Source organism: Echeneis naucrates, chromosome 7 (assembly GCF_900963305.1).
Source record: "Echeneis naucrates chromosome 7, fEcheNa1.1, whole genome shotgun sequence".
In the NCBI taxonomy this organism is placed as follows: Eukaryota; Metazoa; Chordata; class Actinopteri; order Carangiformes; family Echeneidae; genus Echeneis; species Echeneis naucrates.
The window spans coordinates 20,613,129-20,753,182 of record NC_042517.1 but is presented as its reverse complement, the minus strand read 5'-3'; the positions used below and the strand labels follow the sequence as shown (position 1 = coordinate 20,753,182).

Genomic DNA, 140,054 nt, shown 5'->3' with positions numbered 1-140,054 from the left:
TATTTTGTTGTTCCATTGATTTCTTTATATAAACTAGTTAATTTTTTGTGTTTTCATTCACAGCGTCCACAGTCACTATTAACCATGTAAAAGTGAGTTGTTCACATTTCAACAAAATACAACTCAATTGCTGAAATCTTTTTAAAAACTACTACATAAATATTTTCTGATGATTTCTTTGCTGGAAACTGCTTAATTGACTGCTTTTTCACAGCAGTCACACAACAATTCACCATGTAGAGTCGAGTTGTTTAACATTCAACAAAATGAAACTCAATTGCTGACATCTCTTTACAAACTACTAAATAAATGCTTTTCTGATGATTTCTTGCTGGAAACTGCTTAATTTACTGTTTTTCACAGCAGTCCACACACAATTCACCATGTAGAGTCAGTTGTTCACATTTCAACAAAATGCAACTCAATTGCTGACATCTCTTTTAAACTACTAAACAAATGCTTTTCTGATGATTCTTGCTGGAAAGTGTTTAATTTACTGTTTTTCACAGCAGTCCACACACAATTCACCATGTAGAGTCAGTTGTTCACATTTCAACAAAATGCAACTCAATTGCTGACATCTCTTTCCAAACTACTAAATACATGTTTTTCTGATGATTTCTTGCTGGAAACTGCTTAATTTACTGTTTTTCACAGCAGTCCACACACAATTCACCATGTAGAGTGAGTTGTTCACATTTCAACAAAATGCAACTCAATTGCTGACATCTCTTTACAAACTACTAAATACATGCTTTTCTGATGATTCTTGCTGGAAACTGCTTAATTTACTGTGTTTCACAGCAGTCCACACACAATTCACCATGTAGAGTCGAGTTTTCACATTTCAACAAAATGCAACTCAATTGCTGACATCTCTTTCCAAACTACTAAATACATGCTTTTCTGATGAATTCTAACTGGAAAGTGCTTAATTTACTGTTTTTCACAGCAGTCCACACACAATTCACCATGTAGAGTCAGTTGTTCACATTTCAACAAAATGAAACTCAATTGCTGACATTTCCTTACAAACTAATAAATACATGTTTTCTGATGATTTCTTGCTTGGAAAGTGCTTAATTTACTGTTTTTCACAGCAGTCCACACACAATTCACCATGTAGAGTCAGTTTTTCACATTTCAACAAAATGCAACTCAATTGCTGACATCTCTTTCCAAACTACTAAATAAATGCTTTGTATGATTAATTCTAACTGGAAAGTGCTTAATTTACTGTTTTTCACAGCAGTCCACACACAATTCACCATGTAGAGTCAGTTGTTGACATTTCAACAAAATGAAACTCAATTGCTGACATTTCTTACAAACTAATAAATACATGTTTTTCTGATGATTTCTTGCTGGAAAGTACTTAATTTATTGTGATTCAGAGCAAACCACACACAATTCACCATGTAGAGTCAGTTGTTCACATTTCAACAAAATGAAACTCAATTGCTGACATTTCCTGACAAACTAATAAATACATGTTTTTCTGATGATTTCTTGCTGGAAACTGCTTAATTTACTGTGTTTCAGAGCAAATCCACACACAATTCACCATGTAGAGTGAGTTTTTCATATTTCAACAAAATGCAACTCAATTGCTGACATCTCTTTCCAAACTACTAAATAAATGCTTTTCTGATGATTTCTTGCTGGAAACTGCTTAATTTACTGTTTTTCACAGCAGTCCACACACAATTCACCATGTAGAGTGAGTTTTTCACATTTCAACAAAATGCAACTCAATTGCTGACATCTCTTTCCAACTACTAAATACATGTTTGTATGATGGATTCTAACTGGAATCTTCTTAATTTACTGTTTTCACAGCAGTCCACACACAATTCACCATGTAGAGTCAGTTGTTCACATTTCAACAAAATGAAACTCAATTGCTGACATTTCCTTACAAACTAATAAATACATGTTTTTCTGATGATTTCTTGCTGGAAACTGCTTAATTTACTGTTTTTCACAGCAGTCCACACACAATTCACCATGTAGAGTGAGTTGTTCACATTTCAACAAAATGCAACTCAATTGCTGACATCTCTTTCCAAACTACTAAACAAATGCTTTTCTGATGATTTCTTGCTGGAAAGTGCTTAATTTACTGTTTTTCACAGCAGTCCACACACAATTCACCATGTAGAGTGAGTTGTTCACATTTCAACAAAATGCAACTCAATTGCTGACATCTCTTTCCAACTACTAAATAAATGCTTTTCTGATGATTTCTTGCTGGAAACTGCTTAATTTACTGTTTTTCACAGCAGTCCACACACAATTCACCATGTAGAGTGAGTTGTTCACATTTCAACAAAATGCAACTCAATTACTGACATATCTTTCCAAACTACTAAATAAATGCTTTTCTGATGATTTCTTGCTGGAAACTGCTTAATTTACTGTTTTTCACAGCAGTCCACACACAATTCACCATGTAGAGTGAGTTTTTCACATTTCAACAAAATGCAACTCAATTGCTGACATCTCTTTCCAAACTACTAAATACATGTTTGTATGATGGATTCTAACTGGAATGTGCTTAATTTACTGTTTTCACAGCAGTCCACACACAATTCACCATGTAGAGTCAGTTGTTGACATTTCAACAAAATGAAACTCAATTGCTGACATTTCCTTACAAACTAATAAATACATGTTTTTCTGATGATTTCTTGCTGGAAACTGCTTAATTTACTGTGTTTCAGAGCAAACCACACACAATTCACCATGTAGAGTGAGTTTTTCACATTTCAACAAAATGCAACTCAATTGCTGACATCTCTTTCCAAACTACTAAATATTTGGTTTTCTGTTGATTTATTGCTGGAAAGTGCTTAATTTACTGTTTTTCACAGCAGTCCACACACAATTCACCACGTAGAGTGAGTTTTTAACATTTCAACAAAATGCAACTCAATTGCTGACATCTCTTTCCAAACTACTAAATAAATGCTTTTCTGATGAATTCTAACTGGAAAGTGCTTAATTTACTGTTTTTCACAGCAGTCCACACACAATTCACCATGTAGAGTGAGTTTTTCATATTTCAACAAAATGCAACTCAATTGCTGACATCTCTTTCCAAACTACTAAATAAATGCTTTTCTGATGAATTCTAACTGGAAAGTGCTTAATTTACTGTTTTTCACAGCAGTCCACACACAATTCACCATGTAGAGTGAGTTTTTCATATTTCAACAAAATGCAACTCAATTGCTGACATCTCTTTTAAACTACTAAACAAATGCTTTTCTGATGATTTCTTGCTGGAAAGTGCTTAATTTACTGTTTTTCACAGCAGTCCACAAACAATTCACCATGTAGAGTCAGTTTTTCACATTTCAACAAAATGCAACTCAATTGCTGACATCTCTTTCCAAACTACTAATAAATGCTTTTCTGATGATTTCTTGCTGGAAACTGCTTAATTTACTGTTTTTCACAGCAGTCCACACACAATTCACCATGTAGAGTGAGTTTTTCACATTTCAACAAAATGCAACTCAATTGCTGACATCTCTTTCCAAACTACTAAACAAATGCTTTTCTGATGATTTCTTGCTGGAAAGTGCTTAATTTACTGTTTTTCACAGCAGTCCACACACAATTCACCATGTAGAGTCAGTTTTTCACATTTCAACAAAATGCAACTCAATTGCTGACATCTCTTTCCAAACTACTAAATAAATGCTTTTCTGATGATTTCTTGCTGGAAACTGCTTAATTTACTGTTTTTCACAGCAGTCCACACACAATTCACCATGTAGAGTGAGTTTTTCACATTTCAACAAAATGCAACTCAATTGCTGACATCTCTTTCCAAACTACTAAATACATGTTTGTATGATGGATTCTAACTGGAATGTGCTTAATTTACTGTTTTTCACAGCAGTCCACACACAATTCACCATGTAGAGTCAGTTGTTCACATTTCAACAAAATGCAACTCAATTGCTGACATCTCTTTCCAAACTAATAAATACATGCTTTTCTGATGATTTCTTGCTGGAAAGTGCTTAATTTACTGTTTTTCACAGCAGTCCACACACAATTCACCATGTAGAGTGAGTTTTTCACATTTCAACAAAATGCAACTCAATTGCTGACATCTCTTTCCAAACTACTAAATAAATGCTTTTCTGATGATTTCTTGCTGGAAATTGCTTAATTTACTGTTTTTCACAGCAGTCCACACACAATTCACCATGTAGAGTGCAGTTTTCACATTTCAACAAAATGCAACTCAATTGCTGACATCTCTTTCCAAACTACTAAATACATGCTTTTCTGATGATTCTAACTGGAAAGTGCTTAATTTACTGTTTTTCACAGCAGTCCACACACAATTCACCATGTAGAGTGAGTTGTTCACATTTCAACAAAATGCAACTCAATTGCTGACATCTCTTTCCAAACTACTAAATAAATGCTTTTCTGATGATTTCTTGCTGGAAAGTGCTTAATTTACTGTTTTTCACAGCAGTCCACACACAATTCACCATGTAGAGTCAGTTTTTCACATTTCAACAAAATGCAACTCAATTGCTGACATCTCTTTCAAACTACTAAATACATGCTTTTCTGATGATTTCCTTGCTGGAAAGTGCTTAATTTACTGTTTTCACAGCAGTCCACACACAATTCACCATGTAGAGTCAGTTGTTCACATTTCAACAAAAATGCAACTCAATTAGCTGACATCTCTTTCCAACTACTAAATAAATGCTTTTCTGATGATTTCTTGCTGGAAACTGCTTAATTTACTGTTTTTCACAGCAGTCCACACACAATTCACCATGTAGAGTGAGTTTTTCACATTTCAACAAAATGCAACTCAATTGCTGACATTTCCTTACAAACTAATAAATACATGTTTTCTGATGATTTCTTGCTGGAAAGTGTTTAATTTACTGCTTTTCATAGCAAACCACACACAATTCACCATGTAGAGTCAGGTTTTTCGACATTTCAACAAAATGCAACTCAATTGCTGACATCTCCTTTCCAAACTACTAAATACATGTTTTTCTGATGATTCTTGCTGAAACTGCTTAATTTACTGTTTTCACAACAATCCACAAACAATTCACCACGTAGAGTGAGTTTTCATATTTCAACAAAATGCAACTCAATTGCTGACATCTCTTTCCAAACTACTAAATACATGTTTGTATGATGGATTCTAACTGGAATTTGCTTCATTTACTGTTTTTCACAGCAGTCCACACACAATTCACCATGTAGAGTCAGTTGTTCACATTTCAACAAAATGCAACTCAATTGCTGACATCTCTTTCCAAACTACTAAATCCAAGGCTTTTCAGATGTATTTCTTAGCTGGAAAGTGTCCTTAATTTCTCTGTTGTTCACAGCAGGTCCCACAACACAGGTCAACCATTGTAGAGTCAGGTTTGTTCACCATTTCAACAAAATGAAAATCAATGTGCGTGACATTCTCTTTACAAACTAATAAACCTGAACAAGGCTTTTCCGTGGATGATGTCTTGCTGGAAAGTGCTTAATTTACTGTTTTTCACAGCAGTCCACACACAATTCACCATGTAGAGTCAGTTGTTCACATTTCAACAAAATGCAACTCAATTGCTGACATCTCTTTCCAAACTGATAAATACATGTTTTTCTGATGATTTCTTGCTGGAAAGTGCTTAATTTACTGTTTTTCACAGCAGTCCACACACAATTCACCATGTAGAGTCAGTTTTTCACATTTCAACAAAATGCAACTCAATTACTGACATCTCTTTCCAAACTACTAAATAAATGCTTTTCTGATGATTTCTTGCTGGAAACTGCTTAATTTACTGTTTTTCACAGCAGTCCACACACAATTCACCATGTAGAGTGAGTTTTTCACATTTCAACAAAATGCAACTCAATTGCTGACATCTCTTTCCAAACTACTAAATACATGTTTGTCTGATGGATTCTAACTGGAATGTGCTTAATTTACTGTTTTTCACAGCAGTCCACACACATTTCACCATGTAGAGTCAGTGTTGACATTTCAACAAAATGAAAATCAATTGCTGACATTTCCTTACAAACTAATAAATACATGTTTTTCTGATGATTTCTTGCTGGAAACTGCTTAATTTACTGTGTTACATGAGCAAACCACACACAATTCACCATGTAGAGTGAGTTTTTCACATTTCAACAAAAAATGCAACTCAATTGCTGACATCTCTTTCCAAACTACTAAATATTTGGTTTTCTATTGATTTATTGCTGGAAAGTGCTTAATTTACTGTTTTTCACAGCAGTCCACACAAAATTCACCACGTAGAGTGAGTTTTTAACATTTCAACAAAATGGAACTCAATTGCTGACATCTTTTTCCAAAGTACTAAATAAATGCTTTTCTGATGAATTCTAACTGGAAAGTGCTTAATTTACTGTTTTTCACAGCAGTCCACACACAATTCACCATGTAGAGTGAGTTTTTCATATTTCAACAAAATGCAACTCAATTGCTGACATCTCTTTAAACTACTAAACAAATGCTTTTCTGATGATTTCTTGCTGGAAAGTGCTTAATTTACTGTTTTTCACAGCAGTCCACACACAATTCACCATGTAGAGTCAGTTTTTCACATTTCAACAAAATGCAACTCAATTGCTGACATCTCTTTCCAAACTACTAAATAAATGCTTTTCTGATGATTTCTTGCTGGAAACTGCTTAATTTACTGTTTTTCACAGCAGTCCACACACAATTCACCATGTAGAGTGAGTTTTTCACATTTCAACAAAATGCAACTCAATTGCTGACATCTCTTTCCAAACTACTAAATACATGCTTTTCTGATGATTTCTTGCTGGAAAGTGCTTAATTTACTGTTTTTCACAGCAGTCCACACACAATTCACCATGTAGAGTCAGTTTTTCACATTTCAACAAAATGCAACTCAATTGCTGACATCTCTTTCCAAACTACTAAATAAATGCTTTTCTGATGATTTCTTGCTGGAAAGTGCTTAATTTACTGTTATTCAGAGCAAACCACACACAATTCACCATGTAGAGTCAGTTGTTGACATTTCAACAAAATGAAACTCAATTGCTGACATTTCCTTACAAACGAATAAATACATGTTTTTCTGATGATTTCTTGCTGGAAACTGCTTAATTTACTGTTTTTCACAGCAGTCCACACACAATTCACCATGTAGAGTCAGTTGTTCACATTTCAACAAAATGCAACTCAATTGCTGACATCTCTTTACAAACTACGAAATAAATGCTTTTCTGATGGTTTCTTGATGGAAAGTACTTAATTTATTGTGTTTCAGAGCAAACCACACACAATTCACCATGTAGAGTCAGTTTTTCACATTTCAACAAAATGAAACTCAATTGCTGACATTTCCTTACAAACTAACAAATACATGTTTTTCTGATGATTTCTTGCTGGAAACTGCTTAATTTACTTTGTTTCAGAGCAAACCACACACAATTCACCATGTAGAGTGAGTATTTCACATTTCAACAAAATGCAACTCAATTGCTGACATCTCTTTCCAAACTACTAAATAAATGCTTTTCTAATGAATTCTAACTGGAAAGTGCTTAATTTACTGTTTTTTACAGCAGTCCACACACAATTCACCATGTAGAGTGAGTTTTTCATATTTCAACAAAATGCAACTCAATTGCTGACATCTCTTTTAAACTACTAAACAAATGCTTTTCTGATGATTTCTTGCTGGAAAGTGCTTAATTTACTGTTTTTCACAACAGTCCACAAACAATTCACCATGTAGAGTCCGTTTTTCACATTTCAACAAAATGCAACTCAATTGCTGACATCTCTTTCCAAACTACTAAATAAATGCTTTTCTGATGATTTCTTGCTGGAAAATGCTTAATTTACTGTTTTTCACAGCAGTCCACACACAATTCACCATGTAGAGTGAGTTTTTCACATTTCAACAAAATGCAACTCAATTGCTGACATCTCTTTCCAAACTACTAAATACATGTTTGTATGATGGATTCTAACTGGAAACTGCTTAATTTACTGTTTTTCACAGCAGTCCACACACAATTCACCATGTAGAGTGAGTTTTTCATATTTCAACAAAATGCAACTCAATTGCTGACATCTCTTTTAAACTACTAAACAAATGCTTTTCTGATGATTTCTTGCTGGAAAGTGCTTAATTTACTGTTTTTCACAGCAGTCCACACACAATTCACCATGTAGAGTCAGTTGTTGACATTTCAACAAAATGAAAATCAATTGCTGACATTTCCTTACAAACTAATAAATACATGTTTTTCTGATGATTTCTTGCTGGAAAGTACTTAATTTATTGTGATTCAGAGCAAACCACACACAATTCACCATGTAGAGTCAGTTGTTCACATTTCAACAAAATGAAACTCAATTGCTGACATTTCCTGACAAACTAATAAATACATGTTTTTCTGATGATTTCTTGCTGGAAACTGCTTAATTTACTGTGTTTCAGAGCAAAACACACACAATTCACCATGTAGAGTCAGTTTTTCAGATTTCAACAAAATGCAACTCAATTGCTGACATCTCTTTCCAAACTACTAAATACATGTTTGTATGATGGATTCTAACTGGAATCTGCTTAATTTACTGTTTTTCACAGCAGTCCACACACAATTCACCATGTAGAATCAGTTGTTCACATTTCAACAAAATGAAACTCAATTGCTGACATTTCCTTACAAACTAATAAATACATGTTTTCTGATGATTTCTTGCTGGAAACTGCTTAATTTACTGTTTTTCACAGCAGTCCACACACAATTCACCATGTAGAGTCAGTTGTTCACATTTCAACAAAATGCAACTCAATTGCTGACATCTCTTTCCAAACTACTAAATAAATGCTTTTCTGATGATTTCTTGCTGGAAACTGCTTAATTTACTGTTTTTCACAGCAGTCCACACACAATTCACCATGTAGAGTCAGTTGTTTCACATTTCAACAAAATGCAACTCAATTGCTGACATCTCTTTTAAACTACTAAACAAATGCTTTTCCGATGATTTCTTGCTGGAAAGTGTTTAATTTACTGTTTTTCACAGCAGTCCACACACAATTCACCATGTAGAGTCAGTTGTTGACATTTCAACAAAATGAAAATCAATTGCTGACATTTCCTTACAAACTAATAAATACATGTTTTTCTGATGATTTCTTGCTGGAAAGTACTTAATTTATTGTGATTCAGAGCAAACCACACACAATTCACCATGTAGAGTCAGTTTTTCAGATTTCAACAAAATGCAACTCAATTGCTGACATCTCTTTCCAAACTACTAAATACATGTTTGTATGATGGATTCTAACTGGAATTTGCTTCATTTACTGTTTTTCACAGCAGTCCACACACAATTCACCATGTAGAATCAGTTGTTCACATTTCAACAAAATGAAACTCAATTGCTGACATTTCCTTACAAACTAATAAATACATGTTTTTCTGATGATTTCTTGTTGGAAACTGCTTAATTTACTGTTTTTCACAGCAGTCCACACACAATTCACCATGTAGAGTCAGTTGTTCACATTTCAACAAAATGCAACTCAATTGCTGACATCTCTTTTAAACTACTAAACAAATGCTTTTCTGATGATTTCTTGCTGGAAAGTGTTTAATTTACTGTTTTTCACAACAGTCCACAAACAATTCACCATGTAGAGTCAGTTTTTCACATTTCAACAAAATGCAACTCAATTGCTGACATCTCTTTCCAAACTACTAAATACATGTTTGTATGATGGATTCTAACTGGAATGTGCTTAATTTACTGTTTTTCACAGCAGTCCACACACAATTCACCATGTAGAGTCAGTTGTTGACATTTCAACAAAATGAAAATCAATTGCTGACATTTCCTTACAAACTAATAAATACATGTTTTTCTGATGATTTCTTGCTGGAAAGTACTTAATTTATTGTGATTCAGAGCAAACCACACACAATTCACCATGTAGAGTCAGTTGTTCACATTTCAACAAAATGAAACTCAATTGCTGACATTTCCTGACAAACTAATAAATACATGTTTTCTGATGATTTCTTGCTGGAAACTGCTTAATTTACTGTGTTTCAGAGCAAACCACACACAATTCACCATGTAGAGTCAGTTTTTCACATTTCAACAAAATGCAACTCAATTGCTGACATCTCTTTCCAAACTATTAAATAAATGCTTTTCTGATGATTTCTTGCTGGAAACTGCTTAATTTACTGTTTTTCACAGCAGTCCACAAACAATTCACCACGTAGAGTGAGTTTTTCATATTTCAACAAAATGCAACTCAATTGCTGACATCTCTTTCCAAACTACTAAATACATGTTTGTATGATGGATTCTAACTGGAATCTTCTTAATTTACTGTTTTTCACAGCAGTCCACACACAATTCACCATGTAGAGTCAGTTTTTCACATTTCAACAAAATGAAACTCAATTGCTGACATTCCTTACAAACTAATAAATACATGCTTTTCTGATGATTTCTTGCTGGAAACTGCTTAATTTACTGTTTTTCACAGCAGTCCACACACAATTCACCATGTAGAGTCAGTTGTTCACATTTCAACAAAATGCAACTCAATTGCTGACATCTCTTTTCAAACTACTAAATAAATGCTTTTCTGATGATTTCTTGCTGGAAAGTGCTTAATTTACTGTTTTTCACAGCAGTCCACACACAATTCACCATGTAGAGTCAAGTTGTTCACATTTCAACAAAATGCAACTCAATTGCTGACATCTCTTTCCCAACTACTAAATACATGTTTTTCTGATGATTTCTTGCTGGAAACTGCTTAATTTACTGTTTTTCACAGCAGTCCACACACAATTCACCATGTAGAGTCAGTTGTTCACATTTCAACAAAATGCAACTCAATTACTGACATATCTTTCCAAACTACTAAATAAATGCTTTTCTGATGATTTCTTGCTGGAAACTGCTTAATTTACTGTTTTTCACAGCAGTCCACACACAATTCACCATGTAGAGTGAGTTTTTCACATTTCAACAAAATGCAACTCAATTGCTGACATCTCTTTCCAAACTACTAAATACATGTTTGTATGATGGATTCTAACTGGAATGTTCTTAATTTACTGTTTTTCACAGCAGTCCACACACATTTCACCATGTAGAGTCAGTTGTTGACATTTCAACAAAATGAAAATCAATTGCTGACATTTCCTTACAAACTAATAAATACATGTTTTTCTGATGATTTCTTGCTGGAAACTGCTTAATTTACTGTGTTACATGAGCAAACCACACACAATTCACCATGTAGAGTGAGTTTTTCACATTTCAACAAAATGCAACTCAATTGCTGACATCTCTTTCCAAACTACTAAATATTTGGTTTTCTGTTGATTTATTGCTGGAAAGTGCTTAATTTACTGTTTTTCACAGCAGTCCACACAAAATTCACCACGTAGAGTGAGTTTTTAACATTTCAACAAAATGCAACTCAATTGCTGACATCTTTTTCCAAACTACTAAATAAATGCTTTTCTGATGAATTCTAACTGGAAAGTGCTTAATTTACTGTTTTTCACAGCAGTCCACACACAATTCACCATGTAGAGTGACTTTTTCATATTTCAACAAAATGCAACTCAATTGCTGACATCTCTTTTAAACTACTAAACAAATGCTTTTCTGATGATTTCTTGCTGGAAAGTGCTTAATTTACTGTTTTTCACAGCAGTCCACAAACAATTCACCATGCAGAGTCAGTTTTTCACATTTCAACAAAATGCAACTCAATTGCTGACATCTCTTTCCAAACTACTAAATAAATGCTTTTCTGATGATTTCTTGCTGGAAACTGCTTAATTTACTGTTTTTCACAGCAGTCCACACACAATTCACCATGTAGAGTGAGTTTTTCACATTTCAACAAAATGCAACTCAATTGCTGACATCTCTTTCCAAACTACTAAATACATGTTTGTATGATGGATTCTAACTGGAATGTGCTTAATTTACTGTTTTTCACAGCAGTCCACACACAATTCACCATGTAGAGTCAGTTGTTGACATTTCAACAAAATGAAACTCAATTGCTGACATTTCCTTACAAACTAATAAATACATGTTTTTCTGATGATTTCTTGCTGGAAAGTACTTAATTTATTGTGATTCAGAGCAAACCACACACAATTCACCATGTAGAGTCAGTTGTTCACATTTCAACAAAATGAAACTCAATTGCTGACATTTCCTTACAAACTAATAAATACATGTTTTTCTGATGATTTCTTGCTGGAAACTGCTTAATTTACTGTGTTTCAGAGCAAACCACACACAATTCACCATGTAGAGTCAGTTTTTCACATTTCAACAAAATGCAACTCAATTGCTGACATCTCTTTCCAAACTACTAAATAAATGCTTTTCTGATGATTTCTTGCTGGAAACTGCTTAATTTACTGTTTTTCACAGCAGTCCACACACAATTCACCATGTAGAGTGAGTTTTTCACATTTCAACAAAATGCAACTCAATTGCTGACATCTCTTTCCAAACTACTAAATAAATGCTTTTCTGATGAATTCTAACTGGAAAGTGCTTAATTTACTGTTTTTCACAGCAGTCCACACACAATTCACCATGTAGAGTGAGTTTTTCATATTTCAACAAAATGAAACTCAATTGCTGACATCTCTTTTAAACTACTAAACAAATGCTTTTCTGATGATTTCTTGCTGGAAAGTGTTTAATTTACTGTTTTTCACAGCAGTCCACACACAATTCACCATGTAGAGTGAGTTTTTCATATTTCAACAAAATGCAACTCAATTGCTGACATCTCTTTTAAACTACTAAACAAATGCTTTTCTGATGATTTCTTGCTGGAAAGTGCTTAATTTACTGTTTTTCACAGCAGTCCACAAACAATTCACCATGTAGAGTCAGTTTTTCACATTTCAACAAAATGCAACTCAATTGCTGACATCTCTTTCCAAACTACTAAATAAATGCTTTTCTGATGATTTCTTGCTGGAAACTGCTTAATTTACTGTTTTTCACAGCAGTCCACACACAATTCACCATGTAGAGTGAGTTTTTCACATTTCAACAAAATGCAACTCAATTGCTGACATCTCTTTCCAAACTACTAAATACATGTTTGTATGATGGATTCTAACTGGAATCTGCTTAATTTACTGTTTTTCACAGCAGTCCACACACAATTCACCATGTAGAGTCAGTTGTTGACATTTCAACAAAATGAAAATCAATTGCTGACATTTCCTTACAAACTAATAAATACATGTTTTTCTGATGATTTCTTGCTGGAAAGTACTTAATTTATTGTGATTCAGAGCAAACCACACACAATTCACCATGTAGAGTCAGTTGTTCACATTTCAACAAAATGAAACTCAATTGCTGACATTTCCTTACAAACTAATAAATACATGTTTTTCTGATGATTTCTTGCTGGAAACTGCTTAATTTACTGTGTTTCAGAGCAAACCACACACAATTCACCATGTAGAGTCAGTTTTTCACATTTCAACAAAATGCAACTCAATTGCTGACATCTCTTTCCAAACTATTAAATAAATGCTTTTCTGATGATTTCTTGCTGGAAACTGCTTAATTTACTCTTTTTCACAGCAGTCCACACACAATTCACCATGTAGAGTGAGTTTTTCACATTTCAACAAAATGCAACTCAATTGCTGACATCTCTTTCCAAACTACTAAATAAATGCTTTTCTGATGAATTCTAACTGGAAAGTGCTTAATTTACTGTTTTTCACAGCAGTCCACACACAATTCACCATGTAGAGTGAGTTTTTCACATTTCAACAAAATGCAACTCAATTGCTGACATCTCTTTCCAAACTACTAAATAAATGCTTTTCTGATGAATTCTAACTGGAAAGTGCTTAATTTACTGTTTTTCACAGCAGTCCACACACAATTCACCATGTAGAGTGAGTTTTTCATATTTCAACAAAATGAAACTCAATTGCTGACATCTCTTTTAAACTACTAAACAAATGCTTTTCTGATGATTTCTTGCTGGAAAGTGTTTAATTTACTGTTTTTCACAGCAGTCCACACACAATTCACCATGTAGAGTGAGTTTTTCATATTTCAACAAAATGCAACTCAATTGCTGACATCTCTTTTAAACTACTAAACAAATGCTTTTCTGATGATTTCTTGCTGGAAAGTGCTTAATTTACTGTTTTTCACAGCAGTCCACAAACAATTCACCATGTAGAGTCAGTTTTTCACATTTCAACAAAATGCAACTCAATTGCTGACATCTCTTTCCAAACTACTAAATAAATGCTTTTCTGATGATTTCTTGCTGGAAACTGCTTAATTTACTGTTTTTCACAGCAGTCCACACACAATTCACCATGTAGAGTGAGTTTTTCACATTTCAACAAAATGCAACTCAATTGCTGACATCTCTTTCCAAACTACTAAATACATGTTTGTATGATGGATTCTAACTGGAATGTGCTTAATTTACTGTTTTTCACAGCAGTCCACACACAATTCACCATGTAGAGTCAGTTGTTGACATTTCAACAAAATGAAACTCAATTGCTGACATTTCCTTACAAACTAATAAATACATGTTTTTCTGATGATTTCTTGCTGGAAAGTACTTAATTTATTGTGATTCAGAGCAAACCACACACAATTCACCATGTAGAGTCAGTTGTTCACATTTCAACAAAATGAAACTCAATTGCTGACATTTCCTTACAAACTAATAAATACATGTTTTTCTGATGATTTCTTGCTGGAAACTGCTTAATTTACTGTGTTTCAGAGCAAACCACACACAATTCACCATGTAGAGTCAGTTTTTCACATTTCAACAAAATGCAACTCAATTGCTGACATCTCTTTCCAAACTATTAAATAAATGCTTTTCTGATGATTTCTTGCTGGAAACTGCTTAATTTACTGTTTTTCACAGCAGTCCACACACAATTCACCATGTAGAGTGAGTTTTTCACATTTCAACAAAATGCAACTCAATTGCTGACATCTCTTTCCAAACTACTAAATAAATGCTTTTCTGATGAATTCTAACTGGAAAGTGCTTAATTTACTGTTTTTCACAGCAGTCCACACACAATTCACCATGTAGAGTGAGTTTTTCATATTTCAACAAAATGAAACTCAATTGCTGACATCTCTTTTAAACTACTAAACAAATGCTTTTCTGATGATTTCTTGCTGGAAACTGCTTAATTTACTGTTTTTCACAGCAGTCCACACACAATTCACCATGTAGAGTGAGTTTTTCACATTTCAACAAAATGCAACTCAATTGCTGACATCTCTTTCCAAACTACTAAATACATGTTTGTATGATGGATTCTAACTGGAATGTGCTTAATTTACTGTTTTTCACAGCAGTCCACACACATTTCACCATGTAGAGTCAGTTGTTGACATTTCAACAAAATGAAAATCAATTGCTGACATTTCCTTACAAACTAATAAATACATGTTTTTCTGATGATTTCTTGCTGGAAACTGCTTAATTTACTGTGTTACATGAGCAAACCACACACAATTCACCATGTAGAGTGAGTTTTTCACATTTCAACAAAATGCAACTCAATTGCTGACATCTCTTTCCAAACTACTAAATATTTGGTTTTCTGTTGATTTATTGCTGGAAAGTGCTTAATTTACTGTTTTTCACAGCAGTCCACACACAATTCACCACGTAGAGTGAGTTTTTAACATTTCAACAAAATGCAACTCAATTGCTGACATCTCTTTTAAACTACTAAACAAATGCTTTTCTGATGATTTCTTGCTGGAAAGTGCTTAATTTATTGTGATTCAGAGCAAACCACACACAATTCACCATGTAGAGTCAGTTGTTCACATTTCAACAAAATGAAACTCAATTGCTGACATTTCCTTACAAACTAATAAATACATGTTTTTCTGATGATTTCTTGCTGGAAACTGCTTAATTTACTGTGTTTCAGAGCAAACCACACACAATTCACCATGTAGAGTGAGTTTTTCACATGTCAACAAAATGGAACTCAATTGCTGACATCTCTTTCCAAACTACTAAATAAATGCTTTTCTGATGAATTCTAACTGGAAAGTGCTTAATTTACTGTTTGTCACAGCAGTCCACACACAATTCACCATGTAGAGTAAGTTTTTCATATTTCAACAAAATGCAACTCAATTGCTGACATCTCTTTTAAACTACTAAACAAATGCTTTTCTGATGATTTCTTGCTGGAAAGTGTTTAATTTAATGTTTTTCACAGCAGTCCACACACAATTCACCACGTAGAGTGAGTTTTTCATATTTCAACAAAATGCAACTCAATTGCTGACATCTCTTTTAAACTACTAAACAAATGCTTTTCTGATGATTTCTTGCTGGAAAGTGTTTAATTTAATGTTTTTCACAGCAGTCCACACACAATTCACCACGTAGAGTGAGTTTTTCATATTTCAACAAAATGCAACTCAATTGCTGACATCTCTTTCCAAACTACTAAATACATGTTTGTGTGATGGATTCTAACTGGAATTTGCTTCATTTACTGTTTTTCACAGCAGTCCACACACAATTCACCATGTAGAGTCAGTTGTGCACATTTCAACAAAATGAAACTCAATTGCTGACATTTCCTTACAAACTAATAAATACATGTTTTTCTGATGATTTCTTGCTGGAAAGTGTTTAATTTACTGTTTTTCACAGCAGTCTGCACACAATTCACCATGTAGAGTCAGTTGTTCACATTTCAACAAAATGCAAGATTATTACAGAAGTGCCGAGCAATTTGCAGACGAGTTCAACACTTTTTTTAGACGTATCGATTCAGACATTAAACTAGTCTTTAACGACATTCACAAGAAATTTGAATATCATGCCGGGGATCAGGTTCATCTTTGTTGTTATCCACCTGTGAATTACAATCTGGGTGTAAAGCCCGGAGAATGGATCAAGTTTGAATCGAAGATAGCTCCTTATCCCGCGGATATACCACCTCTACTGTTACGCAGACGTGGTACAACACCAGGCAGTGGGTGATGCTTATGCTCCTCTCTTGAGAATTGTCGATGTACAGGGAACGTACGGGGACGTGATCACACAATATTTCAACCCCACTTACTATCTGCCCGTGGCCAAGAACCACATTGAAAACATTCGCATAGAGATTAAATCAGATCAAAACCTACCTGTCGATTTCACCTTTGGCAAGACTGTGTTGAAAATAAATTTCAGACCGATCAAAACTCTTTCTGGTGTATATTAAAAAAAAAAAAGATTCAGAGTTATTATGAAAATCAAGTAGGAGGAGCACTTCTCAGCTTTTACGGGTCCCCTGTGTTGTACGGGAAAGGTAGAGGCTCTGTATTTAGAAAGTTATTTTGTTTTGTTTGCGGTCACTAAACCTCACATCAAAATTGCGGCCAAAAACATAGCTTCCGAAGTGTTTACCCACACCGTGGGTAAATTATCTGGTGGTGGTGGGCGAGAGAGAGGTATCATGGTTTTGGCTAGAAGACCTAGGAAGAGACCTCCTGGGGAGCGTGTTGTTTCGGAAGGGCCGAGGGTAAAAAAACACAAAGGAGGCTTCAAGAAGAAGAAGAAGAAACCGTCCTAAAGGGAGGAACTCGCGCTTCGGAGATATATTTCTTTAGGAAAATAAATTAATAAATAAATAAATATAAAGGATGGCCTTATTACACCACAAATCGAGCAAATGCAGTATGGTGGAGCTGGATTTATTTTCAGCGCCCATGCCCTAGCTGTCTATCAATGAAAAACTCAGAGGTCTTGCCTTTGCCGGCGATTACAGACGGCGGCCCCATTGAGTTTTTTATACCTGGAGACGGTGACAAATATCTGGATCTGAATGACACCTTGCTGCACCTGAGGGTGAAAATCACAAACTATTCGTCTTCCGAATAGTTTAGTAACGTTTCTATCATCGCCCTGTATGGGTGAGTGGCGCTGGATTGCAATATTATTCTGTCTCCCAGAATAACGTCTGTCACAAATTCACTGTTTGGAGTCCATCCACCCTTGCTCTTATTTAATTTCTTCATGATATATGAGGCATTTTTACGATCGCGAGGAGCGAGGTTTTTTCAGTACTTCAGAGACCGTGTTGTCCTGATGTTGTTGTTGTTGTTGCTGTCGCAACGGCTCTGCCTCTTCTTCTTCTGCAGCGGCATCAGCTGTAGTTTCATCAATTTTTCATCAGCGGTTGTCTCTTCACCGCCCTCTCTCTGTCATCTTGTTTGATGAGGGTGAGATATCTTTGCAACAGGGCGTTGTATTTTTTAATTTTCTCATCAGGGGTTAGTCCCACCTTGTTTAATACAGCCCTAATTTTTTCATCCAAATCACTTTCGGCCGCACGTCTTATGGTTTGAGCCGGAGTTTCCGTACCCAGGATGACCGTCGGGCCTGACATCTGCGTCAGTCGGCTCAGCTGTTGAGGGTTCAGCAGAAACATCTTTTGGCTCGCTCTCCGACTCATGACTTAGGTTTTGTGAATCAGACCGCTGAGAAGCTGACCAAACATGGGCACCACGGCAGAGAGCAGAGGTAAAAGAAAACCTCCGGTCTGTTTCATCAAAACCCCTCGTTTTCTCTTCAGACTAGTTTTTTTGTCTGCCAGCAGTCTGATAATTTTCTTCCGGCTTTTGAAATTTTTATATCGACAAGCGTTCAACAGCACGTTTCCTTTCAACACCTTTAAACAGAGCTCACTGAGACACTGAAGAAAGTCTGAGGAATAGTGCTGGAAAATGTCTTTACGTTTCAACGGCGTGGCTCGACTCAAGGCCCTGAGTAAAGGAACGTTCCTTTTTATACGCGCCGACATGCTGTTTTTTTTGTTTTTTTTTTTTCCAAATATGTAAATTATTTAATTTTGTTTTAGGCAAATAAACCACCGGCCACTGGTGAGGTAGGAGTCTAAATCTTTCTGGACAGGCAAGTGTGAGGTCCACCAATAAATAACCGAAAGGATCTCGAGTAGCATCTTCAAAACTTTGAATAAAAACATCTTTTTGACCGGGACATATTTGTTGAGCCAATATGTTGATTTGCAATTTATCTTGTGGGTTTTTAAACAGCATCAGGTAATTACTGTTTAAGCTGATGGTGCAACTATATTTACCTTTGTAAAATACATTTTGGGTCAACAGCTTCACGCTCATATTTTTATGGTGTCTGTATTGCGTGAAAATTCTTACCACTTCCGGATGATCCGCCGCTTGTAATAACACATCGTGTAATATAATGAGATGGTTTTGTTGAGTTGGAAATAATTGAGCATCTCCAAAAGAATCCGGCAGTCCTTCGACAAATTTAATATTTTTATTTTTCTTTTGCAGTTCTTCATACATGCTTTGATAAGAAGTATAAATCCATACAGTATTCTCAGGTACACGGTTCATCACATGTTGACAATTTTCCAATACATTTTTTACAAGAAAAGTTTTTGACCGGTAGGCAGCAACTGTCTCTTCTCAAACACAACGCGAAACTTTTTCTGAAATGAAGAATTTTTTAAGAGAAATCCTCTTTTATCCCTTACCCCTTACTTGTTCTGCGGAGGGGTTTCAATGAACCCCTCCCTCTCCTCCTCCTCCTCCTCCCCTTGTCTTTTTCCCGGATTTGGTTTAATTTGGGAGGCGTCCAGCAAAATACCCTGATGCATCTGATAGTCCCTGACGTATCTTTCCCTGCTCTCCTCATGTATGACCTCAGGCGGGTAACCCAAAGCCTCCTGTTTACCTTTCAAAAATGTCTGCATGTACTTTAGAAAGACGGCGTCGTCCCTGCGATCAAAATGCCATACTTCTGTGATCTTGGCCAAACAATAGCCCATCTCCAAAGCCTTGTTAAATTCTGGCGTGACCCAGACCCCCTTTAAAGCTCTAGCCTCGTCACTGTGAGTGCACGCCCCCTGCTGAAAATTCATCTCTGCGCAAGCGCGGCACAGAGTAAAAACCAGTTTTCCGGAGAGAGTTCTGTACAGTAGAACAGGGAAAAACAAACCTCTGGGCAGATACACTACGGCTTTGATTAGCCAAAGTAGCTTCTGGGGTGTTCAAAAGCTTTAAGGATTATTTCAGGGTGACCCAGAGGATAAGGGAAACTGCAACTTACATAGGGATACAGGGAGATCTCGTCAGGCTCTGCCATGTGCCTCAGCTTCATGGCACACGTCCTGCCTCTGTTCAAAGCCTCGTGGGGTGACAGAGGCTGAGGAACATCGTAACGTCTGAGAAAATCTTTCACCCCCTTGTGTTTTTTTCATCTCCGCCCACCTGTACTCCCTCATGACAACCAGTGTTACGCCATGCACCGAACGTAACCTTTTGTAATGATTGGTAGGAGGAATCGCTAAGGCTCTGGGCCTGAGAAAATTGGTGAGAAATACTTTCATGCAGGCCAAGGCTATGGTCGACCTGCTGAAAGGATCCACACCAGTTTCCTGGATGTAACCGTTTCTGAAAACGGTACAAAGCCTCAGAGAGAATGTCCACGTCGTTTTGACAATAAAACAGCGCAGTTAAAGACTCCGCCCCTGACCGTTTCATACCACACCTCAAACTGCACTATGTGCAGTAGTCCTCAGCCCGAGGGTAAGGACCTACGTATTTCAAACGCTGCTCAGAGCTAAAACCGTGAGGAAAATAGCCTTTGGTTTTATCAGCAAAACCTAAAGCTTTGGGCATGGCGGAGAGAGGCATGGTCAGAAAACTCAGAGAATCTATGTATTTATGACGTAATCGCTTTCTGAAAAACAAATCACATTGCTACCCTGCATGACCAAGGACAGTTTTATGCTCAGCTCTATCATTGCGTTGAGGACCAAGTAGCTGTCAAAACCTTTAGAATTATGTGCTACAAAGACGGTTTTCTTATAAGAGGCCATTCTGAAATGTCTGACAAATTCTAACGCTCATGTCACGCCGTGGGCGTTCCACCTAACGCCGTCTAAGGTTTTTGTGCACACCAGATATGGTACGTGCACGCCCTGCTCATTCGGGAAGGTTTCAAAATCATAAAATACTATTTTCTGGTTATGATCTGTGTCTGCCTGTAAAGGCTGCATATAACACAGAGCCTTCTTGCTCCCTGACTCCTCCTCCTCCTCCTTGTCACCGGTGACCTCTCCACATATTCCGCATTTCAATTTTTGACACACGTGAGGTTTGCTCTTGCTGTTCCACAGTACTTTTTGTACAACTCACATTGACTAGCGTACGACCCAAACCCTACTCTCTCAACGGGCTCCTCGTGTTTACTCAGACAGTAAGCAGACCAACACATTCTGTTACAATCTACACAAAAGGACAGGCTCAAACCTGACTTTACAACACAAGCTGTCCCGACACACACAGCACCGCCCTGGACAGCGGTGGCTGCAAACGCTGTCGAACCCTGTGTAACAGTACTCACACACGTGACGGGCTCCTAGAAAGGATTGCACATTTTTTATGCCATAATAGTGATTCTGGTGTAAAAACACAAACACAGTTTTGTCTTTTCTAGGGTTAAGGGTAAGGAATTTGGAGAGGGTTTGTGTGCCTTTGTCTCTATAAAACACTACAAGTTTACAATCCAAGGCCCTCTCAAATTTCGAAACATCATCAAACGTCACCTCTGTCTGATCATCAAAACCTACAACCGTCTGAATCTCTCTGGCCTTTCTCTCAGCCTCTCTATCGCAGAGATGGGGATGCAGCAGGTGTGCTAAATTAATAGCAAAACACATTTTGTTGTGGAGATTTTCCACCACATACAAAAATCTTCTCTTTTTCAAAACCTCCTCGTCCAACATTTTATCTACACTTCTTTTCACTCCGCTGTGAGGATTGCTAATAAACTGCACCACTAATTCAAGACCGGCGTCCGTCATGAGAGACGTGTTGGACTGAATAACTTATAAATTCTTGATCCATTCAGTCTGAGTCACCTTAATTATGAGTCGGGTATGCCTACAGCCTGGAGCCTCTCGTCTCATGACCTCTCATCTGGTGATAAAGAAGCCATGTCCCCCGAGCTTCTAAATTTTAGAATCAAAGCTCACGCCTGACACTATATACCAGGATTCTAGGAATCTGGGTAGAAAAGTTGTTTTAAACATATGACTGCAGGTTGGAACCTCTTGCTTCACAACCTCCCCTGTTTTAAACACACTGCGGTGTTATGTTATAAGTTAGACCAAGGGTGTCAAGCTCAAAATTAATAACTGGGACGAAGTCGTGGGCCAAACACAATATTTATTGAAAAATGGACTGCAATTGTGCATATTTTCCCTTCTCTCCAGATATCAAATCAAATCAAATCAAATCAGATTTATTTGTATAGCGCCAAATCATAACAAAGTTACATCAAGGCACTTTACATATAGAGCAGGTCTAGACCAAACTCTTTATAAATTTATTTAAAGAGACCCAACAGATCACCCGATGAGCAAGCACTTGGCAACAGTGGCAAGGAAAAACTTCCTTTAAGAGGCAGAAACCTCGAGCAGAACCAGGCTAAGGGGGGCCGCCATCTGCCTCGACCGGTTGGGTTGAGAGTGGGACAGAGAGAGAGAGAGAGAGAGAGAGAGAGAGAGAGACAGGCATTGGGGGGGGGGGGGGGGGGGTGTAGGCAGGAACATGTTGTTGCATGAAGTTCATGGAGTTGAGCTGTAATAAAGAATTCATGCTATATGGGACCAGCAGGTGTTGCAGGAACATGGGATGGAGATGAGTCACCACCTGCAGGATGAGGACAGGGAGAGAGGAGAGGAACTGGGAGAGACAGAGACTTTGGCAGAACATGGTTAGTAAATGCAGTATAAATGCTTAGAACTGGGTGAAACTGTTTGTTTTTTTTTTGTTTTTTTTTTTTAAGAAGGATGGTTTTTATCAGCGCATGCAAGGAGGGAGTTAGAGAGAAAGAGGGAGAGGGGGAGAGAGGGTGACAGGGAGAGACAGAGAGAGAGAGAGAGACAGAGAGAGAAAGAGAGAAGCTCAGTCCTTCCCCCAGCAGCCTAGGCCTATAGCATCATACCTAAAGAGTAGAGGACTTTTTAACTGTACGCTCTGTCATACAGGAAAGTTTTAAGCCTGGTCTTGAAAGTTACTAAAGAGTCCGCCCCCCGGACCGATGCTGGGAGTTGGTTCCATAGAAGAGGAGCCTGATAACTGAACAATCTGCCTCCAGATTTACTCTTGGAGACTCTAGGAACCACAAGTAAACCTCCATCTAGAGAGCGGAGTGGCCTGCTCGGACAGTAAGGAACTATGAGCTCTCTGAGATACGATGGAGCTTGGCCATTAAGAGCTTTATACATTAAAAGAAGGATTCTGAATTCTACTCTATATTTTACTGGCAGCCAATGAAGAGCAGCTAACACGGGAGAGATATGATCTCTTTTCCTAGTTCCTGTTAATATTCGTGCAGCAGCGTTCTGAATTAACTGAAGGCCTTTTAGAGATTTGTTTGGACATCCAGATAGTAATGAGTTACAGTAGTCCAGCCTAGAAGTTACAAATGCATGGACTAGTTTTTCTGCATCATCCTGAGAAAGGATGTTTCTGATTTTCCTAATGTTTCTCAGGTGGAAGAAAGCTGCCCGACTAACTTGTTTTATGTGAGGGACAAAGGATATGTCCTGGTCAAAAATTACTCCAAGGTTTCTTACAGTGGAGCTGGAGGCCAAAGTAATGCCGTCCAAACTGATGAGATGATTAGATAGTATTTTTCTGAGGTGCTTAGGACCGAGTACAAAGATATGTAATGTATGTAATGTAACACATGAGAATTAAATACAAAAAACCCCACATATCAGTTGTGTTCAATTCTTATCATGTCTCTCTCCCATCTGTAGCCTTTCAAGTTGCTATTTAATGTAAATCTTTTTGAACAGGCCAATAACAAAACAACCAAAAATAATAATAATTTCCTTCAATGAAAATGTAGTCTCAATTACTCTGATGCACGTTGGTTCGAGACCAATAACTGACATCTCTTCTTCGATGCAAGTGCCTCAATGTTCGGGTTTAGGCTCTGAGCTGAGGAAATCCTCAGGACTGAATGGAGATGTTCATCAGTAAGACGACTCCTTAGTAGTGTTTTGTTCATCTTCATCAAAGAGAACAGTTGCTCACATAGACATGCTGCCGAACACTGAGAGCATTTGAGCAGCTTCGGCATGGAGTTTGGGGCAGTGTGTTAGGGACCAGTTTGGTGGACTCTAAGGGTATAAAGAGTTTTATTACAGGAGATGGTGCGGGTCAGATGAAGGGGCAGATAATGGTTGGAGGAGTGTGGCAGGCAGGAGGGCAGAGCCGATCTGGAGTGCAGGTAGTTGGAGTCTGGATGAAGGGTGCAGGTAATCTGTTGCAGAGTCAATAATCCAGTGCTGACAGGCTGAGGCTGATCAGCAATCAGTGACACCTGGGCACTCCAGCACAGCAGACCGGTTTAGCTGCAACCCGCAGAGATAGGGCGAAGAATAGGAGGCAGAGGCAGAGGGCATGACATAGTTTGTCGGGGAGGAGACATGCAGGAAACTGCAGCACCCACAGACTCATACTTTGACTTGAGCGTATCACTACACTGGAGTTCAGCCAACTTCATTTGGAGGTTGGCTGGAGCACTTTCCACATCAAATGCAAACTGATTCCTGAGCAGTCCAAATCTGCATTTCTGGGCTTCAAAGTCAGCAGATCACTGGGTAAAATCAGCCCTGAGTACCCTGAGTTTTTCAGCAAGCTGTGCACTAGGCAACACGGCGGGTAAGATAAGGTGCCTGGTAGAATGGATGCTAATGATTGGCAACAGAAAAGGAGGGGGTACTTAGCTGTGTCGGCTGACGCGCCAACGGATTTGTAGTACTAGTGGTGTATGCGCTATATACTGGCGGGCCAGCTCTAATACATATTTTGTATGAGCTTTGCTTGGTCCAAATATAATTACACTGAGGGCCAGATTTGGCCCACGGGCCTTAGTTTGACACTCGTGAGTCAGACGTTTGACCTGACGATGTCACAGTGACATGCACTTGATCTCTCTCTCTCCTGTCTTTGCAGTTCCTGACACACCTACCTGCCTGGAAATCACCTTCATTCCCTGCACCTGGTTTGCTCCACCCATCTTCCCATCTGAGGGTCTTCCCCCCATCAGTCTACTATACTTATACCAGTCCACTTTCACCTGCTCCCTGCCAGATTTTCGAGTGTGTTTTTCATGACTAGCTTTCCAGCATCCTACCTACCTGCCTGTCTGATCCGTGAACCCTTCCTGTCTACACAGTTTAGAGATTCTGCCTGTCCCCCTTGGATTATTCTGCCTGGTCTGCCTGCCTGCCTGGTTTCCTGACTCCTGCCTGTCTCTCTGCTTGAAGCCCCTGCTTAGCCCTCAGAATTCTGTCTGCCTGGTTTCTGACTGCTGCCTGTTTGATTCTGATTGAAGCCTGTTAGACTTACTACTGTCTCTGTGTTCGTGCTTTTGGTTCCTCTGTTCTGAGTCCTGATAGACGATGACGTCGTGGGGGCAGGAACTGTTGTTCAAGAGCCACAGGCTAGGTTACATGGTTCGAGTACAACTGCCGGTGATGTATGTAAATGTACTGACTAATATGCTCCAGTAAAGTCGGCAGAGTAAACTCAAAGTGGTCATTATTGTCTGAAAGAACCCAACATAACACAAATGACCGCAGTGTGGAACCTCTCTGTTGTATTTTAGGAATCCTGGTTGAAAAGTTGTTTTATTCAATTGTATTGAATAATCTTTGATGTACTGTTGCTTTGTGTTGCTTTCACGTGTTGTCCTTTCTTAAAAAGGGTTAGGGTTAGGGTTAGGGTTAGGGCAATAGTGTGGGCAATATGACTTCAGTGTAAGCTATGCGGCAAGGCCCAAGAGGCTTGCGCTTCCCTCTCAGCCGCTGATAATTTATGTTATGACGCACTGAAAGGGGCAATTTTAGAGCCTACAAGCTGGTGCCAGAGGCGTATTGCTTCCACAGGCTCAGCAAGAGCCAGGGGAAAACGTAAACTGACTTCTCTAGGGAAAAGGCACTTCTGCTTGACCGTTGGTGTTCTGCGTTCAGAGTGAAAGACATGGCATCCTTGCGGGAGCTGGTGATTTTAGGGGAGTTTAAAAATTGCGTCCCTGACAAAATCGTGACATACTTGAGCAGAAGGTTACTACCCTATGAGAATGAATAGTAACACGACCAGTAAGTCTAACGAGTTAGCAGAAATCAAACAGATCCTCGCCGACATTACAACAAAAAATAAACTCAAAGAAAAGGAAACTGCTTATCTTTTGCAGCAATTAATGACGGGCCAACAGTAACCACTGCACAGGCAGACACAACCAAAACTATGGTAAATAGTTGGTAATCTATATTATGGTAATCTTTCCACTACACTTTAAAACCTGCTCACATAGTTCATGACATGCTTCTCCAAGCAAAACGCGAAACTGCAGAAGTGTTCGCTCGGTGTCATGCCGTATGCTCCTACCAAAGTAACCTTGACGTCCACAGCAATGATCCTATTCACTCTTGGACCAATGACTCTGGTCCACCCGGTCTATGTGTCTCCTATAGAATCCATTCCCCTCTTAATCAGCAATTTGACCGATTGACTGATTTGAGCCGCTTATCGACTTCAAGCATATGAAGTTCTATGCACAAGTTGGTCGAAATTTGCCTATCGCCACTCCTCAAATATACGGTGCCCAATGCTGCGTCCTCAACAAAGGTGCACAGGGTAAGGACAGCAAGTCCAACTGCCCACCACCAGGGACAGCCGAAACAGACGCTCTGGCTCAAAAAAACATGTCCTTGTGTCGGTTCCCCAACCTCTCTGTACATGACAAGACAAGACTTCCCTGCAACAAGAGAATTCCATAGCTTTTTGAACTGTTTTTCTATGAGCTATTTTGGCAGAGATAGAACTTACATCAGACAATGAACTATTACAATCATGCAGCCACAGCACCACCTGATGGCGAACCACCGGAACCAATGGCATGTGGCTGCAACACACTAACCTACGTACTTGGATTCCATTCATAAATATCTGAGAAAGTGAAAGGAAAGACACTTCCATACACTGTCCATAGTCATACATTTCTTATTCTCCACAGCAGTTCAAGATATGAATGGAAATGGTCTTTCTTAGTTTATATGCTTGTGTGCTCTGTGATGTTGTGATTACAACCATTCAATTGTGTTTTAGAGGATAAGATAAAACCATGTCCACCGAAGTAACCACAACAAGCAGAGTAAAGTCTACTTATCAAAACGAAAAACATTTATCTTTGTTGTATATATAACTTCAAACATGGGTGAATAAAAGGCGTAGCTTCAAATCCAAACACCACCCTTGCTATGCCTTGAACCTAAAGGGAGAAATTCGATTGGAACAAATTTGCTCCGACAATCAGAACACCCATGGGTCGGCCTCCAAATAAAAGAAGTCAAAATGTAATTTTATGGAGTATTGGTGGAGTTCTGGTGAAGTTCTGAAGAGGAGAGCTTCCGCAGGAAACCTGAAGAAGCAATAACAACCACAACCGAAAAAGGAACTCAGTAGTCAGAATTTAGCCGCTAAGCTACATGGGCTTGAACTCCAACTTGAAGCCCAGCTGCTGGAGACCGAAGAGTTTGGCCGCACGGCACTCAGCCTCCAGCATCTTGAGCTGCCGCTGCCGTGGTCTGTCTGTTTTCATCAGGAAAAAGAATAATTTGGGTAATATCTTGATAACCAAGCCAATCACATGAAAGACGACACTGCCACTGAAGAGGGACAAGCCAGACCAACAGCCACTTCAGCCGAGGACCAGTATAGCTTGGGTGGCCTTGTCGGACATCTCCTGCTCTTTGCTTGGCCAGTTGAGTCATCCACCAAAGTAAGGTGACGTTTATCAACAGTGAATCAAATTTTTGTTTTGGATTCCTCAAACAGACTCCCCTTTGTATCTAGATAAATGATCTGCCATTAATTCACTGAAATCCTCAAGAATCACTAGCCGCTTCATTATCATTGTTATATCATATCCAAGCTCACCTGTTTCACCTAGTTTATGTTTTGATTTGCACCTGTATATCCTGAGCACGTTTTTATTTACCCCTTTTTAATTAATAAAAACCCCCATAAAAAAAAACATTGTTATATTCCTTCCTTCAGTAATTGTTCTTAAGTCAATCCACAGTAAAGAACATCCCTTCCAGATTGAGACTTGATAAGAGGCCATACTATACACAATCCTAGGCACAACACAAGCCATTAGTATCAAGTTGGAATGCACTTGCTGTTAAGAATAAAAATCAATCATGTCAATTAGCTTACTGGTGTCATCGTTCTCTGTCAGTTTCTCAGCAGCTTTTAGAAGTCGGCACAGCTCAACCAACTGAGTCAGGTGTTTGGCTTCATTGACAACCTTGGGCCTGAAAGTTGGTTCCCACTTCTCAAGCGTCTGGGAGGCTATTTCGGCTCCAAATAGCAGAAGGAAGTCTTGATTCAGCTGTTGATCATAAAAGAAAAAAAATACACAAAATTCGAGATCTTAGTATTGTAATAACATTCAAGCAACAAAACAATTAAGTATAAATAAAGAAATGGAGAACTCACCAGCCCTTTGACATCTGAAAACCATGGAAATGTGGTTCTCTGTGGGTGATGCACCAGGCCTTGGCAATATTGAAAGGTCATCTTCATCTTCTGAAACACACTTGCTTCATCATGAGAGTGAGTGAGAAATTATATGGCTTCTCTGCAGGCATCTCCATCAAGCTGCTCAGGCAAGGTGGCTGCCAATCTTCGGCACTTTGGTCCTTGTTCTTGAGCCACTGTAGCTGTCTTGGCTGGTCTTTTTACTGTATTCCTGGACATGGTCTTGAGGCCCCATACTAAATATCCAGTGCCTTTCTCCACATCATAGAAGTGTTCCTTTTAAGATATTTACAGATTATAACAAAAGTCTTATCATTCATTGATTTTATAAAAAGTGTGTTAACAGAATTAAAAAAGGATAATCACTTTAAAGTAGGTTATGTGTAGTATGCTATTGACCAAATCTATTCTGATTCCAAGATGAAGCATTTCACTTATTTGATGTGATTTTGAATCCTAATGACAATCTTTATTGCAGAGTTGAACTTTGTAGCACACTCATGTTTCATCATGTTAGACTTAGGTGACGTCAATTATGATTTACAAGAATGTAGAAATGTCAACGCTATTTTGATCGAATTTGTGATGCTTCGATCAGCAACTAAAATTCACTAAAATCCCAAAACTATTGTCAGTAAAACCAGTGTGTTTTGGAAGTAATAATTTTTTAAACTTAAATAGCCCTTTGGAGAAAAAGGATCCTTAAGTGAAGGAACGAGTGTTATAATTCTCAGGGCATACTTCTCCTTAAGTTTACAGGAGGCCATCCTCCTTTAGAAACAACATTTCTAAAGTTTATATTGCATCGAACCAAAATTGATATTATCTGATAAAGAATATAAACAGGTATAGACAATATTCTTGAAAAACAACAACACAATTGAAAAATGCCACACTTGCTTTGTTAAATCAATACAATGTAGGTACTTTAATTCATTATATATTTTGCTGACCATAAGGCGCAATGAATGGGCCTATTTTCATACATAAGGTGCACCGGGTTAAAAGGCGCATGATAAAACATATATAAAGCCAAGCACAATATATGTACCGGTATTACAAAACGCGGTGGAGGTAAACGTACTGCGTAATGTTCTCTGATTGTTTTACCGTTGCCAGCGATAACAAACACCTGAAGTTAGTGTGACATTGGAACAACCTTGTATCCCAACATTTGATTATAATTGGATTATGATATGGATTTGAAAACAGGATTTATGTTAAAAACCTAACATTGGCTTGACATCTAATTATAGTACGGTCACATTGACTAAATGTTGGATGATGGTTGCTTGCCAGCACTACATAATAACGTTGTCTGACGTTGCAACCCGTATCACACCAAGGACCAACGTTAATACAACGTCCCTGTGTCAGCTGGGAATGCTCCGACAGTCCATCAAGCGGAGTGGCTTCGTCACTTACCAAAGTCATTTTTTGACCAAAGTCAAAGACATTTTGACAGATTTTTGAGTGCAGTGTACCACATAAAATTGGTTTGAGGTCAGTAAGCACAACAAGATTTCTTTCATAAGGCGCACTGCAGATTTTTGAGAAAATGTAAGGATTTTAAGTGCGCCTTATAGTGCGAAAAATACAATATTTTTCTTATTATGTTTACAATCTAACAATTCTCTGTTTTTAAAAACGATAGATATCGCAGCCACCACACTTTGCAGAAGCTACCTCATGCTCTTTATGTGTGGTTGTTGGCATTGAAGTCGCTCCCTTCAGATGTTCAACTGAGGGCCGAGCTGTATGTTTCAGACCTTGGGACTTCAAAGGGTTTTCACGTGGGCACCCCACTTCACCAGTGTTTCGTCAACTAGCCCACAGCACCTCAGTGGGGCTCGACAGCAAAACCAGCATCCTGGAACTGCTCCCTCTGCCTTTCCGGTCTTCACAATTCCGCTCTGACCCCCCTCTTCTCTGCCAGCCTGTTTTAGCTAGTGCTTGCTTCTCTTTCGCCACAGCCATATGGATGCCGTCTCTGCCTGCTTTGAAGTGTCATTCACTAGGTTCTTGTGGGTTGCACCTGTGACCCTGAGCATCCCCAGCAGTGTTTCCTCTGGGATTTTTTTCAGCAGCGGCGGCAGGCTCTCTGGGGGGGGGGCGTGGCGGAGTAAAGCAATGGCACTTGACTGCAGATTTAACTTTTACAACCTATTTATCGACTGGCCAGTTGAAAATGGCTTTTTCCCTTACAACCACTACAACTTATACATCTCAGGCATATACAATGTCAGATAAAGGCTGATGATACATGGCGACTGTCATCTTTTCCAGTTGTCTTTCTCTTCTTAGAGAAATAGTTGAACAAGCTCATGTGAAAATGCAGTTAGCAGTTACTACATAATGACGTGTAGATATTAGCTTAATGCTATCAATTAGTTTACCCAAGGTAGCGTCACTGAGTTGGCAAATAAGTCTACCTTTTCTCCAGTAATTCGCTGCCTTATTCCTCACGACTACACTTCTCTGACTCTGACCTGGTCCCTGACATGATGTCACTTTCAAGGCTGCGCTCTCGCGAGTAATGAACTCCACTAGGATCCCCCAACCACCCCACTTCTTCCTTCTCCTTTCCTCCCCTCCCCCCGCTGTTGCGCTCATCATCACACAAGCTGTGCTGTGAAGGTTTGTTGACAAAAAATAAATAAATAAAAGAAATTTGAAGGCATGGCGGCTATAAGTTAGTAATGGCAGGCTGCCACTGCTAAATTAATGTAGAGAAAACGCTGCCCAGTGCTCTCCAAAGTGACTGTCCTGGGAAGCCCCTGCAACCAACCTCCACTGCTAAGTACCAGGCTCTCCACCCTCTCTGCTGGCCCTCCAATATGAGGGACTGCTATTTACTGAGCTTGCATTCAGGTGCTTCCTCAATCCTTTCCTCCCAGGGTACCGTCAGCCTTGGTTCCTTGTCACTTCCTCTCCTTATCCAGTCCATTAGCAAGTCGTACCCTAACCCATCACTACCTAAACCTCCCCTCAGTCAGGATTGCTTGACAGCAGGACAGAATGTGTTCCAGGTTTGCTGGTCTCTTGCACTGTGTACAGGAGGGATCCTCTGTTAAACTCCAACTTTGGAGGTTTGTTGGGGTTGGCAGTACATCGTAAATGGAGCTGAGAAACTCCATTTATCCGGTGTCCCTCCATATTCCAGATGTCTTTCCAACTCAGAGATCTCCCACGGACACTGTCCCACCAGGTCCATCTGCCCTGCTGTTTCATGGCTGATTGATCTGCCCTCTTTCTAAAACGCCCGAATCTCCTTCTGCACCATCTCTCTCTGGTCCTTTGTCTTTTCCTCCTTCCAGCTTGCTCAGGTGATGACTCCCAGGCCTAGGTTCCCTTGAGTCACAGTGCACATGATATCAGCATGTTGCAGGCGCTCCACCTCTTCTATCAGGGCTCTGCTGGCTTTCCACTTCCGTCCAGTCTTGACCGTGATGTTTGCAAGCTGCACAGCCTGATCATCACTGTCCCGCGATATCATGGCTAAATGGACTTTAGCTGTCTCAAGCTCATCCATGACTGATGTGATTGGCTTCTGCAACTTGCTCCTGGAGCTGTAGAGGCCAATAGAGCAAAAGCTTTTGGGGCTAGAGAGCCACCTCCTGGGGAAGTTGTTGATTTTCCTTTCCAGAGCTTCCACTTTTGTCAAGGGAACCTCATACACAGGCAGTGGCCACAGCAGCCTTGGAAGGGTGCTGTGTTGGTAGCCCCAGGCCTTATACTTGCCGGCAGGCCACTATTCTTCAGGGCTTTCAGACACTCTTCTGTTTGGTTAAGCTTTTCCGTAATGCTTGCTTTGTTGTTCAGGTCGGCTCTGTACCACCTCCCTAAGCTCTTTACCGGCTTCTCTGTGACTGTTGGGATGGTGTCTTCTCCAATCTTGAACCAGAAACGGTCTTGAACGCATGCTTCAGGACCAGGCTTCTGGATTTCGATGGTTTGAACTCAATTCTAGCTGCCTTAGTGAGCTCTACCAGATCTTCCAAAATCCATCTGCCCTCTGGGACTGACCTCGATGTTATTGTTAAGTCATTCACAAAGGCCCTAACTGGGACCTGTTGGATGCCACTTGAGAGTACCGTTCCCCGTCTTGGCTGCTCCACTGACTTGACCAGAAGGTTCTTTGCAGCTGCAAACAGAATCACTGAGATTGTACATCTGGTCATGATTCAAACTTCAAGCCTCTGCCAGTTTGTTGTGAAGTTGCCACAGGTGAAGCACATCTTGAAGTGCCCAAAGTAACTCCGGAGAAGCAGCTGTACCTTCTGGCGTGACTTGGTAGGCTTTGAGTGCTCGTTAGGTCAGTCACAGGACTGCTAAATCACCCTGGTTCCTCTTTGTGTCCTTTTTGATCTTCAACATGATGCTTTTATGCTCAATGAAACCGGGGAATCCTCTGAATTTTGTCTCCCTTGATCATCTGTTCTCTCCAGCATGCTGCGAGCCTTTGGTCTGTCTCTGCTCCATCCCAAAGCACTCTGCTCCCATGCTGCAGATGATAGTGGACATTGCCCTCATCTTTCTGCCAATTTCGCCGGTGAGGACAGACTCCAGGACTTCATCTTTTTCTGTCAAACTGCTCCCATTCTTTCCTGGCTGCTGTTTTTGGCCACATCGCTGACTTTTTTCTTGTCTCCCATCCCTGAATATCCTGCCCTTGCTGGCTTATCTCATAAGGTTACCCTGTGCATTGCCCACTACTGTGTCGTAAGCAGCCCATCATACTCTGGTGTATCTCAGTCATATGGCTAGCCAATATGTTGACAAGCTGTCTCTGGGTGTAGTGAATGAGTGACTTCTCTGCCTTGTACGCTTCAATGACATCCTCACCACCAGGTTCGCAAAGCAAAGCATTTTTTATCGTCTATTCGTGTAAGAGAAAATAAAGTTTTCAGTGTACAAGTCAGTCTTTCAGGATAAAATTATTTTAACAATATACCACAAAATTGAAAAATAGTTTGACACTTTATGATGATCAACAATGTAAATTACACCTGCTGTCCATGAGTACTTCTTTTGCAGCTTCCGACTCAGAAACCTCTGTGGTAGGGTAGGGTTAACCCTAACCCACTAACCCTGGGTATGACTTCAAAGCTGGATGTATGTCTGCCTATTGTAAACCGATGTTCGATTTGACTGGACTGGTCAATGTCACTTGAAGAAAGTGATGTGTTGGTATCCGTGAGAGAGGATGTTGAATGATCTAAAGGAGCTAAGTCTAAAAGAAATAAATCATAACTGTGACACACCTTAAATGTAGCATTTTGCATTTGCCCAGACACTGGTTAAAAATCACACCTGATTCCATATTTTGAAACTGTTTTTGCAATTAGATACAAGATAAAAGATATTAGATATTTTAAATATAAGTTTTGAAAATCTACTTTTTTAGTCACTCAAGGCAGAGATAGGAGATCTCAACTGATATTTGTGAAGCAGGAAAATCCTGAACACTGATTACAAGTGATTTTACAATGAGACATACCATCCTCTGAAATGCCACTTGGTGTTTTTGGACTTGGACTAGGATCAATCTGTACCTCAAGAATGATGTCCTCCTCCAGTGTCTGAGCTGGGGAATTAATAGATTCAAAAAGTTGAACCCTGGCAGTAATCGGATGTACTTATCGGTATTTTGGCACTTCACCTTGAGCAATATTGCCACATGTTTTGACTGCACTTTGCAGAATAAGTGGAGAAATATGCAAGGAATCAATTTTTGAAACTGAGATGGACCCAATGTGGTCCCTGTAGGAAATGTATTCTATAAAACAGCAAGCAAAACAAAGTCTCTTTAATGAATTGTAATGTATTGTGCAGAAGGGAGCAGGTGGCAAGATGGCAGCTGCATAATTTTTGGAAAGTGCTCACTGGAAAGGGATGGATAAGATCCAACTCCTACTCTTCAAAGAGCTGCAAGTAATACCATAACGTCTAGCTGTTGCATGTGCCTAAGCCGTGCAGAGCCAGGCGGCTAACAGCAAACCCAGTGATTGTGTATGTGCTACCACCATTGTAGTAGCACATAATTATATGGGATTGCCGTTAGCCTTCGCTTTGTGTGTTGCCTGATTCAAACAAAATGTTTTCAGTGAGTGTGAACACGAAGCCAAGGCTATATCACAAACAATGTGTTGTGTAGTTGTGTGTTTGTGTGGGTATAAACAGGTGGTGTCTGTGTCTGATTAAACAGAAACTGTCTGAAAAAGGCTACGTCGACATCGACAACAACCTGTCACCTGACAGGTGTCGTGACGGCCTGTCACCCCTCCCCCACATTGTTGCATTGCGCAGTTTGAAATTTGACAAAGCACTCTGCATTACTTGACTAAAAAGGTTGCTTAATCCACCTCTGGTCACTTTAGTATATTTAAACACATTTATTTCAGATAACGCTTGATATTTGACCAGATAAGTCGTCACTCCTTGCCAGCAAACATCAATGTAATTCACAGCGTGTCACAACCAGCATCAAATTCCGGTTTGTTTTTCTGTTCTCGTAAAAAAAGCAATATCTCTAACCTGAGCAACTGCGGCTCAGCTTTTTCCTCAATATTTCATAAACTTTTTGTGCTAGCAGGCTGAATCTTGTGTATGTTCATCCTGGAACAGACTCTGACGTGTCTTCCGATTTTCAGACCCGTACGACCTTCCCAAGTGTCAAAAGGTCATCCATCAGATGTATAGCTGGAAAGTGAGGCCTAAGAATTAAGTGCTTTTCCTCAATATTTCATAAATGCTTTGACCTAAGAAGCTGAAATTTGAGTATGTTCACCGTGAGACAAAGTCTGACTAGTGTTCCAATTTTCAAGGCCCTTGCAGCCTTCCAAAATGTCAAAGGTCATCCATCAGTGGTGTATGTGAGGCCTCAGTGTTAAATGTGCTTTTTCACAATATATCCTAAGTGCTTTGAGCTAGCAGGCTGAAACCTGAGTATGTTCATCATGAGACAGAGTCTGACTTGTGTACCAAATTTCAGAGCTGCACAACTTTCTTAAGGGTCAAAGGTCAGCCATCAAGTGTATATCTGGCTTTTTCTCAATATTTCACAAACGCTTTGACCTAAGAGGCTGAAACTTGAGTATGTGTATTGTTACACAGTGTGGGAGAGGTGTATCACTCCCCTGTGGGCATTTTGGAAGATTTTGGCAAACTTTGCTTTTTTTGGCTTTCTTGGTCTTCTTTGGGGACCATATGTACCCATGCTGTAGTGCAGTTGATCAAATATGGATTTTTACGAAAAGCAGCCCCAATGAACAGGAAGCGCCCCAGTTTAATAGGAGTCATGTTTCACACAAAGTATAGGTGAATGTGCTCATTTAGAATACCGAAATGCACTGCTTCGCTGTGGGTAATGCACAAATAGCCCGGGGAGGCTTGGGGCTTGGCCCAGGGAAACCGGCGTGAAGTAGAGAAGGTCCCAAAGAGAAGAGGAAGCTAGTTGTGGAGAAGGTTTGTAGACAGGAGGAAATATTAAGGAGTGCAAGGGCAGTGGCTCAGGCTAAGCTAGGGACAGTGGTTGAAGTGGGAAAGTGTAGAGAAGAAAAAGTTTAGTTGGAAAGAGTTTTGGAGTATGGAGGGAAGTAGTATTAGATTTTTGAAAGGGGCAACATATGATGTATTGCCAACTACCCAGAACCTTAAGCTCTGGGTAAATGGAGACCTTCAGGTACTGCAACTCCAAAGGACATCTACAGTATGGTATAAACGGTATACGTGGCGACAAAACCAAGTTTTAAAAAGCTTAGCTGGAGGTATTGAAGATAAACAGAGGCAGGCAAATTTAAGAGGGTCTAAGACAAAGAGAGTTGCAATTCAATTTGTTCAAGAAGGAGTGAAAGTTAGTAAGGTAACAAGGAGGCAAGGCAGTTTAGAGGATGCAAGTGACTGGGAGATGCAGGTGGATTTAGGAGGAAAGCTTGTTGTTCCCCAGGATACAGCCTACACAAAGCTAAGGCCTGAAATAATTGTGTGGTCTAGGAGTAGAATAAGAGTGTATTTCATAGAGCTGAATGTGCCGTGGGAGAATTCAGTTGTAGAAGCATACAAAAGGAAAAATCTCAGGTATGCAGATCCAGGTAAGGATGCTGAGCATCAAGGATGGAAGGTTAGGATTTGTCCAGTGGAAGTAGGATGTAGAGGGTTTGTAGCAAGATCTGTTGTTGCTTTGTTGAGGGAGTTAGGAGGAAGGGGACAGAGGGTGAGAAAAATAGTGAAGTAAATGTCGGATGAGGCAGTAAGAGCCAGTCCGTGGATTTGGATTAGAAGAAGTAATAGTAGCTGGGGGCCCAGCAGAGGGAGACTCTATGATAGACAAACTCTTGGAAAAGCAGCAGTGTATCTAAGTGGAGGTTGTGGCCTGTTTGAGCCTCTTTGAGACCATGCGGTTAGTCCAGGTGAGTTGGGCCTTATTGGTTTGATTTCACTTGTGTTCTTTCTCTCATTATAGGACTGTTCAGGTGAGTTTGTTTGCTGAATCTGCTAGTGTAGCTTGTCCTCCACCTCCTGCACCCTCTGTACTTTCATGCCCCCTACCTGAACCAGGGTCTATATCCCCACCCCGCTTTCACTGGTGCAGTTGGTGAGAGGTCAGAGTAGTTGACAGTTTTTTTTATTTATTTATATATTTATTTTTTGTAGCACAAGTTTCTTGGGTTTACTCTGAATATTGTTTTCACACAAATACAATTTAATGGTAAGGGGTAACTAAGGGGTCTGTGAAGCGGCTTTTGTTAATTTAATACACCTTCACCCTTTTCTGGGTGTTTTGGCAGCACTCTTAACTGGATAAATGTCAGCGATCATAAGAGGTCAAAGGTAGAAGGTGTATTAAAAATAAAAAAGCCACTTCTCACACCACATCCTAACTGATCCAGACCACAGGGATCAAAGGACAGACCACTGAAGAGTTGGTCGGGATCACTGGTCCGTGCCAGAGACCATGGTCCAAGGACAGATCATGGAACGCCTGCTTAACCCTCATATTATCCTCAAATATTACTAACACATTTTACCCTTGGGGTCAATTTGACCCCAGGTATATTTGCCTCCAGAAAATGATTTACAGAAAATTGTTGACCAAGTTTTTGTGTCAGGCACTTTGTTTATTTGTTGAATACATAAATAACCCCTTGATAATGAAACCTATCAGTGAGTTTACCTGCCCTCTAGCGACACCATCAGGCAAAACTTTTAAATTAGAATTAATTTATCTTGAAAACTTTTCATACAAATCTTCTCAAATTTACTGACAACATTAATGACCACAAGAGTATGAATCCTATTGGTTTTGGTGATGATATGACCTTCCCTGTAGCGCCACCATCAGGTCAAACTTTCAGTTTTAGAGTTAGTGTATCTTGAAAATCTTTCATCCAAATCTTTTCTAATTTGGGGTGCACATTCATGACTCTCTCAGAATGAACCATATTGACTGATGTTGATAAGCCCCCCTTTCCTCTCATAAACATATTTATTTACTTATTTTTATCTCCTTTTCTTGTAACATATTTGTGGTTAGTCACTATGAAGTCATACTCACCCCTCCTCTTTTGTTATCCAGGCTTGGGACCGGCAGTGGCAGAGTTAAAGAGTTTTTTTTTTCCTTTTTTGTTTTTTTTTTGTTTATGTTTTTTGGTGTTTTTTTTTGTTTTTTTTTGTGTTTTTTTTGTGTTTTTTTTTGGTGTGTGTGTGTGTGTGTGTAGTGGGGGGGGGGGTTACATGTTTGAAAATTCACCCATTTGTGAAACAGAAACCATAATTAGAACAACAGTCAGATAGTCAGAACATGGAACAGTTCTTTATGCCCACAGTCAAGCTTTTAGTCTGCACTACTGTACACAGGATGTGCAGAGAGTGTGTGCATGCTCCTTGCAGACATATTTCTTGCATTGCGAACAGGTCATGCTGGTCTTGGAATCATTTCGGGTGCGACAAACCTGACACCTGTCGCGTTTCTTGCCCGCGGTTTGTACCATTGGAGGAGTTGGGGTGTTTGTCTCTGTCTGTATGTCCCTCACAATAGCTGCAGCAGCTGTTGATGCTCTTGGAAGGCATCGTCTTCTCTCAATCTGTGGTTTCACCAGTGCATTACCAAGCTGCTCCAGGAAAATCCTGCGGCTCAGTTTTCCCCTGTTCCAGTCCTTGTTTATTTCACACCATATCACAAACGCATTGTATGCACTCACATCAATGATGTGGAAGAAGATGACAAGGGGCCAACGGGCAGTCATGCGTCGACAGCTGTATGTGGCTGTGACCTTGTCCAGGTTGTCCACCCCTCCCTTTGTCTCATTGTAGTCCAGCACCATTTGTGGTTTTTTGTCTTCTCTGCTGCTCAGGGCATCATCTTTGTGCATGGTGCTAAGCAGCAGGACATTTTTCCCTTTCTTGGGGCAATAGGAGACCACAGTTGCTTTATCAGTGAAGGCAAACACTGAAGATGTTACCTTCCTGTTCTTGACAGCAAGAAGTTCAGAGGGAAGCTCTGGTTTATTTTTTCTCACTGTCCCCAACATCGTTACCTTCCTTTTCAGCAGTTCCTCACCCAGGGCATAAGATGTGAAAAAATTATCACATGTAATATTATGCCCATGCAGTCCTTCAGCCATATCAAGCACAACCCTTGTGCCCTGATTTTTTTCCGGTGCTTCGCCAGGAGATTTGCCTGTGTAAACCTGCATATTCCATGCAAAGCTGGACTGTGCATCACATGCTGCCCATATTTTGATGCCATATTTGGCAGGTTTGCTTGGCATATATTGTCGGAATGGACAGCGCCCACAAAACGCAACCAAGCACTCATCGACAGTCACGTGGGGGCCTGGATTGTAAAGCAGGGGTAAACGCTGCACCCACTTGTCCCACACATCCCTTATTGCCGCAAGTTTGTCACGTTCGCGTCGGCCGTGCCTTGTTTGTTTGTGATCAAAGCGTATGACACGGGACAAAACTTGGAATGTCTTCAGAGACATGGTGGCTGGAAATATTGCCCTTCCAGTCTCAGCATTCCAAAGGCTTGCTGTTGCCTCACCTTTTGATTTATAAACTCCCGCCAAAATGAGCAAGCCAATGTAGGCTTCCAAGTCGACTACATCCAAGTCTTTCCAACTGTCCCCATACACACGCTTCCCCTCTAAATTTGTCATCCCAAGTACAATATTCTCAATCGATGGTGTTATGAAGAGCTCTAATGATGACTTGATGTCTTCAACATGGCTGATTGCATATCTGGTGGGGCCTGGAACCATTTTGATAATATTAGTAGCGCTAAGTCTACCTTGCTGTCTAAGTGGGGAAAGGGACCATATTATCTTTCCATTTTTGGAAAGGATCGTGTCTGCTGGTGGTTGAGAAGCAACAGGAGGGTCAACACTCTCATTCTCATCAGATGAGAATGCCTCAAAATCAGGGTCCTCCTCAACACAATCCTCTGTCTCAGAAACATTCTCCTCTATGTCACTTTCACTGTCAAAGAGCTGTTCCAAAATGTCATTGACAGTAAACCTTTTCCCAGAAGACATTTTCAAATGAGAGAGCGTGCAGATTGCAGTGTACACAGAGCACAAAGAAGAATGATGTGGATAGAGGACTGCAATGCAAGCTTTTATATGTTTGCTCCTCCCTTATTTTGCATGAACTACCAATGTCCTTGCAGGAATACCCCGCCCTCCACAGAGCGGGAAAGTCTCCCCCCCCCAGAGCGGGAAAGTTTCCCCCCATTATGTATCAACTCAAAAGTATCAACTCTGCACCTGCAGGTGTGGGGATGTTAGGTCACACACACAGACAGACAAGTTTTACACAGCTAAAACAGCTTGGGGTCAAATTGACCCCAGAGGAACACCGATGCGTGGAATATGCGTTCAGCACATTGAAAAAATATTATCATGATAATTTTACGCTTAATCAGTTGTCCCCATCAAATTAGGAAAAGTCATGAAATATGGAGCAAAAAAAAAAAGCCAACTATTGTTTTTTGAATGATAAACCCTCCTATTATCTTGGGTTTACAAACCTATTATCCTTGGGGTCAAATTGACCCCAAGGATAATAGGAGGGTTAACAAAGGTCTGTTACACAAAAATAATAGGCCTAGAATGCAGTGACTGACCAATTAGAAGACAGCATTAAAAGAGCTGTGTAATAATATGAATTATGAACTATGTCCTGTGTTTGTGTTTTCCTTACCTTCGGACTGAATCTCTGGTGGAATCACTACAGGTACTTGTAACATGCTAAACACTTGACAAATTTATACATACCTAAAGTGAGCACAGGGTATAAATTTCATTATAACAGTCAAGGTAAAACCTTGACATTTCTCCAGTCCCCTTTTAAAATACGTGAAATGTGTAATACTGAGACGGCAATGAGAAAGTATAGGCATAATATAATTTTAACTGAACTGACCCTATTTGGATATAGCCAGCAAACTGGCAAATACCAATGTCCGTTTCTCGCAAGGTTGGACACAGCTTGCATTCTTTGACCATGTTCATCAAGTCTAAAGGCCTGAAAAAGAAAGACAAACAAGCCATTCAAGATGCTGAGGAGTTTGCGCAGCTTTATCAAGACAGTTGGAGATTTGATATTGCAAGCCAAGCATTAACTCAACTTGACCAGATAAAATGGAATGCTCCTCAACCCCAGACCAAAATCTGGCTGCAGGTCTATTGAAAGCCCCACTAAAGGTGGAAAACCAGTTCTGTTAGTTACAGTATACCGTCCACCTGGTCCGTACTCAGAATTCCTGTCAGAGTTTTCTGAGTTTATATCAGAATTAGTACTCAGTACAGATAAAATCATTATTCTGGGAGATTTCAATATACATGTTGATGTAGAAAGCGACAGCTTTAGTTCTGGATTTATTTCCCTACTAGACTCAATTGGCTTTTCCCAGCATGTGAATGAACCCACTCACTTCTACAATCATATCCTTGATCTTGTTCTAACATATGGCATTGAGATTGACAAGCTAACAATTCTTCCCCAAAATTCTCTCCTGTCTGACCATTACCTTATTACATTTGAGTTTACTTTAATGGGCTCCACAGCATTGAAGAATAACTTCAGCTATAGAAGATGTTTATCTGAAGCAGCTGTCGCTAAATTTAAAGAGAACATTTGGTCATCATTCCCAACAATGCCATATCTAGATTCAAATGAGGATTTCTCCCATACGCAGCTTGATGACCTTGTGACTAGCACTATGGCCACACTGCATTCGAATCTTGACAATGCCGCCCCTCTCAAAAAGAAAGTATTCAATCTGAGGAGGATGGCTCCCTGGTATAGTTACCAAATCTGTACCTTGAAGCAGACATCAAGGAAATTGGAAAGAAACTGGCGTTCCAGTAAGTCAGAAGAGTCTCACAGAGCCTGGAAAGACAGCCTAAAAACATATAAAAAAGCTCTCCGCAGTGCTAGAAGTTCATATTACTCAGCACTCATAGAAGAAAACAAGAACAACCCCAGGTTTCTCTTCAGCAATGTAGCCAGGCTGACAGAGAGCCATAGCTCAGTTGAACCAGTGATCCCCTTAGCTCTAAGCAGTGATGATTTTATTAACTTTTTTACAGATAAAATTCTCACGATCAGAGGAAGAATTTACGTAAAATAAAAATCTCCTACTGAATACAGCAACTCCTGAATCAGCTGCAACGCCTCTTTTACATCTGGAATCATTCTCACCTCTGAATCTCTCAGAGCATAGTTTCATCATCCAGACCGTCACCCTGTCTATTAGACCCAGTACCAACTACCCTCTTTAAAGAGATCTTCTATTTAATTGAGCCGTTCATTCTAGATTTGATTAATCTAACTTTATTTCTGGGTTATGTACCTCAGGCACTGAAGAATGTGGCCATCAAACCCCAGCTTAAAAAGCCTAATCTTTATCCAGGTGTTTTGGCAAACTATAGACCCACATCGAACCTTCCATTTATTTCTAAAATCATTGAGAAAGCTGTAGCAAAACAACTACATGACCATCTGGATGGGAAAAGTTTGTTTGGAGACTTTAACCAGTGCTGTTTCTATGCTATGGTGGGCTCTAAATCCTGATTGAAACTGTTCAATGACATTCTAATGGCCTCAGACAGTGGATCAGCCTCCATACTTCTCCTTGTAGATCTTAGTGCTGCATTCGACAAAATAGATCATAATATTTTACTACAGAGACTGGAACATGAAATTGGAATTAAAGGAACTGCACTAAGGTGGTTCAAATCCTACTTATCAGATAGACATCAGTTTGTTCATGTTAACAACAGCTCCTCCTTATGTCAGTCATGGAGTCCCGCAGCATTTGGTACTTGGACCAATCCTCTTTACGCTTTATCTGCTTCCTCTAGGCAACATTATCAGGAAACACAGCATCAACTTCCACTGCTATGCAGACGACACTCAGCTGTACTTATCAATGAAGCCAAATGAAGTCAGTCAGATAGTGAGACTGCAGGCATGTCTTGAAGACATAAAAGTCTGGATGACTGGAAATGTTTTACTTCTCAACTCTGACAAAACAGAAGTTATTGTACTCTGCCCTAAGCACCTCAGAAAAATACTATCTAATCATCTCATCAGTCTGGATGACATCACTTTGGCTTCCAGCTCCACTGTAAGAAACCTTGGAGTAATTTTTGACCAGGACATGTCCTTTGTTCCTCACATAAAACAAGTTAGTGGGGCAGCTTTCCTCCAAATGAGAAACATTAGGAAAACATCCTTTCTCAGGATGATGCAGAAAAACTAGTCCATGCATTTGTAACTTCTAGGCTGGACTACTGTAACTCATTACTATCTGGTTGTCCAAACAAATCTCAAAAAGGCCTTCAGTTGATTCAGAACGCTGCTGCATGAATATTAACAGGAACTAGGAAAAGAGATCATATCTCTCCTGTGTTAGCTGCTCTTCATTGGCTGCCAGTGAAATATAGAGTAGAATTCAAAATCCTTCTTTTAACATAGCTCTTAATGGCCAAGCTCCATCATATCTCAGAGAGCTCATAGTTCCTTACTGTCCTAGTAGGCCACTCCGCTCTCTAGATGGAGGGTTACTTGTGGTTCCTAGAGTCTCCAAGAGTAAATCTGGAGGCAGATCGTTCAGTTATCAGGCTCCTCTTCTATGGAACCAACTTCCAGTATTGGTCAGGGGGGCGGACTCTTTAGTAACTTTCAAAACCAGGCTTAAAACTTTCCTGTATGACAGAGCTTATAGTTAAAAAGTCCTCTACTCTTTAGCTATGCTGCTATAGGCCTAGGCTACTGGGGGAAGGACTGAGCTTCTCTCTCTCTAAGCATTCTAAGCATTCTAAGTTCTGAGCATTTATACTGCATTTACTAACTATGTTATGCCAAAGTATCTCCTAGTTCCTCTCCTCTCTCTCCCTGTCCTCATCCTGCAGGTGGTGACTCATCGCCATCCCATGTTCCTGCAACACCCATATTCTCATATTTCATGAATTCTGTACTACAGCTCAACTCCATGAACTTCATGCAGCAACATGTTCCTGCCTATACCCTCCCCCAATGCCTATCTCACTCTCTCTCTCTCTCTCTCTCTCTCTCTCTCTCTTTCTCTCTGGTCTAGACCTGCCTTGATGTAACTTTGTTGTGATTTGGCACTATACAAATAAATATGATTTGATTTGAACTTGGGTCCAGAAGAGAGAGGAAGATCCTGACGTCCTCTTTTCTGATTTGAATACCGTGTTGTATACATTTGCATACATCCACCGATAACCGTGATCCTTGCAGTTGCTCAACAATGAAATCTATGCCAACGTCCAAGTCGTGCCTCTGCTGGTTAAGCGACCTGGTTCTCAATACTCTATTTTAATGCCTCTTTCTAATAATGGATCCTTGCAATGCCAGGGTACTCAGAATTTCTTTGTAGCTCATCCTCAGCCTAAAATTAAACTCAATCATACTATCCCTGCCAATCTGATTGTCCTCTTCCTCTGTGCCTCCTCCAACTGTTAGAGAAGGTGCGCTCTATTAATTAATAGTTAGTATTTTGTGTGCACATTTTAATATTTCATGGCCATATAAACATTAGTATTTTGTGGGAATGTTGTATATTTTGTATATTTTTTTTCCCCATGTGCTCCAAATAAATCAAACCGAGAGAAGAATTAGAAGATCGCAGCAGCATTACAAGTAAATTCCCAAAGAGACTGGCTTTTTTATCATCCATTTAAAAATATAAAACATTTAAACTCTTAACTTTACAATTTTAAGTTAGTAACATTGTATTTGAAACGTACTACATGTCCCTTGGGTTAAAACATACATTTTTATTTGAAGAAACAGTGTTTACTGGGTTTTTTACATAGAGCAGTGGTTTTTCAAACTTTTTCAGTGATGGGCCCCCTGAGAAATACTGTTTCAGCCAAGTGATGCTTAGTCAGCATAAAGCAGTTTTGGCTGAAAGTAAGAACCGTGAGATTACAAAACGAGCCTAGCAGACAGAGACTTTACAGAAATAAACTTGAATTGAATTGAATTGAATTGAAGACTACCAGTGTCGTATTTGTTAAACTTTGTAATTGAAAAACATTAGAAAATTACGACGGAGTATGAGGGCCACATTAAGAAAATCTTTTTTTTTCTTTAATAATGAAAAAAGTCATAACATTACGAGAATAAAGTCATAATATTACAAGAAAAAAGTTGTAATGTTATGAGAAGTCAATATTACCAGAATAAAATATTACAAGGAAGAGAGCACTCTGCCGCCTGTATGAAAATGAGGGATGTTGAGCATCTGGTGAAGTTATAATAGTAATTCATCATACTTTATCTTTTGGCACATCAGCATAAAATTATTATCAGTATTAGTATTATTATCAGTGCTGACTGTATGGTGTTGCAGAGATACAAAATGTCTAGTGTATCTCAGCATGTGGTGTTGAACTGGAATAAATTGGATGAAAACTATAGAAATTGTTGATTGCTGTTTCTTTTTCCTATATTGTTTCTTCAGGTCCACATAAGCATAAAAAAAAAAATAAATAACCCACCGTAGGTGAATAGATGCACATTGTGCTGTGCACTTTTTCACTGCACCCTTTGCCCCACTGGCATGTACAAGCCTCGGTCAAAGGCCATGATTTTGGAGCACTTGGAGGTGCATAAAATAAATACGCTCATACATGTAGGTGACTTCCCCTCTATCAGCTTTGTGCTACGCCATTATCCCTTGTTTGCTTTTAACCACTTTTAACCATTATGGGTAAGTTTTCCCATAATGTCACATACAGAGGTGGAAGTACAAAAAAAATCTACTAAGTAAATGATTAGTTACTGGGATGGAATTCTACCTCAGTAGCAGTAAAATTACTAGTTAAAAAATCTAAAAAAAATCTACTCCAAGTAAAAGTAAAAAGTAACCCACTTTAAAGTCTCCTCAAAGTAAAAATTACTTCATTACTGTTTTTCCAGGGGTGAGGGGTATGATACAAAAATATCAATTCCAAACAAAGTTCTTTAATTAAAGAACAAAGCTAAGAAAACAAAAGTCAACATTCAATCAACAGATTTGGCATAATTAGTGCTTAAGTGCATTGTTAGTGTTGTGCCTTGGATTGTGTATAGTGTTGCCTCTTATCAAATCTCAATCTAGAAGGAAAGTTCTTTACTGTGGATTGACTTAAGAACAATTACTGAAGGAAGGAGTGTAACAGTGGCTTCATTTATGGGCGTTTTTATTAATTAAAAAAAGGGGGAAATAAAACATGCTCATTATATACAGGTGCAAGTGAAAGCATAAACTAGGTGAAACAGGTGAGCTTGGATATGTACATGGAATGGCATGATATAACAATGATAATTAAGCGGCTGGTTATTCTTGAGGATTTGAGCAAATGAATGGCAGCTCATTTATTGAAATACAAGGGGGAGTCTATCTGAGGAAGGAGAGCTCTAAAGCTAAAATTTGATTCACTGTTGTCTGTTAGCCATGTCTCGCACCACTCAGAACAACCTACTGGGGAAGCAGATAAATGCCACCTTACTTTGGTAGACGACTCAACTGGCCATGCAAAAAGGCAGATGTTCGATGAGAGCGGCCGTGTCAAGGTCCTTCGTCATGGCCTCCCAGGTTAGACTGGTCCTCGGCTGAAGTGGCTGTCGGTCTGGCTCGTCCCTCTTCAGCAGCAGTGTTGTCTTTTGTGCAATTGGCTTGGTCATTAAGTTAATATCCAAATTATTCTCTTTCCTGATGAAAACAGACAGGAGGGTTAGGCACAAAAGGCCCTAGTTACCACGGCAACTCAAGACGCTGGAGGCTGAATGCCGTGCAGCCAAACTTGTTCCGTTGTCCAGCTTCAGCTTCAACTTGGAACTTAGCCCTTGCAGCTTAGAGGCTAAATTCTGACTTCTGAGTTTCTTTTTCTGTTGTGATTGTTATTGCCTTGTCAGGTCTCCTGGGGAAGCTCTCTTCTCCTCTCCAGAACTCTACCAAGACTCCCCCCAAAAAATTTAATTTTGACCACTTTTATTTGGAGGCCGACCCATGGGTGTGGTCGGGTTGTTGGCGCAAATTTGGTCCAATTGAATTTCTCACTTAAGCTTCAGGGCATAGCAAGGGCATTGTTTGGATTTTAACTACGCCTTTCTCAACCAAGTTTGAAGTTATATGTAAAACAAGGATAAATAAATTGTTTGATAAGTATAGTTTTCTCTGCTTGTTGTAGTTACTTTGGTGGACATGGTTTCATCTGATTCACTGTAAAACACAATTAAATGGTTATTAGGCAACCACAACATCACAGAAAAATCACAGAAAATCAGAGGCGTGGCTATGGACAGCGTAAGTGCTTTTTCTCTTTCTCAGGCATTTATGAGTGGAATTCAAGTTAATAGGTTATGGTGTGGTGGCAACACGCCATTGTTCCGATGGTTCGCCATAAGGTTTGCTGTGGCTGCGTGATTGGAGTAGTTCATTATTCGGTGTAAGTCCTGTCTTTGCCAACTTAGCTTGTAGAAAAATGGTTCGAACAACTACGAAGTCCTCTTTTTGCAGAGAAGTCGGTTCGGCGTCTTTGCTTGATCAGAGTATCCTATTTCTTATTATATCAACTCTTGTGGCCTTATGAGTATGGATATATTCCAGAGCGGAATTTGCGTTCACTGCCTGATAAGGTTATCAGGTAAGCCTGAGTGGAGGGTCAGAGAAGGGGTAGCTCTCTGCGGGATGAGTCAGGTTCATGCTGATTTGTGACGCTGATTGCAATCTATTGTCTTGGGAAAGCGGGGTCTCTAGATGCCAGGTTCAGATAAGGGTCCAGGACGGCACTTAACAGAGACCTGGGAAATCTCTGTTGGAGGCAACAGTCTCTTAGAAGTTTGAGGGGTGTGGGGGATTGGAATCTCTACCCCCCTTTCTTCAGACCTCACAACATTAGAAAAAAAAAAAAAAATGAGCTAACATTCAACAAACCTTAGGACATGGAAAAGTTAGAAAAACCAAAGCACACATGCAAAAATGTGCACTAACAATCAAACATGCCAGTTCAATGCTGAGGTAATAGTGCATCAGTGCATCACAGACCATCCCATACAACATTTTCCAGTAAAAACCAACCATACTTTCATTGATTGTATCTGGGAATAAAGATGTGGTAGTTAGTAAGGTGGTTCCAAACCCAACCAAGAGGAGAAAATGGAATCCAGGAATGGTACTTCAGGAAGCGAAAGCAATTCTTAGGCATACAGAGATTGTGGGTAATGTACAAGTAGGCCGGGTAGGCTTGGGGCTTGGCCCAGGCAAACTCATGTGGAGTCGAGAAGGTCCCAAAGAGAAGAGGAAGTTAGTTGTAGAGCAGGTTAACAGACAGGAGGAAATATTAAGGAGTGCGAGGGCTAAGACTAAGCAGGGGCAGTGGTTGAAGTGGGAAGCTTCAGAGAAGAAAAAGCTTAGTTGGAAAGAGCTGTGGAGTATGCAAGTATTACTAGATTTTTGATAGGGGCAACATATGATGTATTGCCAACTCCCCAAAACCTAAAACTCTGGGTAAATGGAGACCTGCTATGTTCATGTACTGTAACTCTCAAGCACATCTGGTTGTAAGGTTAGTCTGTCACAAGGACGGTATATGTGGCAACATATCCAAGTTTTAAAAAGCTTAGCTGCAGGCATTGAAGATATACGGAGGCAGACAAATTTAGGAGTGTCTAAGACAAAGAGAGTTGCAAAACAGTTTGAAGGAGGAGAAGGAGGGAGTGACTGAGAAATGCAGGTGGATTTAGGAGGAAAGCTTGTTGTTCCACAGGAAATAGCCTATACAAAGCTAAGGCCTGATATAATTTTGTGATCTATGAGTAGAAAGAGAGTATATTTCATAGAGCTGACTGTGCCATGGGAAGATTCAGTTGAAGAAGCATATGAAAGGAAAAAGCTCAGGTATGCAGCTCTAGCTAAGGATGCTGAACAGCGAGGATGGAAGGTTAGGATTTGTCCAGTGGAAGTAGGATGTAGAGGGTTTGTAGCAAGATCTGCTATTGCTTTGTTGAAGGAGTTAGGAGGAAGGGGACAGAGGGTGAGGAAAACAGTGAAGGAAATGTTGGATGAGGCAATATGATCCAGTCAGGATTTGGATTTGTTTGGTTTGGATTAGAAGAAGTAATAGTAGCTTGGGGCCCAGCAGGGGGAGCTCTTAAGACAGACAGACTCTTAGGAGAACCAGAGGAAGAAATCCAGGAAGTGTATTTAAGTTGAGGGTGTGGCCTGTTTGAGCCTCTTTGAGACCAAAGTCTACATGGAACATCAGTAGAGATGAACCCCGTGCACTAAAAGAATTAAGTAAAAGAATGAAATGCACAGTTGAAGTGTACCAATATGAAGGAGTGGACTAATGCTACATTGCTCAGTGGCAAAATGAGTCAATTGCAATGCCAGAGGTCATGTTTGCCAAAAAACAAACACTAACTTTAAACAGTGGAACCTCAAGGCAACTGCCTATCAAACAGCTGAGACTGAATTAAAAATGTATCTTAGTGTAGCAGATTTAGCCTGAATGGAGGAAGCAAACCGCATTCATGCTAGGTTCAGAAAGTTGGACTGTGGCTGCCACTGAACCACCAACGGTTCAGAATCATACAGATCAATCCCTAATCCAGCAAAAAAATAAAAAATAATAATCTATACGCATGGTGCAGAAAACTCATTTCCATTACTATTGTTTCCATATTAACCTCTTGATGCAGAGGCACTTTTTGGCAATTTCTGCCTGTTTTGGCATCAAAAAATAGGGCAATTGAAAAAACTATATTTTGGGGAAAAATAAGAAACGAGTTTGAAATTTTGTGTGAAAACAGTGATATCTCAATCGTTAATTCAATTCAATAAATTTTGCATGTATGATTCACACACTCCCTGTCCACATGTGTACCAAATTTTAGGATGATAGGTGAAACTACTGAGGTACTATAGAGTTTTTACCAAACAGTGTCCCTTGGCGTTCTCCAGTGTGCCAAACCTATCCAAAATGGTCCAATTGGGCTAAAATGCAGACTGCAAGATTTCAGTGACATATAACCCTATTTTTTGAACAGATAAACCTTTTGGGGCCAATCACAGACATGATTGCTTTTCGGAACCCCAATTACATAAGTAAACTTCCATTTGAAAATTGAATTTATAGGGATGAATATATGGTGTCCAAAACCTATCCAAACACAAATTTTACCTATTTTGGATTGTTTTATGTTCTTATTTTGAAGCTTTATAACTATATATCGCCAGAAGTAAACCCACAACTATCAGTGATGGCTTAAATTAACAAAGACCTTTGAAATATGAAATTATGAAATTTCACGTTTTGTCTTTGAATTTTTAAATTATTAATATCATAATTCAATTAAAACTTGGGGCAGTAAAAACACACTTTTTGTCGGGATGTACATTGTTGACACGGAGACGAGAGCCAACAAAGGAACCAGCTGGCTGTAGGCTGCCTTCATCGAAGTTTCCCTCCTTTTTGTCCTTACTGTACAACATTTGCAGCACCTCCGTTGGTGTAAACACCATATTCACCATGATGGTGTAAAAAAAGTGTCAAACTTCCCCACAACAGTAAAAACCCATTAAACACTGAGTTAAAGGGAAATCCGGACCAACTGTGTGCATCACTGTGTGCGTCATTGCGTGTGTGCATCACTGCGTGTATGTCCCGTGTGGCTCTACTCCAGTTACGCAGCCCTTATTTGGGGTGAAAAAATGGCCCAATCAGGGATTTTATACGTCAGAGGAAACCTCAGGGCCTCTACTATTAGATGGAAATTTTGTTTTCAACGTAACTTTGATTGACAGGAGACGCTGCCTGTGTGTACTAGATGCGCAGTCTGACGGACCTTTAAATTAGCATTAGCACAGAGGAGAAAGAAGACAAAACATCTGATTGAATGGACACGATGGATAAAATTGAACTGCGGATTATTGTTGGGCACATTTTCGGCTTTAAAATTATGCAAACCTTGTGATTTTATTCAGTCTTTAAGTCTGGGTTTGATTGAAGAAAGTGCATATTTCACGGAGATAGAAAATGACGTCTGACTTGTTTTTGTTTTTGGTGAGCAGGCTTGTCGAAAACGTTATTGGGAAAAAAACAAAATTTTTGTTCTTTGGTGTTGTTTCTATGACAGGATACAATTTTTTTTTTTTTTTTTTTGGAGGTGAAAGAAACTTATGTTTATACTTGCTTTGTTGTTGACGTGATGCCGCTTGTTGGCTTGTCGTCGTCTTCTACTGTCCAAGACTTTTTCAGTAACTATGATAAAACCGTAGCACCTAGTAATGTCAAACTTAGGTGTGACAGATAAATGCAACAAAATAAAATGATATGATCGACATAAAAACTGCCATTTTATAAATGTCATAATACACATTAATTCACTGTGCATTCGTATGCAACTTTATTAGCAGCGTTCTCGTAACATTGTGCCAACAACATAACTTGCATAACATCCTCTTTGCCCCCTAACCTCGAACCTAAATGCAGCTTTCTTTTTCGTGGAAGTTGCAGGCTCTTCTGTCTCCTTAGTGGGCCTTTTCCCCTTCACAAAGAAACGCTTGCTTTTTTTTTTTTTTTTTTTTTTTTTTTTTTGTCATTTCGCTAGCTTGTTGGTTTAATTTTAGCGGTAATGTATCATGTGACCGAGAAAAGCGTCTTGATATGCTTCAAGAGTGAGTCATAGACAGATGTAACGGAGAGAATCCGGTCATAAATAAAACACAAATACACAAATCATAAAACATAAATAATGTAAGTTATTTATTCTTTCTGTGTGGCCTGATTCATAAGACTGGTCTGTGGCCTGGGGGTTGGGGACCGCTGCACTAAAGTACATACCTGAGCTAGCTTAGCGGCATCACTCGCGGCTAGCATTAGCGCAATAGCTATTGATCTTTCTAAAGTAATTTTTGCACATATCACAATACAATAATGGGTTAAAATAATGGGAAATATATCTGCAACTCCAATTGGTTTTATGAAAGTATGTCAGTAGCAGCATTTTCACGTCAGCTTACATCAACAAGCTAATAACATGGTTTAGCACTGCTCTTACCGGGTCTTACAGGGTTGAAGCGGACTCTCTCTCTCTCTCTCATAAGACAACTCATAAGACTCTCCCAATAAAAAAATATTTATGAACACACTACGTTGGGATTAATCATTAATTGGTGAGGTTGATATCACGTTTCTTCAGCCCACTCAACAAGTGGCGCTCTAGGTCAGCATCTATGGGTGAGTGTGCTCACTGACAATGGCTATGGCAATGAATACAGGGCTGGTGCACCCCTATGTGGTGGGGCATGGTAAACTCTCTTAAATGACATAAACGGGGTTATATTAGCACAGGTGACTGATCCAAAACACTTCAGCAAATCCACAACCCCCCCTCCCAGGAGGGAGACCAGGTCTGTGGCTCCTCCATCCCTGGCTTTCTTCAACACCGCTGCGTTGTTAGCAGTCCAGGAGAGGTTGTCAGACAACTGCACTCCCAGGAATCTGGTGGAGCAGACCCATCCACACAGTCCCATGGATGTAAAGCATGGCTGGGTCAGCCTTGCCCTTCCTGAAGTCCAGAATCATTTCTTTTGTTTTTGTGGTGTTCAGCGGCAGGTTGTTAGCTCAACACCACGCTTTCAGTCTGTTGACCTCATCTCTGGAGTCAGACTTATCCCCCCCCCCGAGATGAACCCGAGTATGGTGGTATCATCTGTGACAGTAATAAAGCCAGTCCTCTTTTCTTCTTTCCTCTAGCTTTAGTGTCTCTGTCGATTCTTATGAGAGAGAAGCCAGGTAGTTCCACACAGGAACTACTTTCGTATTTGCTGTCAACTTGAAGCTTCTGGTCAGCAGAGTGTCAAACAGCTGTTATCACCTACCCTATTAACTGGGGAAGGCTGTATGCTTTTGCAAATGCGTGCCAGTCAACATTTTACTTGGCTGTTTTCATATTTGTCTACATCCATGTGCTCCTGCACGTCAGCTTGCAATAGCAACTGGATCTGGAATGAAGCTGTACTTACTAAAGGTTTGTGTCATGGTTAAAATCCACAAAAACAAAACCAATCTTAAAAAGATTATAATGCAGCAACCCTAGAACTGTTTGTAACTTGCCACAAGTTGCCTTCATCAGCAGATATGATGTTACATGTAGAGGCAATCACACATACAGCATGCACTGTTAGACATTTTATTGTATTTTTGCGGTAACTTACTGGTCTGCAGTACCTTTACTGTAATGATGCTTCATTGTATAACCAGTTTACTGAAGATATGTTTTACAGTACAACAGCTTTACTGTAAGTGAGGTTTACAGTTAGAAATTCTTATTGTAAGTTTATAGTATAATACTGTAATGTTTTTGTACAGCATAACTAGTCTATTCTGTAACTGTCTTTAACAGCATAACACATTAATATTGTGGTGTATTACTGTAAGTTTAAACAAGTTTACCACATTCAATATAAGAACATTTTCTATAAACAATATTATTTAATAAAATAAGAATTAGTCTGAGAATAGTAAATAAAACAGGCATTTGTTATCAATGGCTTAAAAGCAATGTCACAAACCAATGACCAGTATAGGGCACTATACAAAAAAATAAATGTAAAACACCACAGGACATGACAAATTTTGTACAATAAATACATATAATACACAACAAAAATGTCTCAATTTATTATCAGTTTTATTACTCAATAAGGGATCTACATTGCTGAAGTTGTCAAAAAAAGAAAAAAATAACTACCTTAAGATAACTGTTACTTACTTAAACATAAACCGTAACAGCCCTTCAAACACTTAACTGACTAAGACATGTCCACTATTTCTCCCTCATTGAAAAATCCAGGTTTTTTGAATATTCATGAATATGCAAATGTATCAGACTTGCGCCTGCCCACCACCGCTGCCTGATTTGGGTTGCTTGGTAACAGTGGTGCGTGGCGTCAGAATGGCTACCTCTCGCGGCAACATTGGCGATATACATCCTTACATGTTTGACTCAGACTCTGAGGAGGAACCAACATCTACAAGTCGCCGGCTAGAGGACGTGTCAGAATGGTAAGTGTACTGTTGGTTAGTCTCTTTTTTTATTTGCTGAGGTTAGTTTGTTCGCAGTAATGTGCGGTGAGCTCAGAACTGGTGAGGCACAAAAGTTTCCTAAACTGCCTAATTGGAGAGAGCTGGCTATATGTGGTGGTATTGAGCATTTTGTGAATTAATTGTTATATTGACACTCGTGGAAAATCGGAGGAAGTCTCAATCAAATCTTTCATTATCATTCCAAATAAACTGCAAACATTTCTCCCGCGTGGTATGATCCTTTGGTAAAAGATGAAGGTTGGTATCACGATTAGCCTCTCCACACTCAAACACAGAGCAAGCGTTCGCCATCGCAGTCCATTTTACGTTGCTCCCACATTCCAGTCTTTGCATATATTATGTAAATGAACTGGGAAAGAAAATCCACGGGATTGGTTGCTAGGATTTGTGATGTGTGAAATTCAACTGAGGAGCTGAAAAACTGAGTCCAACTTTTTCAGATCTGGTTTTGAAACTGCATTTTCAAATCTAAAATGCTCAGTTATGGTGTGCACTAGAGACTTCGCAGCTGAAATGTCTTGTAGGAGAGCCCAAACGCTACATAGACATGTAAACTACACTTTACACAGTACATTTTTGATTTTGAAATATGAGAGCAAGATCATTGAATGACCCTATTTTTTTTCTAGGGACTATGAAAGGGTGGTCAACTTTAGAGCAGCATCACAGGGAAAGATACAAGCAGGAGGCTGCAGCGTTCAAGGCTTTCTAAGGTCAGGACCTTAGTCTTGAAATGAGGAATGAGGAAGACAATTGAATTGAAGACATACTGTATAAAGCAGCCGAAGTTAGAGGTTTATAAGAGTGACTGTATTTCTGCCCATGGAGTTGCAGAGTTGCAGAGTTGCATTAAACCCTTTGCTTCAGTGAGTTGACATGATCTTGTTCAGGTGTAATACAAAGCAAGACTACATTTAATTGTTACTGAAATGTAATGATAAAATGGGCTGTGGCAGTAAGTTAGTCAAAATTCCAATGGTTGAGTGTAAAAAAGGTATTTAATTCATATATATATATATATATATATATATTATATTATATTATATTATATTAATATTTCATGTAATCAGCAATAAATGTTTTTTTTTTATATATTTTTCCAAAATTTTCAAAGGTGTCCAATCTGGAAGAGCTGGGTGTTGAAATGGCAGCATTGTCAGTTGACTGCCCAAACTCAGAGGCATCAGTGTTTAGGTTGTCCAGCAAAAACATTGCAGCCTTTCTCGAGTCGACTGACACTACAAACAAGTTTGGTCTTCAGGTATTATCTTTAAAAGAGTGTAAGACCTTATTTACATGTCATTCAGGTGAGCAACAGTTATACATAATAACTGATTGCCTGACATGTACATGAGCTGCAAGGCTGCTGTAGAATCAAACTTTCCAAACTTACCAGGTTGTTGTGTCCTGACTCTTTCCAGCAGCACTGTCCTGCTTAATGGTTCTTTAGTTTAGGCCTTCCATTCTTTTACTGTACTGTATAATGGAACAATAATGAAACAACCCCCACGTTTTTACATTACATGAACTGGTATTTTAATTAATTAATGACACATTTAAATAATTATTTAAAGATTTATTTATATATTTCATTCTGTGCCTTTTGGTCCTCCATATATGACTACCTGTTTGTGGGTGGCTAAATCAGGAGAGAAAAAGATATAACCCTAACCCTAACCCTATGTCATCAAGCAGAGGGGGTTTGTTCATAAGGGCAATCGGGTGATGCACCACCAAAGGGGAAATGTTTTTTTTTTATCATATTCTTTACAGTGTTATAGTGGTTGTGATAGTTCTAGACGGTTGGAGCTGCTCTGTATGTCATTATCCAATCAGTGTAGGGCTGTGCCCTTTTGGGCGATTTCAGTCAGGATGAAAATCGCCCTGACTACCCTCATCAACTCTCATGTAATGTCAGTTTTTTTCATATTTCAGTCGTTACAATGCATTCTCTATGGGTTCCAGGAGGGCTTGCCCTAACGTGCTTTCGTCAAATGTAACATGAGCATAGCCCACATAGCCACTGCGCTAGTCACATTCAAGGTCAGCATGGCAAGTGTACGGAGCAACTCAATCATTTCCCTGAAAGAAGTCCATTTTAGTCTTCGCAGTAATGAAGATAAATTGGCAACAAAACAATTAGGACTTCCAGAACCAAATGTAAACATAAAACAAGTTTCTAAAAAGGGAGGGAAATCATATAACCGGGGATTTTCGCGGAGCTGGTATGAGCGGAAAACTTGGCTAGCAGGCTGTGAAGCAGCTAATGCTTTGTTCTGCTACCCCTGCACATTGTTTCACCCTGATGGCAGCACGGCAGACACCACCGCATGGACAACTACAGGAGTCACCGACATTGCACCACACAAAATCTATTAACTGTTGATGTTGGTTTTTAATAGTTATTTTTTTCATTCAAATGCTGATTTCAGGCAATATGTTCATCTGCTTATATTTGTTTGTGTTCATTTTTGCAAATCTCTACAATTGGCCATAGATTATATTTGTATATATAGTTCACTGTTGAATGTGTGCACTTTAATTTGCACGTTTAGATAATTAAACTGCACCAAATCTTCAAAAAAATTGTCACTGATATGGCAATATGTACAGTTATTCTATTTACTATTTGTTTCTGCAAATACAAAGTATTGTTTGTGCAATGTTGAGTAAGTTGAATGCACTACCCCTTTATTTGGATTTATATAAACTATTTGTAATTTTAAACCAAAATAAGTTCTGATATCACAACAAAAGATTTCTGTTCTCTCGTTGTGTCTCACATATGGGTCCAAGTAATTATGACCTCATTTTATTTACCATGTATTCACAGCACATGGACATGACAATTTCCTACCTATATTCCTTCTGATGCCTGGAATATTATTTTGAAAGTTCCGCGCATAAGTTGATTTTCCGGTCGTCGTGGGTGCTGTCAACCGGTAATGAGCTGTCTTCCTCCTTAACGGTAATTAAATATGGAATCATCCCGTCCGGTCAGCCGGTCGGGATGATACCGCAGTGGTGCTGGTTGGAGCGGGAGTAACAGCCATCACACACCCGCTTCTGTACGTGAAGCTGCTAATACAGGTAGCCGATGTAGCTAATACCATAACTACACGTGGATGATGTTGTGCTTCCGATCTTCAAGATTGTCATGCACACTCATTCAGTTCCGCCATTGACAAGATTACTAAAATGCAAACATGCCAATCATTCCTTGCACAAAGTTAACCATGTTGTTTTTGTTGTAACCATGATTTCAACAAATATAGTCTAATAGCAAAGAAAAACCCATTTGAACACAATTCTATCATGTTCTAAAACCTAGCCACGCCATGATGTTTATTGTAAACATGGCAACATAGGTAGGTATACCTAAAAAGGATTGTCTATGTATTTATTGCTGTGACAACAAAATTGCAATGTCTGCCATGGGGAGAGGAAGATTGAAAAAACAAAGAACTTGTTCAGGTCCGAGTACTGGCTGGAAAAAGCCTGCAGGAATTGTCAGTGATATTATCATTCCCGTGATATCTCAGTTATTATTGGTTCTAGGTGGGACATGAACCTCTTCCCCTGACTGTGGGCACAACTGTGTTTGGAAAACGAGTCTTATACTTGCCTGGCTTCTTCTCCTATGGTGAGCGAGTTATGATGATGTAATATCTGACATTGGAAGAGCAATTAAGAGCAGACAACAAGTGATGGGTTTGTTTTTAGCAAGGGCACATTGCGAAAGTGGATGGAAAGAGGGGAATCTTCCGTGGCCTCTCACTTCGTATTGTAACCAGTGCCATATCCACAATGGTGAGAAGCAAAGTTAGACAGGTGAGGACTGGCACTATAAGACACCAGTTTAAAACTAATTTTAGGATACAGTACTTTCTAATATCTTTGAGCCAGTGAATTAAAACATAATCCAAATCTCCACAGAAGTTAAGGTCAGAGAGTAATATGTACACCTTCTCGTCAAACTTGACAGGTCCTTTGATCTAGTTGACGTTAATTAGTTAATTAGTTGACGTTTGACCCCTCCCCTCTCGACCAATGAGAGCGTTTCCCGCTCATAACCACTCCCCTGGTGTTTCCACACGCCTGGCGATGAGGTCACAACAAATCAGATCATTCGAGGGCGGGGACGAGCAGAATGGTGGCAAATTCATTTCCAGGTTGACAGGCTAAGAGGGAGGATGTGTTTTGCTAGAGTGAAAGGAGCAGATTGAGTATGTATTTAAAAAAAGGATGATATTCACAGAGTGTTTCTCTCTCTCTACAGAGAGGGAGTACAAAACAATGGTTTTAAATTAGTGTTTATTTTCTCCCTGTGAAGGGATTACTTACTAGGCTCTTTTGTAATTTTCGGTTTCGTCCGTTGTTCAAAACTCTGTTGTAATGAAAGGAGAGGACGATATTCACACAGAGTGTTTCTCTCTACTCAGGGTTGACTGGAGAGGAGGTAGGTTTTCACCCACTGATCCGTCCATCACCAGTCCCCTAGTGTGTCCACACCCCTGAGGTTACAACCAATCAGATCATACGGGGGGCGGGTACAAGCGGAATGGCGCTCACTTCATATAGAGGGTGACGGGCAAAGAGTTTGGATGTGTGCTGCACTGAAAGGAAAAAAAAAAGTGTTGTGGTTTGCTTTTTTGCGAGAGTAAGAAAAAAAATGGCTGAAAACAACATGAAATAAGAGTCTGCCGCCCCGAACGTGGTGATCTGTGAGACTCCTGTATCGAGTTATCACGAATTACGAGGAGCTCCGAAGAAGCGTGTGACGTATTTGTGTCGGATTCAGACTCCGGCACCCGAGGCTCTCCACAGAGAGTGGAAAATGTCGGATGGTGGTGCCTGGGGGTACGTGTTCAACTATACCTCTCAAGAGATGTGTTTTTACCAGTTGGAAAAAGATGAGGTTTACAGCCCGGCGGGATCAAGAGCGACACTCACCTCAACAGACTGGTCGGCACTGACGTTGGTGGGTGTAACAAATTTAAAAGTGAATGGTGTGGAAAAAGAAGAGGGATCATCAGGAGTTCCGAAAAAAAGAATTGCAGCCAACATTGTGTGGTAGACCAAGAGCACCCCGTCGGGTCAATGGTATTACAGAGCCGCCCGTTGGGTGAGTGAAGGGTGTGAGGACGAGTTTGTGTTGGAGTATTTCAACAAGGACTGTGGAGTGTTTCAGAGATGTTTGCACATTCCGTTCAAGAACTGGTTGAGGGTGATGAAGGAATACACAGAGAAAATTAAGACTGTTTGCGAGCAGTCAGAGTTTCAGAGACATTCTGCTGGTGAGACCCTAACCCTAACCCTAACCCTTCTACGCCATTGGTCTACGAATAACCCCTCGACCTACTCCTCCCGACCAATTCCAACACGCTTCCATGGCTAACAAGGCGTGCGAGTAACTCGTAACTCCTCTCAGCCGTACTTTAAAAAGAACGACGAGAACAAGAAGATAAAATCATGTCTTTCATACCCACAATGGTCCGTCTGCTGAGTCCTCTGACTTTGCAGTCTTGCAGGAAAAGACATCTGACCTGGATCGCTCCTTATCCGTTGAGCAGATATCACGCAACGCCGCCAAACTCCCTGACGGCTAGGCAGATTGCTCCTGATACAGCACCTTCCCCGACAGCTACGCAGATTGCTCCTGACACACCACCTTCCCCGCAGGCGAGCCAATCTTCGACGGAAAGAGCAGTGGAGAGAGGGGATGTGACCGACAGACTGCTGTCCGCCGTTCTTTTGAACACGGTGAAAGCCGTGGTGTCTCGTCTGCTGAACCACGTCATCTCCGTTTTTCATTCGGAAATCTGCTACGGCTGTATCACCAACCACCCCAGTCAGAGGGAGCCAGAGTGTCTGGAGGATGCGCCGGACTACTTCTACCTGAAGTACTTTGAGCAGGTGAGGGAGACTATGGACGGATGAATTTGTTCCTGCCATCGCCACGGCCTTGAAAAATCGCTCTATCCACGTGTCGGGTGAGAGGATCCAAGGTCTGGCAGAAGCCTTTCTCGACGATCTGAAATTCAAAAGACGCGTGAACGAGAAAATTGCCGACCTGTACGATAAATTGGTTGAAAAAGAAAACGCTCTGGAGTTGAAAAGCATCGAAGAAGCCTTCACCCTGTGGAACGGCGGAGAAGAGTTGAAGAAATGGGGGATTATTGTGGAAAATTGATGGCGCATTTGGAAGCTCACTGGACTACCGGCGGGTTAGTCTTTATTTTAGAAGGAGTGATTGAAAACACACCAAATGATAATCGTGTAGATGAAATGAGAAAGAGGTTGGACTTGGTTCGAAGTCATGCAGGACCCTTGTGGGGTTTACTCATCACGGTTGCCTCGCAATTCGCGGATGAACAGTCATTACCCGAAGCATTTGATGAAATGATCAGAGAGATGAATTATGACAATGTGGATGATCTATTTATTATATATGCTTTGATTGTAGATGTCATAAATCGACATGTAAATCGAGTGAATTGCTGAAGCTGCATTGTGTTATTAGAGCCACCATTGGAGCCTTGGTGATGAGGACCGCCCTGTACAGCCTCAATGTTTAAATATTATAATGTGTGTATGTGTGTTGATCCATCATATATTTTCAATGTATTTTGAACAATCATATTTGCAACGTATTTCTGTTGCTTTATGAAAAATAAAAGTTGTATTAAAAAAGTAGAGTCTCGCTGATTTTTTCATAAACTCTGGAGAGGCGCGTGTCTTAACATGTCTGAGAAAAGTGTCATGAAAAAAGCATATTATAACCCGGTTCACCCGGGCAGCTTTGGAGGAGTGGACAGACTCCGCAGAGCCTTGCAAGATGAAACGGGTAAAAAAGTAAATGTGGAAAAAGTTAAAGAATTTCTATCGGAGCAGGATACTTATACTCTGCATAAGCTGGTCAGAGTAAATTTTCCTAGGAATAGAGTGTTTGTGCCACGACCGATGGTTCAATTTCAGGCTGATCTCTGCGATATGCATGCTTTGGCCGAGCACAACGACGGTTATCGTTATCTCTTGACGGTCATAGATGTATTTTCTAAAAAGGCCTACATGAGAGTTTTAAAGAATAAAAGCGCCTCGGAGACTGCGAAGGCTTTTGAATGTGAGAATGTGAATGAAGAGAGCCGGACACCTGAAAAGTTACAAACGGACTCTGGTAAAGAATTTTTCCAACAAGAATTTCCAGAGATGAAGAAACACAAGGTAAACATTTTGCCACGGTCAGCGATCTGAAAGCTTCGGTGGTGGAAAGATTTAACCGTACATTGAAAACTAGAATGTGGAGGTATTTTACCGCTAAAAACACCCACAGATACTTGGATGTTTTACAGGAGTTGGTGAAAAGTTATAATTTCCTCTCAGATACAAAGCCAGGTTCAAGATAAATTTGAAACAGGGGGACACAGTGACAATATCCCAACTAAGGGGAAAGTTTGATAAAAAAAATACGAACAGAGCTTTACCGACAAGCTATTTATAGTGTCTGAATGCATACCACGTCTACCGCCGGTGTACAAACTCAAAGACTACGACGGCGAACCTATCAAGGGCACTTTTTATGAAGCCGAGTTGCAAAAAGTAAAGACGGCTCCAGATAAGCTCTATAGAGTGGAGAAAATTTTAGCCAGGAGGGTGGTGGGTGGTGAATAGCAAGCCTTGGTGCAATGGAAAAATTGGCCCGAAAAATTCAACAGTTGGATGTGAGCCGACGATCTGACAAATGTATAAAACAAATCCTGCGAGCCGTCAGTGTACGCACTTCAATTTATCCCTTGTAGCGTTTGTACAAAAAATCATGAACAGGACGGATAGTGAGGGTTTTTACATCACCCTTCCCTCCAACACCAGCCGCAACGTATTTAAAAATAATACGGCCTCCGTTTTCCAGGTGGATTTACCTCAACACATTGATTTAGAGGGCCCGTGGCAGGTGGCCTTGACGGAAATTTCATACCCGCACACCTGGTTTAACGTACCAAAAGGCGCGGGGTACTTTGATTGGAAAAAGAAACCTAAAGAGGATGAGGAAGCGGGAGAAGAGGTGAAGGCCGTTCTTCTCATAAAGAGAAAAGGTGATGTGCAGGTAGCGGCGGTTGCGGGCGAGACGGGGGGTCGTCGTTAAAGATTTAGAGAAGGTTATTACAGAAGCGCAGAGCAATTTGCGGACGGGTTCAACGTGTTTCTTAGACGTATCGATTCGGACATTAAACTAGTCTTTAACAACGTTCACAAGAAATTTGAATATCACGCCAGGGGTCAGTTTCATCTTTGTTGTTTTCCACCCATGGCTTACATCCTAGGTGTAAAGCCCGGAGAATGGATCAAGTTTGAATCAAAGACGGCTCCTTATCCCGCAGATATAAAAGCGGGGATGTACCACCTCTACTGTTACACAGACGTGGTACAACACGAACGGCCAAACAGTGGCCAAAAACATAGCCTCCGAAGTGTTTACCTGCGCCGTAGGTAAATTATCCGGCGGCAGTGGTGGGTGGGAGAGCCCTGGATCTCAAGAGTGTGCCGGAGGTATCTTGGTTTTGGCTAGAAGACCTAGGAAGAGACCTCCTGGGGAGCGTGTGGTTTCGGGAAGGCCGAGGGTAAAAACATGCAAAGGAGGCTTCAAGAAGAAATCAGTTGGAAGAAACCGTCCTAAAGGGAGGAACTCGCGCTCCAGAGATATATTTCTTTAGGAAAATAAATAAATAAATATCAAAGATGGCCTTATTACACCACAAATCGAGCAAATGCAGTATGGCAGAACTGGATTTATTTTCAGCGCCCATGACTCTGCTGTCTATCGATGAAAAATTCTATACGGAGGTTTTGCCTTTGTCGGCGATTACAGACAGTGGCCCCATAGAGTTTTTTTTTACCGGGAGACGGTGACAAATATCTGGATCTGAACAACACCTTGCTGCATCTTAGGGTAAAAATCACCAACGCGGACAGTACGGACTTGGCCAACGACGCACGCGTGAGCCTGATCAATTACCCCTTGAATACAATTTTTAGTCAATGCGACGTTATTCTTTGAGACAGATTGATATCGCAATCCAGCGCCACTCACCCGTACAGGGCCATGATAGAAACCTTACTAAACTATTCGGAAAACGCCTTAAAAAGTCAGTTCAGCGCCGGGTTATTCTACAAAGACACGGTCGATGCTATGGACTCGGTGGTGGTCATCAACGGGCCCAACAAAGGCCTGTGTGAGAGGGCCGCTTTTACCTCCAAAGAGGTCCACCTGCTGGGACCTCTCCACGCTGACATATTTTTCAGCGAGCGGCTTCTTTTGAACGCGGTGGATTTGAGAGTCAAGCTCACCAGAGCCAGTGAGCCTCATGTGCGCCGGTGACGCCACCTACCGTTTAAAAGTGCTCGGAGCCTCTCTGTTTGTGAGAAAAGCCACCATGGCCCCCACGGTGAGTTTAGGACACGCTGCGGCCTTAGCAAAGGGAAATGCTCTCTGTCCCTTGGCCCGGGTGAATGTGAAAACTTATTCCATCCCGGAGAATTCTCGAATATGTAACCAAGAGAACCTATTTCTGGGGACCATGCCCAAATACGCTGGCTATGATGCACCACGAAGCTTTCACGGGTAGAAGAGACTTGTCTCCGTTCAATTTTATCCACAACGACGTGGAATACATGGCCCTGTGTGACGGGAGACAAATTCCGGGCAAAGCTTTTCAACCTCAATTTAACCAAGGTGTGTCTGTCAGAGAGTTTTACAACATGTTTACCGCCACAGGGAGATTCACCTCTAAGCATCAACAGGGTAGAATTTGAGCAGGGCTACTCTCTGTTTGTCTTTAACCTCAACGCCGCCGAAGACGTTGACGCCTTATCCTCTGTTTCCAATGGAAATTTAAGGCTGGAAATGAGATTCAGGGTACCGTTACCTCATACCACCACCCTGATCGTTTATGCTTGCTATGAATCTATTTTGGAAATCAACTCCGAGCGACAAGTGTTGATGGATTACTACTAAAAGTCAAACCGACGCAAAAATGAATAACCTTCAGCTGGAAAGTCTCATGCATCATTTACTTGGAAATGTTTTCTGCGGGGTTTGGGCCTCGGATCAGTTGCCTTTACTGACGTCATCTTTCATGCTCCCCGGCTACATGATTGTGAACACAAATCCGGGACACAAGCCCGGAGAACACTGGTTGGCCCTTACTGTGGAAGAAGACGGAACGGACGTTTTAGAAAAACGGTGCAAAACCGTGTCATATCACGGTTGTCTACGGCGTGCGGCCAGCATTATTTATGCCACAGAGCCTTCGGTTTAACTTTTGAAAATGTTTTATCTTTGTACAGCGGTGAAGATGAGGTGAAGATGAGGCATTAAAAAATTATGATACGGTGACTCGGTGTGGTGAGAGTCATTACGACTCCTCGTACAGCTTTGATATTTTTTCACAAAACATCTGCTCTTTACAAATGTTTAAAGATTGTCACAAGCTGGATAAGAAATAAAAGACGCATTCAATCCACTGAGTTTTCTTCATCTCTTTATATCTTTTCTCCACCGGGGGCGTTTCTTCTTCTTCATCGTCATCATCGTATCTTCTCTTTTTGGGGGGCGTGCTCCATCGTGGATAGGATGATTTTCTTCCGAGCGGTTTCAAAACCAGTGCCACCACTACTGCTCTCTTCCTCTTCCTCCTCTTCCTCACCCCCTGTTCTGAGTCTGCTGTATTGTTTGCGAGCTTGAGGGTTATTCATGGAGGATAGGGGAATGTTGACCTCCATTAGAGTATTTAAAAAAAACATCCAACCCTTCGGCGCCGGTCTGTGGAATTTTTTATTATAAGACAAGGACAAATGTTTAAACAGGTCCACTATATGAGAACCCACTATACTATATTAGTCCCACCTCGTTTCATGCAGCCCTCATTTTTTCATCCAAATCACTTTCGGCTGCACGTCTCATGGTTTGAGCCGGAGTTTCCGTACCCAGGCCGACTCATGATTTAGTTTTTGTGAATCAGACCGCCGAGAAGCTGACCGAACATGGGTACCACGGCAGAGAGCAGAGGCAAAAGAAAACCTCCAGTCTGTTTCATCAAAACCCCTCGGTTTCTCTTCAGACTAGTTTTTTTGTCCGCCAGCAGTCTGATAATTTTCTTCCGGCTTTTGAGTTTTTTATATTGACAAGCGTTCGCTGAGACACTGAAGAAAGTCTGTGGAACAGTGGTGCTGGAGAATGTCTTTACGTTTCAGCGGTGTGGCTCAACTCAAGGCCTTCAGTAAAGGAGCATTTCTTTTTAGGCACGCCGACATACTGTTTTTCCAAATATGTAAATGATTTCACTTTGTTTTAGGCACATAAACCACCGGCCACTGGCGAGGTAGTATTCCCGACCTGAGTCTGAATCTTTCTGGACAGGCGGGTGTGAGGTCCACCAATAAATAACCGAAAGGATCTCGAGTAGCGTCTTCAAAACTTTGAATAAAATAATCTTTTTGACCGGGATATATTTGTTGAGCCACTATGTTGACTTGCAATTTATCCCGTGGGTTTTTAAACAGCACCAGGTAATTACTGTTTAAGCTGATTGTGCGACTGTATTTACCTTTGTAAAATACATTTTGGGTCAACAGCATCACGCTCATATTTTTATGGTGTCTGTATTGCGTGAAAATTCTTACCACTTCCGGATGATCTGCCACTTGTAATAACACGTTGTCTAATATAATGAGATGCTTTTGTTGAGGGGGAAATAAATGAGCGTCTTTAAAAGAATCCGGCAGTCCTTTTTCTTTTGCAGTTCTTCGTACCTGCTTTGATAAGAAGTATAAATCCATATAATATTCTCAGGTACACGGTTCATCACATGTTGACAATTTTCCAATACATTTTTTGCAAAAAAAGTTTTTCCACAACTGCTGGGTCCCACAATCTGGCATGAAAAAGGCAGTACCAATCTAGGATCAAAATCAATTTCTTCAACAAGGTGTGACATTTTTTTAAAACCCAAAAGGCAAAGTACGACCGGTAGGCAGCAACCATCTCTTGTCAAACACAACGCAAAACTTTTCTGAAATGAAGAATTTTTTAAGAGAAATCCCCTTTTATCCCTTGCAATGTTCTGCTGAGGGGTTTGAATGAACTCCTCCCCCTCCCCATTCTCAGTACGCCTCTCCACCAGTCGTTTGACGCTGTCAAAGTTGACTCTTTGACAGCTGTCATGCGTCTGCGTAATACCTTTGACTTTGAGCACCGCTTTTTTCTTGTTCCTGGTTTGATCAAATCAAATCAAATCAGATTTATTTGTATAGCGCCAAATCATAACAAAGATACATCAAGGCACTTTACATATAGAGCAGGTCTAGACCAAACTCTTTATAAATTTATTTAAAGAGACCCAACAGATCCCCCGATGAGCAAGCACTTGGCAACAGTGGCAAGGAAAAACTTCCTTTAAGAGGCAGAAACCTCGAGCAGAACCAGGCTCAGGGGGGGCGGCCATCTGCCTCGACCGGTTGGGTTGAGAGAGAGAGAGAGAGAGAGAGAGAGAGAGATAGAGAGACAGGCAGGCAGGCATTGGAGGGGGGGGGGGGTGTAGGCAGGAACATGTTGTTGCATGAAGTTCATGGAGTTGAGCTGTAATACAGAATTCATGTTATATGGGACCAGCAGGTGTTGCAGGAACATGGGATGGAGATGAGTCACCACCTGCAGGATGAGGACAGGGAGAGAGAGGAGAGGAACTGGGAGAGACAGAGACTTTGGCAGAACATGGTTAGTAAATGCAGTATAAATGCTTAGAACTGGGTGAAACTGTTTTGTTTTTTTTGTTTTTTTTAAGAAAGATGGTTTTTATCAGCGCATGCAAGGAGGGAGTTAGAGAGAAAGAGGGAGAGAGGGTGACAGGGAGAGACAGAGAGTGAGAGAGAGAGAGAGAGAGAGAAGCTCAGTCCTTCCCCCAGCAGCCTAGGCCTATAGCAGCATACCTAAAGAGTAGAGGACTTTTTAACTGTACGCTCTGTCATACAGGAAAGTTTTAAGCCTGGTCTTGAAAGTTACTAAAGAGTCCGCCCCCCGGACCGATGCTGGGAGTTGGTTCCATAGAAGAGGAGCCTGATAACTGAACGATCTGCCTCCAGATTTACTCTTGGAGACTCTAGGAACCACAAGTAAACCTCCATCTAGAGAGCGGAGTGGCCTGCTAGGACAGTAAGGAACTATGAGCTCTCTGAGATACGATGGAGCTTGGCCATTAAGAGCTTTATACGTTAAAAGAAGGATTTTGAATTCTACTCTATATTTTACTGGCAGCCAATGAAGAGCAGCTAACACGGGAGAGATGTGATCTCTTTTCCTAGTTCCTGTTAATATTCGTGCAGCAGCGTTCTGAATAAACTGAAGGCCTTTTAGAGATTTGTTTGGACATCCAGATAGTAATGAGTTACAGTAGTCCAGCCTAGAAGTTACAAATGCATGGACTAGTTTTTCTGCATCATCCTGAGAAAGGATGTTTCTGATTTTCCTAATGTTTCTCAGGTGGAAGAAAGCTGCCCGACTAACTTGTTTTATGTGAGGGACAAAGGACATGTCCTGGTCAAAAATTACTCCAAGGTTTCTTACAGTGGAGCTGGAGGCCAAAGTAATGCCGTCCAAACTGATGAGATGATTAGATAGTATTTTTCTGAGGTGCTTAGGACCGAGTACAATAACTTATGTTTTGTCAGAGTTGAGAAGTAAAAAATTTCCAGTCATCCAGACTTTTATGTCTTCAAGACATGCCTGCAGTCTGACTATCTGACTGACTTCATTTGGCTTCATTGATAGGTACAGCTGAGTATCGTCTGCGTAGCAGTGGAAATTGATGCTGTGTTTCCTGATAATGTTGCCTAGAGGAAGCAGATAAAGCGTAAAGAGGATTGGTCCAAGTACCGAACCCTGCGGGACTCCATGACTGACTACAGTACATGAGGAGGAGCTGTTGTTTACATGAACAAACTGATGTCTATCTGATAAGTAGGATTTGAACCACTTTAGTGCAGTTCCTTTAATTCCAATTTCATGTTCCAGTCTCTGTAGTAAAATATTATGATCTATGGTGTCGAATGCAGCACTAAGATCTAGAAGGAGAAGTATGGAGGCTGATCCATTGTCTGAGTCCATTAGAATGTCATTGGAGACTTTAACCAGCGCTGTTTCTGTGCTATGATGGGCTCTAAATCCTGACTGAAACTCTTCAAACAAACTGTTCCCATCCAGATGCTCGTGTAGTTGTTTTGCTACAGCTTTCTCAATGATTTTAGAAATAAATGGAAGGTTCGATATGGGTCTATAGTTTGCCAAAACATCTGGATCAAGATTAGGCTTTTTAAGCTGGGGTTTGATGACCGCAGTCTTAAGTGCCTGAGGTACATAACCCAGAAATAAAGTCAGATTAACCAAATCTAGAATGAACGGCTCCATTACATAAAAGATCTCTTTAAAGAGGCTAGTTGGTATTGGGTCTAATAGACAGGTTGACGGTCTGGATGATGAAACTATAGAAGCTAGCTCTGAGAGATTTAGAGGTGAGAATGATTCCAGATGTAAAAGAGGCGCCGCAGCTGATTCAGCAGTTGCCGTCTTCAGAAGGGGATTTTTATCTAACGTAGGCAAGAGCTGATAAATTCTTTCTCTGATCGTGAGAAATTTGTCTGAAAAAAACTAATAAAATCATTACTGCTTAGAGCTAAGGGGATCACTGGTTCAACTGAGCTATGGCTCTCTGTCAGCCTGGCTACAGTGCTGAAGAGAAACCTGGGGTTGTTCTTGTTTTCTTCTATGAGTGCTGAGTAATATGAACTTCTAGCACTGCGGAGAGCTTTTTTATACGTTTTTAGGCTGTCTTTCCAGGCTCTGTGAGACTCTTCTGACTTACTGGAACGCCAGTTTCTTTCTAATTTCCTTGATGTCTGCTTCAAGGTACGGATTTGGTAACTATACCAGGGAGCCATCCTCCTCAGATTGAATACTTTCTTTTTGAGAGGGGCGGCATTATCAAGATTCGAACGCAGTGTGGCCATAGTGCTAGTCACAAGGTCATCAACCTGCGTATGGGAGAAATCCTCATTTAAATTTAGATATGGCGTTGTTGGGAATGATGACCAAATGTTCTCTTTAAATTTAGCCACAGCAGCTTCAGATAAACATCTTCTATAGCTGAATTTATTCCTCAATGCTTTGGAGCCCATTAAAGTAAACTCAAATGTAATAAGGTAATGGTCAGACAGGAGAGAATTTTGGGGAAGAATTGTTAGCTTGTCAATTTCAATGCCATAAGTTAGAACAAGATCAAGGATATGATTGTAAAAGTGAGTGGGTTCATTCACATGCTGGGAAAAGCCAATTGAGTCTAGTAGGGAAAGAAACCCAGAACTAAGGCTGTCGCTTTCTACATCAACATGTATATTGAAATCTCCCAGAATAATGATTTTATCTGTACTAAGTACTAACTCTGATATAAACTCAGAAAACTCTGACAGGAATTCTGAGTACGGACCAGGTGGACGGTATACTGTAACTAACAGAACTGGTTTTTCACCTTTCCAGTCCGAGTGGGAGAGACTAAGAGTGAGGCTTTCAAAAGACCTGCAGCCAGATTTTGGTCTGGGGTTGATTAATAGGCTTGACTGAAATATTGCAGCCACCCCACCTCCTCGACCTGTGGTACGAGGGATATGAAAGTTAACATGAGTTGGGGGTGTAGCTTCATTAATGCTAACATACTCATCCTGCTGCAGCCACGTTTCAGTTATACAAAATAAATCAATATGGTGATCAGCTATGAGATCGTTAACTAGTAGAGATTTTGATGATAATGATCGAATGTTCAACAGTCCACATTTGATCGCAGTGTTATTTGAGACTAAATTTGTGGCTGTTTTAATTACAGTTAGGTTTTTGTTTTTAGCTCCTCTTTTGTTTAATTTGGGTTTATTAACTTTTCTAAATTTAGGTCGTCGGGGGACAGACACAGTTTCTATAGACCTAAACATAGACAGAGACTCTATTCTATTCTCGGCAGATGACCGCTCTGACTGAGGCGCAGAGGAGCTTGTTAAACTGCGGCTCTGCCTCCTGGTCTCGACCCGGGATTGTCAGGGTTTTGGATTTCTAATAAAATCAGCCATATTTCTAGAAATGAGAGCGGCCCCGTCCACGGTGGGATGGACACCATCTCTCCTAATTAGACCAGGTCTCCCCCAGAAAGACTTCCAGTTATCTATGTAGCCCACGTTGTTTTCGGGACACCACCTCGACAGCCAGCGGTTAAATGACGACATGCGGCTGTACATGTCATCACTGGTCCGATTGGGGAGGGGGCCGGAGAAAACTACAGTGTCCGACATCGTTTTAGCAAAAGTACACACCGATTCCACATTCATTTTTGTGACTTCCGACTGGCGAAGTCGGGTGTCGTTACTGCCGACGTGAACTACAATATTAGCATATTTACGTTTACCCTTAGCCAGCAGTTTCAGATAAGACTGGATGTCGCCTGCTCTGGCCCCCGGGATACACTTCACTATGGCCGCCGGTGTCGCTAACTTCACGTTCCTCAGAATAGAATCACCAATCACTAGAGTCGGCTTTTCAGCAGGTGTGTCGCTGAGAGGGGAGAACCTGTTGGAAACGTGAACTGGTCGGTGGTGAACCGGGGGCTGCTGCCTACGACTATGCCTCTTGTCTCGGACAGTCACCCAGCCACCCTGACTAGATCCCGGCTGCTCGGGAGCCACTGGGGGGGAGGAAACTATCTTAGCTGCCGTATGAGCTCGTCTAGGTTGGTCCGCACCGGCTACAGGGGGGGGGGCTAACTACACTAGCATAAGTTGGGCTAGCTAAAGTGCGGAGCCGGGATTCTAACTCATTAATCTTCGCCTCCATTTCTACCATCATCCTACATCTATGACAAGAGGTGCTATCATAAAAGGAGGCAGAAGAATTACTACACATGAGGCACAGAGAACGGGAGAGGAGAGGAGGAGGAGAAGGAGGAACAGAGAGTGGAGACAGAGAGCTAGAGGACATTGCTAATCGGGTAGTTTGATTAGCGGAGGAACAGAAACGGTTATAAACTTTGGAGAAAGGGGAGATATTGACTTCTAAAACCTGGTGTTGGTGTGAAAATAATTTTCTGTCTGATTACTCGAGTGAATTAGGAAATAATAGCAGAAGAACAGTGGAAACAACACAAGCACAATAGAGAGCACAACCGCCAGTGACCGGAAATGACGCAACACGCTTACCCGTGTTGATAAGCATAGCTTTTAGGACCGGCTGCGGCAAATTCATGTATGCTGTCTCCGTCTAATTCGTCGGTCAAATCTCCCAGGTAGTTTCCCAGAGGCAGTATGTTTTGGCCCTTTCTAGTGGTGTAAATGAGGCTGTCTGTGTCAAAGTAAAGAACTCTGTCCTGCATCTGTTCCAAGTAACCGTACAATTTTAATCTGCCGTAGGCCGTGGTGAAAGCGGCTACAAACACATTGTCTACCTTGTTGGGAGGGGCGATGTAGCGATCTCCGTGCACCCACTGGATCAGAGCCACTCTGTCGTTGATGAAGTTAAAGTATTTCACTTTGTGCTTTTCTGAAAACATAAAAGAGAAAAACTCTTTGGGTTCTGTGATGAGAGACGTCTGACAGAGGTTATTTCTCTGAGCAAACTTTCCCCAAGCTGTTGTCTTTTAGCCGGATTTGGTTTAATTTGGGAGGAGTCCAGCAAAATACCCTGATGCGTCTGATGGTCCCTGACGTATCTTTCCCTACTCTCTTCATCTACGACCTCAGGCGGGTAACCCGAAGCCTCCTGTTTACCTTTCAAAAATGTCTGCATGTACTTTAGAAAGACGGCGTCGTCCCTGCGATCAAAATGCCATACTTCTGTGATCTTGGCCAAACGATTGCCCATCTCCAAAGCCTTGTTAAATTCTGGCATGACCCAGACCCCCTTTAAAGCTCTAGCCTCGTCACTGTGAGTGCACGCCCCCTGCTGAAAATTCATCGTTGCACAGGTGCGGCACAGAGTAAAAACCAATTTACAGGAGAGAGTTCTGTACGGTAGAACAGGGAAAAACAAACCTCTGGGCGGATACACTACAGCTTTGATTGGCCCAAAGTAGCTGCTGGGGTGTTCAAAATCTTTAAGGAGTTATTTCAGGGTGACCCAGAGGATAAGGAAAACTGCAATTTACATAGGAATACAGGGAGGTCACGTCCACATAACGGACGGTCTTGTCAGGCTCTGCAGTGTGCCTCAGCTTCACGGCACACATCCTGCCTCCGTACAAAGCCTTGCGGGGTGACAGAGGCTGAGGAGCGTCGTAACGTCTGAGAAAATCTTTCACCCCCTGTGTTTTTTTCATCTCTGCCCACCTGTGCTCCGTCATGTCGACCGGTGTGTCACCGTGCACCAAACGCAACCTCTCTAGTCTCCTCACTGTGCTAGAGTGGAGCTCCTCAAATGTGGTCCCTGTGAGAGGAGAGCGTTCTTGAGACTGAAAACACACAGGGCAGCCATGATAAAAACATCCTAGATATTCCCAGACGTACTTAACACCTCCTGCTTCAGCGTAACCGTCTACAAAGTAGTTACCCAGCTGTTTTTCACTGGCGTTCAGAGTGTGCTGTATAAAGATGCCGAGAGTGTTAGAAACCCATTCTAACCACCGTATGCTGTCGTGCAAACAAGATTTAAATTGACATTTGTAATGATCGGGAGGAGGAATGGCCAAGGTTCTGGGCTTTAGAAAATTTGTGAGAAATACTTTCATGTAGGCCAAGGCTATGGGCGACCTGCTGAAAGGATCCACACCCGTTTCCTGGATGTAACCGTTTCTGAAAATGGTACAAGCCTCAGAGAGAATGTCCACATCGTTTTGACAATAAAGCAGCGCTTCTTTTTCAAAGCTAAAGACTCTGCCCCTGACCGTTTCGTACCAAACCCTCAAACTCCCTCTTGCCCGCGGCTGTCATGCGTTCAGTGCAGTAATCCTCTGCTCGAGGGTAAGGGCCTTCGTACTTCAAACGCTGCTCAGAGCTAAAACCGTGAGGAAAATAGCCTTTGGTTTTATCAGCAAAACCTAAAGCTTTGGGCGTGGCCGAGAGAAGCATGGTCAGAAAACCAAGACCAAGGACGGCTTTATGATCAGCTCTATCATGACATTGAGGACCAAGTAGCTGTCAAAACCTTTAGAATTATGTGCTATAAAGATGGTTGTCTGATAAGAGGCCGTTCTGAAATGTTTGACAAACTCTAAAGCGCATGTCACGCTGTGGGCATTCCATCTAATGCCGTCTAAGGTGGTTTTTGTGCACACCAGATATGGCACGTTCACGCCCTGCTCGTTCGTGAAGGTTTCAAAATCATAAAAGACTATTTTCTGGTTATGATCCGTGTCTGCCTGTAAAGGCTGCATATAACACAGATGCTTCTTGCTCCCTGACTCCTCCTCCTCGTCACCGGTGACTTCCCCACATATTCTGCATTTCAATTTTTGACACATGTGAGGTTTGCTCTTGCCATTCATAGCGACGTACCAGAGTCTGTGACATGGGTTAGGGTTATTCTCTTAACAGGCTCCTTGTTTATTCAGATAGTAAGCAGACCGACACGTTCTGTTACAATCTATACAAAAGACGGGCTGGAACCTGACTTTACAACACGAGCCGTCCAGACACATGGAGCACCGCCCTGGACAGCGGTGGCTGCAAATGCTGTCATACCCCGTGTGACAGTACTCACACACGTGACAGGCTCCTAGATATTGTGATAGTGATTCTGGTTTAAAAACATAAACACAGTTTTGTCTTTTCTAGGGTTAGGAATTTGGAGAGGGCTTGTGTGCCTTTGTTTCTATAAAACACTAAAATTTTACAATTCAAGGACCTCTCAAACTTTGAAACATCATCAAATGTCACTTCCGTCTGATCATCAAAACCTACAGCAGTCTGAAACTCTCTGGCCTTCCTCTCAGCCTCTCTATCGCAGAGATCGTCAGCCGTGGCTTTCCGGGAGCCTCCGGCCTCTGGAACTGTCTCTGGTACGGGCCCGGTCACGGCTGTAGCAGTTGCTGGTGCGGGAGAACTTGCTCTGAAAACTCTCTCGATTTCGTCCAGATCTTGCGTACAAACTACCGGAAAAAATAAAAATAATCATATGAATATAATCTCGATAAAGACGCAACACTTACCTTCAGGAAAATCATCAAAAAGCAAGACACTCCAACTCACCCTCTAAAAGACCGCCTGTAAAAACAAATCTTTTAAGAAAATATACACATCAAATCAAATCAAATCAGATTTATTTGTATAGCGCCAAATCATAACAAAGTTACATCAAGGCACTTTACATATAGAGCAGGTCTAGACCAAACTCTTTATAAATTTATTTAAAGAGACCCAACAGATCCCCCGATGAGCAAGCACTTGGCAACAGTGGCAACGAAAAACTTCCTTTAAGAGGCAGAAACCTCAAGCAGAACCAGGCTCAGGGGGGGCGGCCATCTGCCTCGACCGGTTGGGTTGAGAGTGGGAGAGAGAGAGAGAGAGAGAGTGAGATAGGCATTGGGGGGAGGATATAAGCAGGAACATGTTGCTGCATGAAGTTCATGGAGTTGAGCTGTAATAAAGAAGTCATGAAATATGGGACCAGCAGGTGTTGCAGGAACATGGGATGGCGATGAGTCACTACTTGCAGGATGAGGACAGGGAGAGAGAGGAGAGGAACTGGGAGAGACAGAGACTTTGGCAGAACATGGTTAGTAAATGCAGTATAAATGCTTAGAACTGGGTGAAACTGTTTTTTTTTTTTTTTTTTTAAGAAGGATGGTTTTTATCAGCGCATGCAAGGAGGGAGTTAGAGAGAAAGAGGGAGAGGGGGAGAGAGGGTGACAGGGAGAGAGAGAGAAGCTCAGTCCTTCCCCCAGCAGCCTAGGCCTATAGCAGCATACCTAAAGAGTAGAGGACTTTTTAACTGTACGCTCTGTCATACAGGAAAGTTTTAAGCTTGGTCTTGAAAGTTACTAAAGAGTCCGCCCCGCGGACCGATGCTGGGAGTTGGTTCCATAGAAGAGGAGCCTGATAACTGAACGATCTGCCTCCAGATTTACTCTTGGAGACTCTAGGAACCACAAGTAAACCTCCATCTAGAGAGCGGAGTGGCCTGCTAGGACAGTAAGGAACTATGAGCTCTCTGAGATACGATGGAGCTTGGCCATTAAGAGCTTTATACGTTAAAAGAAGGATTTTGAATTCTACTCTATTTTTTACTGGCAGCCAATGAAGAGCAGCTAACACGGGAGAGATGTGATCTCTTTTCCTAGTTCCTATTAATATTCGTGCAGCAGCGTTCTGAATTAACTGAAGGCCTTTTAGAGATTTGTTTGGACATCCAGATAGTAATGAGTTACAGTAGTCCAGCCTAGAAGTTACAAATGCATGGACGAGTTTTTCTGCATCATCCTGAGAAAGGATGTTTCTGATTTTCCTAATGTTTCTCAGGTGGAAGACAGCTGCCCGACTAACTTGTTTTATGTGAGGGACAAAGGACATGTCCTGGTCAAAAATTACTCCAAGGTTTCTTACAGTGGAGCTGGAAGCCAAAGTGATGCCGTCTAAACTGATGAGATGATTAGATAGTATTTTTCTGAGGTGCTTAGGACCGAGTACAATAACTTCTGTTTTGTCAGAGTTGAGAAGTAAAAAATTTCCAGTCATCCAGACTTTTATGTCTTCAAGACATGCCTGCAGTCTGACTATCTTACTGACTTCATTTGGCTTCATTGATAGGTACAGCTGAGTATCGTCTGCGTAGCAGTGGAAATTGATGCTGTGTTTCCTGATAATGTTGCCTAGAGGAAGCAGATAAAGCGTAAAGAGGATTGGTCCAAGTACCGAACCCCGCGGGACTCCATGACTGACTACAGTACATGAGGAGGAGCTGTTGTTTACATGAACAAACTGATGTCTATCTGATAAGTAGGATTTGAACCACTTTAGTGCAGTTCCTTTAATTCCAATTTCATGTTCCAGTCTCTGTAGTAAAATATTATGATCTATGGTGTCGAATGCAGCACTAAGATCTAGAAGGAGAAGTATGGAGGCTGATCCATTGTCTGAGGCCATTAGAATGTCATTGGAGACTTTAACCAGCGCTGTTTCTGTGCTATGATGGGCTCTAAATCCTGACTGAAACTCTTCAAACAAACTGTTCCCATCCAGATCACAAAAAAAAAAAAAAACAGACACACCCTGATAGTTTTTTTTTTTACCCTTTATATATAAACAAAACTTTTCACCATATGTAATAAACACATCAGAGTCAGGGTCTTGTCCTTTCTTGGAATGAGAAGATGGACTAGTTCTTTGTAAGGTTTGCATGAAGAGAGAAACACTATGTGTCATGTGAATATCACCGTCAATATCCTCTCCTTTCATTACAACAGAGGTTTGAACAACAACAAACGAAAACCTTTAACCGAAAATTACAAAAGTAATTGTAAGTAACCCCTTCACAGGGAGAAAACACAACTTTCAGATGATTTAAAACCATTGTTTTGTCAATATACTCCCTCTTTGTAGAGAGAAACACTTTGTGAATATCATCCTTTTTTTTAAATACATACTCAATCTGCTCTCAACACTTTAGCAAAACACGTTCTCCCTCTTTGCCTGTCAACCTGGAAATGAATTTGCCGCCATTCTGCTCGTACCCACCCCCCGTATGATCTGATTGGTTGTGACCTCATCGCCAGGGGCGTGGAAACACCAGGGGAGTGGTTACGGACGGGAAATGCTCTCATTGGTCGAGAGGGGAGGGGTCAAAAGTTCAACTAAGATCAAAAGACCTGTCAAGTTTGACGAGAAGGTGTACATATTATTCTCTAAGGTCTTTACACTTGGCCTGTGTGTGTGTGTGTGTGTATATATATGTATGAAGCAAAAACAATTTATATATACAGCACCAAATCATGATAGAGTTACCTCAAGGTACATTACGTATAGAGCAGGTCTAGGTCTATCCAGAATTGTCTGTTAAAGGGGGTTCCACCCAATATTTCCAGAGTTTCATCTTGAGACCAAACAGGAGTCTCTAATAATAACCTTTTTATAATGATTTCATCCATAACCATATTCATCCATATTCATCTAATGGCTTTCTAAGGAACCATATTGTATCCAACAGATAAGAAAAAAATATTGAATCCCATATATTGTATATTATGGTCATGGTCCATCATTTTAACAACCTTTGTTACAATTTCCGATATTTATGCGATATCCGACATTCAAGTAATCTCCAGCAATGGTGACATAGCAGAGAGGGGAAAAAAATGGAAGTAACATCATTCCAGAATCCACTTAGTACAAGGGATGAAGGAGTAATCCATCTACAAGCAAAGTATTTGTATTGAATAGAGAAGAATTTTCATCAACATTTAGCAAAACAAACTACTGGGCAGCAGCAGGAAACACAAATTTATCTGGAATGGGCATATAAGAGTGAGGTGGTGTGAGGTTAAAGGTTCTCACAGTAATTGTAGTTATTTATTCAGCAGGTAGAGCTTCTTAAAACAGATGAGCTGCAGACTTCACTCAGGAAAGTGTTCAATGAGGTAAGACTGAGAATGAGCAATGTGAAATCAAAGCATGAGTCTGAATTACATGCTTAGTTGCTACATTGTTTCCTTGACTCCTTTCTAGTTTTGTTTTGTCTTCAACCATGAAATTAAACTTCTGACTCACAAACAGCTGCCATAGCAACGTGGTTTTGAAAAACTGCTACTAAAAGTTTGTAGCATATGACAGCTCAGATATATCTCCTTCTGACGCACTCTCTGATTATACATTAAAACGTTGGGTTAATTCAGAGATTTTCTTTACAGCCATGTGTGCTTAGGGCTGGCCAGTTATTCAATATATGTCACGATCAAAATTTCTTTCATAGCAGCAGTAATATGGTTTTAAATGCATTTTATATTAATACATATGAATCTGTCACTGACTGATGCTCATAACCCACCGCTGCTATCAATTTGTTGCATTCAAGCTGAGCAAAAAGAGTATGAAACAACAGGCTACGTTGGTGCTTCCACAGATTTTATCAAGACTTTTGCTACTATCTGTTTACACAAGAATAAAAAATTCTGCCTAATATGTTGTTTGAAATTACTTTAAAGGTATTAAAGTTGACAAAGCTGAGGTTTATGTCTATTTGATAGTGATGTACTGTTACTTGTTTGTATATGAAAACTGAACAAAAATATAATGTAAATATTGTTTTGTTTCTATGTCTAAAATATTATATGGCTTTATAGGAAAGGTTTTCATAGACTTGGCATCATCTTTTAGATGTTTGGAGGTACAGTCATTCTTTGTGTGCATTAGTGGAAGTTTTCTGTGACTTTTATAATGTTCATGTCAATGTTGGAATTATATAGTATCATCCTAAATTGAGAAATGTATTGTGATATAAATAAACAACATGAGTGAAGCAGTGAAGCATGGTGGTTTCAGCATCTTGCTTTGGAGCTGTTTTAATTCAGCTGGAACTGGGGCCTTAGTCAGGGTGGAGGGAATTATGAACAGCTCCAAATACCAGTCAGTGTTGGCACAAAACCTTTGGGCTTCTGTTAGAAAGCTGAAGAGGAACTTCATCTTTCAGCACAACAATGACCCAAAGCACACATCTAAATCAACAATAGAATGGCTTCATCAGAATAAGATTGAGGTTTGGGAATGGCCCAGCCAGACTCCAGACCTGAATCTGATTGAACATCTGTGGGGTGATCTGAAGAGGGCTGTGCACAGGAGATGTCCCCGCAATCTGTCAGATTTTAAGCGGTTTTGCAAAGAAGAGTGGGCCAGTATTGCCAGATCAAGATGTGCCACGCTGATAGACTCCTACCCAAAAAGAGAGAGTGCTGTAATAAAAGCCAAAGGTGCTGCAACTAAATATTAGTTTGACGGTGTGCGTATTTATGCAACCAGGTTATTTTAAGTTTTTTTATTTTTCCCCTTTAAAGGTTTGTTTGTTTTTCAATTGCATTATGCAGGTTATAGATCACATTAAAGGTGGAAAAGGTGTGGAATTATTTATCTTGGTGTCATTTTTTTACATCACAAAAACCTGGCATTTGAACAGGGGTATGTAGACTTTTTATAGCCACTGCATATGCGCTCATTTTAAAATATTTTTGTCTTTCTTAACAAATTATTTTCTGTGTAGACCACATATGAGATGATCATCCAGTGTCTCTCCAAAGTCGCCACTCATCCTTTCCATGGTGTGTCCACATCAAACTCAATTTAACTGCTGTGTCTTTGTTCACATTGATGTGTTTTGTCCCTGTCCTTAGAAAGCTATGCCAAAAGAAGAATAATGGTTGTAACTAAATATTTTTGTTAATATTTTAGACTCAACACTTTCTGCTACATTGTCAGTCTCCTGCTCTTGTTACAAGTGGCATTCATGTCAGTGCGGTGCATGGCCCAGTTTGTTGGCAGAGAAGTCAAGTATGGGTAAGGTTCGGTGTGGCTTAATTCGAAAGATAGGTCACAATATTTCTTTCAAAAACCTGGTTTCAAATAGTAATTGTGTCACAAACTTTAAATACTCTGAAATAAATGAAAAATCAAAGTTATAGTAAAGATTGACCCAAAAAGTTTGCTTAGTGATCAGGTCTCCAATGTCCTGAGCATATCTTTGGTGTATTAACCCCTGAATTCCCTGCCAAAATTTTCAGTTGGGATCAGATCAAGATGGATTTTATTACCAAATCTCAACAATACTTTTCTGATGCAAACACTTGTATCAGAAATGCTTCAGAGTCTGGCAAAAATATGGTTTGGATATTTTTGTGTTTAAATCCATGTTCAGATAATATATTGCATCCTTTATTAACGGAAGAGGGTAACAGAGAAAGTCGCACTGTGTTGCCAGAATTTCTTTCTGATAAATGGTAACAGTCATGTAGGAGGCTTTAAGTGAATAAAGCACGTTTTTACGGTGAGATGTTTTGTCTCCTTTGCAGTGGGCTGTTTAGTTGTATGATTAGGATTTTTAAGGAGGAGGGAGTGACTGGATTCTATGTGTGAGTCATGCTCTAATTTCATTCTTCATTAATACAGAACTTTGACTTCCACCAATTTTAGCAGCATGTTGTGTGTTTTCAGTGGACTCATTCCACACCTGCTGGGAGAGGTGCTCTTCCTGCAGTGCTGTAACCTCCTGGCACACTTTATTAATGCCTATGCAGTAGAAGAAAGTGTAAGTCGTCACTCGTACCGACACAATGCTTTTAGTAACTGATTTAACAAAACCTGTTGTACAAGGAAACAAAAAGACAAGACAAGACAAGAACATGCGTCTACTTCCATCCAGAGAAAATGAGCATTGGCATCATTACTATTATAACTCTGAAAGTGGACCCAGACTAATGCAGTAATACAGTTTCTTCATCCTGAAATAAGTGAAAAAGTGCTGTCGCCCCACAACAAGAAGGTTACAGGTTTGGTTCCTGGTTCTGGGGCCTTTCTGTGCAGTTAGATTGTTCTCCCTGTGGGTTTCCTCCCACCGTCCAAAGACATCATGTTTGGATTAACTGGAGAGAACTGGTGAAATTGTCCGTAGTTCTGAGTGTGAGTGTGAGTGGTTGTTTGTCTCATGTCTGTCTCTGTGTGTATCCGTCCTCAACCACTGTGAGCTGGTATTGGCTCCAGCACCTCCCTGGACCCAGAAACAGATAAACAAATGATGAAACGAATGAAATACCCTACCCGCTAACAGGTGCCAAGACTGTGTTAGACACTTCACCTGTCAGTGGTCATAATATGTGTGTGTTTGTGTGTCTTAAAATGTAATTTCACACCATAAAGTTTATCAACTTTCTCCAGTCCATAACAGGTGTTCTCATCAGATAAAGTAAAATGTATGTTCCTTAGTGTTAATATTTGACTCCAGGCTGTTTTTATGCATGTTTGTGTTCTGATTTGCTCTTCCTAAATTGTTCCAAAAATAAAATCTTTTCTGCTTAGTAGTGTTGACTGATTCCACTCCTGAAGAGTTGACCAACAGCCGCAGAGAATCTAGACCACTATCTAGACAGCTACTTAGTTTATCATTTGAAATGTTGTGGTTCGAGGAAATCTGTGTTTTTGCTGATATGAATATTTGCTTTACTAAAGCACAAGTGTGCTTTATTTTGTCATAACAGTTGTTAAACAAAGAATAAATAAATCATGATAAATAAAAAACACGCAAGGACAGTGTTTTACAGGGACCCATTCAAGTTAAAGGATTGTTTAACAAGGAAAAAGGAGGGCACTTAAAGCAACAAAGATGGAAGTAGAAGAGTACCTGAGAAATACATATTCAGATTCTGAGCAGAATAGAGTAGTAGGGCTTCCACCTGACATGCCACCATTAGGGGAGGTAGATCAGGAAATGGATGTTAGACCACAAAGGTGGAAGGAGGTGAGTCCCCTACCGGGTTTATAAAAGCACACCGGATATCCTAAAGTTTTTGTGGAGACAATTAAGAATAGTTTGGAAGAAACAGTCTATTCCCAGAACATGGCGTAGGGCAGGAGGTGTTCTTATTCCAAAGGAGAAGGAGTCTTCAGACCTGAGTCAGTTCCATATGAACTCTCTCCTGAATGTAGAGGGAAGATACAAATATACTAATGAAATTTGTAGTATCGCATCAAGATCAAAATAATTCATTTTAAGCAAATCATAACTGTAACTTAAAGGCACTTTCCATATTGAGGTCTAGACCAAACTCTTCAAAGAATTATTTAAAGAGTCCCAACAAATCCCTCCATGAGAAAGTACTCGGCTCCCCACGGTTTAGTTTTCACTACACTTTTCAGAAACATTTTAAATCCATGAACAGAGCAGTTCATTATAAGTCAAACGTCAACAAGGATTTAAATTGTGTAACTAATGACTAATCCCTTAAAACTTTCTAGGCCTTTAGAGATTAAAGAACAACCGCTATGTGTTTTGCCAAATTGATTCATTTAGAATAAAAAAGTTTTAATCAAAGATGTGATTTTCATCTGAGATGAGATAAGCTCCTGTGAGTTTTAAAATGAATGCATGTGCCTTTAAAAAGCAGATTACCCAAGCCCACATGAGGAATTTCAAATGTAGAGGAAGACACGACATTGGAAGTGCAGAGTATTTCATTGTCAAATAGCAAAAAACAATCAACAGCCACACACACAACAGTGGTTTTAAATAATGCACACACACCTTCCCAGAAAGCCCCTCACCTCTGACACTCAGGTCACGTTTGATCACCCAAGCAAAACGCACATATGCTCACCTGAACATTATTTCTAAAAAACATACAGGTCTTCAAGCAGTTTCATGCTGCATTATTATTACTGAGCATGATTACAATCTTAAACCTCATTCATTTAAATTTTCACACAAACCAAACGTCACCAATAAAAACCATCCCATATGCTCTATTGCTTATTGTTTCTTGCTTTGTCTGTGGCTGGTAGAAACATGCGGTGCAAAAGCAAGTTTGTTTTGAAAAAAAAAAATAAATAAATAAAAATTTGACCCCTCCATGTTCTTTTACGAAAATGCATTACGACAATACACTATACGACAGAAAAAGCCTTCAGACTGAATGAATGGAAGCTCATTGCAAATGATAAAAGTGGCAAAAACTCAAAATGAGGACACAAGAAATTAATTAAAATTTTTTGTCACAGAAATTTACTAAGCAGAAAAAAAATCCCAAATGAATGTAAATACTAAAATATCATCTGAGTAAAAATTATATTATTTTTTTAATTTATCTGACTATATATTGATTGTGGCAGCACAGCAGCATAGTGGTTAGGGCTGCTGCCCCAAAAAAGTTGTGGGTTCAGTTCCCGGCCTGGGGCCTTTCTGTGTGGGGTTTGCATGTTCTCCGCGTGCCTGCATGAGTTTCCTCCCACCGTCCAAAGACATGTTTGGGTTAATTGGTGACTAAATTGTCTGTAGGTCTGAGTGTGACTGTGATTGGTTGTTTCTCTCTCTGTCTCTGTATGTTGGTCCTGTGATAGACTGGTGACCTGTCCAAGGTGACCCCACTCTCACCCAGTGTGAAACCGAAAACTTGATAAGCGGTAGAAGATGAATGAATGTAAATTGATTGTAAGGAAAAAATATGTCACAAGTCACAAATTTTATATTTCAATAAAAACTACAAAATTAACCCAAAGGTAATGATACAATTCAATATTTGCACACAAAGTTTTGACTGCGTTGAACCTATGAGTCATAGTAAATCTGAAGAAACTTTGACTTGTGTCATTAATTTTCAGATCAATAACTTAGAATCCAATCACGCATATTTATCATGCAACTCAAGACTCTGAAAAAGTCCAAATCAAGACATTTATCATGGCAATCTAAATTTCATAAATTTGACTTAATATATTTTACCATTACTACCTTATTGCCTTTTTTCCCCAAGGGAAAATTTTCCTCAGTTTTCTTTCAAGATGCCATGTGTTAAAACAAACAAACCAAAAAAAAAAAAAAGTTCAGGCTACATTCATACAAACAGCATTTTGGAATTATTGTGGCAAACACTTTATCTGTGAGCCTATAAAACTTAAAAATGTACATTCATATACAGAGACAGCATTTAGGATATTGTGTTTGCTGAAAAATAGCCCTGTTCTTCAACACTGGCTCCCTCTGCTGCACCATGGATTATTCTTTATGTTTGAGTGAAGAAAAAAAAAAAGGCATGAACACATTCATGCAGAATGTGACAACCTGACAAAAGCAATGCTAAATGGAAAAAACTTAACATCTGACCTCCAAAAGGAACCACCACACTTATAAACATCAACATATATATTTAAATAAAACTTTTGAGTGATAATTTAAACCGGAAATTCTGAAACTGAAGACTGGTGGTGGAGGTGCTATTATTACTATTATGAATGCTGGGTCTTGTTGGTTTTCTGAGAATCTACTGCACCTACTGGTAACTTGTTTGCCATGTAGCAATACAAAATATGCTAAAAACCCGGATTAATCTGGTGAGTCACATGGGACTGCTATTATTTTGAACACTACTGTATAGCGTAGATCTCAGACTCAAACTACAATGCCTTTTCCCTGGTTCCTCTGGGTAAGTCACAACATAATGAGATTTTTTCAAGCAAATTTTCATTTTTTAAGCTAAAACAATCTAAACAGGCAAAACTCCAACAGAATAGCTGAAACCCAATGAGTGCCAGTGGCACAATTATGGCCCTGCTTCAAAAATCTGCAAGAATTGGTTTTGGTCTTCAATGGCATGATGTATTGATTTGTTACGTTTGAGCATTGAAAAGGTCAAATCAGTACATTTGTATATAAGAGGGTGACTTCAAACTCTACTCATTACATCAAACATTTCTATTAAAGCTGACCAAAGCACCCAATGCAAACGCAATGTGCTAGAAGCCAGAGCAAGCATCACTTAAAGTGCTAAAGACAACTCAAAATAAATGGGTCATTACATGTAACCAGACTCTTGTGTTTGTACCAAAAAATGCATTGGTCATATAACTCAAGATACTCAATGACCAAATCCTGCTAATTTTAGTCTGGAAAAGAACAATGCTTAGATACAAGGTGTGGCATGACTGAGCTCAAGTAGACATTCAATTCTGGTCTTTGGTTGAGTCATCTGAAGTAGCTAGCAGCACTCCAGGGGGCCTCATAATGAGCTCTTTAAGGAGATGACAAGAAACATTTGGACAGAATCCCTGAAGAGTACCTGATCCACCTCAAGTTAAGAATGAATGCAAAGTTTGAGCTGAGAATTGAATATGACACAGTGAAAGAACCCTTGGTAGGTCCAATAGTGTGGTACTGGCTTGTAGAGAGGGAATGTAAATCATGCTGGTATCAGAGTTGAAGACATCCAACTGCATCCACTGTGCAGAATATCCCACTTTAATCCAAGTTCAGTTCAGAAGAAGAGTTAAATCCTACAAAAGTAAAGGCAGCAGGTCCTATGATGGAAAGCAACAGAAGAAATTGAGCCCCCTTATTATTTGCAAATCCTCATCAGTTAGATAATGCGGAGAAACAACATCTTTCTCTGCTCACGGCTGACAGCAGGGGTGTGGACAGCTCCATCAGGTTTTCTAGTGGTGTTGCATAAAAACAGTGAGAAAGTGCTCATCTCTTTCCTGACTTCATGTAGGACGGTATTGCTCCTCGGGCAGTCAGGCCTTCAAAACGTTTGTAGGTGTAGTTGATGAAGACCCAGTCCTTGTTCTTCAGGTCAGCCTCAGTGTGGTTGGACACCTGAGCAGCTGCAAGAGAAGACGTGCTTTAGGATTTTAAGGCAGAGAAAAATAATTTGTAATGTTTTAATCAAAGACAGATAGGGTACCTGCTGGAGACAGGATATCTGAATCAGGGAATTCATCGAAGTTGGAGGTGTCATCAATGCTTTTGATTTCTATGGGAATGGCAGCTGGTCTCTCCCTGGAAAACACAAAACACTCAGACAAGTTGCACATAGAAATTTAGCATTTTGAGAAATTAGCAGTTCAGCTAAATGCAAGAGTCTTTGAAAACTAAGTATGAGAGCACACCATCTGTTTGATGCACCACTATTGGGGAAAAAATGTTGACTAGTTGACATAATGAATGTTCACACAACCAAAACAAGCATAGGGACCAGCACAAGAGAGTCCTGTGAAAAGTCTGGGTTAATGGAGCTTGTTCACTGAACATGGACTTCACCTTGACAAGCGAATGAAGGGAGAAATATAAAATTGTTCCTGAGATGTCTGGATACCTCACCTTTGATGCGGGTGGAAGAACTGTTCACATAATACATCCCAAAGAAAACAGAAATGTTAAACACAAGACTGGTGTTCATTGACAGGTGCCATTTACTTCAAGCTACTTAAAATCAACGTACGGAGACAAATTTAAACTAAGTTCATCCAGGTCACGAATTTCATAGCCTTTGGAAAGACAAGCTTCTCCATGTGGTGAATTCTTTAAAATATGTAAAAATCTAGTAAGAGTTCAATAAAATTTTCCTTACTATTAAACGTTCTGTTTATACCAATTAAAAGTTACAGTATATTATAATATGACGATGAAGAATTGAATTCACCATTTAATGATGTTTTCTATCACAATGTCAAAATACATATGACAGAATTTAAAATCAAGTTCATTTACCCTAATAGCTGGTTTATCACAGCAGCTGTATGTTACTACTGGTGATTTCATCTTTTCTCAATGAGAAAGATGTTTGCTGTTGTCGAAATTCTCTGCTGAAGGTGAAGAATGAAATAGAGACTTCTGTCGGCTGACAGGTTTTTAATTTTCCTTTGAAAGAAAAGGTCGCTCATCATACAAGCAGGGAAAAAAAATTAAGAAAGCCTGGGGAGAGGTAAACATTTATACTTGAGGAACGTCCCCTCCCAACCCAAAGGTGGGTTTTTCACACCCTCTGGTCTGCTCTAAGTGTCAGTGCTGACTCCCTGGGGTGTGGTCCACATCGGCGGTATCCTGCAGGGTTTTGTATGTTGGTGTTAAAAAGGTCTAAACATCATAATTAAAAGCCCAAGAGGATCTGACATCCTGGTGAGGAAAAGGGAAGTAGGGTATCCCAAGTAGATTAAATGTAAGGAACTGATATTACTATTACATTACCCTGTTCCGTGCTAAAATCAATTCTGTTGCAGATGCCAGTGACGTTTAATTGCTTTTTGACGCTGATTTGACTTTTGACAGGCAGCAGCCTGTTTTGTAAAGCTACGCACATCAAATGCTTGGTGAAATGCAAGAGCACTTAAGTCTCCATATACTGTTTAACATGCACATGATACCAGATCTTACCTGATATGGTCATAGTCCACACCTTCAAAGAAAGGGTTAGACTTGATCTCCTCCACACCTGTGGCCCCAATCCTGTGCTCCTCCTCACAACAGAACCTACCACGAATATGTATACATTTAATATCCTATCATACACACACAACGGCTCATTACACATGATTAGCTAGCAATACATCCATTGTCAGCACACAAAACAAGTGCAAATATCAGTTAGAGTAGCTACTGCATCAACTGAATGCATGTGTCTGCGTGCACAGTAGTGAGCATGCGTATGTGCGTGCGTGCGTGTGGGTTGGTTGGTTCCTGCCTGAGGATGAGCTCTTTGGCCTTCTCTGATATTGGAACCTCTGGAGGAAAGATCAGCGTTTCTCGCCAGTTCATCACCTTCCTATATGTCTCCTGAGGCGTTTCTGAGCAGAACGGGGGATAACCTGCAGAAATAAAAATACAAGATACTATAACAATATATACTGCTCCATATGTCAACAACAGAAACAAAAAACAACAACTGAAATCAAGCATATGTGCAGTTTGGCCCAGTTCTAGTTTTGTTTTTTATTGTGTAGTCAAGGGAGAAAATGCAAAAGCACTTTGAGGCATGTCATTAGATGAGTCCGTGGCTGAGGCTGAAGGTCATGGAATCTACCTCATTTCGGCACAGAGCAGATGAGATGGATTATCCAAAAATGAAATCAAATATATTTATATAGCACAAAATCATAACAGCGTTACATTAAAGCAATTTATAAAGAGTTTGATGTAGACCTGCTCTATGTAGAGTTATTTAAAGACACCCAAACAAATTCCTCCAAAAGCAGACTTGGTGACAGTGCCAAGAAAAAACTTCCTTTAAGAGGCAGAAACCGCAGACAGAACTAGATTCAGGGAGAGGAAAGAGAGTGAGAGAGGCAGAGGGTGGAAGAAAGACAGGAAAGGGGAGGTGAGAAATAGAGACAGAATGAAATGAAAAGGTTTTTAAGCTTTCCTCTCATCCAATTTGTTCAGCTTGTTACTGTCTCACCTCTCTCTGCCAACTGCCTTGTACAACACAGCTAAGAAAATGTCTTTGGACTGTTATGTAGTAGCCTAGTGCACATATGCTAGGGCCTGCGCCTACTCAGACAGGCCAGGACAAAGTGTCAAGTTGTCTACCTCTCCAGTCTGTTGTTGTGTTGAACTGCCAGCAACATCAACTATCACTTTCTCACTATTAATGAAAATAGTTAAATTTGAGTATTCCTTATTCCCCTCATAGTGTCGAGCTGTCCTAGGTCCTGAGGCAGCAAAGAAGTCCCAAATGAAAGGTGAAGCTGAAATACTAAAATCTCTAGTTCATTGTGAGACTAATTAGATAACAGGGTTCTCAAGATCATGGCATTTTAGTGGACCATTACCTGTAACTGTTTAATTATCTTTTTTTGATCATTTTATGCCACTATTATAGCATAAGCATCAACAGGGTTTATGAGTATGAATTTGCAGGTATAATTAAGTTGGACACTGCTCCATCATGTCGGTGAGTCATTACCTATCAGCATCTCGTACATAATGACACCCAGGCTCCACCAGTCACATAGTTTGTTGTATCCATTCTGCATGAAGACCTCTGGAGCAATGTAGTCTGGGGTTCCCACTGTGGAGAAGGCCTGATGGGGAGAGGGTGGACAAAAATGAAGATAGTTTGAGCGAGTTTGTTCTGGAATTACCATTAAATTATTAATTTAACAGGAGAAACAAAGATCTGATAACGGGACAAGTCAAATCTGTTGGCACGTTTAGGTTAATCACAAAATCAAGAAAGTGAAGGACTTTAACACTAAGATACTTACGTTTAATTAGAGTTCGTATTTAAACTTCTAATTTGTCATTCATATATTCATATGGTCCATGGATAATCTGCACAAACCTAGCTATTATCATAAATTACCAAAGTACTGTCAATGTATGACATCATATGTGGTCAGACCTACCAACTGCCTCCTGTTTCTCTTCCAGGTCTCTGCTTTCCTCTTGGAGTTCATGTTCTGGAAGGCTGTGGAGCCAGCAGGAGAATTAAAAGCTGCTACATTGCTGAAACAGTCAGTGAATATCTCATGCTAGCTCATTTGTAGAATCTCAGCCAGTGTGGAATAAGTCTAGGTTTTGCAGAGTTCAATTATGAACATTATGTGAACATATGAATGACTATTTTAACTGAAATAAGTTAGACAATATAGATAAATGTGGATGGCTGCAGTTGCATGTATGCTACAGCTGAAATAAATGGGAAGGGTTGCCTGACTTTGCTTACTGAGGTCACTGGGCAGGCTGTGGTTCAGGTTTTTGTAGAACTCAGTACGGTGGGCTCTCTTTAGCCCAGTGCACAGGCCAAAATCAGACAGCTTCACATGACCCTGAAAATATAAAAAACACTATTTGTACACACTACTAAAGCCTGCAGCACAGTTATATTCAAACAGTGAAGGATCAAACTCCATTTGAGATTTTACACTGGTTAAGCTTCCTTTGCAAAAAACACTGTCAACTGATCTACATTCGTCTCAGGTATTATAAACCCAGAGTTTATATATACTCTGCTCAGCAGTGATGTAACACAAAGTTCTACTGAATATTCTAATTTCTGCCCCTTCTCTGTGCTATGACATCTTCCAAAGACAACATTATTAACACACCTTCCACCTTCCCAGCATGGTGCTATTAAATCAGGAACAAAGCAGCTACAACTTCCTCACTGCATTTAAAATATAGCTCCCTTTCCATCATTGCATCCCACTTGAGGGTGCTGGCACCTTACAGGAACTCCAACCTGGGAATTGAGCGAGGGATACATTTTTTGCACTCTACCACGGGTAGCCCCATCTTTGGAATCTGAAGATATCCCCTCCTCTTGCCATTGGTGTGTGCTGTAACAGCATGCGATGAGGTTGCTCCCTGCATTTGTGTGCACTTTCAGTCACAACAAAAAGGGAAACTTTCTGGAGATGTGGAAATCTACTGAATCCTCTAATTGGTTACATGACCCAACTTAGAGCCGATTGACATTGTTAGGTTCTCATGTATGTCAATAGTAACAAACTGAAGCAGCTCCTGATGGCAGGTTGTGAGCAACACATATTACTGGAGATGCAAGACAGCATAATCCTGCTGAAGTGGCAAAAACACAGCCTAAACACACCATAAAAAAGCAAGTGAGAGAGAATACTGCTAACCGCTATATGAGTAAAGAACTGTGCATTAGTGAAAGTTACTAAAAGGAACAGAAGGCTATCAGTACTTAAGTACAAGTAGTTTAAACTGATGTGTGCAGCAGGTAGTTAGTCACCATGAGAAAAAGCAGCATTAAATGGGTTGAAATAAAACAACAATACCAGTGATTCAGTAATATGATACCCTTATCATGTCACTGGATCACTGGTATTGTTGTTTTTACCAAAACTGTAGTTCCTATTGGATGGAATCAATTCAGCACTGGCCCTTAGCACCATTTATTTCAGTGTTTATCTTGTGGAATACAGAGGGAGCTAAAACTGCTTTACTCAAATTCAAAAGTTAAGAATTGTATTCAAATAAACTAAAAGACAAGTAAAAGGGTTAGTAGAATTTTTTCCACAGCAAGGACAAAAAAAAAAAACAAAACAAAACAAAAAAAAAAAAAAAAAAAAAAAACATCACTGTGATAGAGAAGGTTTTCAAACACTACTCACCCGGGAATCAAGCAGAAGGTTGTCTGGTTTGATGTCTCTGTGGATGAAGCCCAGCTGGTGGATGGAGTCGATGGCCAGTACTGTCTCTGCTATGTAGAACTGAGTGGCCTCTTCCGTCAGCGTATCCTTCTTCATAAGCAGGGTCATCATATCTCCTGTAGCCCAACAATAGAGACCAGTCAAAAAAAAAACCAACAACTAAAGAACACATTCCTTCATTGGCATCATGGAATGTCTTGCCTGTTATGGTAAGTGGCCTGTCATTCATTTTTGTCTCTTCAGGTGTCAAGGGTTAGAGCATCATACCTCCAGGCAGGAACTCCATGATGAGGTAGAGGTTCATCTTATCCTGGAAGCTGTAGAACATTTTGACCACCCACAAACTGTCTGCCTCAACCAGAATATCCCTCTCAGCACGGATATGACCAACCTAACAGAAAGGGACACAGCTCATTGCACAAAGACTTAAAGATGCACAACAGAAGCAATAGCTGCATTCCAGCATTTGTTTGGCAGCCTCACCTGCTCTTTCTCCAGCATATCAGCTTTGCGAAGGATCTTCATGGCATATACATGACCAGTGTCTTTCTTCTGCACCAGTCGAACCTGGGGGCAAAAAACAACATTGTTCATGCCAATCCCTATAGTCATGGGGGAGATATTTAGCAAAGCAGAAAGAGAAATGAGGCTGTGGCTTGGTGTGCTACTTTAAAATAACTATGTGCAGAAAAACCTTTCTCAATGATAAGGAAGTGTGCTAATCTGCTACAATGAGGGAAACTTTGCTATTATGTCCCCAGACTTCTGTCTCATGGACATGTGTACTTACTGTCAAAAGCAACCAACAGATAACAGAAGAACTTTCATCTCAACCACCAGTTACAAACCGTGTCACAACTATTAAGCCAGAATAACACGGACACTATCTCACTTAACTTATGGCTGAGCAATTTCTCTACAGTGACAAACACCATAACAGATATTACAGTGTGTTCTCCGATGTGTGCCCCTTTGAGGAAAAATAATAATCAAAATGTGTAAAATAAATAAATAAAAATACCATAATGTTTACTTAAAAATAAATCCTGGACTCTTGGGATCACAACTGTACATAAAGGAGCAATGATTGAAGCTTAATGTAAAATCTTTACCTCTCCAAAAGCTCCTCGGCCAATCACCTTCAAAGACTCAAAGTCCTCCAGACCCAGTCGGGTTCGTTTGAGACGCAAAAACTCTGTCTCTTTCCTTGCATGCTGAGAACGTCGGATACGTTTCTGCAGAGAAAAGAAATCAATTGGAAATACATAATTCTGCACACCTGCAACTTATCACTCCTAACTGTATATTCTCAAAACATTACATTTTATCATTTCACAGTCTCTACAAGAATTTCAGGTCTTCTGACTGTTGTGTAGCAACTTCTGCTTTGGAAGAATGCTATGTTATACTGAGCAACTCTGCAACTGCAAAAGTTGTTATGGCTGTGTTTTAACCCAAAGAAGCTTTGTGTGCATTATAATATTACTAAGAAAAACCTACCTACAAACTACTTGCTTTAAAGGTGGAAGAATAAATTAGAATTAACTACATTAACTAACATTAACTAAATATTCCCTCATGCTACATTTTTTTTGTAGAAACATCAGTTTCTTTCAGTGAAGTTTCAGATGATGTACAGATGCAGAATGGTTACTAACCTCTTCATCAGCCAGGCCCTCCTGATCCATCACTTTTTCCAGCTTCTGTTGTCTGAGAGGAGCATTTGACAATTGGCAACCATTTATTTGTAGACACACTTGAGTGTTCTTAAAACATACTATCAAAAATTTATTTGACAATGTCTAACATACTGTTTGTGATATAGTTGTTACATGCTGCGAATTTCTTGGTAGTTAAAAAGAAGTAAACCAAAAGAATTCCTGCCAATTAACCAATGAACTGTGGTTTAATATTATTTTCTGCTGTGCTCTTAAAACCAAAATAGGTTATGAATTATGGAATTCCTGAGCCATTACACTCAAATCATAATACACCCTCAGACTTAGTAACAAGTCGAAACGCCCTTGGAGCAATAAAAACAACCCAGCACACCTGGGTTGTTTTTATTGCTCAGTGACACACCCTCTTTTGAGGTCATCCCTCAGCATTTCAATTGGGTGAAGATCTAGACTCTGAGTAAGCCATTTCAAAAAGAGGCTTTTCTTTTTCTGAAGCCATTCTGTAGATTTAACTCTAACCTAATTTAGGATAATTTTCATGCTGCATCCCAAGCCACTAATGTGCCTCAGTTAGTGGTGTGCCCGTCAACCAGTGTTCTATTGGATTCCTTGATATACTTGAGAATTCATTTTACCCTAATGCTGTTAAGCTGTCAAGGCCCTGAGGCAGTAAAGCAGGCAGTTTTGATGCAATGTTCCTGATTAAACAATTTGACTTAAGTTTCACCACTTTCATCAGAACAAATCAGCAGTTTTTGTTTTTTTTTTTCTTTCATTTTGAGAAGGATATTTCCTCCACAGTGTCCTCCCACAGACAACTGTTTGTCTGATGTTTTGTGTATAGTGAAGTCATGAACAGAGATGTCGGGTCAATAATTCATTGTTGTTAATAAATTGTGTTTGTTCTACTTTGAAAAATGCTAGGCTGTTGGACTCTGACTCCTGTTAGCTTGCATTCATTAGTTGGAAGGTATAGCATACTTTTTTACAAACTACGTTGCGAATGACTGAATGATGTTTTGACTGGAAACAAACCAGATACAAAAATGTGCGAGATATTTGTTAAATCAGATTTTCTATTATTGTGACGTGGACGAAGACTAGATCACTTTTTAGTTTCATTTCTAGAAAAATACAGGCAATTCAGAGGGTTCAATTTCTTTCTTACCACTGAAATATATTAAGATGAATGTGTGTATGTAGCAGAATTGAAATAGCAACATATCAGTACTTTATAATCAATCAGTCAAAAATTCCTGTTTACCTCATCTCTCTTTCCTCATGCTGGGCGATGAGGTTGCTGTAGAAGTTTTCCAGGGTCACTTTAGCCATGGTAACCCGCTCCTTAGTGTGGTTACTCATGGAGGAACATGAGCTTTGGCCAGTCATCGCCATGCTTTACCTTAAAATACACAGAAATAACAAAACGCAAATGTCTATCGGAAACACACAACTTTTCATTCACGTCTGTTGACATAGCTGCCCTGCAACATAAGGCCAATGATTAAAAAAAAAAAAAAAAAACATTAACAGCAACCTGATGGTAATAATTGGAAAGCATTGTGCAGGGGGTGGACAGGGTCTGCTATGATATTCTCTCCTTTCAACTGCTACTGCATGGAGTATAGAAAGTTCAGTTTGGTTGTTATTGACCTGGGAAAGGGTTAAGGTTAGGGTTAGGATTTTTATGTTAACAGAGATTAAATTAAACCATGGTGAGATATTTAAACTGAGTATTGTGGCGTTAAACTATGAGGACAAATGCAGACAAAAAAAAAGAAGCAGAGTATTGATTCAATGAGTGATTTGTAAACAGCTGTGAAATTGTCATTTCTGCCATTGAAGTCTGGGTTGGCTTGACAGGAACAGTATGCTGGGAAAAGGACAGACAGCTGTCAAATTCCATGCCCAGGTACTTGAATGTCACTATCGGCTCTGCTGTCTGCACATTTGATCTCAGGATTTTGAAGAAGGGGTTGAGGGAATTAAATTTTTCGCTTTCCCCCACCGCACAGCTCCTTGAACTTTGAAATGTTGAGTTCCAAGAATCTTTCTTCTAGCCAGTCCATCAAGTTGTTCACCTGTCCGTGGTATGCACACAGGGAATTTGCATCCCAAATGTGGAAGACCAGGATTAGTGAGAAGTAGTCAGTCAGCACGTTTACATACACAGTTAAGTCAAGCTATGGTTATCGCTTGGTAAAGCAATCTCATTGGATGTCTGTCCTTGTCCCAGTAGACATGTACGGGAATGAAATCATGTCACCTCCACTACGCAAGGTAGCGATATGCACTGTTTTGGCTTGTGGGTAATGGGTCACTACCAATTGACCTATGACGTTACAGACCACAACAGAGGTGGAAAGAAAAAAAAGACCAGTGAGCTAGCAAGTTAGCCTCTCTATCCATCAGAAAATGAGCTGTTGCTGCAGACTTTTGGACGCGTTAGCAGTTAGCCGGCTTCTTTTGTCTGACCTCATACATTTGCATTTATTGCGTTTTAAATGCCCTTTGATTTCTGGGTCATAGTTTAGCGCAAAGGTTTAGCACGTGGCAGATCACCTCCTCCAGCTCCAGCTAGTTACCCTAGTTAATAAACAAGGCAAAAGTGGGAGACTAAAGATAACAAACCCTGCTGTAAGTGTAAGTGTCAGAAGAACCCTTGTCAATCTTTTTCCAGCTGTTTCAAGCAAATAACAATTTTATTCACACCAATACTATCAACCAGGAAAAAAATTCATTAATTTCCCTTTAATAACCTAAATAAGTAAATATTTGCTTCTGTAGAATGAGCAGTGGTGAAAAAGAAATGTATCTTTCTTTGAAACTGTGTGGCCATCATTAAAAACACTTTAAATTTTGTTAATGGAAATTGAACCTTTAAAAAAGAAAACTAAAATAAAATCAGCCTGGGAAATGCGTCTGTGCAAAAAACTGAAAAATAAAACACAAACAACTGACACACGGGCTGTTACCTCACAGAGCTTCAAACAAATATTTCAAAATATTACTTAAGATGTAAGTGGTACAAAATATTACACGCAAACTGTGATGTTTTGTACATGTGATTGTACAAACCCATGTGATTCAATCACATGTACAAAATGTAGCCTTGTGAGTCCCATTAGGCCACTAAAGGAGGCGATATGAACGGGCATAACCACTATTATTGTTAATACAGACCATTTTCTCATGGATATGTTCCAAAATGGATGATGGTGTTTTACTTATGACTTAGTTGCAGTAGTTAATTGTCAACCATGCGTCTACAAAAACAAATAACTAATTTAAACAGCCAAAAACGAAGCAGTTTAAAAGTAGTAGAGCAGGGACATGACCAGCGACAATAATCGATTATCAAATATGTATAGAGCCTTGCAAAATAAGAGACGTTAAAACGGCCAATCTTCCGAAATTTAAAACTGCTTATAATATTTTGCACAATGTCTGTGACTTGCTAGAAAACGTGCATGATTAGTTTATCTACTATAAAAAACAAATAACCAAAAAAAAAAAAAACCCAGTACTTGTCAACAACACGTAGTCTCAATAGTTCCGTTTCGTTTGAAACGGAGCCACCCGTGTTATAGATTACCAACAAAGCAAATTATTCTAAATAAATTATTTAACACCATACTTGGCCTACTTTAATGTTATCTCCGTCCGCCTAGATCTCAAAGAGATCAGTTTTTGATAGTTTCAGATAACCCACAGGCTAAAAAAAACAAAACTTTGACCTGCTAACATTAGTTAGCTTGCTATTCAGCTATTAAAGTTCCTGCTGCGTGAAGTTAGCGGGGAAAGAATGACTCACACCAAGAGCCTCATTCAAAATAAAACGGTTGAGTACTAGCAGCTGGTGGTTCTCATTCCGTGCTCGATAGTTTAAATTTTATTTTGAAGGCTTTAATTCGAAAACCTCGATTGCCATTTACAAGAACTTGACAATATGGAGTTACCAAAAAAGCAAATAGTGAGGGGAAAGTTAGCTAGCCCACGTAAGCTACTCATCCGCTAAAATGTCTCGAGCCGTCTGCTTCCAAATGGATCAGCATATGATAGAGAACGTTTACAGCTCAATAATCGAGAGTGTCATCGGGACAAAACAACCAAGATGTTGTATTCACCCATGATACTGTGAATTTTTGTGGTTCGTCTTTTGTTCGCTTACCTTGGTCGAAGGTGCGGTAGCAGCCGTCTCTTCTTCGGTGTTACTGACTGCTGCCTCACCTTCAGTTCTAGCTCATTATTGTCACCTAGTGGCAGTAACCATGTGCTACACGTAGAGTTCAGAGAGACGTTTTCTCCCAACGTCCAAAGACATGCATGTTTAGGTTAATTGGTGCCTCTAAATTGTCTGTAGGTCTGAGTATGAGTGTGAGTGGTTGTTGGTCACTGTCTGTCTCTGTGTGTTGGCCCTGTGATGGACTGGTGACTTGTCCAAGGTGACCCCACCCTCACCCAGAGTGAGCTGGGATTGGCTCCACCACCCCTTCGACCCAGAAATGGATAAGTGGTTGAAGATGAATGAACATTTGATATATTTCTAAATTAATGTTGTACACTTATTTTTAAGAGCCTTTGATATCCTTTTGGTTAAAAAGATTAGGCAATTCATGTCGTTTCCAACTTTACCACCTGTGCCAAGTTGATCAAAATTGGAATGAAACTGCAGAAGTAGGTGAGATTCCAAAGCAAATTTTTGTTGTTCCACTTCTGAATTGAGACTACTGCTCCTGAAGTGGCTGTTGAGTTTAAAATGTTTCATATGACAACACACATCCCTTAAGGTTAAAATAATTTCCACATCACACAAGTCAAATTCCCCTAATTGATTCACACAAAGAGATTGCAATTAGGAAATAAAGTCTTTACAGAGGCAGATAATTATGCAACTTATGATGAACAGGGGGAATGGGAGAGAAGGGTTGCAGGCAGGTCGGAAATGTGTTAAGGGGGACACCATATGGTGACAGCTATGGCTGTGGCAAACAACTATGTTCAAGTTTAATCTGATGAAGAGAGAACCAATATCTCAATATTGTGGTTAATAAAGTTGATGAGAGACAGATACACCAGGTCACTGGCGCTGCACTATGCTCCTGCTGAGGAGTACACACATGACAAGGACACAGGAGAATGAGACAAAATGTGCCAGGACAAGACATACTGGGAGAACTAGAAGTGAGGGAGGTACACTCAACAGACAGCTTGCCATAATCATGAAGGGAAGGTGCACATAACAGAAATCTAAAAAGTATGGCTGATGTGAAGCAGTTCTGTTTCTTCTTCTGCAGGCTCAACATTAAATGTATATGTATATATATATATATATATATATATATGTGTATATATACTTAAGTGCACATGCTGATATAAGCAGCCTCAAAAGACACAACATGTAGTATAAACATTACAAAACAAATCCATGTCATACAGAGTTTCGTTGGTTTTAAAAGTGGATGAACACGTTTCATTGCACGCACTATTAAATGCATATGCAGGCATGCATAAAAACACCCACTTCGTCTTTTGCGTTGCTGCACTACGGTTTAACATTGAAAGAGGAAATCCCAGCGTGAGAGTGCAGTCCGTGAGCTTACCATTTCAAGATGCACACTTCCTCATAGATGTTAACATCCTGCTTCTATGTTACTCTTTGCAGATATACAGGGTGACTCCGTAAACTGAGAGGACATTCTTAGCTTCTATTCATTGATACAAACATTATAGTTATGCCAAAACCAGTACATTAACAGTGGATCTGGGAGATAGACATACTTCTTTCATCTGTTCTGGGAAAGACAAACTGGCAAAATGTCACAGCAAAAACAGGTGGTGAGTGCATTCACCGCTCTTTGTTTTTTCATTTTGTAGCCATGCTAAGTGTTTAATTATGCTTATGATCAAAATTATACTTTCAAACAGACTAGAAAAGATTATATGAATATGTATTCTGGAGAATAAGGTGCAAAACATCAGTCTTGGCCCATTGGGAAGGCAGAACAAAACTTCAAGTTTATTGTATGTACAGTTGAAAATATTTGAGAAACAGACATTTCCTGTAAATATCACATGGCAGGAGGAATAGAGAACTTTGATCTTGACAACTTCACTTTTACTCCCTGTGGTGAGAATTTGAAGTGCACATCCTTTTGATTTTAATCAAGGGGAAGGGGACAAAAAGTTACCAGAGAGGTTTCCTCTCAGTAAATCCACCCTGAAAAAAAAAAAAGTAAAGTTTTTTGATTAACTGTGTACCTGTCTTGAAAAGTTCTTCTGCAATAAGCTTAAATTGCACACAATACACAATTTTTTGTGGAATTACATTTTTCCTGTCACTTTACTGTAAAATGTATGTTTAAAAAAATGCTTTCAGAGTAGGAGTATTTCAATGTATTTTAATGCCAGAAATATAAATTCATAATTTCCAAAAGATAAATGATAATCATTTTAACACACAGATTGGCCTAATTTGACAATACTGGCAAAGCTCCTGGTGGCCAGCATGGCGGCATAGTTTTTAGCAGCTTCTAGTTGCCTCACAACAAGAAGGTTGTAGGTTCGGTTCCCAGCCTGGGGTCTGTGCAGAGTTTATATGTTGTCTACGTTCGTTTCTTCTGGTACTCCTCTTTCCTCCCACCATCCAAAGACATAATTTTTAGGTTAACTGGCAACTCTAAATTGTCCGTAGGTCTGAGTGTGAGTGGTTGTTGTTCTCTGTCTGTCTCTGTCTGTTGACCCTGTGATGGACTGGTGACCTGTCCATGCTGTACCCTGCCCTCACCCAGTGAGAGCTGGGATTGGCTCTAGCCCCCCTCCAACCTGGAAATGGTCGAAGACTAATAAGACTAATATGAATGACTATATCCCCCAAATGAGTCGTTGGGATGTTGGTGGTTTTGGACTAATGTGTCCTAATCTGAGATCTTGACCCTTCTGTGTTGTACTACATGCTTTGTGAAGAAGTTACTAATACCCAGTCAGATGGGAAATGACAGCATTTTTCTGGTCATTATTGTCGCCGGTTCTGTATTTCACTGTCTGTATCTTAACAAGTGACTGAAGTAAGCTTATATGCACCAGTATGTAGTACTAGCACCTTTTTACTTTACTCTTTAGTATTAAGTTTAGTAACTGTGATGGTGTCTTTCCTGTCATCTCCACTTCAAGACTTAGGTGATTTGCATTTCTAGGTTAACTGATGAGTCTAAATTGACCGTAGGTGTGAATGAGAGCGTGAGTGGTTCTTGCTCTCTTTTCCCTCCTTCCTTGTACATTTACAGTCCTTCATACCTTTCATACATTCACATTCTTTCCCAAATTCTTTCGAGAAATACATTGTTTCCTGAATTCTTTTCACAATTACATTTCTTCATGCATTCAGAAAACCACAAAGATATGTTGTGCAAATTATACACTTTTTACCTATTGACTAATCGACACTGGAGTTGATCAACTATACATGCCTTCCTCTGTGCAGCCAGCATCGTGCAGTATTTCTTTTAAGACATACACTGATCAGGCGTAACATTCTGACAACTGATAGGTTAGGTCAGGGGTCGGCAACCCACAGCTCTTTCCTCTCTCTGCTGTACTCCCTGTGGCTTTGATAAAATAGTTGCAATATAAAATAGCTTTTCAGTTTAAATACTCTTTTCCTATTTGGTTATTTTTTTAATGTAATAGTTGTGATTCTAGAGATTTAGGTCATCTTGCAACATTGAAATAAAACATTTTCTTCTTTAAATATTTTGTCGATTGAAATAATTGTCCCACCTTGTTTGTGTCACCTGTTGCTGACAGGCTGGTGACTTATTTTGAGCTCTTCACCACCGGTAAGCTAAGGTAGGCTTTGTGGCTCCAGGTGGGTTTTATTTGGTGGGAACAACACCCAAATGGATCTTTTAATGTTGAAGGTTGCCTACCCCAGGGTTAGGTGAATAACAATGATTATCTCGTCATCAGGATACCTGTTAGTGGGTGGGATATATAAGGGAGGAGGTGAACATTCATTCATTCATTTCATCTTCTACCACTTATCCCTTTCTGGGTGTTGGGGCTTACTGGAGCCAATACCAGCTCACACTCAGTGAGTGGCTGTTGGTCTCTGTCTGTCTCTGTGTGTTGGCCCTGTGATGGACTGGTAACCTGTCCAGGGTGTACCCTGCCCTCACTCACGCTCAGACCTATGTATAATTTAGGGTTGCAAGTGAACATTTTGAAGCAGGAAACATTTCATTTATTTATTTTTAGTTTTGAGTGTCACTCTTCCATCAATAAGGTGCTCGAAAATGTTGGAAAAATCTCTGATCTCTCTAACACTGTTCAAACACAAACAATGTAAAAATTGTAACTGAGTACCTATCTTAAACCTTAAATTATTGATAGTAGGTCTAAAATGAAATTCATAAAAAAGAAAAAAGAAAAAGGAGCTTTAGTGGTGTCTGTGTATTTTTGAACCTAGCACTGTACTTGGGCTAAACAGACCAACCGCTCTTACCATTGCTACATATCGCCATCTCCCAAAAAAAGATAAGACAATGATAATTGTTAGTTTTAGGTTTGGACATAGAAGCATACACAACGTGGGAAAGGTATTTAAATGTAAATTGAAGCTGGGGGCTGTCAGAGGGGATGAACAACAGAATGGAAATGAAGAAAGGAGTGAAGCATAGACATTTATGGTGGTGGCAGTGTGGTAAGCCCAGGCCGACTAAAGGCAGGTGGAGACATTGGAGCACAAAGAGACACAGGTTGGAAGGAGATCTCAGAGAGCTCAATTCTGCCGGTTTTACTGTAGATACTAGTTGAGTAATAATAGCAATTAAAGCAAATTAAAGTCATGATTGGCAGTGACAGTTGACATTCTTCATACTAATTAGAAATTATTTGAGACATGCTAACCACTCATTATTACTTGTTAGTATTAGTATCACTTAATTTAATGCTCCTCTAACCCTACCACGATATATCCTACTTGTGCACTTGTGCTGGATAATTTTCCCATAGGTTATTCTCATTTCCCACAATCTCAGGGTAATTTGGAGTTTGGTGTATGCTGTGGCTCCTGCAACATGTGCAAAAACAGCATTCTTTGTATAAAGTACATGCAGTATAAGACTGTAGTCACAGACAAAGGAGCCAGTAATAGTAGTGGCAGTAAAACATTGTACTTGTAGCAACTAGTATCACTGGCTGCCGCTTGACACTCACTTGAGTCTGAAAGGTCACTGCAGACCCACCAAGTTGTAAAAGTCAAGTAAACACTAGACAGCAGGGATCCAAAACTCAGACGAATATACTGTTTACATAAAATGTCCTTTGCAGGAACAGTGTGAGTTTCTACTTTAGAAATAAATGGACGCATTACATTTAAAAACATTTGCATGCAAAAACAAAGCAAATGTGTATGTTCCTACTCTGGGCAGCATACTTAACCACAGCAAATTTGTCTTTATTGTGAGTCAGTAGGATTAAGCATGCATGAATTCCATCTGGGTGCTCTAGCTTCCACCTGAAGTCCAAAGACATGTACACTGTATACATGAGATGACTCTAAATGGCACATATGTATGAGTGTAAGTTTGAAAGGTTGTTTTTTCTGGCAGTCTGTTCAGAGTGTACCCTAATATTACCCAACGTTAGCTGGAATTGCATTCAGCCAACCCAAAGCTGTTGGAGTTGACTTGAGGAGGGTAAGCAGAGCAGATGACTCTTTTGGTGAGGTCTCAGGAGATCAGGACAGGGAAAAGAGGCAAGATAAGTACATTGATTAGAAATATTGAGCATGAAGCCAGGCAGATGCCACAGGAGGGTAACAGAAAATTTGTCTTAAAAATAGCTCTTGTTTGGTTGCTTAAGCAGATGAGGGATGAGCTGCAGGTGAAACAGATGAAGCATGAAGGGCCTCATAGAAACAAAGAGAACACAGACAGGGGGATACAAAGACACACTAAAGAAAAGGAAGAGCAGATTAAAAAAACAACAACAACAACACAGGAGAAGAAACAGCAACACCACCTCTCATCTGGTGAAATCACTTTGAAGAAATATGTATTTTAACCAGACTGATAAGAGCAAATGTTTGCACCAAATTTTATGACCATCCAAATTAGAACTATTTGTATTTGTATGTTTTTGTTTTTTTTTTTGCATTCTTTGGTTTATTGTTATTATTTCTTCTGTCAATGAGACAAAAAACTGCATTACATCTGATGCTGATGTTATATACAATATTTCTTTCAACCACACAAATTGATTTCCATATTTTTCTTCCACCACTTATCCTTAATTTAAATTTGTCTCTTTTTTTCTCAGAGTATGGAGGACAAACTGTCTCCAACAAGAAGGAGGAACTTCAGCTTTTCATCTCTCCGCGTTAAAAGTAAAATAGTGGCTCATGTGGCACACTCACTGAGATCTAAAACACCTTATTATAACTGATAAGTCTTTCATTCTTGCATGTCAATGTGAATTTCCGACAGAAAGGCACAACAGTTATGAGGAAACTAGTTGTCCACACCGGAGAGGGTTGCTGTCTTTTTCATCTGTCCGAGAGACATCAAGAAAGGATAAGGGTATGCAGCACTTTCATACCTTTCAGCAGTAGGCTTACTGTGTCAAATCAACAAAAACAATAACAGTGGGCAGAAATTTTTGTACATTAACATGACAAAAATAAAAGTTAGTTCCCTTATTAAGAATGCCAACTATTTCACAATTGCCAAATCCAAAAAAGTTTGAACGCTCTGTAAACCAAAATAAACTCATATTTTGTCAGAATACCGCAAAGTCAACATTTCAAATGTTTAAAGTAGAAAGTATAACATTTTAAGAAAAAAATATACATTTTGAATTTGATGGCAGCAAGACTTCTCAAATAGTTGAGGGCCATCTTTACTAAATGTGCAGCATTCCCTCTTGTTTTACCAACAGTCTGCATATTTCTGGGAACTAAGAAGACCAGTTACTTAACTTTTGAGAGAGGAATGTTGTCCCATTCTTGTCTGATATATGATTCTATCTATCATGCTGTTGTAATATATGTTGTATGCAGGTTAGCATTGTCTGACTGAAATGTGCATGGCCTTCTTGGAAACAGACATCATCTTTAGGGGAGCATATGTTGCAAATCTTGTTTATACCTTTTCAGCATTGGTGGTGCTTGTCCAGATTCACAAGCCTCCCTTGTCAAAGGCATTAATGCCTTTGCCATCATGCCATCAGAGATCAAGGCTTTTAAACTGAGTGTGGATAACAAGGCGGATGGTCCCTCTCCTCTTTAGTGGTTGGTTTCCAAAAAAAGTGTCCACAAAGGGTTAGGGTTAGGGGGGTTGAGGGGGTGGTGTTGTCTGTTTGTTTGTTTGTTTGTTTTGCAGATTGGACTCTGCCTCTTTAAGATGCCCTTTTATACCTAATCATGCTAGTAACCTGATGCCCATTCCCCTTATTAGTTGCAAAATGTTCCTCCAGCTGTTTCTTTTTTGTTTGTTTGTTTTTTTAGTTTTTCAGTCTTTTGTATCCCTGTTCCAGCTTTTCTCAGATGTGTCACTGTCATCAAATTCAGAATGAACTCATTTCATGGTGTATTTTTGCCATTATGAAAAAATATATCTGTGAGATTTACAAATCATTGAATTTAGTTTTTAATTTATATTTTATCAAGTGTTCCAAGTTTTTTGTAATTAGAGTTGTAAATGCAAACCTTTTAGCCCTGACCATCATAATTTTGCTTTTGCACCGTATTTCTAGAATGGGTTGCAGATGGTGATGCCACCTCAGAACTACACAATACCCAGGACAGGAAGAAGAGTACTGGACTGTCACAAGGTAACATGAAAATGTGGAAATGACTAGATGACCCATATAATTTCCCAAGGCAGTGCTGCTGCATTTTTGCTGATCAGCTGCTTCATTCATGCCTCACTGGTTCCAATATACCCACTAAAACGTTAGTGCTGAACCCTCAAAGACTTAGTTAGCATCACTTGGTCAGTGATTGAGTGGTAGCAGAGGCCAGTACAGGCTTCGGGTTATTCCTATGATTGTTTGTTCCCCTTCTTTTTATACAATTTATTCAAAGCTTCCCTGGGTAACCATGGTAACCCCATATGTTCAACATCCCTACACTATGAACTCTGGAAGGTATTTTCAGTCCTTCTTGAACACTTCCATATGCCCATATTTCCTGAAGACTGATGTAATAAACCACAGATGTATCATGGACTTCAAGGTGAGACAAGTGACAATCCTCAGTCCTCAGGGACATGGCAGGAATGCATGAGAGTCCAGAAACAGGTGCTTGGTTACCAGTGCATTAGTAAAATGTAATCATATTCATACAGATGTAGAGCTTGGTTATTATAACCTGACATTTTGAATGATTGAGGTGCATTCAGAAAGAACATTAAGGGAAAAATCTTTCCTTTTCCTCCTTTTCTTTAGCAGGATTTTTTTTAATCAAATCTAACAGTTTTGATAAACCCCTTGATGTGACTGGGTCAACTGTTCATTGGTGCTGAACAGTGGTGGACAGTAAAGAAGTAAATTTACTTAAGTATAGTTTTTTTATGATCTGTATTTTACTTGAGTGATTTATTTTTGGATACTTTGTACTTTTGACTCCACCGCATTTCTGTGAAGTACTTGTAATTCTATAAACTCCATTCATGCGCATCTCTTGTCTTCAAGTGCTGTGGCTGTAGTTGAGAGGGAGAGCAAAGGAATAGAGTGAAGGAGTGGAACGGAAGATGGGGGAGAACAAGGAGAGAATTGCAGATGAAAAATTGTGCTGTGCACTGGGCTGTCACTCCAAATTAAACTTTCTTTCGTTGGCTTTAAGTTCAGTTTCTAGAGATTTTATTTTAACTTTTACAATAACACTTTATTTAGGACAATTACAGCGTTGGTCCTTTTGACAGTTAAATGTCGTTTCTATAGGATTTGCTTCTTATACAATTCATCAATTCATTTACTGCATTATTTTAGTCAGATTCCTTGAATGTACTGTTTCATGACATGGCCTATTGTATTGAGATGAAAAGTATTTTGAGTACTTAAGTATTTTTAAAAGCAAGTATTCCTGTACTTTTACACAAGTCATAGTTTAATTTCGCTACTTTCCCTTTTATTGGAGTGACATTTGACCAGGAGGATCTGTACTTTGAGTCAAACACCAGGGTGTACTTTGCCCACCACTGGTGCTGAGCAGCTTGTTTCTGGAAATCCTAAATTTGTTTAGCTTAATCATTCCAAGAGCTCCTGAACAGCGTATGTGTAAAAGTTTGTCAAAATAGAAGATCTGATAAAGCCCCGAAACATTTAACAAGTTAGAGTTTCCTTGTCTGCGTATTGTTTCAGTTTGACAGCTTTAAGGACACCACGTGTTAAGGCAGTTGTTGTTCTCCAGCTCAGTCTCTATGACAAAGTAAATAATAACTATATAATAACAGGAGTCCCTGATGAGAAGACTTCCGGATCGGTGTAATTGTTTTTTATTATTATTATTATTATTATTTTTATTATTTTTTATTATTATTATTATTATTTGGGACTGACTAGCGTCTGTTTGGCAGCAAAGCAGGTTTCCCTTTTCCCGGAACACCTAACGTTCCGCTTTAATCGCACATACATTGAACGCAGCACCTCTCAGCAGTAGGTGGCTCAGGGCTCAGCACGGTTCAGTTTGTCTGTGGCGGCTCTGAGCACCCAACAGTATGAAATCCGTGTAGCGGTATGGAGCCGACGACGAGACCGTGTCACCGACTGTTTTTTCCGAGGACCACGGTTTGTTTGTAAAGTGTCGTCGCAATGAGTGACACGGTGACGAAGAAGAGAAGGAAAGGGCCGTTAAAGAGCAGATGGAGTGAGTACAGATCACAGCCCAGGCCGGTAACTGCCGTTTACTTTACTGACGGTGATTCCACTGTTTACCTGAAGTTCAAACCCGGAGAGCAGCTGTTAGTTACACCCGGGTTTAAAGCTCTTTTTATTCTGTTTTTGTTTCTGTTTTTTTATTTTTTATTTTAAATTTTTACTCTCCAACATGTCCTGTTGCGTACCTGTCGGGACGTGCGCTCTGCGCTGATGATTTTTGTCTAGCAGGTTTGTGTGTATTTGCATATCCGGGTCCGCAGTGTGTTATTACGGCCAGAGTTTTTACTGCTTTGGGAAATTAAACCCCTATAATAAATGCTCAGCCCAGATAAAGTGAGTTTACTTCAACGTGTCTAAATCAATGGAAATTTGCTTAACTGGGTAAGGAGTAGATTGCTTGGACAGCAATAGATTTTTTCATGTTAGCAATACATTTATCTTCTTCCCTTTGCGTGTTAAATCTTTGTCATATTGGACTTTCAATGAATGTTATACCACAAAGAAAGCATAATTTTTATGAGATTTCATTTGCATCAACTAGGACAATCAGTTCTTTAGTACATTTAGTTTTGTAAGTTTTGAGAATTTAAGCGAATTTGTAAAAAAAACAAAAAAAAACAAAAAATCAATTTCACGGTGTTTGTTACGGTGGCTTTCTGACTGAAAAAGGACATGCAAACAGGATCCAAGCAGTTTTGATTGGATGTTAGAGACAGGGCCTTTGCTTTGCTCATTGTACTGCATGGCGTTGTAACATGTTCAGCAGCCACAGGGTGTGAAGCTGTTCAACAGGGTTGTTATTTACACACACATCAGCGCTGAATGGCAAAAGTAGCACATAGACTATCAAAGTCTCAAAGATGATACAGCAACCTAAGATGGCTTACATTTTAAATGGTTTTTAGGGCTAGGGTTGTTCCGCTGCAGCAAAGTGCAAAGCTATGCAACTGCAAGGTGCTTGCTTTTTAACCACCAACACAAACGCCTTGTTCTGTCAATAGAGGTTATCTACTGTGGCTTACTGAAGGTTAGTTGTCAGGAGCAAGACTAGAAGTGAAACTAGGACATCTTGGAGTTATGTCACAAAAGGGGAAAACTACTCATGAAATTAGAAAAGAAAAATCTAATTGGGCCTGATATATCATTGGCAAGTGAGCGTGTGTGATCAAAAAGTTAGTATAAATGGGTGAGTGTTGCTTTGTGTCATCAATTACCTGAGAGACATAGTAATTAAATGGCACCCCATTACCATTTGCCAAATAGAATTCATAGTCCAGTCGCAAAATTGATGGGGCTTGCTTTGTTGATGACGAAGGTAGTATTGGAACAAACTGTGTTACTGCACCTGCTGCATCATTAGGACAACTCTGTACTACAGGAAGTAGGTCTGTATACTGCTGTCAGAAAAGGGAAGGAACGAATGAGTACTGGTTAGACAGGGCTTTATCATACAGCGAAACAAAGCAAAAGGTGGTTTCTTTTGATAAAGACAAACTCTGTACTTCAATCCCATCGAGCTTCTCAGGGGATGAACAAGGGAGCAGAAAGTGAAATCAAAGCAACCAGAGAATGATATACATTACTTGGAACTTCCAAAATAGTTTTAGAATTGAAAAAAACTTTCCTTAAAAATATGAAGTTTTCATCAAAGTGCTTTGGTTACAAAGTTATATTAAATTTACTTCAACAAAAAGATTCCCTGTATTATGATCTCCAATTGTTTGTTTGTCTCAGCATTGCCTCTGATTAGCAAATAAGCACACAGTTAAAATTATATTACATGACAACCTTACCTTTCTTGTTGGCATAGGGACAAACCAGTGTTGTGTGGTAATATTTACAACCAACTAAAAGACTTGATTCAGCTGCGTACTAAGCTGCTGAAAAATATGGACCAAATTAAAACATACCTTTTCATGACAGTAGTCCTTGAACCATAAGTCTCTCCTCCATCTTTCTGCTCTCTGCCTGAACATCTTCATGTTTCCCCTTCCTGTCTGAAAACATTTAAGTTGAGTTCTTCTTCTTCTTCTTTCTTATATCTGAGTGACTCAATGTGTTGGGGCACGGGGGACAGAAGGGAATTTCCATTTTATGGAGCTGTAGCATTTATTTACCAGCAAAATCCCAGTAACCATTTACATTGGACTGTACATGCACCCGCTACTGTAACCCTCTGCTCTGATGGGTACCCTCACTACCATCCTTACCTCTCTTGCGTTTTTGCTGCTGCTTCTCACAGTAATACTTATGTCACAATATAGCATGTGTGCAATGTCAGAACAGATTACAGGATTGCAGAAGCTGAGTCACTCTTTTAAGAACAGGAAAGCCAGTTTACAAGATCTGAATCACAACTGACTGTGAGTCATGCAGGTAGTATTTTATGACATTAATGCACAGCTGTAAACTCAGGCTAGCTTTGGTTTACCTGGCTAATAAACAGCGCAACTGCTCCAGGAACACTAGTACAGCAAAAGCCCAGTCAATATAGCTTGCAACCAGAGTAGTTCTATTGTGGTTTCTCTCCAGATCTGACATATTCACCTATGAAAAGTCTACCTACACCCCTGTTACATCCCCTTTTGCAGAGGGTGCTTGATATTTGTGTTCCTTGGAAGCACTGGACATGATGTATTAATTTTATTCTTCTGCATGCACTGAATTTTGAGGTTGTCATATACATATAGTCTACCTTTCTTGACCTGGGGAATCACTGGAGACAGACAAAACAAAACATGATGGAACATTATTTGATTTTTGAGAGAGCTGTACTTACTTAAAGTAATAGGTGGCTATTTTGTAGTATCATAGGTGGGAACAAAAGAAACTGTTCATTCCTGAAGTCTGGTCATTAAGTTGGCTGGTCAATATACATTGGGAAGTGATACTTCCAAGAAATTGGAATTTAACAAAGTTGAATAACATTGTGTTAATTGATGAGTGTTGGCATAAGGGGTGGGAGATATGGATCAAAACTGATATCCCAATATTTTTCAATATTTTAGCAGTAACAATATTATTGGCAAAGCATCAAATATTTATTTTTCTCTCTCTCTCTTTAGTTTGCCAACAGGCTAGTTGAACAGGACAGAAATAACAGTAATTTACAACTTAAAACTTTTGAATTTAACTTGTCCTTTTAGTACACAACCAATTTCCAAATACTGTAGTGTAATACAAAGATTTCCTGCGATTTCCAGCACAAATATTAACATTGAATGATTAAAATAAACTAAAGTAAAGCAAAATAAAGCCTTTGAATGGAGGCTTGTGCATAAAAGAAAAATGACTTTACTGCATTGATTACACTTTTTTCAAGATTTGTTTCTGGCCTTATAACTTAGGACAGCTTGAAGAGTGCATATTAGGAGAGAGAGTGGAGAATGACATGCAGCAAATGATACAAGCTGGTACTGAAACAGCGTTGTCATTGAGAAACTTGTAGGCTCTTGTTTATGGGGCATGTGCACTACCCACTGCTCCACCAGCACCCAGCAATGTGCCCATTTGATATAGTAATAGCAGGCACAGTGGTATCTGTGCAAGGCTGCTTAATAGTTTGCCATCTCTCTCTCCCACACCCTTTTTTCATCAATCATTTTAGTGATAGGACTCCAGGCTTCTAACTCCTGAATCCAATTATCTCTTGACGGTTTTAGTTGAGACATTTACATACTCTTTCCATCCTGCACTGTGAATGTTTGTGTATTCAGTCTGACTAAAAACATTACCATCAATCTGTATGGCTTTCATTAAAACAGATTAATTTGTTCATTATTGTAATATTGATGAAGAGCAGACCATATGCTAGGATACATTTATACATAAACACAGGGAATTCCAGAGAGTGCACTTACTTTTCTTGTCACTCCATGTTTAGCATAACCACGCATACGTGTATTCTTTAAGTTCCTAGCTACTCCAGACAAATCAATCACTCGTTCACATATGCCTAGCTATTCCAATAGTTCTGGTAATAGATTGATTAATGTAATAATGTGAGAATATGCTGCATTGCACTTAGTTATCTTTCTTTTCCAAAAACATGTAAAAACATGTAATAAGTGCTGTTGGACTGAAGGCTGAATTTTACCTCATTATATAAAAATAATATATAGCAAAGGACAAACTATCATCAGTATTTGCTAGAGAATGAACTGATACTTCATTCCAGTTTAGGTTATTCCCAGGAATTATCTGGTATTAATTAATACTGCTAATCTGTTGCTTTTAATTCCGAGAGAAACAGTTATTTTTGCATTCAAACCTTTTTATTATTTACATTTTTCATAAGTGTGACCAGATTTACTCACTTGGACTTTTAACCAGTGAGTCAATTTCTTTCTTGCATTTTCCTGCAAGGAAATTTCTAGATTTGTGACACTTGGTATTTCTTTGTTTGTAATAGAACAATGAATGAATGAAAAAAGATTAGTATTGACTATAATAATATTGTTGTTTATTAACCATTTGAAAGTTGAGGTAAACATAAAGTTAAGAAACGCCTTTTATCCCACATCACCTGAATGCAGCACAACTTTGAAAGTTCTTTCCCCACAGGCTGAGGTAAACAAATGATTCAGCAGTCTGTTAGGAATGGAGATTTGGTTGATGGCTGCGTTAGTACATTGCGATTACCAATTTAAATACACAAGTTTTTTTCAGTCTGGAATAACTACATTGTGCGTGTGTATGTGGGGAGTGACCGTGTCTTGCTGCTTGTTATGTGTTGGCAACGAATGTTCTTTGTGGTTTGGGTATGCTGGGTCATGATCAGGTGTTTAGTTTGTCTGTCCTTTTGACAGCACATTTACTGAGGTAAGCCAGCTTACTGAAGCCTGTGCAAGGAATTTGTTTCACAAAGCAGGTTTGATTGAGTCTCACCCTAAAGCAGTGCTTCTCAATTATTTTCTGTTCGAACCCCCCCAGGAAGAAGAAAGAAATATTTCACACTCCCCCATTCTCCACCACGACTATAAATAGTGTCATTTGTCTATAAAATTGTTAGAAGTACACCTCTGCATAAAGTTGTATTCTTATTATCATTAAAAAAAAAAGAAAAAAGAAAGGAATTTAGAAGCACTGCCCTAAAGATATGCCTCATCCAGCTAGTTTCTGGGCTAAATTTTACATCAGCATTATAAATAAGTAATCTGCCAGATTAAAAAACAGATCTTTCCACATAAGCTCCTGTCAAGCAGTCCCACACAGGAGCTTTGCGCAGTTCATGCAAACTAAATAGTCAACATCAAGTAACTAACCACTTTTCTAGACCCCACTCTCTATTCATCTAACAAACAATTTGACTTATTTTACCTACACTGATCTACACCAATTTCTCTTACTTTCTTCTTTGTGTTTTACTCTAGGGGTGTAATGGTATGTTAAAGTCACAGTTTGCCATATACCTTGGTTTTGAAATCACAGTTCAGTATATTTTCGGTACAGAAAAATGCAAAAAAAGAAGAAGTGGGGAACCTTATTTTTCATTTATTGTCAAATTAAAAACATTAAACGTAACCTAGTTTCCTGAACAAAGGATGGTTCTATTTTTCATAAAAACATACCTCGTTCTAGGTAGGTATAAAAATAAGTCATAAAATTAAGATCAATCTAAGTGCGCCATGTGGAAAATACTGTAAGCATTTTCAGCTTCACATTCAAACTACTCAATAAAATAAAAATTTGTTTGGCTTTACCATGAAAGTTGAAATAAACTAGAAATGTTGTAGAAAATAAGGTAGAAAACAGAAAATTCAGGCAGTTTGGTACGAAAACTCATACCTTTACACCCCTACTTTACTATCAATTATTTTTGTGACACACTGCATCCCGATAGTAGCCATGGTGAAAGCCCTGTTTTCTTGAAGATTACTTCTTGAAGATTACTTCATAAAATTTCTGTACTCATCTACTGACAAGAGGACTCAAAAATTTGTAGCTGTTACAATAACTTGCTGGGGCACTTCAAAGTCAAAGAAAGTGTCAAGTGCCTCCAGATTATTGAGGGTGGTGACATTTTGAATCTACCAGTGTCATTTGGCTGAGACCTGAGCTGAACTTAATCAAAAACAATTCAAGCTGTAACCAGCAGATTCACTTTGGCAAAGCTGGCATTGTGTTAGTTTCAGGAATGAGGAGCTGCTGGTTTTGTTTTTCAGGTTCCATCGAAGCAGTTGAAGATGAAAGTGGACAACAAGGTGCTCTAAAGAGACTCAGTGCCATGTGGTCCTCCTTCCGCAGAGGCAAAAAAGACGGTGAGTAATACGTTCCAGAAAAAAAATATATATATTTTTTAAATCTTAGCGTTGTACTTTCAGTGAGATTGTTGTAAAGTGTCACGATTGCTGATATCCTGCTGCTCTGAACAGATAATAGACAGAACTTTCAAACAGATTAAAAATAAGATGATAAGTACTTCCGCAGACATTTAGAGTTTCAAGAATTGTGGCTTCCTCTTGGCATTTTTAACATTAAACTTCATAGCCATTGTGTCATTGTGATGTCCATTTTCTTTAAATGAACCTAGTGTTCAGCTACATGATCCAAGAGCTTTCCCATTGTCAGTGTTTAACCCTAACCCTATTAACTGGTAAAATGTAGTTCATTTTCCAGGTCAGGCTAGCTCTTAGCTTAATTTGCATTTAATTTCAAAATTAAAGCCTGCTAAAGCCTAATCATAAAGGATAAACTGGCAGTCTTGCAAAGCAGTTAGTTCCTACAGTTAGTTAGTTAGTCTTACAGTTTGAATCCCTGGCCAGATTCTGCTGTTGAAAGTCTAACCCTTTTTTTAATTTTTTAATTTAGAAGCTACTCTATTTGCAGAGTTACTGCAAGGAAAAAAATTCTGCTCGTGCAACAAATCATTTCAATCAATCAAACCTTTGGGAAACAAATTTAGTTCAATAAACTGTCTTCTTTCATGTGCATTTGTTTGGGACTGCACCAGCAGAAATAAAACACATTATACTATCAAGGTAAGAAAAATCTCTGTATTGCTGGGCCTTTGTTTTACATGAAAAGGAAGGAATGTAGCAGAGAACACATGGCTGGCAGAGTGTGAAGGAGACGGGATGAAGCTGGTGCTGGATTTGTTGGTATGAAGGTGATTGATCTTTGAATAGAGGGGGAGAGTGCATTCAAGAGGAGAGATAGTAGGTACCCCAGTAACCCATAATGACAAAGCTAAAACAGCAATTTAAATGCATGCCAATCTTCTTTTCACTTGCTCATGTTCTTCCCATTTATCTTGATTGTCTGATATGTCCTGCATGTCGATTGCAGTGATCATTCAGTTAGGCCATAGACCTGCAATGAGTCAGAGTTGGGAGGTGTGACATCACTGTAATATAAGCTCAGGGATGAAGTGATGCTCTTAAAAGGCCTGTTAACCTTTCTGTCTGGAAAAGGTGGTGATGCACAATGAATATCTCTGCAGGAGTCCAAGATCTGGAGCCAACAGAGTCCCCAGGCCCAGCAGTAGTAGACAACACAACCAGGCAGCAGCGCTATGCTAGTGGTCAGTACTTTTTTGAGTATCTGGTAGTGGTGAGCCTCAAGAGGACTAACGATGGGAGCAGTTATGAGCCTCAGATCACCTACCAGTTTCCCAAGGTCAGTAACCTTTTGTATTGTACTAAAGACGTTAACCTATCAAAGTAAACCTGGAGTGTTTGTCATAGTTTCCTTCACTTAGTACAGGACTAATTATCATAGGTATTTTAATTGATTTTTTTTACTTATTATATTGTACACTTCCTGAGCTGAGTACAAATGTCTTCTCATGTGCAAACATGCAACTGACATCAAATCAACCTTGACACCGAGTGACAGTTAACCATATCATGCTTTGTCGCTAATATATGGACATCCACTGTAACACAGATAATTGAAGCTGATGATCTGCAACAGTCTTTTAAACTGGAACAAAAAACATCAAATTGAAACTGCCTATATTTAATTTCTTGTTTTAACATTGCTGCCGTATGTAGTTAGAATTGTGGATGTCCAGATTTTGTACAAATATTTCTAGTGTCATGTTAGCTATTCATGGAGAACTTAATGAACTTGGAACCTTTAACAGCTTGTGAGGTTCTCAATCCCACTAAATTCCTCCTAAAACCATTAGCCAGGTTATCTCCAATTAAAGCTTTGTATTTTGTAGCAGGTGTCTAAAAATAATATTAATTATAATATACCTTTAAAATGTATTGACTCATTTGACAATACAGGTGTGTGTGTGTGTGTGTGTGTGTGTGTGCATGTGTGTGCATGCATGTGTGTGCATGTGTGCGCTTTCAGAAAGATGGGATGGCTAGGTATCAGAAAGAGGAAGAACAGAAGACACTAAAGGCAATCACTCTGTTTTGTTTCCCAGAGGGCATCAACTGGGCTCCTCTGACAGAATACCATAGGTACAGCAGATCTTTTCTGTAACTGTACACTACTACTTGTGTTGTGGTATGCAAAGATTTGAGCACAATGGGTCACATTTCATATATTGTTGACTGGAAAAGGAAGGAATAAAATCTTAACACTGCAGCAATAGACCATATTATCTTACTCTTCCTCTTTTGTTTACAGTGAGACTTTCTCCTTTGTTCTGACGGAGATTGATGGCAGCAGAAGAAATGGATACTGCCGGAGGTTACTGGTCAGTGTGTTGTCAGAAACATCTCGGTGTCTAATCATTTTGCTCATTGTATTAAATATTTTATTTTGTCATTCTCCAGCCTAAAGGAAGAGGAGCTCGCCCACCTGAGGCATACTGCATCATTAGCAGTCTGGCATGTTTTGGCCTGTTCTCCAAGGTGAGTTACATATCTTAAAGAGAAAAACTTCAGGCTCTTACCATGGCTGGACTTTTCTAATTAGAGAAGAGCAGTTTGACATATTAGTAGAACCTTACAGAACCAGATTCATGACCTGGTTAATATCCTGTAATCAGTGTGTGGGGACAGCTCTTGATATGTACTCAATAGATTACGTATGCAGTGAGTTATACTTTACCAGCCTATAGTTAGTTGATGGCCATTGTTTGTCTTGACACAGGCATGTTGGAGTTGGCGGAGGGCAAAATTCTCTTGAATATACACCAGAATAATGAGAAGAAGTGACTAGAAACACCACAAAACTGCACCCCCTCCCCAAGAAAACAGTACACTCTGTTTGAAGATATTCCATAAAATTAAAAAACAAAACATTGTCCTGGGGCAGCACGGCGGCATAGTGGTTAGCACTGTTGCCCCACAGTAAGAAGGTCGCATAAACAGTTCCCAGCCTGGGGCTTTTCTTTGCAGACTTTGTATGTCCTCCCCGTCCCTGTGTGAGTTTCCTTCCATCTATTAGATTAACTGGTGACTAAATTGTCTGTAGGTCTGAGTGTGAGTGTGAGTGGTTGCTGGTCTCTGTCTGTCTCTGTGTGTTACGGTGGACTAGTGACCTGTCCAGGGTGTAGCCAGAGTGAGCTGGTATTGGCTCCAGCACCCCCTGCAACCTGGAAACAGATGAGCGGTTGAAGATGAATGAATGAACTTTGTCGTGATGTTAAAACCTACGATTGTGAAGACCATAAGTTTTAAGAATTTAAAGCATTTGACCAGTAAATTGAAATACTGTTACTATTAGTGGTTAAATTTTATAAAGCCTATCAGCAGCTAGTAGAGTAATTCCTTCTTTTTACGCTGGTCTTAATTTGAAAATTAATAGTGCAATAAAGTAAGGATCACATTGCCCCAATGCTTGAGAAGCTTCATGTATAATTAAATGTTCTTTTATTTGTGTGCAGATATTTGATGAGGTAGAAAAGCGGCGTCAGATCTCCATGGCTATGATCTATCCATTCATGCAGAAGCTGCGAGAGGCTCCATTCCCAGCTCCAGGAAACACTGTGGAGATTAAGAGCTTCATTCCTGAGTCAGGCACTGAGGTCAGACCAAAACCCCACCGTCATCCTGTCAACAGTTCAGTTAAAATATATGCTTTATAGTCAAGACTATGTTTATCCACAGAGTTGCTCATCTTTTTTAAAATCTTTCTTAAAATAATAGCTAATAATCTGAAATATAAAATACAACAATACAATCATAAATTTGGGCTGGACAATATGCATCCATATTCTATCGCTTTTTCCGTTTCTGGGTCGTGATCCCAGGTCACAATGGGTGAGGGAGGGGTACACCCTGGACAAATCAGCAGTCCATCACAGGGCCAACACACAGACCAACAACCACTCACAATCAGACTCAATTTAGGGTCAGTCCCAATACACCCCCTACCCCTGCTTTTTAGCCCTACCCCTAAATTTTGCACATTCCCGTGAGGTTAGTGGTGTCCCAATTCCTCAAGGGTTTTCAGATGCTGACTTCTCGAGGAAGGACCAGTAAAAATTTCCCAGAATGCTCTATGCCATCATTTGCATACATAATCAAACAACAATGGTGACCCCCAGAGAGCGTGACGATGTGGAGAAGAAAAACCACAAAAAATTCACAACATATGTCGATGGTGTATTCTTCTCTGTGTACCTCTTGGTTTATTTATCAATCAAAGCATAATGAATGGTAAAAAAAATTATGCAACTGCAGACTCCATGTTGCTGCTGGGACTACGCAGTCACTTGCATGCCTTGTGGGGCTTCTGCTAAAATGCATTGAAATCAGTTTTTTTCAAAAAAAAGGCCTTACAAGGTATTAAATTCTTTAGTGTAACAACTATTCCTCTTACTTATTCTCAATGTTCTACAATGTTTTTGCATGTGGCTGTATCAGTAAATTGTTTTGGATTTGATAGGCAATATTTAGGCCAACTGAAGACTATAATGCTAACTGATTGTTGTTAATGAATCCTCTGGAATTCTTGAGCCTAGTGGTTTGCGATCATACCCTCATATTTGGACTCTAGCCAAGCTGCATCAAGGAGTTGTGACTACATTGGTGACATAAGACAAGAGCAATGAGAAAGTATAAAGTGTGAGCTGTGATTACAAAAAACTGATAATGGAGATATTGGATCGAGAGGCTGCTGTGACATTAACACACAGTGTAGTGCAACACTGATATGAGATCCTTCAGGGGGTGTGTTTGCGTGGAGTTGTTTAAACCTGTCCTGCATTACACAGCCTTTACCTCACTTCTTCTATCAGGCCACATACCTTGTTTCAACAGCTCTCAAGTTTTCACTCATTCTGACCATTGTTTGTGTCACAGTACACTGCTAATGTGACCCGCCCTCAGGGAGAAAGAGGGACAAAGAGCTTTGTTTACATGATGGCATGAAGGATGCATTGCCTTACAAGAATGTGAAAGTGAAAGAATAATATTATAATATTTGTGACAATGGCCACGCTTTCAAGATCATCAGGTTAACCCGTCCACTGGATTCCTGGTTGGAGCATGTCAACTTTGCCACACTATTTGACTGCCTGAAGGATGAAGAGGTGTTACTGGTGTTTGCTGCTGCTGTCCTCGAGAGACGGATCATTTTCATCGCGAATGAGCTTGGGTATTACTCACTTACATACAATCGCATTGAGACATACTCAAACTTATTCAGCAAAATAAGTTTTGACTGCTCGTAAAGCATAACGCTGCTGAGCCTCCTGAGGATAACAAATGACGAATGTTGGGATCGAAATAAATCATTTTAGATGTTTCTCAAAAAATGTAAATAAAAAAAATAATGGACCAAGGATCATATTCACTTTGTAAGAAAAACTGGGGCACTAATATAAGAAAGATGTGAAATGACTTGACAGTCAACATCCAGATTCAAAAAATCTAGGCAAAATGTTGAAGTTTAATATCAACTCTCTTTTTTCGGTATGCAGCACACTATCCCAGGTTATTCATGCAGTGGCAGCCCTGCTTTACCCGTTCACCTGGCAGCACACGCTCATCTCCATTGTTCCAGAGATCTTGATCGATGTAGTCATGGCACCCACTCCGTACCTGCTGGGAGTACAGAAACGCTTACTGGACCTTGTCACTGACCAGAGCGATGTGAGTTATCACTGACAACATAACAAAACATCTTAAAAGCACCCATAACTTGAGTTACTTTGTGCAAAAACTGATTTTGGGTATTTGAATAACCAGTAAATTTATATTGGAATTATTGCCACATTCTGTGCCCTTATTACTACTTTCTATAACACAGCTGCTGGTGGTTGACTTGTCTGAGGATAAGCAGGAGACCTTCATTATTTCAGTGAGTGTTTCATCAATTATATAGCAAATCTTTTGGCTATCAATTATCATTTTGAGCATCTCAGATAACATACAGTTGTATCAAATCGTAAAATCTTACTTTTCAGATTGGTGATGAAAGCTCTATTCTGCCACCAAAGCTCAAAACGGAACTTCTAGAGGCACTAAATACAAGACAAAACACATCAAGTAAGCCAAATGCAAATAAATTCATTCACTAGTGAATCAGTTATTAACAGAAACATTATCTCACCATCTCAGTTGTTTTCTGTCCTTTCGGTTAGCGGTGGAGGAGCTAAACCGGGTGGTGTCGGAAGCCTTCCTGTATTTCTTTGTGAAAACAGTTGGCCATTACAACTCCTATGTCAAATACAGTCACCCTGGAGAACGAGGCATGTTTGAAAAGAGAAAGTTCTACAAGGCCATTGAGTCCAAGACCACTCGACACTTCATTAAGAAGTTCATCCAGACGCAGATGTTTGACCTGTTTATCCAGGAGGTGGAACAGCAGCAGCAGTCGGGCCAACAGCCCTCAGGTAAGGCTGTGAGAACAGACACATACACAAGAAAAAATAATGGTTATATATAATAATCTATGGTTAATAATGGTAATTATCTCGGTTCCTGCACAGGACTAGTCCTCCAGGTGTGTCTGTGTCTGTGCCTGTGTCTCTTTGAGCTCAGTGTTTTTGTATTTATACATGGCAACATCAACTCAAAAATCTATTAAAAAGTGACTTACTTGTAGTGTCATAATAACGGCATAAAAATGCTAATTAAAAGAAAAATATTTACCTTTATTGTTAACTCTGCTCCAGGTCTGGTCAACTTAAATTATCCAGTTAGCCCATTCAGAACCATTTGATCTCAAGTTTAATGACTGAGAATAGTTTTTTTTTTTTTTTGTTTGTTTTTTTTTTTGATTGATCCATGCTCTTCTCTGTCCAGCAGGAATATTTCACAAAAAGATCCTTGAATACCAAGAAAAGAAGAAACGGGAGAAGACAAAGAAACACTAATTGTGAGGGACCCTGGGAGTGTATATAGGAGTCATAGAAGAAGATGGATTGTTGTGTATTTTTATGTCAATTTTATTTTAAATATGTATGCAAGCAATGTGTGAATTACTGTAGTGGCTATCTTGCTACTTCTCTGTGAAACACTGGCCATAGGCTAAGGACCAATACATGGAACTGAAGTCTTTCAATCTGCCCAAATGTAATACGAGTGAACAGGAGAAGCATTTCAAATAAAGAGTTTTTTAATTCCATGTGCCCGCAGCCTCTGAATTTTAAACAACTAATCGTCAGTCGGTGTTTAATACTGGTTTCTATCCATAGATCCAAGAACAACTTAATACTATTACATGTGTACATTACATTTATTTATTCTGTATTATTGAAGCTGTACACTCACCGGCCACTTTATTAGGTACACCTGTCCAACTGCTTGTTAACACTTAATTTCTAATCAGCCAATCACATGGCGGCAACTCAGTGCATTTAGGCATGTAGATATGGTCAAGACAATCTCCTGCAGTTCAAACCGAGCATCAGTATGGGGAAGAAGGGTGATTTGAGTGACTTTGAACGTGGCATGGTTGTTGGTGCCAGAAGGGCTGGTCTGAGTATTTCAGAAACTGCTGATCTACTGGGATTTTCACGCACAACCATCTCTAGGGTTTACAGAGAATGGTCCGAAAAAGAAAAAATATCCAGTGAGCGGCAGTTCTGTGGGCGGAAATGCCTTGTTGATGCCAGAGGTCAGAGGAGAATGGCCAGACTGGTTCGAGCTGATAGAAAGGCAACAGTGACTCAAATAACCACCCGTTACAACCAAGGTAGGCAGAAGAGCATCTCTGAACGCACAGTACGTCGAACTTTGAGGCAGATGGGCTACAGCAGCAGAAGACCACACCGGGTGCCACTCCTTTCAGCTAAGAACAGGAAACTGAGGCTACAATTTGCACAAGCTCATGGAAATTGGACAATAGAAGATTGGAAAAACGTTGCCTGATCTGATGAGTCTCGATTTCTTCTGCGACATTCGGATGGTAGGGTCAGAATTTGGCGTCAACAACATGAAAGCATGGATCCATCCTGCCTTGTATCAACGGTTCAGGCTGGTGGTGGTGGTGTAATGGTGTGGGGAATATTTTCTTGGCACCAATTGAGCATCGTTGCAACGCCACAGCCTACCTGAGTATTGTTGCTGACCATGTCCATCCCTTTATGACCACAATGTACCCAACTTCTGATGGCTACTTTCAGCAGGATAATGTGCCACGTCATAAAGCTGGAATCATCTCAGACTGGTTTCTTGAACATGACAATGAGTTCACTGTACTCAAATGGCCTCCACAGTCACCAGATCTCAATCCAATAGAGCATCTTTGGGATGTGGTGGAACGGGAGATTCGCATCATGGATGTGCAGCCGACAAATCTGCAGCAACTGTGTGATGCCATCATTTCAATATGGACCAAACTCTCTGAGGAATGCTTCCAGCACCTTGTTGAATCTATGCCACGAAGAATTGAGGCAGTTCTGAAGGCAAAAAGGGGTCCAACCCGTTACTAGCATGGTGTACCTAATAAAGTGGCCGGTGAATGTATAATGTCTCATCTTCAAACTGCCTATCTGGTTCCACCTGGTGGGGGCAGCAGTCTGAGAAGGGCGGCTCAGACACTCCTCTCCACAGCAACTTCCACTGTCTCCTCTGGGAGGATCCTAAGGCATTCCCACGCCAGTCAATAGATGTAAATTCTCCAGTGCGACCTGCATCTGCCTTAAAGTCCCACAAGGGCTTCCTGACTAGGGGCCATATTTATAAAACTGCGTAGGATCATTACTAAAGCCCAGTTTATGGTCCTGCATTAAATCAACGCCGCACCTACGTACGGTAGAGAGGCTCGCCGGAGCCCCAGGAGCCTGAAGTGCACCTCCCAAAAAAATTTAACTACGTGTCGAGGCAATGCAGACAATGAGCGAGAGGGCTGTGATTGGTTTGCCTGGTAGCAACGCATCTCTGGTTCCGTATTTCCAGATTCTTCTTCTGCTGTTGCGATGTAGATGTTGTAAGGTACTTTCTTCGACATCCAACAACTCCAACTCCAGCAAGATTTTATCTCTCTCTCGGTCGCCATTGTTCACTGTGACTGGAAAAGTCGGCAAAAGTCGAAAGCTAAGGAAATAGTTGGAGACAACTATAACCATTCACGAAAGGAGCGCAACCTTCTACCTCTCTGGTGGTGAATTGCACCGTGACAAAATGGAGTGACGGAGAAGTTCGAAGAGTTCACACCGGCGTCACGGCAACGGCATAGGTATTGGCATTGATTTAATGTAGGACCATAGACCAGGCTAAAACGTGTATATGCGCCAGATAATATATCATATCATGCGTTAGAGCCATGTCATCTGAATGATTTAATTCAACAGCGTTATTTTGCATTGGACTGAGTAATTGTTTCTGAAACATCTCCTTAGAATCTAACTGAAAAATTCAAATCAAGATCCCGTCTCTATATTTAATCACCACCGTCTCTCCGTCATATTATTCACAGGAGGAGGAGAGGACGGCGTGGCATCTGCCTAGCATGTGTAAATATGATAATGTTTTCCTGTGATATTGTGATCACATAATCAAATGCCAATGAAATCCTAGGTGTGGAGAGAAAAAAAGCCATTAACAATCATTATACCATATATTTTTCTATTCTCAGTTTGTCAGCTTTACTTGATGTTTTTCATAACAAACCAGGCATAAAGAAAAGGGTAAGGCTCACACACATTTTTCGGGTGGGAGTTGGCATGAATTGAGCAGTGAGCCCTGTGCATAATGCTGCACCATGGCACTGCTGGCCTGGACTATGCCAATTGCAGGATTAGGAGGGAGAAGGACCATAACGACTTATTGGCCCATGATGATGACTGGTTTATGAGCTGTTTCAGATTCCGTAGAGCTGCTCTTGGATATATGTGCTGAATAGTGAAATGTACGACAACCCTGTGCAAACTGTGCATGTAAGAGAAATCAAATCAGATTTATTTGTATAGCGCCAAATCATAACAAAGTTACATCAAGGCACTTGACATATAGAGCAGGACTAGACCAAACGTTTTATAAAATTGAGAAGAATGGAATAGATAAAATAAAAAAAGTGTACATAAGAAATACAATATGAATATAACTATGAATATAGAATATGAAATACAAAATATTAAATGTTCAATTTACATAAGGGAGAAGTGAGAATGGTGTGTCTGGAGGGATGGGGGGGGGGGGGGGGGGGGGGGGGGGCAGATTATGTGGGCGGTTGTAAGTTCATTGTCCTGATGGCCTGGGGGAAGAAGCTCTTCCTCAGTCTCTCTGTTTTGGCAATGCAGGAGTGGAGTCTTTTGAAATTGTTTGTGGTTGGGGTGGTGAGCATCGTCCAGGATCTTCCAGGCTCTGGTGGTGATCTCTTGCAGGATGGGCAGTGCTGCCCTGGTGGTGCGTCCAGCACAGTAGATCACAGTGGAACCTCCGCGTTAGTGTTAGCTGCAACACTGGCAGTCTCGAAGCGTGTGAAGAAAGAGTTCAGCTCCTCCACTAGCGAAGGACCTGCAGCAGCCAGCGAGTCCTTGCGTCCTGTGTAATTAGTGATGTTCCAAAGTCCCTGCCACATGCATCTGCTGTCCTGATCGCCCAGTGAAGCTTCCACTCTGTTCTTGTACTGCCATTTAGCAGCCCTCACTTTCCTCCGGAGTTCATAGAACGCTGCTTTGTATGGGACCATGTCACCAGAGATTAGTCCTTCGTTGTAGGCAGTGGTTTGAGCCTTCAGAGCATCGCGGACAGTTCTCAAGCGAACTCCGGGGGTAGATAGAACGGTCGACATAGAATTGCCAGGTGTTCCAGGTAGGGCAAGCAGGAACGCGACAGGACTGAGATATTCCTTGGGTCACACCAGTTGATATTTGTCATGAAGCATACGTCTCCTCCCTTGCTTTTGCCAGAGGCCTTGGTCCTACCCATACGAAACACAGAGAAAGTTTCTGCAGGTAGAACGGCGTGGTCCGGCACCACGGGGGTCAGCCATGACTCGGTGAAACGAAGAACATTACAGTCCCGTATGGCCCTGATATTGTCCCTCTTGTTGTCCAGGGATTGGACATTTGCCAGCATGGCAGCGGTGGCCGGTGTGCTCTCGCTCGTAGCCTGTTATGGATTCCGGCCCAGTTCCCCCAGTGTTTTTTCCAACTTGTCATGTTTTTCTTTGGAGGGGGTAGGTCCGTTGTTGGAGTTTGCGTCCTGGAGGATTTCCATCGGCCAGGAAGAACAGTCGTATGTAATTCCCGGAAAAGTGAATGGCATTGACAATGCAATACTCAAGTGTGTTGTGGTTATACACGGTCAATGTGGGAGACGGTGTTGAAAAAGGGTAAGTGAAAATAACGTAGCACAAAAGGAAGCACAGTCTAAGGGAAGCAGTCACAATGGCAATTGGACACACCTGGGCCATCTTGAAAAAAAGAAGAATTAGTGATTCGTATTGGGCATGTTCATTGTTGGTCCAATTGACAAAAACAAAATAAATTTGTACAGTTATTTTGGGGGAATTTTGGGGTACAGAGGGATGATTTTGTCTAGATATTTGGTTTTTGTCCCCTGTGCCCACACCAAGAGCACTCCCTACTTTATCTCGTAAGTGATTGAGGAAGGAAAACACACAAACACAGAATTAGCCCATAAAAAAGGTGTTTTAGTGACTTACGACTTAAGTACTGCATTAAACTAAAATGTGTAACAAACAAGTGTTGCGAACAGGCTGGGAGACTGAAGTGCAAAGGTCAAACAGTCCTTTAATGCAGGATGAGCAGAGGTCAAACACAGATAGGTGGACCACAGGGCAACACTTCAGGTAGGGGCTAGGCAACAGCAAAGTCAAAAACAGTCTAAAACATAAGGCAAAGGTAATAAACAGGGCAAGGCAAACTACCATTACAAACGCAGCAGAGCTTGGAACTGAGAAACCTTGACAATCTGGCAGGGCAGGTATGGAAAACAAGGTGTATAGGTACTGAATGGATGATCAGTGATGGCAATCAGGTGTGGCTGAGAACTGGTGGAAAACTTAACAGGAAGTGGAAGTGAAACAAGGATGATACAGATTTTATCAAAATAAAACAGGAAGTGAATCAAGTCCAAAAAATGTCTGAATTTAGAGAGCATGACAGAAAGAAAGTTCTAGTTAAGTTTTGCAAAGATGATCAATCTGACAACTAAGGATATCTGTCCGGGGGGCGTCTCTTTAGCAATTTTCAAGACCAGGCTTAAAACTTTCCTGCATGACAGAGCTTATAATTAAAAAGTTAAAGTCCTCTACTCTTAAGCTATGCTGCTGTAGGCCTAGGCTACTGGGGGAAGGACTGAGCTTCTCTCTCTCTCTCTTTCTCTCTCTCCCTCTGTCTGTCTCTCCCTGTCACCCTCTCTCCCCCTCTCCCTTTTTCTCTCTCCCCCCTCTCGCTCGCTTTCCCTTCCTCCCCCCTTGCATGCAGTGATAAGAACCATCCTTCTTAAAAAACACAGTTTCTCCCAGTTCTATGCATTTATACAGTATTAACTAACCATGTTCTGCCAAAGTCTCTGTCTCTCCCAGTTCCTCTCCTCTCTCTCCCTGTCCTCATCCTGCAGGTGGTGACTCATCGCTATCCCATGTTCCTGCAACCCAATGCCTATCTCACTCTCTCTCTCTCTTTCTCCCACTCTCAACCCAACCGGTTGAGGCAGATGGCTGCCCCCCCTGAGCCTGGTTCTGCTCGAGGTTTCTGCCTCTTAAAGGAAGTTTTTCATTGCCACTGTCGCCAAGTGCTTGCTCATCGGGGGATCTGTTGGGTCTCTTTAAATAATTTTATAAAGAGGTGGTCTAGACCTGCTCTATATGTAAAGAGCCTTGATCTAACTTTGTTATGATTTGGTGCTATACAAATAAATCTGATTTGATTTGACATCTCTATACTAAAATCTTTACAGCAGATCCTAAGTTGTCAAACATTTTTAGATGTATCAATCAATTTGAAATCTCCCCATCAAATTCAATCTGATAAAATTCAGTATAGATGTTTTTATGATGATAGTAATTATAAAGAAAATGTGTAGTTGTCTGGAGAATGTGCTATTTCAGTTATTTTGTATATAGATGACTTTGAAATATGCAATTCCCTCGGTACCTCCAGAAAAAAAGCATAAAATCTGTGGGGTTTATTGGACATTGGGAAACTTACCTTATAGTTTTCACACATCATTGTCTAATATATATTTAGCTGCACTTATTCTTATTGAAGATGTTAAGTGCTATGGTTTTGAAAGTGTACTGAAGCCCTTAATAGATGATCTCATTATCTTACAACAAGAAGGACTGTTTATTGCCAATTTTGGGAAAACTGTGAAAGGGTTTGTTCATTGTGTGGTTGCAGACAATCTTGCAGCTCATGGTCTGGCAGGTTTTGTGGAAAAATGTCCAGGTAAATATGTGTACCAGTTTTGTACAGCAGAAGTTGTAGATATTCAAACAACAGAGGTCAAGTCTGAAGCATTCAGTCTGAACTAAGGAAATTAATACTTAAAGCTATTGAAGAAAATTCATTGGATTGTCATTTTGGTGTAAAAACAAAGTGTGTGCTCTCAGAATATCTGTCATATTTCAGTGTGAGAGTGTTTTTCCCTCAGACATAGCTCATGATCTGTTTGAATGAATTATTCCTGTTGAGATTAGATTATTTCCTTTATTGTCCCGCAATGGAGAAATTCACGAGATTGCTCTTTGTCTCACTGTGCTAATTTCTAAAAAATATTTTACATTAGTAAATATGAATGAAGCAATAACGACATTTCCATTTAAGTGGACTGATAAGTCAAACCGTCCCCATCTTGTGCCCCTCACCTACGCCAAAAAAAGAACCATTGTAGGGAACACACATTAAAAACGTCATTATCTGGAGCACTATCCCCAGTTGATACGCCAGTTTTGGCCCCTTGTTGCACTATGTACTTTTAAGATATGAATCAAAACATAGCTTTTTTTAAGAGAGTAATTCGTCATACAAACTGTTATAAAACACCCCCATATGGACACTGTGAACCTTGCAAAAAATGCATCCTACAATGGCTACAACCACAGGACTGGAATGGTGGTAGCCAATGGGTCGCTGGCTGGAATTCCAGTTTTCTGAAATAGTTCATATGATTGTTCTAAAGGAGACACTAATTTTCATCATCAAAAAATTGGATGCCTGGTACCTGGAGCATTATTGAGCTTATGACTTGGTCATATTGGCCACTAAACAACTACAGCTCGTTGGGGTGCAAGAACTGACCGATCCCTACCCTCTGGCTCACTACATGGTTAGCGGACGGCGCATTATCTCTCTTAAGAGATACATACATGCATAAGGTTGTGTATATGAATGACTGTAGGTTTGGAAATTTAGAATTTTTGAAAAATAGCTTTCTTTTTCAGTCTATTTAACTGTCAGAAAGAATATGTACATTTTGCCAAGAATGTCCAATTTTTTTCACCAGAATTATGAATTATGTTGTGGCCAATTATGTATTACAACTAATACTGTTATTTTTTCTTCTTTTTTTTTTTTTACTAGATACTTTTGGGTAGACTGAAATGATGGAGAGAGGGCCAGCTAAGCTGAGGGTCATCTTGAATCCTGATGACACCAGAAAGCCAGTTCTGCCTGGTGGAATTCCAGAGACAGTGGAAGAGCTTATCATTCAAGTGAGGAAAGTGTGTGGATTAAATGGCAATGTTAGACTGCAGTATCAAGACAGAGACTTTGGAGATGCGCAAGTGAACTTGACATCTACTGCTGAATTTGAAGATTTGGCAACTATTGAGGTCATTCCACTAACTAATGATAGCCAAACCATCCTTGTCTGTGATGATTTGGTGTCCATGGAAATTGATGACACAGAACTCCTGTCCTCACCCTCCAGCTCTGTCTCAACAAGAACACAGATGTGGCCAAGAGAATTTACCATACCAACATTCTCCTACGACAGTTGGAAAAGGGAAATGCGGTGTACAGCTCCTCCAAGAAACCACTGGCACGAAGTACTAAAACAATATCAGACATTTTGAGAAAGGTAGCTGAGATTTACAAGTACCAACCGTACCCAACAGACGTTGATTTTAGCGATGTAGTTGAAGCACTTATTAAGAAGCATTCCATGCCTCTTTGAGCCCAATGGTTTCTACATATGGAAACAGTGGCTGAAGACAAAAATGGGCAGCTATCGTACACAGTTGAAGGGCATTGGATGTGCTGATGTGCTAGCAAATTCGCTGAAATCCAAAGCTCCAGAGCATGCATTGCCTGCTAAAGAAGTCAAGAGACCTAAGAGAGGAGAAACCAACCACATTCCAACTGGAGAGACATGACATTCAAACTGGAGAGATTTCTGATAATTTGGAAGAGACTGTCACTTTTTACTGAAGTGAGGAAGCAAGACAATTGTGCAGTGATAAAGAACAAAATGGACAAGCCCTTTTCATTGTGAAGATAAGATATTGTGGCAAAGGAATTAGGAGTGAAAGAGATGAAAGACAGATGGCCTGGATTGTTCAAAGTGGATGAGGTAATTAAGCTTTTCATTCAATAGCAAGGTCAGTGAAGGCCTTTAAATTAAATGATATCAGTAGACATATCAAATGTTTGGGGGAAAATGCCAAAGCAGTCACAAAGATGTCACAAACAATCCTGCACCACTTTTTATTTTGATGCAATACACAATGTAATAACTTGCATACTGGTATGTGATATTTTGTGTTATACAGTTCAATGCTGAATTAATGAGGATCACTACTGTTGCACTTCAACCGCGATTCCTGGCTTCCTTGGACAAGCACCACAGCAAGCTGAATGAGATTATCAGGAACAAGGGAGGAGCTGTCAGAGAGAAGACCCGGGATGTACTGAAAGCCCTTGATCAGGTATGTACTTGCTCAATAATGCAAAACTCACCTTACACCACATAAATAGTAACATTGTAAATTGAATCAATAGTGTTCATGTGGCATATTGTCATCACATTTGATTGCGGAGATATATTACATGTGGGAAGAAATACACTGTATTTCTTTTGAGTTTGACAGGCATTTTTTTTACAAGTTTGCTCAAACCTTTGGGTGATTACTGTACAATTACTGAAAGTCTAAGTTTCCATTGATGCATTTTCATGTTTGCATCTTCAATCAAGTTTCACAATTTGACAGCATGATTTTGTATTGCTTGTTTATGTTTGCACTCTTACCCAGAGTCTGGATGTGAGCCTAAGCAGATAGTGTCTGTTGAAGTGCCTCATCATGTACCTGGGGGAAGGTGTACAGAAACTCATCAAGGAGATCCTGGTAAGAAGTTTTGCTGTTAATAACTTTAGCTTTAGACTATCCTAACTGAAGCATGTATGCAACTGTAATATTTGAAGTCGTTCAGAAATCAACGTTTGTCCTGTCCCCTTTCCCTAGTTTCCCCAAGTTGCAGCACAACTTTACATGGGTGAGGAACATTAAATTAAATGGCCCTTATCAAGCTGGCAGGATGTTCCATTTTTGGGGTGGGACACTGAATGATAGAGCCAAGGAAAATGACATGCAGTCTGAGTGTCAAGGGTTTCACAAAAGGAAGATGATTTGGATACAGCTGGTTGTTCTGTTTTTAATTGTGAAATCTGTTGTATGAATATTGTGGTACTGATATCACTGAAAATGTGTACAGTGCTAAATTCTGAATGATCAGTAAAAGCACAAGTAATGGTTTCTTTTTTTTTTCCCTTGAATTGTCTGTTCATAAATGCCTCCATAGAAACTGTGTTTATGGTTCAGTTTTTTTTTTGCTTTCCTTGCATTTGTAATTATTTGAATTATTTATAATTTTATTTAAGGATAGCAAAGTGTTAACACTGTTAGAAAACACTTAACAGTGTTTTGTAAAACACAATTTACTGGATGCTGATTTTATTTTTTATTTTAAAGGTGATTTTTATTTCAAAGTCATTAAAAATAAATGGTCTTTTGAAGAGAATTTTCCTCTTTTTAAGTTTTATCTAATGTGAATCAGTTTCTGATTTGTACTCTTACGGAATTAAATTGCGTTTATGGTGAATTCATTGTTTAAAGTAAAAAAAATATTTTATCTAATATTTTGTCTTCTGTCCAAAGAGAATATTGATTGTTAGAATAAAAAAAAATACTTTGTACTGAATCAGAATAATTTTAAGTTGAGAAAATTTTAAACAATTACATGTAACAGAATTACAGCAATTTAATTAGTTTATTCCAAAGTAAAATTTATCATTAGATTTAATGGAAAAAAAATAGGTTATCCAAATGGAAAAAATATAAAGTTTGTAATGAATGATGTTGGTATGAAAGCAATTTTCAAACTTAACAACCTTGCGACCTACCCTACATGCCCTAAACTATATCTAACTAGCCCAGTGAGCAGTCATAACAGCTAGGCTAGCGGCTAGTCCAACTCACCCAGCCATACAACCCATACTCCTGGAAAATGGACGATCACTGGACAATAAAATGGAACATGTACGACTGGTGAGGTCAGAGAATCAGACAGTGAGTAACTGCTTTGTGGTTGTTTTCACTGAAACATGGCTAAATGACAACATTCCTGACTCTGCCGTACAACTGGAGCAGCTAGCATGCTACTGAGCAGACAGGGCCCTCGTAAACGGAGGAAAGATTCGCAGTGGAGGAGTCTGTGTTTGCATCCGTGATGCGTGGCTCTGGGACGCTGTGGTGATATGTAAACACTGTTAACCACTGGCAGAGTGTATGGCCATAAGGTGCCGTCCTTTCTAACTGCCCAGGGAGTTTACTGTGATTTTGTTGGTGGCGGTCTACATCCCCTCCACCAACAACAGTGACAGAAATGTGGCACTTAAAGAACTGTATCACGTCATCAATGAACAACAGACAGCACACCCAGACGGTTTCACCATCCTTGCCAGAGATTTTAATCATGCTGATCTCAAGACTGTCCTCCCAAAATTTCACAAGCATGTTGATTTCCCAATAAGGGGGGCTAACACTTTGGACCTGGCCTAAACTATTCACAAAGGGGCATACAGAGCCATCCCCCTCCCCCACATCAGACTCTGACCACATCACTATTATGCTAATGCCAGTATACAGACAGAGAGTGAAAGTAACCAAACCTGTTCAGAAGCAGGTAAGAGTGCGGCATCAGGAGAGCAAAACTGGACTACACACACAAGATAGCCTCCCACTTCAAAGACAGCAGAGACTCACAGGGCCTATGGCAGGGAATTCAGGCCATCATGGACTACAAGCCCAAGCCACAGAGCTGCAAGAGCAACAGCTCTCTGCTAAATGACCTGAACAGCTTCTCCGCACGCTTTGAAGTACAGAACACACCCACAGAAGACTCCACCTCATCCTCACGAACAGACTCTGTGCCTGTCTGCCGCCGTGTGAAGAGGACACTCTCCACTATTAACACCTCCAAGGCAACAGGTCCAGACAACATCCCTGGTTGTGTACTGAAGGACTGTCCAGAGGAGCTCAAAGATGTCACGGACATCTTCAACACTTCTGAGACAAGCTGTTGTTCCATCATACCTGTGTGGAAGAAACCCACCCCATCCTGCCTCTACCACCCTGTGGCACTGACACCCATCACTATGAAGTGCTTTGAATGGCTAGTCATGTCACACATAAAATCCCCCCACCCCCCACCCTGGACCCCTTACAGTTTGCATACAGAACTGGAAAGGATGCAATCCCAGCCCTCACTCACCTCGACCAAAAAAAAAACAAAAAAAAAAACAAAAAAAAACTCATGTGAAAATGCTGTTCATAGACTTCAGCTCAGCATTCAACACCATTATACCACAGCAACTTATCTGCAAACTGCACAAACTGGCGCTCAGCACCTCCTTCTGCAATTGGCAGCTGGACTTCCTCAGTAAGAGGCCACAAACAGTACGTGTCAGCAACACCACCTCAAGCAGCATCACACTGAGTACAGCCCCCCAAGGCTTGATGCTCAGTCCCCTGCTCTTCACCCTGCTGACACATGACTGCACAACACTTACAGCGCCAATCACATAGTGAAGTTTGCAGACGACACAACCCTGGTGGGCCTCATCACCAAGGGTGATGAAACTTACTACAGGAAGGAGGTCAACCTTCTGACCATGTGGTGCAGAAGCAACAACCTCCTGCTGAATGTCAGTAAGACCAAGGAGGTTGTTGTTGACTTCCAAAGAGGCCACACCCAACACTGACCATTGATGGTGCTGCTGTGGGGAGAGTGAGCAGCACCTAATTCCTGGGGGTGCACATCAATGAGGAACTCTCCTGGACAAACACCACCACATCACCGGCGAAGAAAGCCCATCGGCGCCTCTGCTTCCTGTGCAAACTCAAGTGCCCCTATCATGAGCACATTCTACCAAGGTACCAATGAGAGCATCCGTTCCAGGTGCGTCACTGTGTGGAGCCGGAGCTCATTAGGGCCCCACTCCCTTCCCTGCAGGACATTTACACCACCTGGCTTACCCGCAAAGCAATCTATTGTGAGCGATGCAAGCCACCCTGCACACAATCTCTTCAGTCTCCTGCCCTCTGGGAGGAGGCACAGGAGCCTCAGTTTATTTTATTTTATACAAATAAAACCTGCTGCTAATTTTCTAATTCACACTTATTCATCTACTGCACACCTTTACTTTTAATTATTGTTTACTGTTACTTGTCACTTTAATTTTAAGAAATGTCTGTTTTTAGCAGTTTTACGTTTGTCTCTTTTTATTGTTGTGCCCTGCCACATGTGAAGAAAATGGCAATCAAGCTGACTTGCTCGGATCAACACACTTCTCCCCAGGCTCGACTCCTGAGAAAAAGTCCAACACAGAGTCCAGGATAAAGGACGCTGAATCCCATGTGTCACACAATATCTTGACAGGCAGTTTTTGTTGCAGGTGGAATTAGGATCAACCTTACCTGGACTAGCCTGTTCAGACTTGGGTTATGGGGCAGAGAACCCAGAGCTCCCATTAGGGAAGTTGGCAAAGTTAGAAGGCTGCCCCCCCCCCAGTTGGATCAGATCTGCAACCCTCTCCACTATGGCCATGTAATTGACCTTTGGTCAACAGATACTCGTTGGCCCACTTGGCAGCTTCAAGTGGGTTTGGTTTACGCTCATTGAGGTGATTTGCAATGCGGTCATGGATGATATTATTGAACTGTAACAAAACATCACATGTCATTCAGGGTCTTAACCCCCCCTGCATCACACCAATGGTTAAAACGGCTCACCAGCACTCACCACCTCAACATAGGTCTGCTTGTCCAATTTTCTCCAGTTCCTGAAACACAACCAGTAAGCTTCAGCACATAACTCGCCTTAACCGTAGCATACATCTACCTATCTGCTGGGGAGAACCTTAGGGGAAATCATGCTATGATTCAATGCAGTGTGGTCTGCATCAGACCAGCCTCTCTTATCTGCAAGACTCAAATAATGAAACCACCACATCAGGGTCTTTCTCATTAAACTTCGGTAATAATCGGGCCAAGTTGTCCTTGCGCTCCCTGCTAGAACCATCATTAGCACTGGCTCTTGGCATGGACATTGTCTCCAACGCAGTACGTGCCTCCCTGTCTTTCTGACACTCTCAAGCCTGAAACTCCAACCCTGTAACCCTCCCCACAACCAATCTTAACCAACACACACAAAAACCTGTTATCAACTCAGAGTGGTAAGTAGTTTATGAGTACCACAGATGAAGCCTTTTGAGAGCTGCCCCACATCAAACTTTATAGAAACCCCTGACTAGCCACTAACCTAGTCTTCAGTGAGTTAATAGCAGCTCTTCCACCCAAACAGTACCCTATTGGCAATGTTGAGTGGAGCCACCACTTACAGAACACCAAAAATAACAAATTAAATAAACAAGCATTATGCGCTTCTTCTCCTCAGGGGTTCACTTAGCTCGTGGTATCTAAACCACCTGCTTCAAAGGCAGCACACAAATAAACAATAACCAATTCTACTCACCATCCAGCTAAGGACCATAACCTGTAACCAGTTCAGAAACAAGGAAGGATGCTCACCATCAATCCTCCCACAGCACTCCCTGCAAGCCAAACAAAAAAAATAAATAAATAAATAAATAAATAAAAATCTAAGAAAGCCACAGGCCAACTCAACTCCTAACAAAATGTAACAACCAAAGAGCAATGCTAACAATTAACCAGTTAAGCAAACACTACGTGTCTTCCAACAATAACCCTAACCTGAACCTAACCCTTACCAGACGAACCCCAAATTTGTTATGACCACTTGGCTCAAAGCCGACCACAACAAAGAGGAAGACCACGCAGTTCAGTAACTGATATTTAAGGATGTTTACTCAGATAACAATATCAAGGGCCCTAACATAAAGAAACTAAAGGCACAACAAAACAGAGAGTCAGTCTTGGCCTGGCACCAAAGTAGGGAGAGAGAGTGTGAGCATGCCTCCTTCCTCCTTTTAAAGACTTTCAGGGTAATCAGGCACAATCAACACCACCTGGTGAGGTGACTTGAAGACCTGGAAGGCAAACATGGTAGAAAACATGCTCCAGCGAGGGAAACAGCACCTCCCCCACCACACAGAAGAAGGACACCTTTCCCCAGGATACCAGAAGTTTGTCACATTATATATTACAACATTGGTCATTAGGGACCAGTAAAGTTACTGATCGATTGGTCTATTATTAAACAAATATGAAATATATTGGGATTGTGAAATGTCTGCTCAGACCACATCAGCTCAGTCTTACTTTAGCATCTCACGAATAATCTATTCCACTGCAAACAAGAAAATGTCCAGTCTCTATAGAAAAGAAGGGATATAATAGCAATCAGCAAAACAATAGTGTTCAGTGTGTTCAGTGATTTAAAAAATTACCCCACAGTAGCTACTGGGTCATGGATTATTCAAGAGGAGGACGCTTCATTCATTGTACAGAGAGAAGAATGATGGCTTACCAATAGCCAACGGGTTAGCCATGCTTGTGTAACAGTTGTGACCGACTATCTACCTGGTGTTCATTCATCTTCTGCTGCTTATCTGAATCTGGGTCACGGGGGGTGCTGGAGCCAATCCCAACTCACACTGGGCGAGGGTTCCTTGACAGTTCAGCAGTCTATCACAGGCCCTCTTTGGGATTAATAGTAAGGTGTAAGGTTTTGTCTTCTTCAATTTGATAATGTATTTTACATAACATAAAAAAACTTTAATGTTTATTTTCATGAATTTACTTTGGAAAAAAATATTAAGAAAATGAAAAAAAAAATTCTAGTGAAGCAGACATTGAAAATATATTCATATATTCATCAGATCATTTGCAGTAATGGAGTGTTAATTAAGAAAGTCCTTATAATCCTTATAATCCTTATAATCTAATCTTGTAATTAATATTTGAATCCATGTGGGGGCAATATCTGTCTGTGCTGAAGAACAGAACCAACTGTCCATTGACCAAGTGATCGTTCTTTACAAAGAGATGGGGAGAAATTCATACAGCATAATTATTTCAGTGTCATATCTGTTAGATTGAGGTGTTCCTTTCACTTGTCCTGTACTGTCAGATGTGATACACCCTGGATAAGGACGCCGCATTGTCTGGACATGTTAGAGAAATGGGTCACAGACCAGGACTAATCAAAGTCCTTGTACCACGAGAGAGTTTCATCATGTCTGTTTCATCACGACACCAAGTGCATCTGAGATAAATAATTTACATATCACCTGCCAAAGTTCAAAATGGTTCCTGTATGAACTGAGTTTTTACTCTTTTTCTAACTTCTCACTGAAGCTGACAGTTTGTCCACTGGTGGTCTTGATTAAGGTCTGCTCTAAAGTATTTTAGAGTAACAAAGTTAAGGAAACTTTACTTTGTTTAAGTCAAGGAAACCTTTCACAATCATATCCAGTGTGGCTCATGCATCAGCATCAGCACTCACTTGCTGTCCTTGTGGTCATTTACAGGACACCTCTACCCTTGCTAGTTTCAGGTTCCCAGTTTGTCCAGAATCATATAAGATAATACTTGTATGAAAAAACATTGTGGTGTGAAAACATAGTGACCTTAAATTTGACATTTGATCACAAAAATTCTAATGTCCACATGAATGTTTCACCAAATTTGAAGAGATTCTCTCAAATGGTTAAAGACATCACATTCAGAAAAATTATACAGACATGGAATTCGTGATAACATGAAAATCACGATGTTGTGTAAAAACACTTCACTGCAAATAATTCAATGCTCTTACTCAGAAAGTGGCAACGGTGACTGTGTGTTTGTATCAGGCTCATATTTGTCTACAAGTGTGACCGAATTTCAGCGTAACATGAATTGATTAAGATCTTTGTTGTTGTGTGGTGTCATTTAAATTTTATTTTAAAATAGATGTCTGGAGGACATTATGAAAGCAAAAGATAAAAGAAAGGTCAAAAGATTCAGTGGCCAAAAATTTTTTCTGTAGAAGATCCATTCTCATCTGTAATGTTACATCCTCACTAATCTTAACAGTGTACCCAAACACTTGTCAGTATCAACTGCACTGGTCCATATTGGTCATATTTGCACAATCATAAAGCCAAACAACAAACGCAAATCAGATGTTAAAGCAGCCATTGAATGGTTTGGTCCCTAATCCAGAACATGGACTTGATATGGTACTGGATCACCGGTTTTACTGCAATCAGGATAATGAACGACAAGGTCTGTTATCCATAAAAGTGTTACGCCACTCAAATAAACAGCTGATGGAACTAACAGACAACAAAATAATCCAACCTGGGTGTACTTGAGCTCAAAGGGATTTTGTAATGCTAACTTCTGAAGTATTCCTGCATTATTTCCTTTGCTGGTGTGCTGCCTGGTATCTGAATGTTTTGAATGATAGTGTCGTGTTCTTAGATTTTTTTAATCAAGCAGCATCAGCATCAACATGTTTAGACCACTGAGAAATGCACATAACTTGTTCAAAAACTGAGAAACAAATGACTTCTGTAACTTAGTGATGTCACAAAATATTCTCCACCATTAGCCCAGCCTGACTCAATGGGACTCACCACCCAGCCTTGCAGAATTTGGTTTCTTTGAGTGTTTACCTGAAAAAAAAAATGTTCGCTGTTAGAATTATTATTATTTTTCATATATATTTCACAGCCTAAGAGATTAGATGTAAAACTACACTTAGATGGGATTTGCTGCTTAAAAGCACAAATATCACACTTGATCTCCCACTTAAATAAGGAAAAGTGTGAAGTATGTCATAAATATTACAGTGGTTGAAGCTGAGCATTCACTGAATTTCCATCACGCAAGATCTCTTTTCCTTTGGAATAGCGAGGCCTCCTGGATTCATGTCATCCTGCATCAGAGGTCTCTAGTAAAGCAGGGGATTGTGTTGATGGCAAAAAAAGCTGAGCAGCTGGCCCGTTTTGCTGTGTATGAATGAAACATGGACACTGCAGATAAGGAAACACAGTCTAACATTGCAGGCAGGATGGACAGATGTTTCATAGATGCTTCACTGTGTTTTTTTTTTTTGTTGTTGTTTTTTTTTTCAGCAATGTTGCTGTCTGCGTTGAGACATCATTCCTCTACTTTGGTGGGAGAGGAGTCACACCATCATTGACTCCTCAAAGAAGTTTTGCAGAGGTAGCAGGGGATATCTCAGTAGTTTCAGTCTGCCACATTAGATCCATATGGCACCATGTTCGAGTCCCATGCCAGTACCTTACATCTTCTCTGTTAACCTGTAAAGCACTGTATGTGTCTTTGTGTTTGCAGCTGCTCTGGTCTACATGCAACTGTGCAGCATGAAAAGCAGCATCCAGACCCTGCAACAGCCTTGGTAGAGAACACAGCCTCCTTCTTATCCTGTCAGCAGGAGCAGCTGGGTTTGTTGACAGAATGTGAACTCAAAAGGCAGACTGCCATTTTGTCTGTCATTGAAATCTCACAGTAAAATGACTGAATGTCACATCAATCTCATCAATCTTTAAATGTGTAATTTATATCACACAATCTGATTTGAAGCACCTAAGACAATTTTAATCACAATACGTAATTAGGTTCCTTGTAATAAGCTGGATATTTATATTGATATTTGTACAATATATTATTGTTATCACATTAATTATGCTATCACTGCGTAAGGAGTCAGTGGCTGAAAGAGGAGGTAGCTCTAACAACACAAAGAACAAATACACAGCAATTTCCTATAAAATCATAAATATTTTGTAACAGTGTCTGGAGGCAAAAATTATGTTTCTCTTGCTCTCACAAGGTAAATGTTCGAAATAAAAAGAAGCATGCAGCTTGTTTTTTAGCTTAAAGGTCTGACATGAATTGTCCTTAAACACTTCAAATCAACTGCAGGTAAGCAGGGCAGCACTGATGTGCGAGTGAATGTCTTAGGTACAATAATAGACTGGTTGTTAAGTGACATTTGAATTGCTACAGAAATTAATGAATGCACCTGCAGGGTGGTCAGCAACTCGGAAAATCAACTGTTTCTGAAGAAGGTTACAGTGTTCCTTCATCTCACACTTACAAAAATATAATCTGTCCTTACATGTTACATTAGTCCATTTGGTTTGACAACAAGCTCACTCACAGCCATGAGAATGCAAATTTGAGTGGGGCCTTAGGACAACAGCTCCCCATGGGAAGAGACGGGAGTGAATACCATCACCTGTCTGTGACGCATCGGCCTCACAAGTTCTCCCCTTGTGTCTTATCAGTGCGACTGTAAATAGTTGTTACAAAAAGCCAGAAACACTGAGATCTACTTTAAGAGCCTTTCATTCTGCAGACTGCTGTGTTCCACAAGATAGTAATTTTTTACAATATCATCAAAACTTTCACAGAAGCTCAACCTCAACTGATTATTTATTCACATAAGCCATTATTTAAAGGTGTTTTACTTCCCCCCCAAAAAACAAGTAGAAAATATTAAAATGATCAACAAAGAAAGATGGCTCTGAGAATCACACAAGAGAAAGTACACAACCGCAAAACATGGAGGCTTTTTCCCTCCTTGTGATTGGTATGACAGCAGTCTTGTACCAGAATGAGGTATTTGTCATGCACTGGTACTACTACCATTCTGTCACTGTATACAAACATTCCTAGCTCAGTGAGAATGCTCACGCAGCTTGGGGTCAGAAAATGTCAGAGCAGAGCATAAAAGACAGCATGGATGTCGACGATCCTCCCCCAAATTATTAAGACTATTCGGAATATGCGCTTTCATTGTCCATTAAGGACCAGGAGGAATACCTCGAAAAATGTTACTGCTAGCCGATGGAGATAATCTCCATGAGCCAACTTCATTAAACTATTGGGTAGATGATGTTAGCAAGTTAGCATTAAACGTAAATTTTACGTTCTCTCTCACTGTTCAACATAGCATAGGATCATCTGTTGTTTTAGCCTACTTAGCTTAATCCTCTTCGCTGCAACTCCTTGTCCACAATCACGGCTATACGAAAAAATCTGCTGTCAGAATAAAGCTCACTATTCTCTTTAGCAAGTCGGCTATCACACATTAAAATTCCAATTGGATGGAATGTTGATTGAGAACAAGTCAGAATCCGGGAAAGTTGTGAATTTGGTTATTTTTTTTAAGAGAAACTTAGCAGAATAGCAAGCAAAACAGCATAGATCTTTCTTATTTATTGTGTGTTTAGTTAAATTAGACGAACAGAGTGGCCCTTAGTCATTTAGCAGTCCTGTTAGAGCTTACACAAAGTGACGTCCCCCCCCCCCCCCCTTTGGGGGAGTTCAGTGGTTTTCTGGCCCCAAGCTGCATACGCATATTTCTGTGACGTTGCACTCAAAGGGGTCTATAGTTCAGTAGTCTTCTACATTTCCAGGCTGTAATTATCAGGGAGAAACACACACAGTACATGTAACATTGTCAACATTGTCTCAACAATCTTTGTTTTCTGCCTTTAAATGTTTTTCTTTTTCTGATAGAACAACTTGAAGAGTGAGAGGAAATGTGGGAGAACGCGGAAGGACTAACATATAGCAGATAACACCAGCTGGAATCAAACCAGCGGCACCCATGAGGACCTTGTGGGGCACATGCATTACCCACTGCCACTCTGGTGGCTATGCCTCTTTTTACAGTAATATGAATATAAA

General features: G+C 40.1%; 3 protein-coding genes and 1 long non-coding RNA gene across 10 annotated transcripts; 3 read left to right on the top strand and 1 right to left on the bottom strand.

Moving 5' to 3' along the window:
* The first annotated feature begins 54,232 nt into the window (after window positions 1-54,232).
* LOC115045704 (mitochondrial carrier homolog 1-like) lies at window positions 54,233-80,728 on the top strand. Its single transcript, XM_029505500.1, has 10 exons — window positions 54,233-54,342; window positions 56,252-56,292; window positions 57,386-57,474; window positions 57,943-58,035; window positions 58,108-58,215; window positions 77,973-78,032; window positions 79,646-79,703; window positions 79,881-79,938; window positions 80,451-80,510; window positions 80,593-80,728. Exons 1-10 carry the CDS (start codon window positions 54,233-54,235, stop codon window positions 80,726-80,728), a joined length of 813 nt encoding a protein of 270 aa, XP_029361360.1.
* Window positions 80,729-83,450: 2,722 nt separating this feature from the next.
* Window positions 83,451-96,924, bottom strand: stk38a (serine/threonine kinase 38a). Of its 2 annotated transcripts, none has more exons than XM_029506988.1 (14): window positions 96,889-96,924; window positions 93,982-94,119; window positions 92,697-92,748; window positions 92,151-92,273; window positions 91,522-91,605; window positions 91,306-91,429; window positions 91,000-91,154; window positions 89,577-89,688; window positions 89,266-89,327; window positions 88,824-88,941; window positions 87,603-87,726; window positions 87,296-87,391; window positions 85,827-85,921; window positions 83,451-85,746 (listed from the first exon to the last, which is right to left on the bottom strand). In XM_029506988.1, the coding sequence occupies exons 2-14, from the start codon at window positions 94,110-94,112 to the stop codon at window positions 85,610-85,612; spliced, it is 1,413 nt and encodes a 470-aa protein (XP_029362848.1). In that variant the 5' UTR covers window positions 94,113-94,119; window positions 96,889-96,924; the 3' UTR covers window positions 83,451-85,609. The 2 variants fall into 2 exon arrangements, with proteins under 2 accessions (XP_029362848.1, XP_029362849.1); XM_029506989.1 differs by having other exon boundaries at window positions 89,586-89,688.
* Window positions 96,925-98,350: 1,426 nt separating this feature from the next.
* On the top strand, window positions 98,351-120,078 carry dennd2da (DENN/MADD domain containing 2Da). 6 transcript variants are annotated; one of them, XM_029506157.1, is made up of 16 exons: window positions 98,351-98,555; window positions 103,038-103,104; window positions 103,205-103,297; window positions 104,472-104,549; window positions 112,760-112,855; window positions 114,037-114,212; window positions 114,900-115,012; window positions 115,182-115,251; window positions 115,331-115,408; window positions 116,386-116,526; window positions 117,952-118,100; window positions 118,426-118,597; window positions 118,755-118,805; window positions 118,912-118,993; window positions 119,180-119,340; window positions 119,753-120,078. In XM_029506157.1, exons 1-16 carry the CDS (start codon window positions 98,535-98,537, stop codon window positions 119,849-119,851), a joined length of 1,647 nt encoding a protein of 548 aa, XP_029362017.1. In that variant the 5' UTR covers window positions 98,351-98,534; the 3' UTR covers window positions 119,852-120,078. The 6 variants fall into 6 exon arrangements, with proteins under 6 accessions (XP_029362017.1, XP_029362016.1, XP_029362018.1 ...); XM_029506156.1 differs by having other exon boundaries at window positions 98,357-98,552; window positions 119,089-119,340; XM_029506158.1 differs by having other exon boundaries at window positions 98,357-98,555; window positions 119,756-120,078.
* Window positions 120,079-121,586: 1,508 nt separating this feature from the next.
* Window positions 121,587-129,826, top strand: LOC115046306 (uncharacterized). The gene is made up of 5 exons (XR_003840923.1): window positions 121,587-122,129; window positions 127,447-128,437; window positions 128,637-128,792; window positions 129,117-129,209; window positions 129,327-129,826. It is a non-coding gene; the product is annotated as an uncharacterized LOC115046306 (long non-coding RNA).
* The last annotated feature ends 10,228 nt before the right edge of the window (window positions 129,827-140,054 follow it).

What these genes read in the sequence shown, in the direction of transcription:
- LOC115045704 (XM_029505500.1), top strand. Translation starts at nt 54,233, where the DNA reads ATGGCTACCTCTCGCGGCAACATTGGCGATATACATCCTTACATGTTT. An exon ending in CTAGAGGACGTGTCAGAATG is followed by an intron (nt 54,343 to 56,251) that starts GTAAGTGTACTG and finishes GGGCGATTTCAG; the next exon opens with TCAGGATGAAAATCGCCCTG. An exon ending in GGAGTGACTGGATTCTATGT is followed by an intron (nt 80,511 to 80,592) that starts GTGAGTCATGCT and finishes GTGTGTTTTCAG; the next exon opens with TGGACTCATTCCACACCTGC.
- stk38a (XM_029506988.1), bottom strand. Translation starts at nt 94,112, where the DNA reads ATGGCGATGACTGGCCAAAGCTCATGTTCCTCCATGAGTAACCACACT. An exon ending in CATGAGGAAAGAGAGATGAG is followed by an intron (nt 92,749 to 93,981) that starts GTAAACAGGAAT and finishes TGCTCCTCTCAG; the next exon opens with ACAACAGAAGCTGGAAAAAG. An exon ending in AGATATCCTGTCTCCAGCAG is followed by an intron (nt 85,747 to 85,826) that starts GTACCCTATCTG and finishes CTTCTCTTGCAG; the next exon opens with CTGCTCAGGTGTCCAACCAC.
- dennd2da (XM_029506154.1), top strand. Translation starts at nt 98,535, where the DNA reads ATGTCACAGCAAAAACAGGTG. An exon ending in GAGTACTGGACTGTCACAAG is followed by an intron (nt 104,550 to 112,759) that starts GTAACATGAAAA and finishes TTTGTTTTTCAG; the next exon opens with GTTCCATCGAAGCAGTTGAA. An exon ending in GTCGGGCCAACAGCCCTCAG is followed by an intron (nt 119,341 to 119,752) that starts GTAAGGCTGTGA and finishes TTCTCTGTCCAG; the next exon opens with CAGGAATATTTCACAAAAAG.